This window comes from Equus asinus, chromosome 3, assembly GCF_041296235.1.
Source record: "Equus asinus isolate D_3611 breed Donkey chromosome 3, EquAss-T2T_v2, whole genome shotgun sequence".
Classification (NCBI taxonomy): Eukaryota; Metazoa; Chordata; class Mammalia; order Perissodactyla; family Equidae; genus Equus; species Equus asinus.
This window is the reverse complement of record NC_091792.1, coordinates 23718916-23826721: the sequence shown is the minus strand read 5'-3', so window position 1 is coordinate 23826721 and position 107806 is coordinate 23718916. Positions and strand designations below refer to the sequence as shown.

General features: G+C 34.8%; 2 long non-coding RNA genes across 4 annotated transcripts in view; both read left to right on the top strand.

Moving 5' to 3' along the window:
* Positions 1 to 229: 229 nt before the first annotated feature.
* On the top strand, positions 230 to 99778 carry LOC123284538 (uncharacterized). 3 transcript variants are annotated; one of them, XR_011501920.1, is made up of 7 exons: positions 230 to 453; positions 1497 to 1643; positions 2056 to 2133; positions 3556 to 3737; positions 5898 to 5949; positions 95459 to 95601; positions 97061 to 99778. It is a non-coding gene; the product is annotated as an uncharacterized lncRNA (long non-coding RNA). The 3 variants fall into 3 exon arrangements; XR_011501919.1 differs by having other exon boundaries at positions 95456 to 95601; XR_011501921.1 differs by having other exon boundaries at positions 231 to 326; positions 95456 to 95601; positions 97061 to 98514.
* Positions 99779 to 105157: 5379 nt separating this feature from the next.
* LOC139044777 (uncharacterized) overlaps positions 105158 to 107806 on the top strand; it is a 16398-nt gene continuing 13749 nt past the window's right edge. The window contains exons 1-2 of the long non-coding RNA XR_011501922.1: positions 105158 to 105262; positions 107049 to 107148. This is a non-coding gene — a long non-coding RNA (uncharacterized lncRNA). The remainder of the gene's footprint in view (positions 105263 to 107048; positions 107149 to 107806) is intronic.

The window sequence follows — 107806 nt, the reverse complement described above, 5'->3', positions numbered from 1 at the left end:
TTCCAGTCCTTCCCTCCTCCTGCCTCAGCCTTAAAGCCCGTGATCTCGGCTGGCAGTTTCTGAGCTCCGAGCGCTTCTCTTCTCTGTTTTTGCGCAGCGCCCTCATTCTGCCAACCAATCGCTGAAGAGCACCACCCACCGAGCCACAGCTAATTGGCCAAACTGGCCGTCAAATAGGCGCGTCATCCGGCTGCCGGGCGGGGCTGGATGGAACCCGCGCCCGGGCGGCAGAGGTAAGCGTGAGTGTGAGAGAGAGAACAGCCCGGCAGGTCCCGAGGCGCTAGCTGGGGACTCTGCCTCGGAAAGTTCCCAGTCCCCAGCCGCAGGTAACGGAGAGGGAATAGAGAGGTTCCCCTGTTTGCATCAGCAAATGCGAAAACAATAGCAACAGCGGCGGTATCCTCTCCCAGGAGCGGGGGTTTCCAATGACGCTAACATTCTTTTTCCTTTAAGGTATTTTCCTTGCTATTGATTGTGGAAATAAATCACAGAGAACGGGAAAAAGTTTCAGAGGGGTCACTAATTGTCAGGGGTTACCCAATTAACGGACTCTGGAAGAGATTGGCAGGACTTTAAAAAAAAGGATGTAATGTGGCCTGTGTCAAACTAAGCGTGAGGGTCTGCAGGGGCCGAGTGGAAGGGAGTGAAGCAGTGGGAGTGTGGGGCGAGGTGGGTCTTGAAAAGCCGAGGATTCACGCCAAGGGATAAGGGCTGGTGGCTCTTATAGACGTGCAGACGAGATAGACTTGCCTCTTCCCTTCCTAAATGTATATCCGTAGTATTCTTAGCAAATAGATTAATTCGCTTGGGGACCTAGTTAGAGCTGCGAGCGCTTTGATCAATGACTGAGGACTTTGATTTGAGCTCTGCCTTCGAGCCCGCCAGCCTAACGCCCGACTCTCTGGCATTGGGCATCGAACACCGCCGGGCGCTGCAAGAAGCCTCGGATATCCCTAAGCCTTACCCCGCCAAGGGCTACTCAGCGGCCCCGCGCATAGGCTATTTTCTGCTTTTTCTGACAACTGGAGATCCCCCCCGCCTTCTCCTATGCTAGACCGGAACACGATTTTTGCCCAGCTTGGGGCAAGCCGGCTGGATGAGGACGGCTGGGCGGCGGCGAACGCAGGCTGGTCGGGTGGGGATGGGGTGGGGTAGGGGCGTGAGCAGGAGGGTGCACGCTCGGGGTCTGAGTGTGTGCCGTTGCTGGTGTCCGCGAACGCACTTGCATTCACAGTGCTCACATCGATCCTCCCTGGCCCGGCGCTCAGCTCTGTGTAAGCACCAGTGGAGCCCCCCTCCCGGGTCTCGAAGGATGCGCTTGACCAGCTCTGAGTGCCCGCTCCCGAAGAGCAGGGGCAAAGCGGTGCATCTAGGCACCCAGTGCTTGTGAAGTTAAAATATAGCGCGAACTCTTCACTGCCAGAGAGTGGACTGAATGTCAATTCTCCAAGAAAAGATTTAAAAAGCATAATTTTTTATTAATTAATGGTCTGTAGGTGGTTGTTTATACATTAAAGCAGTTCCTGTGCAGTCTCCTTACGACACAAGATAAGAAGGTCCCTTGCAGCTTCCTGGTAGTGAATGACCCGAGAATAACACCGCTACAACCTGCGGGAAAAGGAGAGTCGTTTGCCCGACCCAAGGTACGTTGCCATTCCCTCCTGGCAGGGAACTACGGAGGGCGAGTGTCCATAGGCGTGATTGTAGACAGAGGCATGCCCCTGTGAGTCCCGCGAGTGCGTGTCTACTGCCCTACCCGCCCCCCACCCACCCCTTACTCTTTCATGGAGATGGGTCCTGCCTTTGAGTGGTTGGAAGGAAAGGATGCCAGCAAAAATGGCTAATCCTTTTCCAGCTGCAGTAAATTGACGACCGGCCAAAGCCAAGCGAAAACCGCCGCAGTTAAAATGATTTTAGCATCACGTCTGCGGCTGAAAATGGAGCGGCAGTTTATAAAAGGACCTGTGGATCAATGAAAAGGAGATTATAGTGTATCTGAATATTAATACGGCATCGCTTCTGTACTTTCTACCCCTCCCCCCTTCCTTTCTTTAGATCTGCAGGATTGAAATGAAATGTTTTGAGCTCTTCAAGCTGACTCATCAGAATCCTGAAGCGTTTTTTTAAATGACGGTAATTTTCTAATGTTTTCATTTGTACGTATGGAAACACTTGTGTGTGTGCGCGCGTGTGCGCGAGTGTTTACGTGTGAGAGACATGCGGCTGAATGACAATGCAGATCCAGAAATTGGGGAAGAGGGTTTGTGCTCTCAAAACGTAGATGAAGTTTGAGCCGACTTGGGGGCATTTGCTGAGAGCCAGAGAGCCAGAGGTGGAGAGGAGAACGTGGAGAGATGGCCAGATTTGCCTGTAAATAATCACTACATCTACTGTAACGCTTGAGCTGCATTTTTTTTTTCTTCTGGTAGCAGTTGTTTGAACGGGGAACTCTCTGCAAACGTGGGTTACAGGCGTCTCCTAGCGGCGAAAGCAGCATAGGGCAAGCCAGAGAATTTTGCTTTGGAGCTCTCCTTCGGCAGGGCTCGCCTGTTGGGGGCTCTGCAGGATTTCTTGGGTCGCCGAGGCCTCTGTCCGCGCCGGCGACGCCAGCCCGGGTCCTCTAGAGGTCTCGCATCTCTGACTTCTAGTCTCCGAGGCGCCCCGGCCCCCACGAGAAAACGCTGGGGTCTTCTGCCGCGGAGGACAGACCCGCGCCCGGCCGCCCGCCTCCCTCTAGGCAGCCCCAGCCAAGGGCAATTGCAAGAGCATTTAGTTCGGGCCAAGATTCAGATACTGGGATTAATTGTCTTCTCTACCTCCTTACCCTTGAACCATTAAACAGCCTCACCCCGTGAACCACAAAACAAATACTTTAAAGGTTCCTTTAAAAAATGCCTCCTAAATGTAACCAGTTTACTTTCTACCTTGCTGTAAAAAATCAACCAGATTTTTTTCCCGTTTCCTTTTTTTTTTTCACTCTCCTTTCGGTAGACCCCAGAAATTAGTGAGGCCGTATTATATAAATAACAACCTCGGTGGTGGGGTTGACGACCTCTTTGAGTGCAGAATATCATGTGCACTGTGTGTACTGTTTCCCTCGACGCCCCCCCCCCCCTTACTGGAACCGGAAGGGAGAAGCAATCTCTAGGGAACAGAACCCCCCTCCAGGAGCGCCAACCAACCATCTGGGCCAAAACAAATTCCATCCTAAAACAGAGGGAGATAGTAGTTATTATTTGGAGGAGGGTTATCAAAATCAATTTTCATAGAAGTCCTGCTTGGTGTATGAGAGTGATAATGCATATTCGTCTATTTCACCGGGCTCCAAATGCAGCAGAAATGGCGGGGTGGGGGCAGCTAAGGATCCCACAAAGGGGTTCTATACACAGAGTTACAAACTTTGAAACTAGGCAACGGGTTGCTTTCTTCCCTACCCTTTTCTAGAAAAGGCGGGAGGGAAACAAGTTTGTTAACCAGCGTTTGGATAAATGAGTGTTTGCAATGACTTAACTTGACTTGAAAGCAATTTGTTTCTAAATCCTTTTATTATTGCAGTGTGCCCAGAGCTTTGAGAGAAGATTTTTTTTTAAAGAAATGGGAGAAAAAAATTAAAATTGTCAATAAGGAGTCTTTCAAACACTAGGCTCGGCAAGGATTGAGCTGGATGGTTCCTGGCACTTGTCATTCCCAGCAAGGAACCAACACCAAGGACCTGGACCACGTGGCATCTCTTATGGGTAACCACGAAATAAGATTATTTGTCGTAGTGTGACCTAGCTTCAGGTTAGGAAGGCAAGGCTTTGGAGCCAGGGCCACAGACACTGCGTTAGTTTTTGTTTATCTACAGTAAAGAGTGTATGTTGACTAGAGTTTCTGGAAAAGATTTGTGGCATATGCTATTATAAGCATTCAGCTAACTCTTTAGTTACTGTGCTCTAATGCTTTGAACCCAACAGAGAACAAACCAATCCATGTTTTGGGGACCGAGAATACTAGATATTCTATTAGGCATTACTTGATATTCAAAGTAGCAATGTTCTTCTCCGTTTTGTTTAACCTGGTTGATATTAGTGTGGCTTCACATGTCAGTGTCTTTTCAGTTTTCAGACAGGGCCAGCATTTTGTTAAACTCTAAACAGTGAATTAAAGACACTGATGAGCTGAAGCAACCCTCTAATGCAAAATGACAAATTGCACTTAAGCAATACATGAACAAGAAAATGATTTATGGATTTTTACAATGGTCTGAGCAAATGAAAGCAACATGAATTATACATCCTAATGCCCACGATATCATTTTCTAATAATACTGTCTCAGTTCAGATGCTATACTCTCATCCTTTCTATAAGAGATATCGATCAAAAGAAGTCCAGGAATATTTTTAAATTAGGCAATGGTGTTTGATACTGGTTCCAAATATATATATTTTTCCTAAGTATAGGGGGTCGTGATGAACATTGAACATACTAACATTCTTGTCAGCTCCTTCATTTATTGTGTCTTTTAGTGATAGAAAAAAAAAGTCCTTTGGAAATTTATGTTTTGTTCCACACCTTTCAGAATGCAAATAAATAGATCTGATTTAGAATGACAATCTTTATTACATCATGACCTCTTTTTCTGAAGATCAAAATGCATTACCTCATCTTACTCTTTTCTTTTATTGCTTTGGATATTGAAAAATCTAATTTCTCCAAAGTGTCACTTATCCTCTTCATATTTGTCTTATCCTATTTTTTCTGTGCATTGTTTAATTTCTTAGTATGTTAAAGACACACTTGAGTCTTTAGTAGACTAAAGAGAGTTAGTAACAAGGTTATATGCCTTCGTCTTTTTGGCCTTAGTAGACGAAATAGATCTTATGGCTGTCTTAAATTACAAATAAATAAATAAATAAAATTTTATCTCGTGCTTGTTTTCGAGTCTGAAAAATAAAAAAAAATCTAGTTACCTCTGTGATATGATGAGTACTTAGCATTTTTATTTAACCATTTGTGGCTTATATAAGTAAGTATTTTAGGGTGTGTGTAGAATTTTAAGTGAAGATAGTGTCTTTTCTGTATTACATGCTCAACCACAGAAAGCTTCTAATTACCCAGAGGCCTCTAGAGTTGCATTATTAGACTTAATCTTAATTATCCAGGTTTACTTAAAAAAGAAAAATAAAAAAAAAAGAATCCCAGCTTCAGCTTTTGACAGCATTAATAATCACTCTTACTGAAAGATTACTAAAATCAAGGATGTGATTAGGTTTGTAAATAAGAACTACAAGACATCACATTTGAAAAGCCAGCTGCTTTGCTAACAGGGATGATGTGTGGGTTTTACTGATGGGGCCCCGAGGTAGAAATGAAGCTTTAAACATTAAGGTCGATATAGAACAATTTCAAAAATTAATTGCAAGCCCTCATTAAGTTTACATGAATAAGAGAAAAGGTGTCTAGAATTCTCTCTTTCTTCATTCCCAGTGGGTTGCTTCTTATTTGACAGTGATACAGTCAGCATAATACTAATGTGTGCCTGGGCAAGTATAAATTGTTTTCTTAAGAGGAAGCCCCTTGATTTTATAAATACAAAATGAGATTACCCAAATTGTAATTAGGATTACAAGTCATAGAGTTATTTTCTGAAGAGTTTTGAAAACCTTATTGGAGATAGACACCGTGGAAAGAATATCAAACATAGAATTATATTAGTTATTAGAATTACAATAGTAAACAGAACAAATAGTAAAATAATTACTTCAACTTAAAAAAGCGTCTCTCTCAGTTTGACTGCCTGTTTAGTATAACTCTTTGTATATGAGACTTATTTTTCATGAGATCTTATTTGATAGGCTTGGCAATTCTATACTGTAAAATGCTTTATTTTATTGTAATTTCACTTTTTTTTTTAGGTGAAAGTGACTAGTGGTTTTTAAACAGCCAATGTGTGCCAAGTATTCTTACGTAAGTTATAACATTTTTCCCCCATATCTATAAGTATTATCATCCCAATAATATAGATAAGGATACTAAGGATGTTCAGAATTTAAATAACTCATCAAATTAATACAAAATTCAAATCTAGGCCTTTTGGTGCTGAGGCTCATTTAATGCACTATGATGTTTCTCTTCTCTATCTGAGTTGGATTTACTTGGGAGGTAAAACAAAAAGTGAATTAATTTAAAGATGGGCTTTACTCAGATTTTGTACTGACAGGAGTACTGGTTTTATCCTAGTCAAAATGGCTGGTATGTCATTGAGTTGAGCCATGGAGGAATTCATACATATATTTGAGGGTTTTTTTTTTTTTTTTGAGGTTTTGTCGGGAAACCAAAGCTTGAATATGTTTTCTTACAAGTGAATGAGGTTATAAGCAACCATCTCTTTCTCATGCAGAAATGCTTAATATGAGAGTCATAGATTTTAGTAACTGAAAATGGAAATTGATAACACAAATGCGTCCAAAAGGAAGGAAGCTCTGCTCCATCCATTCATGAAAAACACCATGTTGATCAATGGTCCCTGAAGCATTGCCTTGCTCACTTAATCAGAGGTTAACAGCCAGGAAAAAACAAGAAGAACACCCATTTTACACAATGCAACTGTTAGTGTTTATTTGTATATATTTCTGAACTGATCTTTAATTTAAAAGGGAAACTTTGTTTCATTAAGCAAAATTTCAGCTATCCCTTTATGCTAATTTCTTCAATGTTGCTCAGAAAAGATTGTTTTAATTTGAAATTTCTGGCAATTAAACAATTAAATTTATTTTACAATCTTGTACCAGTAGAAAATGGAAGGAAACAAAAATAACTTTAAATATGCAAAGAAATAGACAAAAGAAGATGATTGTGAAGTCTTATTTGCTTACTGTAGGTAAAATATGTATTGCTATTTTGGTAATAAGTATTGACAGAAGAAAAATATCATACTTCTTTTAAAGGGTGCCCAGTAATTCAGAGTGTGTGTAATGTGTGCCCTATAAGGTATGTTCTATATCTTACTCACTTTGGAAGGCACCCAACTGTGGCAGGCCATGATACAGTATGTTAAGAAGAACATAAACTTGAGAATTAAACCAAATTGGGCTCAAATCTCTGCTTCTCCAAATATTTGAACTTTGTCAACTTCCTTAACTCCTCTGAAACTGTGTCAAAGTGTGTCAACTGTTCTAAACATCTGTTAAAATATATATTGACCTTATTGAGTCAGTGTGAGGCTTAAACTGAAATGATATATGTAAAATTCTTGGCCCACAGTAGACTCTCAGTAAATGTTAAGTATTATTATGGCAAGGTGTTTTGAATGAGGTAGTCCTTAAGATATTTATCGAGAATAATTCTCATTGATTTTCCTGGTGGTTTTATTTCCTTTCACAAACTAAAGTATTTACTTTGAGGTGCAAAAACAATTTTACATTGTCCCTATTTTGCAGGAAATTATCATTTTGAAGACTAGATGCAAATAATAAATGAAGAAGACTAACTAAATTTTAAGTGGACTTCAAAACATAAAAATCAATAATGATCTTTTTTCATAATCATGTTGTTTTAACACTGTTATTTGCTTCCTTCCAGATAAGTTTCAATTTTATGTAAGTTTAAATTTATATGATAAAACTGATATATAGATAGATTTTTTAAGTCATTTTCATAGGAACATGGCTCTTTCATTGTAAACTATTTTTCTTATTTTCATATTTATTAAAATTTTAGAATTAAAAGACTCTTATTTGATAGGTTCACTTATTTTTCTTCCAATTCCTTGATGTAAAATCTTAATACTTACTACTCTATTCATGTCAGTGAGTACTAAAATTTTCAAAAGTAAAAACAAATTGGTGAAAATCAGTCACTTAAAATAGAATGAATTTATTAGAATGACCAATTCTGAGCCTCAAGCCTCAATTGTATTTGACTTTCTCTTCAGTGTTCTCCTCCTTGCCATTTTTCTGCCTTGTATTGCTGTTATTATTATTCTCTTTAGTAACTTAAAAGTTTAGAAGCAAAAACATGCATTGGTGCTGGTGTGATGGGAGCACAGCCATAGGAATACTGAGAGAATGGAAAATAAATGTAAATCATAGATGTATTACTAAAGGATTCATATTTAATTTGATAAGTAAATAATACGCGTACAAAGGTTTAAGTAACTTTATTAAACAGTATGGAGAAACATATAATGACTATGAGTGGTGAGTGCACAGGGAGTAAAGCAAAGACTAGAATAAAGTTAATTAAGCAAAGATTTCTAGAGAAGGACAGTTTTGTTATGATTTTAAAGGCAACAATGATACAGATTAGTGGAAAGAAAGATCTGAAGTGGGTCAGAGGGACTTGCACAGCCAAGAAGTGAAGGCATCGATGGCAAAAAGCTTTTCCATAGAGATCATAAAAGGAGCAAATTAATCTTCTCAATTATGAGTCAATATCCCAATTTTGGACCCAGTTCCTCAAATCTATGATGCCAGGCAGCCTCAATTTTGTTTCCTTTGATTTGTTCCCTCTATCCCCACCCGCAAGAACTTGGCCAAATTTAAGATCAGCGGAGATGGGTGAGATCCTCATTCAGCATTTGCACCTGAGTAATGTTTCTGGTATGGCTTGGGCTCATAGCCAATGTTCAGACTTAGAATTATGATAAAACCTAATATTATTGCTCATTCATTAGCATATATATTTGAGAATCTTGGCTTCTGCTGCTAATTTAATGGGAAAGTGCTGATTGCTGATTTTCTCAAAACATTTTTTTTAAGCTTGTCCAGTCAGACTACCAAACCAAGTACCTAATTTAATAAGAATATATTTTCATTCTGCTGGACAAGACAAGAGAGACAAGTATTGTTAAACCCAAGGAATCTAGCAAGCGTTCAGCTGAATGGTCACATTTTTGATGGATTTTTTGGCTACATAGCTAGTCCTTAATAAAGATGTGCTGACCAAATGAATGAATGCTTGACCTTTTTAACTTTCTACTATTATTCATCTTAAAAGATATTTCTAAGATATTATACTCAATTCTACAAGCTATGTTTCTAATAATCTGTATTTAAGAAAGATCTTTTTAAGTTGGTTATTTCAAAGAAAGCTTACCTCAGATGGAAAATCGACTTTCCATTACAAGTGTGTTAAAAACACTTTATCTCTCGCTTACAACTAACAAAATGCACTGTTTCTCTCTCCAAACTACTACTCAAACGTTATAGGTCATCTTATGATTTACCTTGTTTTCTAATATTCATCTTATTTCATATATACTATGTTGACTGTATAAACATAAACAGAGTAAGTAAAATGGCCAGTATTCTGAATTGTTTTATTCTTTTTATGAGGTCAAGATGACAAGCCAAGGAGTCCTCTGTGATTAGAATATTAGATGTTAAGAGAAAATATGGCTGAGATGGGAGGAAATTTGCTGCCTTTAGGTAGAAACAGGAGATCTTGTAATTTAGAAGTGTGTTTCAGGGTGAAGTTAAAAAGGAAGGTTGATTGACTTGGTAGGTTCAAACCAATGTCCTGAATTTCAAGCAAGAGGGGGACACTGCCTTGTTTCTAGCTTCTTTGTTCTTTAGTCTCCGGAAATGGAGGTATGTCAGTTCAAAAAAGGCTCTTGGTAACCAGAGTATATTTTCTTTTATCTTTTTTTATTCCCCAGCTTCCTTATTCCATAACTGACAAACCCATATTGTTTGTGGTTTCGATATTATAGAATTTGAAAATACTTAATTCTGTAATCAGGTTAGTAATTATTTCATACATGCAGGATTAAGAGTAATCCTGTGAGGCTTTCCCAGGCTAATAAAGCTGGGATTAATTGGCCAGAATGAAAGGGTTTAAGTGTAAATGTAAAGTACACACATGTAAGGAAAAAAAAGGCATAGTGGTTAAAACTATGTTTTTGTTATAAGCAAGTATGCATGTATCAGTGAAACAGGATAGATCACACAAAGTCAGATGACACTATATGTAGAGGTTTGCTTGGTTTACAGTGGAGAAGTGGCATGTCTGTTGTGAAAGGAAAGGTTTCATTTTTCATCTTACACAATATACAAAAACAAATTCTAGATAGACTTGAGCATTAAATAAAAATAGAAAGTCATGGGAAAACTAGATCTATAGTAGTACCTGTTAACATAGATAAAGAGGTAAACTGAGGCAAGCTTGAATTACCAGAAATTGAGTTTATTCGGGAATGGCAGAGGAATTGCAATTCGGTAACCAAAACTGTAGCAGCCTACAGTAGGTGAGTCTGCTGAGGATTTGGGGCAGGCTGTATTGATGGACAAGGAGTCCAGCCAGAGGTCAAGCAGTAAATTCATTGGCTTGAGGATGGGGAGAGATTCTTGACGGATGTTCATTGGTAAGGAGATACGTTTCTGTCTTCTGTAAGACAGGCATTTATGGAAAAATCAGTCTCTCTGTTCTTGTTTTGTTTTGCTGAGGACGCATGCGAGGGATTCTCAATTTCATATCCTCGGGGTCCATTTTAGATTGAAATCCTTTCCCATATGGAATGTTTACATCACTCCAGATATGTATTTTGAAAGGGCTTAACACTGTGCTGTTCAGGTCTACTCCTGAAGTGTTGGAAAAAGACACTCCCCAAACAGAAGTATCTGAGGGACAGCAGAAATGGGAAGCTCTTCCCGTGATGCTAAGCACTCAGTGGAGAGCAGTAGCCCTCTCACGGGAGTTACTCCTTAGTACCCTCTGTCAGCTGAAACTGCTGTTGGTGGCAACAGGTAGAGATTCTGGAAGGGGAAATCAGGCTTGAAAGTTTTGACCTACTGCAACCTGAGTCTCTTTTGATGTTAGTGTGGGAAGAGAGGAAATTAAGACTGTTAGCCTTTGAATGTGTTTCTCATTATCAGGAAAAACAAATCCCAACTTTTGCTTTTGGGATCCCAGAAACTCAAGGAAGAGCCTTCTTGCAGTTGGAGAGTCCTTAAATAGTAACCTGTTTTTCAGATTCCAAGCAGAGAGTGTTTTTTGGAATACTGGAGTCTTTTTCTAATATGCAAAGATAGCTTTGACAATCTCTTCTGATTGGAAAACTAAGTTACTGGCTGTTTTATGGTTATTTATTTCTTACTGAAATTTACATTAGAGTTTTTCTAAACTTTTTTGTTTCTTAATTTATCTTTTAGTATCTTTTTCTTTATCTGATTAGCTATATTTTTTCTAGAATTAAAATATATAAGATTGTGTTTATCTCTGAAAGACAAAGAATAAGTAGATAGTAACCTAGAACACATGATTTATTTATTTAAAAAATCTATTGATCTTTATCATGATTCTTTTTAATGTCATGTCAGAATTAAGCTATGTTGAGATGGGAAAATTCATTTACAATTTTAAAATGAAAACCTCTTTAAAAAAATACTTTTCTTCCTCTCCCTTAAAGTTAGTAGTTTAAGTTTAGCTAGCATTCTCATAACTTATGTAATATTTTTATGTTTAAAATAAGGAGATGCACGAAAGCATGAGATCTGATTCATAGATCAAAGATGGTAACAAGAGCTCCTCTATTTATTTCTGAGCTGTTAAATTTTACCCACATATGAAGAAAAGTTTTAGATGTAAAGGCAGAAATGTTATTAATGTTAGAGTTTTATTTCAACTTTAATAATTTTGCATTAGATGGGTAAAGGAAGAAATAAAGGGCATGGCATTTAAGGACATCTTTTTTAATATGGTGCTGTTGTCTTAAATTGCTGACGTTCACACAGTCCCTGCTGAATTTTTATTGCGTTCAGGGACATTTGTGAATTTCCTTCTTTTATCTGAGAAGAATGTTATACTTCAGTGAATTATAGGTGGCAGTATACACAGCTAAATTCCCTGTTTTGTTGCAGGTATATACAAGATATTTCAATTGCTTACAATTTTATATTGAAGCTTTTTCTCATTCTAGCCCCCATTCTAAACTCCCTCCTCCTTTTTGTTGATAATATAAGAACGCCAAAGAAACTCTCTCAGATGAGAGAGTGCTCTTAGGAAGTATTTTAAATCTCAGGTTCATTCTGAAAGATAGTTAAGAAGGTTTTTTAAAAAAATGTTATTAAATAAAGATACATTCAAAAGAGTTCACTGACAAGTTGATTTAAAATTAAAATCAGAATTTTAAAGCTGAAAGGATTCTTAGAATTATATCTCAAACTAGCGACAGAGAATTTTCTTATTGTCCCTTTACATTTTCTGTTTTAAAAGTCATAAGCAAATGTGCCTTGATTGCCAAGTTGTAAAAAGGCACTACTTTCTTGATTTACTATCCTGAGCTGTGATATCTATCTTTTGAGAATGTTAAGTATGAAATTGCTGTTCTTTATGCGTGATATCCACGCTGAGAGCATTATATTCAGGAGGATGATAACGTTATAAATGATGTAGAGAAACAGAATCAACTTTAAATTGATGATCGATAGCCATACCGTGGCATCTCATGGAGAATAAGAACATCAGGCATAACAGCAGTCCATTCCTTCCAGAGACCTTCACAAGTGCAGCAAAGGTTTCATGAAGGTAACTCAGAAGCATGCTGGGGAGGCTGGCCCGGTGGCTCAGCAGTTAAGTGCGCACATTCCACTTTGATGGCCCAGGGTCCACTGGTTCGGATCCCTGGTGCACACCTATGCACCACTTGTCAAGCCATGCTGTGGCAGGCATCCCACATATAAAATAGAGGAAGATGGGCATGGATGTTAGCTCAGGGCCAGTCTTCCTCAGCAAAAAGAGGAGGATTGGGTGTCAGATGTTGGCTCAGGGCTAATCTTCCTCAAAAAAAAAAAAAAAGAAGAAGAAGCATATGCAGGGGCAGGGCGGGCGGGGTGGGCAGAGAGAGAAAAATTGAGAGCCAAAGAGGAAAGCAGGTCAAACTTTCATGCCCTGAAGTTTTCCTGTTGTTTTGTTTTACATATTACACTTTGTGAAATACCACACCCTTTTTTCTTTTAAACTGACGTCCTTTATCTAATCCAAGTTCTTCATGTACTGAGGAGAAAATTCAGAATTGCATAGATTCAGACACTTTCCCAGGGTCAAGTCAAAAATTATCAGTGAAGGGCTGATGTTACACAATACTATCACTGATAAGTAAGCAGTACTGACTTGCTTTTATGTTTTCTTCAGTGTGGGTTTTTTATTTGTTTGTTTGCTTTGATTGTCCTCTTCACCACCATAAATTGTTTATTCATTTTAATGCACTCAATTACTTTGCCATTCTTGGCCCATGTGTAGCTTATAATTTTCCAATAGATGTGCTTGCTTGCAAATGCTCATATTAGTGCTGGCGGATTGTTTTAGGATCATTTGGTTCTCTCAAGCTGATATATAAACATTAATTCTAATAGGAAAGAAGCAGCTTTAAAGAAATTCAGATAAAAACTATTTCTTCAGTTTTTTTTCCTCCTCTTTTTCAAGGTCAACAAGATAAATTCTCTAAACTTGAAGGTTTCTTAAGTACTTTCTAATGAATTTTATTATTTTTTGATAAGAGGTTGTTCTCCAGCATTCAGAAGTCTGAACACTTAAGTATTTGGAGTTTAAAACAGGCATAGAATTGTAGACCATATAGCTCTTTTTATAACCATATAACCCAAGGAGACATTAGCTAATGTATTGAGCTAATTTCGTTTTAAAAATAAAGCAAAGCCATGAAAATCTGTTAAAATATGAGACCAGCCCAAAGTCTCCTGTTTGGGCTGGAGACATGCAATGGGCCCCAGGTTTTATCCTCCCTATTTTTGAATGATTTACTCTCCTGGATAGCTTCTGAGTCAAATAGCAAGTTACAAATGAGTATCTTTTCACCTGAAACAAATGTTATGCTTAGAGCTACCACATTCCCACCGGGTAAGTCTCGTTAAAAAGTTTTAAAAAATGTATTAGTTGAAATCTCAATCCTTCCCACTACTGATGCTTAGGTTTAATAAAAAATAAAAAACATCTTCAAGATGTGGATATTGCATTAAGTCCAGCTGACCTATTTTGCATATTTGGCTAGGGTGTAGGAAAAAATCATTCATTTCGGTTGTGCTTGCATGGATTTATATGATAATCTAGATTTCAGACCCTTAACTTCTGTGAACTCACATTTATTAAATATAAGGTCCTCCAGAAACGAATAACTTGTAATGACCCATATAACTTCAATTTGAAATAAAAAATGGCAAAAAAATTTGCTTAATTCATTTATTGATTCAAGAAATACATATTGAGTACCTACCATGTGCCAAGCTGCTTGGGATACACGAGTGAATAAAACAGACAAATATTCTCACCTTCATTTTAGTGTGTATACAGACAACAACAAATGAATGCACTAAGTGCATTAAGAATCTAATATGTTAGCAAGTGAAAAGTGCTCTGGAGAAGAGGAAAAGCAGAGCAGGTTAAGAGGATCTCTTAATTTAAAATTAAGTACTTTTTCCCTCTGAAATTTGTGAGGGTAATAGAACTGACATGAAGTAGAGTGGCTTATTAGTAAGTGACTATGGTTGTTGTGCCATGGGAAGAGAAAACAAACACCGCTTTAGCTGTTCTTTTTTAAGATTTCCTTCAGGAGTTGCTTTAAAGTAGATTTCTCATTAGCCACTAAATTGAATGTTTTCCCACTAGACAGTTTGCCCCAAACACTAAATTAGTGGGAGAACCACTAAAACAACTCTGTCATTCTAATGGTAGGAAGGTTTTTAAAGTAAAGGGGTGTCTGGATGTAGAGTAGGTTGCTATGTTTTGATAGCTGCTTTTTTTCTTTTTGAAGAAACATGAGGTAGTATCTAAGAATGTGTCAGTGGAGGCAAAACTTGGGTTTAAAGTGTTGAGTCTCCAGCAGGAGACTTCAGAGAAATTTGTTGGTTGCTTCAGTAAAATCTTTCCCTTCCATGGGGAAAAGCTAAACAATAATAAAAAGAAAGAAATTAAAAGCGAAGAAAAATCTAGTTACTGTCATTTGAGCAAATCAGTTTCACATGGAAACTGATGACAAAGAACTTTGTCAAATTTGTCTGCTCTAAGAACCTGCCTCCGTTGGCCTTTGCAAAAATATGATTTGTATTTCAATTGTAATGGAAATGCTTAAACATGCTAAATGTCAATATGATGGGCGCTTCTGGAGTGTGCTATCTGCATACGTATGCCTTATAAGGTTTCTCTCAACTAGTGAGTTGTGTAATTAGACAAGCGGTGGTCTTAGAGCAAGTCATGTCCTCTGTGCATGCAAGGTCTGTAATTACAAAATGCTCACTCTTATAGTGCTCAGGAAGCTTTTCTCCTCCTAAAATTTCATTGTTTTATTTTACCAGCATGCCCGTGTCCCAAGGTTACTTATTTATTTGCTTACTAACTTCACACACTTATTTAATCACTTATTTTAAAAAGTAGGAAATGAACTCCTGTATGTTTAGGACATTGTGGTAGGTGCTTACAGAAATTTTTTCATAAAGGTGATAAGGTGATATGGCTAATCCCAGTATCCAATTTGAGAACCACTATTTAGTTCTTTCTAGGTTATAGCTGTACATTGATTGGAAAGGAGAGATGGATGATAATGAGGATGTAGTTTGAAGTATCACTAGGTTTGGAAGCAGAGAAACAGAAATCTGGTTGAGTTCAACGAAGCACTGTGTATGTGATATTCATAATGATGACAAAAAGAAACAGTTCAATGTTGTTGCCTATACTCCTTTTAATAAGACAGAGACGTTTTTAATACATTTCAGAATGATTTCAATACAGTGGTCCACATCTATATATAAAGTTAATAACAAATACGTTAATAATAATAATTGTTCACATTTATATATTTAAGAAGTTTGTGAAGTCCCTGATTAGTTATATTTAAAGTTATTTTGTAAAGAAAATTATTTTGTATGGATTATTTTATTTTTAGACTTTGATGGATAAATCACACCATTACAGATTGTATTCAATCTATTTTTTTTAAAAAATGCTCTATATCCATTTAGCTTACTGATTTGCCGTGCCTGATTTGCTGCAAACCTGTTTTTTCTCTAAAGAATTTCCAACATTTTATAGATTTACATTGCAATTAATGAATATATTTATAATCCTTCTAAATGTTCAAAGAATTATTTAAATTTTTCTTCCGTCTTCATACAATGAGCTCTACTTTAGCACAGAATATATAGAATGATCTTATATGTACTTAACTGTGGATGTCTTTTTTCTAACTTAATTTCCTCACATTAAGTTGAACTGTGTGTCTTAGTTTCTATAGAATGATTGTTAAATTTCATATAATATCTTTCTGGGAGAAATGAGAGTAATTAAGAAACACGAAGATAACCTATTTGGTTACTTTACTTATCCTCAGAAAAACCTTTAGTTGTGAAAAGTCTGAGGGAGCTTGCTCTTAGCTGAGTCAGAGGGTTTTTCATCTTTTTACATTTCTCCCCACTCATTTGATTTAGTGTTGCCACTCTAAAATGACTCACTAAAAAAATTCCAGACTGTATACTTTTATTTAAGTAATACTTTGTTGAAGCCTGTAAATCTATGGTCAATAACAATCATATTTTGTTACCGGGAAGGCACTGAATATATTTTAGTGATAAAGAAATATTCAAATATGAAAATATATCTCATTGATCTTTAAGAGTAAGGGATTTACTACGTTGACATCTATTGAACAGTTCAAAATGCAGTTTGAGAGCTGCTTAATCTTCCTTTCTTGTGGATATTGCTAAACCACAGGGATGGAGAGCTCGGCTTACATAGAGATCCTTCCATCCCCAGATAATTGTAGTATTTACTAAGATGAACTTTATCTGGTTCAGCTTACTATTTTTTTGAAAGGGCAGTCCTAATTTAGAAGCAAGTGAATGAAAGGCATCATGCTTTTAATTACTTTTTAAGAGAACCTGATTCTTTCCCCTTTGAATACTCTAAATTAGGTTAAACTTTTTCGGGAGACACAAAGCAGAGGGGAGTTGCTAGCGGAGAAGTGTTTTTGAAGCCAAATGTAAGTTACGAATCCTTTTACGGAATAAAGGAAACTAAGAAAAACAGCAGCTGCCATTTCAGCTCAATAACTCCAGTACCTCCCAGTGAAATCATTTTGAGACTGCTGAGCAGAAATAGTTTAAAGGTCTATTGTAAAAGAAACAAGAATTTTATTCATTAATTAGACTCGTCAGAGACTGCTTTGATTTTGCAAAAATGAATAACCTTTTATTCCCTGGTTATATAGTTAAATCCTTGAGCTCATTTGATTTCCTCTGCCTCATTGGATTTCACTTAAAGGTTTCACCTTTACAAAAGCATTATACCAGGCCAATCCGGTAGTGTTTTCATTTCTTATTCACTTTGGTAAAAAAGCAAACAGTAACTTTTCTTAAAATTAGCACAAGACAGGGGGAATATAAATTGCAGAATTGAAGCCTCCTGATAATGCACAAGTAATAGAATGGGGAACGCTTTGTTTATGTGTTTCCTACCTGCCCCTCAGTAGGTAATGAAGACTGTTTCTTATTTTTTCTTAACAGTTATTTTTTATGTTGTAAATATTGGACTTTTATGGAGATTATTTTCAGTTTTGCTGCTTTTCAGTTGAGGCTGAATCAAAGGCAGAATTTATGCCAGTATTTGAGATTTTGCCATTTAGGATCTATCATACATTAATTCACACTTGATTGGTTTAGAATTTCTGGAAATTTGAGTCTGGTATTGAACTTTTTTAACACAGTGGAAAAGAGAGTATACCAAAGAAATAAATAGTGTAAAAATTTAGATAAGAAAAGTATACATACTTAGAGATCAAGTGGTTTTCAATGTTTTAAAAATAGTTGAAAACATTCAAAGCATTATTTTTAATTACTTTGATATAATTAAGCATGGCATTTATCTTTCTAGGAAACATTGGCTTGTTTTAGATCTTAACATATTTTAAGTTATTATAGTTTCTTAAAAATAACTACTTTTTAATTTAATTTATTCAATGTAATAGATTAGAATACATTTTAACCTAATAGTTTAATGTGCAAAAATCAGAGACATCTTCAGCTCTCACCCTCCCCATCCAAGATGCCTATCACCAGGGGAAAGTGTTTGAACTTTGTAAGCTTTTTCTTTTGGTGTTTGTATCTACCTATCTAAATAGTTTATTCATATTTCTATTCCTTGATCTCTCAATTTTAGACTGTATGTATCTATTAATTTCCCAGAATAGAAGCTTTTTTGACAATCTCCTCATATGTATAAAAACACACTTCTTCCATTATCCCACTAGAGTCTTATTATAATTTTTGGTTAAGACATTATTCGATGTTTACATTATTATGAGTATGTAAATTTGTTTATATCTGACCTAAATACTATATACTATGAATATAATTGCTTTCTTGTGCAACCGTTTTTATCTGGAGTTGTTAATGTATTTTATCATGTCTTTCAGTTGTATTTACCTATCTAAATTCTCTAAAAGCACTATAAAATTCTCTCGGTGCAAACACATCAGGTGATCTTTAGGTTCTCTTATTTTTCCTTCTTCACTGACAGCTTCTTGTTCTGTTCGGCAACAGCTGACCTGTAGGTCAGCTATACAACTATCAATCCAGGACTTCCTTTCACCGTCATCCCCAAAATTCCCTTTGGAGCTCTTCTGTGTTCAGTCTTAGGTTTGTCCTCTTTCTAGGTTATGCCTTAATTTTAGGTGAACATGTCCTCCAGAAACTTATGAGAAAGAGATATTAGGAGTTACATTTTTGAGATCCTACAATTCTGAAAAAAAAAAAGTTATCGAACATCATATTTGACTGAAGATATAATTCTAGTTTAGAAATTCTTTTCCTTCCAAATGTTGAAGGTATTAATCTGTTTCTTCTAGCTTCCAGGGTTGCTCTTGGAAAATCTTATGACATTCTGATCCTAGATTTAGATCTGTATAAAGTGACCCTTTGTGCTTGTTTATCTGTCTAGAAGATTTTAGAATTTTCTCTTTATCTTTGGTATTCTGAAATTTCAAGATGATACAACATGTGTGCTGCTCCACACAAAAGAAAAAAAAAACACGTTTTTTTGAGCTGAGTACTCACTGGACCTTTCTGCATTCTGAAAATATATATCTTTCAGTGTTTGGAAATATTTTGGTACTATTTTTTAATAATTCCCTTTCTTCTATTTTCTTTGTACTATCTTTTCCTTGAAACTTATTTAAATCAGTTCCTTAATTTTTTCTCAACTTGATCTTCCAGTCCTTCTATTGGATATTTTTGTGTTATCATATATTTAATTTCTAAGAATTCTTTTACTCTGAATTTACCTTTTTACTATGTCTCTGAAAAGTTTAATAATATTTTCTATTGAATTATTATCCTTATCCTATATTTCTTCTTAGATCCCGTTTTCTGTTTATTGATTTTGTTCACTATTTTTCGTTTAGAGGATTGTTTCGTGTGTGTTACTCATTGACCATCCTTTCAGTTTTAAATGGAGGACTAAAATGTTGACTTACTGTTCAGAATAAAAGAGTTGATTTGGCGCTCAGTGTGTGAGGTCAGCTTGAGAATGGTACATGTTCCCTAGCGTAGGGAGAGTCATTTAAATTGGGGATTCTTAAATATCAATGTCTAGAGATCATTTATCCTGGATTAATTTTTGTAGAGCTAAATCTCCTAATCTCTTGCAGATAAACATATAAAATGGGCTGGGGAATTCCACTTTTGGCTATGTAGACTTTCATGTTAAACCTTCTGTTTTTATTTGGGTCCATTACCACCATCTCTCTCACGTGTCTGGTGCTCTAGAATTAAAATCCTATTTTGCTTAACATCTCCATAAAGTTAGCATATGTTTAGGGGAGAGGGGTACTTTGAGGACTGGTGGGAAGGTTAAAAAGATCTGAGAAGTCATCTATTCCATCTTTTAACAAATCTCCCTATTTTTAGTTTTAGCCCATATGCTTTAGCTCTGCTAGTGCCTCCTAGAATTCCTGAGTAATTCAGTGGTCTCTAAAGATGCACGTGGCTTTCTTCCTGTTGGCTTTACCCTTAAGGGCACTTTGGCATTGCCTTTCTTCACTATGCTATGTCAGTTATTCTGTATCCATCTACTTTTCTTTTACCAGAAAATTTCCTGACCTCTCTCATCTCCTGTCGTTTCTTCTTCTTCTCTTGTGTATATGTATCTTTTTGGTATTCATTCACTTCTCACCTTAATACAGTTTTGAGAGGCAACAGAGGAAAAATATGTTCAACTAGAAGTCAAGTAATATAATTTCAATGTGTAGAACTATTTTGTAAGTTATATTTTTTATTATTTTCTTTTAGTGAATTCACATTAATGACTATTTGCATAAACTGAGATGGCAAAATATTCTTGTGAGAAAATTACTACTTGCTAACTGTAGAATTCAGATCTGATCTTTTCTCCACTGGAATAAAGATGATTTAAAAATGCGTATGCAATTATGTGTCACTTAAAGATGGGGATACATTCTGAGAAATGCATAGTTATGCAATTTTGTCATTGTGTGAACATCATAGAGTGTACTTACTCAAACCTAGATGGTGTAGCCTCTACTCACCTAGGCTATGTGGTCCTAATCCCATGTGGTCACCATCATATATGTGGTCTGCCCTTGACGGAAATGTTGTTATGTGGCACATGTTTGTATCTATATACTGACTGAATTCCTTAGTGAATAAATATCACCAATCATACCAGCATATTTAATTGATTTCTTATAGTACTTAAGAACAAATGTTAAAAATGTATGCATAAGACACCCTACTGATAGTATTGCAATTGCTGTTTAGCCTATTTCTAGAATAATTGCCCCAGTTGTTGTCCGTAAGTTTTAGATATTAGTAATGCCTATAAAAATATTGATATCATTGATCAATATCACAAAATATCCTACTCAGATGCATAAAATTCAGTAAGCATATTGATATATCATGAAATTTCTGTAATTGAGGTAGAGATAAAAGAACATATTATTGAAATGGGGATAAACTCAAGGAGGAGATGAATTCAAGAATTGTTTAGTAGTACTGTTGTTGTCTATTTCATATTACAAACGAGAGAGGAAGCATCTAGGATAATGTAGGTTTTGAACAAGTGGGCAGATACTGGCATGGCTAATCAAGATATGAAATATAGAAAAGAAGTCTGGGGGAGACACAGGTTGAATTTGGTTTCAGATACATTAACCGTGAGGTTCTTTTGAATATTAAATAGCAACCTGTAATATAGCACTGGAGCTCATCAGAGAGATCTGGTTCAAATATTTAGAATTGACTGGATTAGCTTAGCTACACAGAACAGAAATACTCTCATATCACAGGTGCTTAAAAATGACTGAAGTTTATTTCAGTCTTGTGGAGGAAGCACAGTAGAAGGGAACTTAGGCAGAAGTGAACGCTACAAAGTCATCCAGACTCTCTCCAGATCTCCATTCTGGCATCCCAAGGTGTGACACTCCTCCCACAGGGTCCAAAATTTCTGATGTAAATGCTCCATCGCAATGATGTCTTCAGTAGCAAAACGAAGTAAGAGAGGAAGAAGGTATAGCCTCTCCCTTTTAAAGAGACTTGGCCAACCTCCAATCTATTCTGTTTATGTCTCTTTCACCAGAATTGAGTCATATCTTACCAAGGTACCAGGATGCCTTTGGAATGTGGCCTTTTATTCTGTGTGGTAATGTGGCAGGCTAAAAAATGGCTTTCTATGTTTAAATAAAAATAAGGGAATGGAGGATGGGGTAAGCATTTCACAGTCCTAAATTAAGTCGCTGGCATGTAGATTGCATTTTGAAATGTGGGTATGTGTGAATCACAGCAAGTATATTAAAAAACTTATTTTTGAGTCAGAGTTTTGTGAATTGAGCAATGAATGGCAGATGAGGAACTAAAGAGAAATGGAGACAAATCCTTCAAGAAGCTTGGTTGAAAGATAAGAGGGATAGGACAGTGTCCCAAAAGTTTAGGGTTTGTGGGAGAGTAAAGTGAAATGCAAAAAGAGTGAGTAGAAAATAGAGGTCGTGATAAGGCTGATGCCAATTAATATTTATTAAGTGATGCTTTCTTTTGATCCTCTGTGTAATGCTTTTATATGTACTAATCCTTTGCTGTAGGTATTATTATCGTCTTCATTTTATAAATGAATAAACTTAAGCCTGAAAAATTAAATAACCTAAATTGAGAGACAAAGTTGATAAATACTATAGCTAAGAATTTTACCCTAAGCCCCTATCTCAACTCCTAATCGTAGTCTACCCTGCTATCTCTTCTAAATTAGGAAGGATCTTGACTTTTAACCACCATCCAACTTAGTACTTGTTTTTTTAGCTGAGAAGTTAAGTAGCTCAGTGAAGGTGAATAGATGGTTTTAGTCAGAACAGACAATATATGAGTAAGCTTTCAGTGGAAAAAAACTTTTTAATGATAAATTTCAAAACAATTTTATTGGGAAACTGGATCAGATGTCAGAGATACGTATTCTGTTTCCAAAGTAGAAGCTGATCACCACATTTTAAGTAAAATTAATACTGCTCAACTTCATTAGACTATAAATATTGCCTAAAAAAATAAAAGAGAATTGGTGCTTAGGTTCTATGTGTCATTCTTTTTAGTTTTGTTTAATCTCTCCTCATTTAACATTTTAAATAAAGTACAATTATAATAACTATGATAATGGTTTAATTAGAATTATTCTGGTTTATATGACAAAGATACCGGGGACTTCTGTGTAGTTGGTGCCTACGTTTTGAGGTGGTTTTATTCTTTAGGAATCATGCTATTACACCAGAGATTCAAATAAGTGTACAGCATAGAAAAAGGATATGGTTTCTTCTTGGGGAAGGGGCAACAGTATGTTTCCCAAAAAGTGTTTATTTAAGTGAATTTTTCATGGTCCACAGTTTGGCTTAAGAACCTGATTCTTTGGATATATTGAGATTATTTCTGTTTCTCTGGTATTGCTTCTCATTGACCAGCAGTGTAAGACTGAGGTATTCTAGCAGAATGTATTTAAATATGGTGATAAATAACTAACGGAGGCCAGTGCTGTAAAGACCTGTGTGACTGGAGAAGCCTCTTTATTTCATGTAGCTAAGCCCCTGCTGGAACCAGTTGCTTGGTGTTTCTGATATAAGATTAAGGCAAGTTAACTTAACTTAATTTTACAATATCACTAAAATGATTTAATGAATTCGTCTCCTCATGTGATGGTCTTACTTGAAGAATAGGCCATTATTTGTGGCTCAATGTGAGGAGGGGGTATAAAAGTGTATACTTATCTGGGGTCTTAACATGTGCCAATCTATTGAGCTCTTCTAATACTTTTATTTACCCTTTAATGCCACATTTTCAGATTAATAATATTATTCTCATTTACACATGAGAAAACTGAGGGAAAAGGGTATTATGAATTGTCCAAGGCTTGTAAATGGTTGAGTCAGAATGGTAACCAAGGCCAGTTCCACCGCCCCAAATGTAAAGGACTCAGTGTGCAATATTGTCCTAGGGTTGCCACAAACTTGGTGGCTTGAAACAACAGAAATTTGTACTCTCACATTTGTGGAGGCCAGAAGCCCAGAATCAAGGTGATGGCTCCCTCCAAAAGCTCTAGGGGCGAACCTTTCCTTGCCTCTTCCAGCTTCTGGTGGCTCACGGTGTTCCTTGGCATAGGCTACCATAACTCCAGTCTCCACCTCCATCTTCGCATGGCTTTCTTTCCTGTGTGTCCCTGTGTCTCTTCTCCTTTTCTGTCTCTTATAAGGAAATTTGTCATTGGATTTAGGACCTATCTTAATCCAGGATGATCTCCAGAGAACCTTATCTTAATTGCATTTGCAAAAGCCCTTATTCCAAATAAGATCCCATTCTGAGGTTCTGGGTGGACATATCTTTAGGGAGGTCACAGTTCAACCCACTATGATAAGCATGGCTGCATTTTAAAAAATCTTTTAAAATTGTGAAATATAACAAAGTATAGAAAACTATGTAACACATAATGTACAATATAATTAATAAAGTGATCTCTTGAGTAGCTACCACCCATATCAAGACACAGAACATTACCAGCACTGAAAATGCACACTTTCCTTTAATGATATCTCCCTATCCTCTTTGCTAGAATTATCCTGACTTTATGGGAATCACTTCCTCACTTTTCTTTAAAATTTTGCTACTCATTTACGTATTTTTGAATTTTAAGTAAATGTGACTGTTACATTTTTTATTTTGTTATGATTCTTTTAATTAATATTATATTCATAAGAATCATATGCATCATTGAGGGTGGCTGCAGTTAATTTGTTTTCTTTACAACTTAGTTATACATTTTGCTTTTGTTGTATATGTTTTTTATATTCTCTTTTTTGGCTATCACAAACACTGCTGTGATGAACATTTTTGTATGTTTATCCTAGTATAAATCTACACAGTGTTATGTGAGATGTATGCTTACCAGATGATGACAAACAGTTTGTCAGAGATTATAGCAATATACCTCCCATCAGCACTTTATGTGAGTTCCCATTGCTCTCACATATTTTATAACACAAAATGTTGGCTGAAATTTTAGTTATCTGATAATTTCATAGGTGTGCAGTCCAATTCCATGGTAGGTTTTACTTAAATATCCATAATTACCAGTGAAATTAATATAGTTTCATATGTTTATTGGAATTGTACTTTGTGAACTGCCAGTTTGATTCTTTTTCCCATTTTTTCCATTTTTCAATTTGACTTTTTTCTTACAGTATAATTCTAGAGAGGAGTCCATTTTTGATTACATGCACTGTAAATATTTTCTATCATGTGGTGGTTGTCTTTACTCTCTTTTTATTATGTATTTTGATGAGTAGAAGTTCTTTTTTTAATGTAGTAAATTTTATCCATCTTTTTCTTTATGATTAGTGCTTTTAAAAAACTTTCCTACTCTTTCCTTCCAATGCTTCTGTTTGTAATTCTTTTTTTTTTCCTGTGTTTCTTTAACCAGCTAAACCCTTTTCTTATTGACACATTCTTTTTTAGAGATGGTAATCTAGTTAGGTTATAATAAAGTCTTACTTGTGGGGAGAAATTCTGTCACTTTTAGGAGTGTTGTATATTTCTTCTCTATTGGCTTTCCCATGTTAACTTGGAGGCCAGTCTTAATTTGTTAATTTTCTGTTTTCTTGGGAGATTTGTTTATGATGGGCCTTAGCTATCCAATAAGTATGGATAAAAGAAGGTTGGTTTTGAAATTGGATTTCCTCAGTGCTTGGGATAAAGAATCTCCTCAAGTGATTTCAATGTTGGTCATACTTCATATTAGTTAGGTATCTGACTACATCTTACTCCTTACCAGTTATTTTACATATGATATTCAATTATCTCATGAATCTATAAATATATATAACTAAGATTGTTTTATGATGAAGATTATGAGATTCAGGGACATTGAATGACATACTCAAGGACAAGCTAGGAAGTTAAGTGTTGAAATATATATTCAAGGCTGATTTTTTTTTAGATTCCTTTGATGTCTCTCCTTAAATGCAATCCCAAACTTTAAAGTTACAAATTCACTTATTTTAAATGATATTGCCAAGTTAAAAATAAGTGAAAGAGTCCAGCTTTAATTTAAAGTACTTCCAAATTTCTCTGTATGAGTATTCTTGCCTTATCCATATTCAAATAAAATTATTTACATTTATAATCCTTTCAAAAGTTATTCCTGTTGTTTACATGCTAGCTGAATATAAGGCATTTTCTTGCTCTGAGGAATTTTGGGATGAGGCATAGGGAGTCCTTGGAGGTACACCTTGTTTAGGCATGTGGACTTTTGTCCTTGTTTGCTTTTCAGCATATGTGTTAGATAAGTGGTGTAAGGGCAATATGGGAAAGACAAGAAAAAAGATGCAATTAGAGAAGTTCATTTACTGTTTGTCTGCAACAGATTTGACTATGGTTGCCTTTTTGAAAGTTTATTCCTAAGAAGATATTTATTTCCAGTTATGCTAATCCAGTTTTAAAATACGTAAGTTTTATTGCTTTAAAACGTTGACAGTTAGATTTATATATTTGTAATAGGATAAGTTCTAACCATATATTTCAGGAGTTATTTTTTAAAAACAGACTCAGTGATTCCGAACACTTCTACTAGATCCAAACCAATGATGAAGGCTACATCTCTGAGGTTATGGGATGGGCAAGGGAAACAGGAAAAAATGGGAATATGGATCTGTTGACCCTATTTACACAAAGGGATGAAAATATAGTAATGAACTGATAAATTTTGAAAAAACTTTAAAAAATGTAATGTCTAGATTAATACAGTACCTTCAGTACCTTCAGATAAATATGCTCACCACTGTGAGATTTTCTAATCCCCATTTGCCTTTGAGCATAAGGCTAAGAACAATTTATTATTTAATTCTTATAAATTATAATATTATCCATATAATAATGAATTTTAAGGAAAATTTTGTTATTCAAAATGAGACTGATCTTATCAGACTGACATCAGCCTTAAAGTGGTAAGCTATCTTCCACACATGCTCCTACCTGTGATTACTTTTTAGCATTATTTCTCATTCTGAAAATTTCAGTAGCTCCTGGACTTGAAATCCTAGTACACATATACTTTAAAATAATTTCTTGTGCTTTATAATTATAATCACATCTCTTTCAGAAGAACAATATAAAAGGTGTCTATTATGAGCCAGTTTCTTGGATGAATTATATTCTGTCGTACTGTTATTGTCCAAATATTTGTCCCACTGGATATCAACTAGTATCAAAGATTGAAATCTGAGTAAGTCTGAATTATCTTTCTACTGAGTGTTGAGAGTTTCCCTTAAAACAATGCTTTTCTATTTACTTGAGTCTCTTCGGCTCCATCTCCTGCTGTTGTGATCGTTAGAAGTCCATAGAGAGTAGAGTTTCTCAAAATATAGACAGTTTTATTCAGAACATGAGCCCTGCAGGCATTTCTTTTCATTTTTACTTAGCTTGAGATATATAGATGTACCTTTGACTTTAATATGCTTATTACAGAGCCCGAACGCGGAGTATGTTTTCTTCTGCTTTGAGATACAGATGGCAAAAACCCTTAGTTTGCCAAGGAATTTTATTTGCTTCTAAATTCTGACTGTCTTATTCTATGACTTTGTTATATTAAGATTTTAATAGTGCTGATAAGGGTCAAGGCTTCTTTGTTGATAAAATATTAAATCACTTTTTGGCTTTCTTACATCTGACAGTTATTTTCTACTTTGTCTTTAAAAGCGGAAGTTCGTGAGCTTTTTATCCAGTAGAGGAGTTGGATTTTATTCATGTTCAGACCCATTGAAACCTGCCAACCATATAAAAACAGTTGCCAGTATGGGAGAAGTCTTCCTTGTGTTGTGATAGAAAGGGTTTCACTGTTTAGACGTGAACTTAGAATAAAAATGTATTCCTCCATTTAAAAAAAAAGCATGTCCTGGGTGGTTTTCTATAGGAATGAGGAACAAAGTAGATTTATTTGACAACATCTTTAATCTTAAATTATTTTTTGAACTATATATGTATGCGCTTACAAACATATATATGTATACACATACACACCCATACATGTATATCCAATGTTAGAAACAGTCTTCATTTAATCTTAACTTTAAATTGGATATGAACTTTCTTTGGACTTGTTTTTTGACCAACTCAGAAAGTAAGCAAAGACTTTTCTTTTTTCTTTTTTTAAATTTATGCATTTGACTTTTGGACTGTAATTGAGATTTAGGCATCTGGATTGAAAAAGTACTCAAAATGAGCTGAATTTTTATCACTGAATGTCTCTTGACACCAATATGGTTTTTCTTTACTATCTGAGTTCTTTGTTAGGGGTGTTGTTATCCATCTGATCATCTATGGGAGCAAACATGGGCTCATAGTTATAAACATCAAAATCCTCTTGATTTTTTTTCCTGAGGAAGATTCACCCTGAGCTAACATCTGTGCCAGTCTTCCTCTGTTTTTTAGTATGTGGACCGCCAGCACAACATGGCAACTAACCAAGTGGTGTAAGTCCACACCCAGGAACTGAATGTGGGCTGCAGAAGCAGAGCACACTGAACTTAACCTCTAGGCCACCAGGGATGGGTCAAAATCCTGTTGATTTTGCCTCCTCAATGTTTCCTAGTCATTTCTTCTTCCATTAATACTGTCATTGCCCTAATTCAGGTCTTCAGTTTCTAACATCTAGATTTTTGTAAGTTTCTATCTGGTCACTTTGCTTTCCAGTTCCTCTCTAATCCAATGCCTTCTAAATTTTCCTTTCAGTATCATCTTCAAAAATACAGCTCTTATGCCATTATTTTTCCTGCTACAAAACCTTCTATGGCTTCCTATTGTTTTTGGAGTTAAGTGTCAAATTCCTTAGAAACTACACAGCTCAGTATAGTAGCTACTAGCCATATGTGGCTGTTTACATTTAAATGTAAAATTAAGAAGTTGAACAACAATAAAATAAATAATTAATAACAGAAAATAAAAGAATAACAATAAATAAAAGAAACTGAGTTCCTCCATCACAGCCTCATTACAAGTACTCAAAAGCCACATGTTGCTAGTGACCACTGAATCGGACATCTCTAATCTAGAACATGTCCATCATCACAGAAAGTTCTATTAGACAACCTTACCTTAGAAAGTTATACCACTCCTACCATGTTCCAGCTTACTTTTCCAGCCTCATTTTCTTCTACACAGTGTCAGCACGCCTCTATGATCTAGTTCCATGGGTCTACTTATGGTTGACAGTATCCGTCATTGAATCAACAAACTTTCGTTGAGTTCCTTTGGTATGCTAGGCACCATTCCATTGGAAGCACTACTGTGGATTAAAACAAGACAAAACAAGACTGCCCCCATGGAGTTTATATTAGTGGGGGGATTATAAACATCCAAAATATTAAAAATCTGTAAAATATCTGGCAGCAAGGGGTGCTAGGAAGAAAAATAAAAAATAATAATATGCAGAGAAAGGTGGGTGAGTGGTTACATGGACGTTTAGGAAAGGTCTTTTGACAGGGTGGGTATTTCAGGAAAGCCCTGAATGATGTGAGGAAATGAACCATGCAGCTCTCTGGGGAAGGGTGAGCCTTTCATTCTACTGCCGTTAAGCTTCGCCCCGCTTAGATTTTTGGGAACATCATTTATAAAGGTCACAGCATCATTAAGCGGTAGCCTCTTATCTTGCTCTGAAGATTTTTGGTCTCAAGCCAGAATGTAATCAGAGTCATAGACTGTTAGAGTTTGAGGCAAGTATAGAAATCATCTAACCTATTTCCTAATTTTAAAGAGGATGTAGCTAAGATTTAGATAGGTTGATTTGCTTAAGTGACAAAGTGAAATAATGGAAAAATGGCAGTTAGAACCTGGTCTCCTGGCTCCTCCTGTTGTCTTGTTCAGGACTGAATTTTATGAGTATTGAGATCCAAATAAGGAAGACCTCTTCAACCTTTTAAGAATTGAAAAAAATATATTGTCTTTGGCTTTCTTCAGCATTTTGTTGGTACTGATGTTTCAAATGAACCATTTGTTTTCCTCTATACACTGCAGTCTATCTGATCGATCAGAAACGTGTTTGCAACAATTTTTGCATGTAAATATCTTTTAAATTCTAATTTCCCAATACTGTAAGGCATTTTTTCTTAGCATTGTAAACATGGCACATATACACATATGTGTATGTGTATGTGCAGGATGGGTGTATATGCACGTGGCTTTGTCATCAATTCTATATACCGCTTTTGTATTCACATAGTGTATTCACACAAGCCTAAAATTTGTGTAGTCCCAAATGGCATAAAGTCTTGGATTTTAATTGAATTATGGCTTTATTCACCCAATGAAATCCTGAGGAATTGCTCTAAGAATTCATATAGAGAGTGGTCTAGTAATACATTTCTAAACCATCTTTAAAGGATTAGAAGTCTTAAACTCATCTTTGCTAGGTAAGGGCTAAGACTTCTGTCTTTTGAGGAATGCAAGTTCCTGGCACATTCTTCAAGGTTACTAGCTTCGTAGTATAATTTTTTTTTTTTTTTGAGGAAGATCAGCCCTGAGCTAGCATCTGCCACCAATCCTCCTCTTTTTGCTGAGGAAGACTGGCCCTGAGCTAACATCCATGCCCATCTTCCTCTACTTTATATGTGGGACGCCTGCCACAGCATGGCTTGCCAAGCGGTGCCATGTCCGCACCCGGGATCTGAACCGGCAAACCCTGGGCCGCCAAGGTGGAACATGCGCACTTAACCGCTGGGCCACCAGGCTGACCCCTTCGTAGTATAATTTTATCATATGTACTATATTGTCAATGCATAGTAAGCTCATAAGGTGCATCTTTAATAATTTTGAAAATGGTAAAAGTGAACACTGAAGCTGTACCTACTGAGAATGTATATCAAATTATATGTTTTGCTCTATACTTTTTGGAAAAAAGATTATTTTCTTCTATCAAGAAAGCTTTCTTTTACAGCTATGCTTTCCATATAATAGACAATCAGTTCTCTTTCATACGTCCATGATTAAATATCTTAAATGAATATAAGAATTCTTTTGAAAATCTATATAACAATATCAAAGCATTAAAAGGAATTCTGTGGTTCTGAAATATGTCTTTTCTGGTTGTGTTTTGGATGTGAACTGAGCCTGACTGGTTTAGTCTTTATGACATAATTGTAGTGTATCCTTAAACAAATTGAATATTTGTAGACTGTTTATTACAAATGAAGATACAGGATAATAAATAACTCTTTAAATTTTTTTAAGGAAATGTACATAGGTGAATGAATATACACTGTCAGTGTAACACTAAAAAAAAGTGTGGCATTCCTATTAGGGAAAATATTCTGCAACAATTTCGCCTACAAGTGAAATGTGTTTGGAGTGTCGTAAATTTTGTATCATGTATCCTTTCTGCCATTCTTAGGCTAAAGACACTCTTCATGGCAAGCCTAAGTACACTATTGAGCTCCAAAAGAAAAATGTGGCTAAAGAGTGTGTTAAAATACATACAATTGAACCAGCAGGAAAATGCTCATTTTTGCAAGCGTAAGATTACTAACAGAATGCCAAAATTAAAGGTCAATTTTGCAATGAGTTCTCGTATAGTGAAGTTTATGAACAAGCATATATTATGTAAGGAAAGAAAAATCAATTGTATATCAAAGTGGTGCTTTAAAAAAAGTACTTCAGTTTTCTTGTAAAAAATAAAAAGAGAGAAATACATGAAGTTTTTTGAGCCCTAATCTATGGTTTTTCAGATTAGCTTTTCAAATTCTCCCTATGTGAAGTGAAGGTGAAAGGATGTAAAAAATGTGGTTAAAGGGTCAATAAAGTGGAGAGATTATGTGAAACTATAAGAAAATGCAGGAGTCCGAATAGACCATCTGTTTATATTGAATAGCAGAAGAGAAAATGTTGCAAACAGCCTCTCTAGCCTTTTGTTCTTGGGGTCAAATCTTTTATTCCTGGTGATTTTGGGGATCTTTTTGGTTATTAAACTCCCTTGAACAGAATCTAAAATCAAATTAAGTCAAAATGTGTGCCATTATGAACCATCTCATCTCAGAGTAAGATTTCAGTATATTTATTTTCCCTAACTATCAAAAAAACTATATGGACTGAATAATTCTCAAAGCACCACATAAAGTTTAGGTATTTCTTTTCTCCAGAATCAGAAGAAATAGAATATATATTTTTTTCACTTTAGTGATACATTTTATTATAAAATTTGACAGAAGCAACCAAGAAGAGAGAGGAGAGAAACCCCCAGAGACTTTTGATTTTCTTAGCTGACAGAGAAAGAGCAGCACTTTTAGTAATTTTTCTTTCCTTGCTATATTTATTTTGTATATCATCTGACTGAGAGCAGAGAAGGAAGGAAAAATGCATTCTGTTTGTTTCAACTTAAAGGGAGGTTTGAAGTGCATTTACAAGGTATTTCCAGGGTAATTTTTCTTTTCTTTTTAAACAGTAAATTTTCTGAGATTCAAAATCAACATCCTGTCCATATGCCACCAAATATGACGTTCCCAGTGGTGAGGTAGGCAAACTGTGGCCCTTGCAGACAGTGGATGATAAATGTGAGGATAAGGAAGGGAAGGATTAATATGAAGATTCCCAAACTAAGCCAATGGGCTGTGACTCGGGGTGGTGGGAGTTAGAGACAGAAGTAAAGGCAGACGTCTTACTACTGTGAGCACCATATCCATTGCCCTGCTTTTGCATCTGCTGGTATACTTGTAGCCTTAAAGATTTATGGAAAAGGAGGAGAAGGCAAGGTCTCTCTTTATATAAACCTCCCCATTTCCATCACAGAAGAACAAGTGTATGTGTGGTAGCGGCTTAATCAAGTTGCTGCCTTAACAGTGACAAACCACAGATTTTATTTCTTCAAGGATAAAATTGGATAGTTAATATGAAGAGTAGATGTCAAAGATCATACTAGTGTTATTAGTGTCCCAGTGAATACACAAGACTGTGCTTAAGTGATGCTCAAATTAAGATGTTTGAAAAACAGAAGAAAGCATTCCAGGTAGCCGTGACCTTTGTATATACTTTCAATAAAGGAAACGGTTTTTGCATTTTAATTAATATATATTGGTTTGCACCCTTGGGAGCTTCCTGGGTGATATCTGAAACTGGAAGGGTAAGGGGAAACTGAAGAAAGAGGCAAACCACTCCAGATTGGTAGGTGGCAGGTTTAATTAGCAAGGGAACTTGCAAATGAGGCTCATCTTGGGTGGCTGCAAGATGAGTAGATCTTCCCACCAAGTAGAATCTTAGAAGTTCGTAGAGAATCCTTAACAGGCTTTGGTCACGCATACCATCCAGATGGCCTGAACAACACATTGTTCTCTCCAGTCTGTGTCCTTGAAAATGGCTTCCACTTTGGGAACCGTAGGCAGAGGTGCATTCCAAGGACAGGGGAGGGGCGAGGAGCCTCCAATTGCTCAGGTTCAGCTCGAGGGTCAACCTATGACCATGTCCTCTCAATGACCTCCTCCAGAATAGGTCATCCAGCACCTCAGATCTCTTCGAGGTTACCAACACAGGTGATTCTTCTGTTCTTTTCTGTGCAGGCATATACAGCATTTCTATGAAAAGTCATGAGGAATGTTGTCAGCTTTAGCAAAGCCATCAAATCTGTATCATTGATAGTAAGCTTCAAAAGGTTTTGAGATAGTAATATCTGTATCTGTAAAGCATCAAGTCATGTTAGTTCATTTCAAATAGCAATTATCATTTTGATTTGCTTGAGAATGAGTGTAGGAAGCTTTATGGTAATTTTTATGTGAGTAGAAAAAATATAGCATACGCTCATATATATGTCTTGGTATTTGTTTCAGAAAATAACAGTATTTTTTGTTATAGTAGACGGTAAAAAATATGGTAGAAACCATAAACAAATTGTCATAGTTCTTGCCACCATAGATAATCCTGGGTACATTACTAAGTAGCTATGTATCAAGGCCTTGATAGCAAGGCTTTTCTTTCTGAATGTCAGAGAGTTGATTGCCTTTACCTGGTTTTTGGTGTTGAAATGCACTCAAAATATATGATAAATATATATAGATATAGATAAAATAGACGTCAGATAAAAGATATTGTAAAATTAAAGATATCTTTTACAGGAAACATAGATTATTTAATGTGTTGTTCATTTGTGTTCTATGAGGTACATCTAAAGAAAATACTCCCTAAGATCCTTTGTAGACTTTGTACCAGGGGAAACACTGTCAAAATGACAACAAGCACATTGTGGCTACATGAAAATGTTAAATTAAAAACAAACAGCAGAAAATAAGTATTATACACTGACTTCTGTGTTTCACTCTTTTAGATATATCCATCACCAAAGGAGACTCAAATTTTGGGGACCATTAAAACATGGGAAATCCATTCTATTGTTTTCACGTGACATAATCAAATATGGTTCTTAGAAGGTATTTGTTTTAATAAAGTATTATATGATTACTTTTTTGCCTAATTCTGCCCTCTCTTTCTTAAAATGTTGATTGTGAGTGAAAAAGTTCATCTTCCTCTCTTAGTTTTCTTGTGATTTTCTCATGAGTTGGATGATGGCATTATTACTAAGAGTACTGACTTTAAGATAGCACAATTTCTAACATAGTAAGTAAAACTAGGATAAATTCTATATTTGTATTTATTTATTTATTTTGAGGAAGATTACCTCTGAGCTAGCATCTGCCACCAATCCTCCTCTTTTTGCTGAGGAAGACTGGCCCTGAGCTAACATCTGTGCCCATCTTCCTCTACTTTATATGTGGGATGCCTGCCACAGCCTGACTTGCCAAGCAGTGCATAAGTCTGCACTCGGGATCCTAACCGGTGAGCCCTGGGCCTCCAAAGCGGAACGTGCAAACTTAACCGCTGTGCTACTAGGCTGGCCCCTATTTGTATTTATTTTTATATAAAATATTTTGTAGAATTGCTTATGAGCATTTCTGCAAACAACAGTAAAAATAACCAATTATATCTTCTTTCTCCGAGTTTTTGTTTGATCTAAGCAATTTTTGTTTTATATCATTGTGTTGTTAAATCATTATAAATCACAGTATTTGTCCCAAATCAACTTAATTTTCAGTTTGCCTCTTGATATCGGGCTTGAATATGATTTATTAAAATAGCCCTTGAGCTATTAAGCCATATAGAAAATATGGCAAGTATTTAGGAAAATGATTTTAGAAATATTGCTAAAGTTATTTCCCTAAATATTGGTCATATTCAGTAATAATAAATTATTTTTAAAAATTTACTATACGTCTATAGTAATTTTGCATTGGCATCTAATATTCAAACATTTCCTATGTCCTCACATAGAATTTTCTAACATAAACTTTTGGAACAGGCTACTTTTGCCCTCTTAATTTATCCCAGAAAATATTCATTTTGGACACTGAAAACTAAATGCAAATGTTCCATTATTGCTATGATTCCTTATAAAACACTCAGCCGAAAATTTATGCATAAAGTACTAATCAACCTGCAAAAGCTTAACTCGTATACTTTTTTCTTCTAATTTAGGAAAAATTATGTCAATGAGGAAACAACTTAATAACAATGTTGTGGGCCTACTTTTAATAAATAGCATATTTGCTTACCACCTGATTATTTTCCTTTTTTAATTAATCTATTATTTATGCTACCCTTCGGTTCCATTTTAAATCTGTGCCATCAACCTCCATCTCGCATCTTAACCATCAATGCACCCTTTATCTATACCAACTCTGCAGTCATGGTTAATAGCCATGCTGATTATTTATATTTTCTATTTTATTATCATAGTTATTTTTGGATTAAGAAATATGAAGCCTATATACTTAGCCCATATTAGATTTCAAAATAGATCCTCAGAGGTTTTAGTCTCAGACCACTTTACCTTATTAAAAGTTGTTGAGATCAACCACAAAGAGTTTTTGTTTTCGTGGCTGTTATCTCACAGTATCTACCACATTAGAAATTAGGACAAATATTTTCAAAACCACTTAAAATTATTTAATTCCATGTTAATATAAAGAATACTCGAATATTAAAAATAGTGATAATTTTAAGGCAAAAATGTGAGGAGAGGGGCATTGTTTTACATTTTTGCAAGTCTCTTTAATAGAAGATAGCTGGATTCTTATATCTATTTGTGCATTCAATCTGTATGATGTCATATATCTTGTAGCCTCTGGAAACTTCCACTGCATTCTTATGAGAGAAAAAAAGTGAGAATTATGACTAATTATTATTAGAAAAGTGCTTTTGACCTTGTGGACCCCTTGAAAAATTGCTGGAATCATTAGCAGTCCTTTGACCACACTTCAAGAACCACTGCAGTTAAAGAATATTATCCTGCTCATTCAATACATTTTATGTTTATCTCTCAGCTCCACATCTCTCAAAACCAGTTCCTTGTGAATTTTTATATTCCAGTCCTACACTGACGGATTGCTGATGGTACTTAGGTCAAAGTATGGTATTAATGATATCTCTAATTTTGTATGTGTTATTCCCACTGTTAAGTAAGCTTTTACTCATCTTTCAAGTGTTTCTCAGATGTCACCTCTCTGTGACACATTAATCAATCCTTTGTCTTTCTTGTTATATGCTTCACACATACTTTTATTACTTGGAAAACCAAGAAAGTATTAATTACAGCCTGCAAGCCAAGATGTACATGCAATTCCACTTTATTTCACTTAAAACTTATTTTGCTTTAACCCCTTAGCTTTCTAATTATACAGGAAAAACCATCTTCCACATGCTAGGTTCTCCTCCCTGACCTGGTGTCCTTCCAGAGTCTGAGAGGCCTAATTGGTGCCCAGGGAGTGGAAATGAGCTTCTGGTGACTGTGATGGTCCATGCTGACATTCTCATTGCTGGCACTTACAGTGACCCACTTGTCTGCCACTTTGTAGCTGGTCCCATGCCATATTTGGAGTGACAAAATCTCTGCTGAGACTGGTGACCCAGTGACCATGGTCATTTGTTCCCTCACTCTCACACAGCCTTTCCTCTTGGAGGCCTTGTGGCACTGTCCCGTCTTTGGGCTTGTAGTTCTGAACCCCCACCAACCTGAGGAAAACTGTAATTTAGGGGAAACGCCAACTTGCCTCCTGCTTTTCCAAGACCCTTTTGACTTACCACCAACACTATTATGCTCAGTGGTCTAGGATTTACAAAACAAGAGTTCAGAATTCTGGCAAGCTATCTTTCCTTGCAGTGCAGTTATATACCTACCCTAAGTATAAGAAGCATGGAGCTTTTCGTTTCTTGAAGGGAAGGCAGAAAAAAGGTGACTATCTGGGAGAGAGAAAAGACAACACTAATTAACCTACCAGAAGAGTGTCCAGCATATGTGTATTAGACATGGTTATTGTATTTATTAGGATAAATAAGATAGATATTTATATATCCATTTATCTATACTTATCTTTATTCATATGTATATATACTTATCTTTGTACCCCACTCCCCAACACACATACATACACACATAGGCACACACAACCCAATGCTAGATGTGAATGCTTTGATGTAGATAGCTTCTAGTACAAAGCATAATGAGCAGCGTATGGTAGGATCTCTATAAATATTTGTTAAAGCAATCTAAAAAGTATATCTAAGGTCTTTAGCTACTAATATATTGTATCTTAATTCTTTTTGAAAAATAAGCTATACCTTCTTGATTTTTGGTATTTCAATTGAGGAAATGAAGGCTAAAGATCCCAGATAAAACATACCCTTCTTTAAGGATTTTAATATACAAAAGCAAGTTCTCAGGATACTAAGAACATTCACTCAATATCAGTGCCCTGCAAAGCTCTATATTGAGGTACTGAAAGGAAATGCACGATAAATAGACAATATGTCTTCTAACCCAGAATTGTTTATAAACTAAAACTTCCTTTCCAGTGCTGGAAAATTATAGCCATCTAGTACATTGAAGTATGCACACTAATCCATTTGTCTACTGGAATTTCTTGTGAGCATGAAATGAATTGATGTTTTAAAATAGCTAGTACAGTATGTCATGGTACTAGGTGCTGCTCAGTAAATGGAAACTATGTACTTTGCTTTTTTATTTCCCTCTGCCTATAGACCTTGTGGTTCTATAGCACAGCTATCAGGGTACTATGAGGACTACCAGTTTCTTCTGCTGCCAATAGATTCTTTTTGCACCAAGAGGAAATCTATAACTTTCTTGCTTAATTAGCATGCACAATAAAATAACTATTATAGTAATAGAAAATGGAGGGCCCAAATGATTCTCTAATCTCTCAGAAATGCACTTCACTGGAGGCAATGGGAAGAAATCTGAATATACCAGCACTTTTAAGAATTTTTCTGAATTCTTTCTTTTTCTGTGGTTTATTGCGTGCTCAATTTCTGCTGTGTCCTGATAAACTCAAAGTATGTGTTCCCTTGACACAATACTCAGTTTCTTGAAGTATATTAACACATACTACATAAGATCCCTTCCAGCATAAAAATTTGTTCATTATATAGTGAAAGGAAAATTGTGCTAAATTTTTAATAAACATTTTAGAAAGGACGATTCAAGGTAAATTTACAATTTACCATAAAACTTCTGTAGACACTTTATGGATTTGCAGACTGCGAATGTGTTTGGATAATTTTATCAAAACAAAAATCTAATAATGTAGAATCTTTAACTTCAGCTTCCTTGTGTTGGTGCTTAGGAATGTGGTGTCTAACATCTGTGTTTTAACTTTAGCTCTATACTTAGCAGTTTGAGAAAATTACCTACATTTTCTGATCCCCAGTTTCACGTCTAAAAAAAATGGAACTAGAAATAGGTCCTTGTCATAGGTCAATTCTGATTAATAAGTGAATAACTCATGTGAGATGACAAAAGTGTGCCTAGCATATTGTTATTAAATATTAACCATAACAATAAATTAACTTCTAATATCTATCCTTGGAATTTATCCCTAAACATTGCATGAAATATTATTTATTTTAAACATTACTTTCGTCTTGCATCTAGAAATATGCTGAACAATTATAATACCTTTGGGTGACGGATTATCTCATGGAAATATTCCTTAGTTATTTTCTAGTCCTAGGTTTTAGGAATTAAAGTTTGACTTTAGAAAAGAAGTTAATATTTCCAAGTGTAAATATCAACTTTATAGCTTGATTTTACCATACTGTTATTTATTTGACATCCTTATTAACAATTCCTTTAAGTTGATGATAAATCAAAAGTTCCCATTGTGTTTATGTGCGTGGTTACATTAAACGTGTGGTAGAAGGCTTTCTCTGTACTTGGTGTAAATATACCTTTCATTCTTAGATGGTTATAGGAAGTAGGTGAACTTTTCCTCTGTTTTCTCTATTCAATTCCGAGATTTGTACAAAGTATCGTTGAAATTCTGAGATTTATCTTACTTTTACACTCACTGTTAACTTGCCTAACTTAGTTCATCTACGTTTGTATGCAGGTCAACTTTGACAAGTAATTTAGAAGGTTGTCATATTTGACAGGAAAGCTTCTGTGATCATGGATTTTCCACTGCATTAATATTGTCAATTGGACTGTTTTCTGACATTCTAAAATAAATGTGAGCTCTGTTTACTATTATTCAAAAGACAGATCGCTCAGCTACTCCGAGTGAAATATATTTTACTGGCTAGTGAGAATTTTTCAAAACATAAATGTTATATTCAGAAAATTTAGTGGATTAATCATTAACATTCCCATCAATTTAATGTAATTGGAGCTTCCTTTGGATATACTTAAATCTAACTGCTATGTTACTCTTTCTTAGGCTAAATGAAAAAAGCAATAACTTTTTAAAACCTCAAGCCCAGCGGATGGTTGCCTTTGTGTGTTTCCATTTTAAGTCAGCAAAAGCTACTCTAAAGGTTGCAGTGTAAATGCACCATGGGGAACAATCTCTTCCTCTCTCTCACAAAGAGGGGAATCTCTTGAGTGAGTCTTTAAATTAAGCAAATATAAAGCAGAGGCCTCTTCTGAAATAAAAGATTCCATCAGAATAGTTCCGGGAAGTTAAACCTGTTTGCAAGAAAATGAGTGTTGCACTCCATTAATTTAATCAGCAGAACATAGTGGTTAAGAGCAGGTTCCTTATAGCCAGATGGCCTGGGTTTAGAAGCCTGTCTCTACCACCTGTGACCTTGATTAACTTATTTCTGTTTGTTTCAGTTTCTCCACTGTAAAATGGGGATAAAAATGATGCTATCTCATCAGATTGTTATGAGGAAAAAGTCAATGTGCTTTTATTTTTTATTTTTGAAACACTAGAAATTGTGCCTGGCACACAGTAAATGCTATAAAAGAGTTCATTATATAAATGCATAAAGTTATTCATTGTTAATGATGTGCCAAGCACTGGGTTTAGAGAACCAAGAAAGACAGACATAGTCCTATTCTTGGGGCAATTACACCCCTGGGCTGCAGGAAGTTGGTGTCTGTGAATAAACTGGGACAGAGAGAGAGAGGTGGGCGGAGGGAGAAGCGGGAAGAGAGAGGGAGAGGGCCAGGGAGGGAGAGAAAGAGAAGAAGACAGAGACAGCGATGAAGATAGACAGAGGTAGAGAGAGACAGAGAGAAGGAGAACACAAATAAAGAAGTAATTATAAATTATGAACAGTCCTATGAAGAAAGACAGAGTGCTGAGTTAGAGACTAAGTAGGAGATACGTCAGATACAGAAGGAAGCATTTGATTAGAAGATCCAAAAGTAAAGATTCAAAAATCCAACCTTCTTCCTATGTTGTAGAAAATGGATCACAGAGCAGCGAGAGTGGGAGCAGGAAGAACAGTTAAGAAGCTAGTCTGGTCAAGAGAGGGTGGAAGTTTCCTCTGTAAATTAAATTTGCTTAAGAGAAATGTTTACTTCCTAATAATAATTTCAGATTACAATATACCTGAATAAACTTGTTTGTCTTCTGGAGTATTCTGTTACACTTTGAGCAGTTTTCCATAGGAATTATGATCCAAATGTGGTTAAAGGGATGCCTCTTTATGTTGCAGAAGAGCCTAGAAGATCTGGACCCAAGCTGAGTCATTGATTTCATATGTATGCTAATATTTCATACAGAATGACTTAAACTTTGGGAATATGTAGGTGATGAATCACTGTGTCCTGATGAAATATCCTTTTGCAGAACCTATGACAAGACCTCTTGTGGGTTGGAGGGTTGAGTTTCACTTAAGGGGAATTAATATGGGCACAATCAATAATTTTAGGAAGAAATCAATCCTGAGACCAAAAATGAGAATGAGGAACATGGATCTTAGAGGAAGTACTATGGTCACTTTGCACGTGAACCTAGGGAGAAGGTACTGAGGTGTTCGGGTAAGAGGCTGATTAGTATTCATAGAACAAGTTGTTTCTCTTCCTCTCCAGTGGGTTTCCTCCATTGACTGCACAGTAAAGGGTTAATCTTGCCCCAAAATAGGTTTGACCTTTTGCTCCTGGATCCTGAGAAGTAAGCTTTAAGCTCTTGGAATGCACTGCCTGATAAGAGTATCTGTTCCCCTTGGAGATAAGCCACTTAGTCCATGCTAACAGTGTGATTTACAGTGGGGGCCTTAGACCACACGGTATCAGTTTGACCTCTGGAGGGGCTGGAGACTAAGGTCAGCCATGCCAGTGGTCAGCCATGTCTATGTGATTTAACTCCCAATAAAAACTCTGGATGTCAAAGCGCGGGTGAGCTTCCCCATTTGGCAATACTCCACGTGTTTTGTCACACATTGTTGTGAGAAAAAGGCACTGTTTGAATGACTTCTCTGGGAGACGACAACTGGAAGCTTGTACTTGGTGACTCCTGGACCCTATTAATATTAATATGTATACTTTTGCTATAATACACTGTAACTAGGAGTATAATGCTTTCTATGAGTTCTGTGAGTCCTAGTGAATTATTGGGCCTAAGGGTGGTCTTGGGGACCTCTGAGCTTAAAGTTGGTGTCAGAGAGGAGGATGACCTTGAGGACTCCTGCACTTTATGTGGCCATTCACAAACATCTTCATACTCTATGGTCATTCTGAAAGTTTCATGCATACCTTTCTTTCAGACCTATTTATCACCCATCTTCAAATCTTTCCTTTCCAGTTATATGCCCAGCAACCAGCTCAGATCTTGCCCATGAGTGCGAATGTAAAAAAAACTTGTGAGCTTGTTGTAAACAGTCACAAATACTATTCCCTTTTTAGCATATCTCCTCAAGCCTGGCTTTCTCCATATCCACATGCGCAAGATACTCTCATAAAAACTATAGGGGTAAAAGTGAAATGATGGCTTCAGTAGCTCACCCTCAGTCCTAACCCTCCCTGCTGCAGGTCTCCATGTCAGAGGTGGGGCTTCCATTGATACTGTGTCTCCGTCTCTCCCACCCATTTCTATGTGGCCCCTTTATGTGCAAAAGCTATTTAATCAGCCCTCAGTTCTTCTTCAGGAGGAATTGCTCCATATGTAGGTGTATATTTAGGAGGAAGTGAGTTCAGGCCCTTCCTATGCAGCCATCTTGGACCACCCTGTTCCTCTTGAAGGACATCCTACTTGCTTCTAAGATTTGGCAATTATGAATAAAGCTACTGTAAATACCTGTGTGCAGGTTTTTGTATAGGTATAAGTTTTCAACTCTTTTGGGTAGATACCTAGAAGTGCAATTGTTGGATCATATGGTAAGAGTATGTTTAGTTCTTAAAAAGTAGGCAATCTGTCTTCCAAAGTGGTTGTTCCATTTTGCATTCCCATCAGCAATGTATGAGAGTTCCTATTGCCCCATATGCTTTTCAGCATTTGATGTCAGTGTTCTGGATTTTGGCCATTCTGATAGTGTGTTGTGGTATCTCATTGTTTTAATTTGCATTGCCCTGATGGCAGATGATGTGGAGCCTCTTTTCATATGCTTATGTTATCTGTATATCTTCTTTGGTAACAAGTCTATTAAGGACTTTGGTACATTTTTAAGTTTGGGTGTTTATTTTCTTATTGCTGAGTTTTAAGAATCTTTGTATATTTTAGATAATCCTTTATCAGATATATCTAATGTAAATATTTTATCCAAATCTGTGGTTTCTCTTTTAATTTTTTTGACATTTTCTTTCACAGAGCAAAAGATTTTTAATTATAATGAAGTCCAGATTATCAGTTCTTTTTTTCATGGATCATGCCTTTCGTGTTGTATCTAAAAAGGCATTGCCATACCCAATGTCTTCTAGGTTTTCGCCTATATTATTGTTTAGGAGTTTTATAGTTTTGCATTTTACATTTAGGTCTGTGATCCATTTTGAGTTAATTTTTGTGAAAGGTGTAAGACCAACATCTAGATTCTTCTTTTTTTTTTTTTTTTGGTGAGAAAGATTGGCCCTGAGCTAACATCTGTGCCAATCTTCCTCTATTTTTTGCATGTGGGACACCACTACAGTACAGCTTGATGAGTGGTGTGTAGGTCCATGTCCAGCATCCAAACTTGTGAACTCTGGGCCACCAAAGTGGAGCACACATACTTAACCACTATGCCACTGGGCCAGCCGCTAGATTTATTTGTTTTTTGCATATGGATGTCCAGTTGTTCCAACGCTGTTTGTTGAAGACACTATCTTTGCTCCATTGTGCTGCACATGCTCCTTTGTCAAAGACCAGTTGACTATATCATGAGAGTCTATTTCCAGGCTCTCTATTCTGTTCTGTTGATCTATTCTTTAACCAATTCCACGCTGTCTTGTTTACTTTAGCTTTAAATAAGTCTTAAAGTTGGCTAGCATCAGTCGTCCAACTTTGTTCTTCTCTTTCAATATTGTGTTGGCTATTCCAGGTCTTTTGTCTCTCTCTATAAACTTTAGGTTTAATCAGTTTGTTGGTATCCATAAAATAACTTGCCGGAATTTTGACTGAGATTGCACTGAGTCTATAGATCAAGTTGGGAAGAAATGACATCTTGACAATATTGAGTCTTCCTATCCATGAACATAAAATGTTTCTCCGTTTCTTTACCTCTTTGGTTTCTTACATCAGAGTTTTGTAGTTTTCCTCCTATAGCTCTTGTACATATTTTGTTAGATTTATACTTAAGTATTTTACTTTTATGGTTTCTAACGTAAATGATATTGTGTTTTTAATTTCAAATTCCACTGGTTCATTGTTGGTATATAGGAAAGTAGTTGACTTCTGTGTATTAATCTTGTATCCTGCAAACTTGCTAGAATCACTTATTAGTTCAAGGAGTTGTTTTTGTCAGTTCCTTCAGATTGTCTAGATAGGCTATCATGTCTTCTGCAAACAAAGACAGTTTTATGTCCCCTTTCCAAACTATATCACTTTAATTTTCTTTTCTTCTTTATTGCATTAGGCAAAACTTCCAGTATGATGTTGAAAAGTAATGATGAGAAGGGATATCCTTGCCTTGTACTTGATTTTAATGAGAAAGCTTTGAGTTTCTCACCATTAATGTGATGTTAGCTGTAGGTTTTTTGTAGCTGGTCTTTATTAAGTTGGGAAAGTTCCCCTCTATCCCTAAACTGCTGAGAGTTTTTATCATGAATGTGTGTTGGATTTTTTTAAATGCTTTTTCTATGTCTATTGACATGATCATGTGATTTTCTTTTTTTTGTCTGTTGATGTGATGGATTCTATTAATTAATTTTTGAATGTTGAACCAGCCTTGTATAGCTGGGGTAAATCCCACTTGGTCATGATGTATAACTCTTTTTTTAAAATATTTTTTTTTTGAGGAAGATTAGCCCTGAGCTAACATCCACCGCCAATCCTCCTCTTTTTTTCCTCAGGAAGACTGGCCCTGAGCTAACATTTGTGCCCATCTTCCTCTACTTTATATGTGGGACACCTGCCACAGCATGGTTTGATAAGCAGTGCGCAGGTCTGCACCTGGGATCTAAACTGGCAAACCCCAGGTTGCCGAAGCAGAGCATGCCAACTTAACCACTGTGCCACTGCACCAGCCCCTATAACTCTTTTTTATAAAATGTCAGATTAGATTTGCTAATATTTTGTTGAGGATTTTTGCATCTATGTTCACGAGAGATATTGGTCTACAGTTTTCTTTTTTACAATGTCTTCATTTAGTTTTAGTAGTAGGGTCATGCTCACTTCATAGAATGAGTTATAAAGTATCCCCTGTGCTTCTGTCCTCTGAAAAAGGTTGTAGAGAATTGATATAATTTCTTCCTTAAATGTTCAGTAGAATTCACCAGTGAACCCACTGTGGACTTTTGCTTTCTGTTTTGAAAGGTTATTTATTAATAAAGTTTCTTTAAGAGCTACAGGACTATTCAGATGCTCTTTTTCTTCTTGTGTGAGTTTTGGAAGATTGTGTGTTTCAAATAATTTATCCTTTTCATCTAAGTTACCAAATTTGTGGACATAGTCTTGGTCACAGTATTCCTTTTTTATCCTTTTAAGTTACATGGGATCTGTAGGGATCTCCCCTCTTTCAAATCTGATATTAGTAATTTGTGTCCTTTCTCTTTTTTTCTTAATTAGCCTGACTGGAGTATTATTGGTGTTATTGATCTTTTCAAAGAACTAACTTTTAGTTTCATTGATTTTCTCTGTTGATTTTCTCTTTTCAATTTCATTGATTTCTGCTACAATTCTTACTTCTTTTCTTCTGTTTGCTTTGGGTTTCACTTTCCCTTCTTTTTCTATTTTCCTTGGGTAGAAACTTAGGTTACTGATTTTAGGTTTTGCTTCTTTTGTAACATATAGATTGAATGCTATAAATTTCCCTCTAAGCGCTGCTTTCACTGCATCCCACAAATTTTAATGTTGTGTTTTTATTTCATTTACTTCAACATATTTTTCAGTTTCTCTTGAGATTTCTTCCTTGACCAATGTGTTATTTAGATGTGTGTTATTTAATCTCTATGTATTTTGGAATTTTCCAGTTATCTTTCTGTTATTGGTAACCAGTTTAATTCCATGATGGTCTGAGAGCATACATTGTATGATTTCTATTCTTTTAAATTTGTTAAGTTGTGTTCTGTGTCCCAAAATGTGGTCTATCTTGATGAATGTTCTATGTTAGCTTGAGAAAAGCATATTCTGCTGTTTCTGGATGTAGTATTCTACAGAAATTAATTCTATCCAGTTGATTGATGGTGTTGTTGAGTTCAACTATATGCTTACTGATTTCCTGTCTACCAATCTGTCCATTTTTGATAGAGGGGTGTTGAAGTCTCCAACTCTGATAATGGATTTATCTATTTTTCCTGGCAGTTCTATTGGCTTTTGCCTCATGTACTTTGACACTCTGTTGCTAGGCCCAGACACATTAAGATTTAAGTATTTTTGGAGAATTGGCCCCTTTATCATTATGCAGTGACCTTCTTTTTTTCTGTTAACTTTCCTTACTTTTTGGTCTAAAATTAATATTACTACTCCTGCTTTCTTTTGATTAGTGTTAGCTTAGCATATATTTCTCCATCTAATTTACTTTTAATTCATGTGAGTCTTTATATTTAAAGTAGATTTTTGAAGACAAGATATATGTGGATCACTCTCACAATCTCTGTCTTTTAATTAATGACTTTGTCTTGGTTATGCAGTGCCCTTCATTATTCCACATGGGTTTATATTTCAGTTGTAAGCTTTGAAAATCACTTTTGGAATTTGGAGTAGGACTGCAACCAATTTATAGATTAATTTGTATAAAATTGATGTTCTTATGGTATTTAGTCTCTCCAACTCGATGTTATTTATTTCAGCTTTTGGATACTATCATGCACTTTTTTATTGTATAAGTTTTAGGTGTACAGCTTTATAATTCAATATCTGTATGCACTACAAAGTGATACACCACCACAAGTCTACTTTCAATCCATTAGCATACAGTTGACCCCCTTCACCCTTTTCAACCTCCCCCTCAACTCCCTTTTCCTCTGGTAATCACTAATCTGTTCTCTGTATCTATAAGTTTGTTCCTTTGTTTTGTTTTTTTACATTCCACATATGAGTGAAATCATGTGGTATTTGACTTTCTCCCTCTGACTTATTTCACTTAGAATAATACCTTCAAGGTCCATTCATGTCACTGCAAATGGCAAGATTTTATTGCTTTTTATGACTGAGTGATATTCCATTATATATATGTGTGTGTGTGTGTGTGTGTGTGTGGTGTATATATATACACATATATGCCACATCTTCTTGATTCAGTCATCCATCAATGTACACTTAGATTGTTTCTGTATTTTGGCTGTTGGAATAATGGTGCAATGAACAGAGGCATGCATATTATGTACTTTTAATATGCTAACAACAACAACAGCCAGTTATATGATAAATGTTCTCAATGTTCCATTTATATATCAACTTGTTATATATCTCTATGAGTAGAGACTGCTATATTCATTATACTAACTGGGAAACTGAGGTACAGAGAGCTTACTAGTATGTCCTAAGTTATATAAGAGAAAGAGCTGATATTTGAATCCATGTCATTTGTCTCCAGAGTTAGAATCTTCACCAATATCTAATATTGCCTCCCTAAGAACTTTGATCACCTTCTTAGTGTTTCTACCATTGGTTTAATATTTTGGATTTTCTAGTTAAACAATAATACTGTATGTGGCTAATTGCAATAAAATTGTTAGTTACATTCCAATCCTTAAACTACTCATGTTTACTTGTCATCATATTGCCTTAGCCAAGACTTCCAGGAAAATGTTGATTATTAAGGGTGATAGTGGCCTCCCTTGTCTTATGCCTTATTTAAAATAGAATGCTTCTAAATATCAATAATTAATAGGATGTTTGCTATAAGTTTTAATAGTTAAACATTATAAAGTTATTTCTCTTCTATTCCTCCAATTTTTTATTTACCTCAAATGGTTGCTTAATTTTCTAAAATGTCTTTCCTGCTTCTATTTCCTACAGTAAAAACATTTGTGCTTTCCTGGGATACATCTTATGCTCTCAGGAGATTGTAGAGCCAAAAAAGCATGACTTCTAGTATTAGACTTTCTGGCTGTAAGGCTTCTATGCCATTAACAAGCTATGGGCCTAGGGAGAGTTACTCAACCTCCCTGATGGTACCAATCTTAGACAGTGGTGAGAGGGAACCTTCCTCTGGGCCCTGCCCTTTGGAAGATTCTGTGCATCACAATCACACAAAAAATGTGAATTTTTTAAATAACACTTGGATCTCTCTTATTGTTATGCTGGTAAATATTTAACAACAGACTCAAAAAAGTGTGTGTGTGTATGCATACACACACACACATATATATGTTATAATAAGATTTATTGATATAAAGGTTATATAGCACATGACTTACAAATAATAATAAAATATTCAATACTATTTATTGTAAGTTATGTATAGCCAGTTGTTTTCCGCAGAATGTTTGCATTGATTTTTGCTTTACTCTTGTGTATGTAGCCTACTTTTGAGAAGTAGTCCTCACATGAATGTTGGTTGATACTTTTTATTTACATTAATGAGTATGACAAAGTGAAATAATGAAGATGTATATTGGAACTTCATTTGTTTATCAGTGTTACAAGCAACTCTTTGCTGAAGTGGATAATAGATTTAGAACAACAGAATAAGATTTATTCAATTTTTGTTCTATTCACAATGTAATGGCTACAGACAAGACACACCTTTAAGCTCAATGTACATTGTTAATATTTTCTCTTTCACTTTCTTAAGTTTAGACAGCCAACAAAATAATAAATACCTGATTTATAGTATTTGCCTAATTTTTGTGTGTGTCATGTAAATACTCCCAACAGGGCTGTTTTATCTCTATGTGGAAGAGAGGCACAGTAGTACACATTATATAGTAGCTCCACCATACAGATAAGATAGATATAAAAAACCTCATAAGTATAGAAAATAGTAAAATGCGTTAAAATAATTAGTGATTCATTTAGAATATTTTTTCTTTTACATTTAATATAATTTGTTTAAATATGTTTATAAAATTCTTAATAATGTGTGTGTTTAGAAATTCACTCGCATAATTACTGAAAATTTAACAGTTAATTTTTAGAAATCTGCATGTACAGACTCCAGCACCACTAACACATCTGTGTGCAAATTCAACCCCTATTGCTAGCACATTCCAAGCTATAATACTAATAAACCTGCAATTCCCACACCTTTCAGGCTCCAGAAAAACACATTCCACGTCTCTTGCCATATGTTTTACAGCAAAATGGTGACTGCATTCATAGTTATGAAATTTATAGTTTGGGCTGCTGCCAATGTTGGAAATGGACTTTGGAACACAAGGAGGATTTGAACAGCAGAAGAGCAGAGGAAGACGCCTTTACTAACTTGGAAAATCCTTCTTTCCTCTATAAATCAGGAGAGAAACATTTTGCAACTCTATACAATTCAAATTATCTTGAAGTTCTACATATGTGGTCTATATTCACGCATAAAACATGTTAGCTTTTTTCATTAACAAGTAAGTGGCCATTGAACATTACAGTTGCAAATAGCTTTATTTTACGAAAATTAATAATGAAAGTTCTAAATAAATAAAATACATTTATTAAAATAATATAGATTTTAAATTTGGATATTTATTGATTATAATTTGTATTTTATCTTTATTTTGTGTAAATGCTTGTTGAATTGTAACATACGTAGAAAAAAAGTACATTAATTTTAGGTAGATCTCTGTGAAATTTTGCAAAGTAACTACACCATTGTAACTATCACCAGATGTAGAAGCAGAATGTTACCAGCATTCCAGAAATATTCCACATTATGTTTCTGCTTTTGTAGTACTCATCAACTTGAAGGGTAATCTTTATCCTGACTTCTTGCACCATAGATTAGTACTGCTGCTGCCCCCCCCTTTTATTTTTTACATTTCATATCTATATGATATAACACAGCCTGTCTCTTTTGTGTCTTGATTCTTTCCCTCAACATTGTGCGATGTACCTATTTTGTAGCATGAAGATGTAATAATTTGTTTTCCTTGCAGTATAGTAAGCTATTGCACAAGTATCACTGCTTATTGTCATATTGATGGATATTTGTGTTATTTTCCAAATTTATATTATATACTACTGCTATGAACAAGTGTTGCATATCTTTTGGCAAACATATTTTTACATTTCTGTAGACATATAGAAAGGATGGTAATAGTTGGATCATAGGGTATGTATGTGTTAAGATATAGAACTGATAGCGATTTTGTAAATATTACAAATTTAAAGTAGCAGCCTATGAGAATTCAAATTTATTCATACACTTGCCAACACTGGAAATTGTCTTTCTTTTTCATTTTAACATTCTGGCGGGTATATAGTGGTGTTGTATCCTATTTTACTTTGCATTTCTCTAATGACTAATGAATTTGAGCACTTTTCATGTGTTTATTTGCCTTTTGACTATTTCTCTTTTGAAGAGCCTATTCAAGTCTTTCTTTTTTTCCCTTTTGTTTTCTACCTTTATCATATGGAATTGTTAAGAGTGTGTTTTTATTTATTCCATTTATATTTTTGTTGCATGTGCATATATATGATATACATTATACACTAAATAATTAAGATATAATACAAATATATTAATTTAATATGTAAATATTAAATTTTTTTCATTTGTAATAGTGCATTTTGACCAAGTAAATTTTAATATAGTCCAAGGTACTACTTTTTTCTTTATTATTATTTTCTTTTAGCTTTTTAAAGAAATCTTTGATTACCCAAAATCATAAGGCTAGTCTCCCATGTTTTCTTTTAAAAGCATTGTTTTACCTTCCATGTTTAGAGCTATAGTGCCTCTACAATTGATTTTTGTTTATGATGTGAATTAGAGGTTCAGATTCATTTTTTTAATGTACATGTCCCAAGTGACTTAGACCCTTTATAGAATAATCATTCTTTCCCAATATACTGTACTGTTGCTTTATTAAAATGTGAATTTAGATACATCTGTCTGTGTCTAGACTATGTTAACACTTTCTTAGTTATAAAGTTAGTACAAGTCTTGATATCTGGTGATATAGATCATCTAGATTTCTTCCTTGAGGTTGGCTTTACGGTTCTTCAGCCTTTACATTCCCATATGCATTTCAGAAACAGCTTGTCAGTTTCTTCATATACACACAGAAGTATACATAAAGCTACCACTTGGAGCCTGATTGGCATAGTATTAGATCTATGAATGAATTTAGGAAATTTATATTATTGAAATAGTCATCCTTCTATTCATGAATATGCTATATTCCTCTATTTAAGAAATTTTCCACAGAGACCTATCATTAATGTCATGAAGTTTTTAGTGTACCAGTTTGCACATCTTGCGTTAGATTTAGTTTTACGTACATGATTTTTTATGCTACTGAAAATCAAATAGTATTTTAAATGTTCATGTTTATGTTATTGTTTGTGGTACATAGAAATGCATTTGGGTTGTAACATGTTGATTTTGTATCCAGAAATCTGGCTTAATTCCTTATTAATTTTAATATTATGTAGATAATTTTAGATAGTCTACAATCTATCGTGGCACCTGGGTATAATGAAAGCTTAATAAATATATATTTTTAAAATTTCCAGTTCCCTTAACTGCCATCTTAAAGGCGTTTCTTGCCCGATTATAATTGCCTCCCACTTCCTGTATAATGGTGAGTAGAATTTGCATAGTGGGTATCTCTGTATCACTTCTGACCTCAGGAGTGAAGCTTCTGATAATTCATGATTAAGTATAATATTTGTTTTTGTGACTTAGTGAATATGTTTTTAATATATTTAGGAAGTCCACGATTTTCCTGGTTGCAAAAGTTCTTTTTTAAATGATGAGTGATTTTGCATATTATCAAATCCTTTAAAAAATCTGTTGAGATAATATTTTTTATTTTAATGCAATGAATTATATTACTTTTCAGATGATAAACTTAACACTCCTGGAAAAGAACCTACTTATTTGTGACATATTAATCTTTTCTTATGTTATTATTATTTTCTGGAAGAGTCTATATAAAACTGATACTATTTCTTTCCTAAATACTTGAATTAGTTTACCAGTGGAGCTTTTTACACATGGAGTTTTATCTGTGAAAGTTTTTAAAAAGAGATTCCATTTCTTTAATCATGTAAGAGTATTCAAATTTTTTTTCTAAGTTGTGTTTTACAAGGCATATGACCATATTTCATTTATATTTTCATATTTATTAGTGAAAGCTTGTTCACAATATTCTCCTGTTTAATCTTAACGAGGTCTGTAGTGTGTTCTCCTTTTTAATTCACGATGTTGGTAATTTTTTTTCTATTTCCTGGATTAGTCCTACTAAGGAAATTATTAAAAATTCATATTTTTAAATAAAACATCTTTCAGCTTGGTTGATTTTCTCTATTGGACACATTTTCTAGTTCATTGATTTTGCTCTTATGTTTATTAGTTCCTCCTTTCTGTTTTGTTTGGTAAGATTTACTGCTCCTGTCTGTCATCTTGAGATGGAAGCATAGATCATTTATTTTCAACTTTCCTTCTTTTGTAATATGTGTGTTTAAGCCTCAAGGTAGTCCTTCAAGTGCTGTGTTAGCTGCATTCACAAAGTTTGAAATGTTATGTCTTAATTAGCTTTCAATTGAAAATACTTTTCAATTTTTATAGAAATTTCTTATTTGACCTACGTATTATTTAGAAGTATTTTTGCTTAATTTCCAAACAGTTGGAGATTTTCTAGTTAGTGTTTTGTTACTGGTTTCTGGCTTAATTTCACTGTGGTCAGAGAATATACTCTAGATGATTTTAATCTTTTAAAACATGTTGAACCTTGCTATGTAACCAAGGAAATCATCAATTTCAGTAATTGTTCTGTGTGCACTTGGAAAGAATAAAGTCTGTCAAAGTAGGGTTTAGCTTTCTATTGATGTCAGTGGTATTTGTCATGTCAGTATTTTGAATGTAATTTACTTCTCCTTTGATTGCTATCAATTATTGATTTAAAATTTTTAAAGTTATGTTATAAGGTGCTTATAGTTTTAGAATTATATCTTCTTGTGGACTGACCGTATTGCCATTATGATATGATTCTCTTTGCATTTAATAATGACTTTAATACTAAAGTTTCTATTTTTTTGATATTGTAGTAAACAAGCTTCTTTTTGTGGTTGTGTGTGTGGTTTTTATATTTTACATCATGCTACCTTCAGTTTTTCCATGTCCTTAATTGTAAGTCATGTTTCTTAAAAGCAGCAGATATATGGGATTTTTTTATTCCAGTTTGAAAATACTATTTAATTAGATTATTTATTCCCTTTATATTAAATGTAAGAAGTGATATAGTTAGGTGTATATTTATAACCTTACTATGTGTTTTTATTTATTCCACTTTTGTGTTCCTTTTCAATTTCTTTCTTGCTTTCTTTTGGATTAACTGCATTTTTAAATTATTTTATTTTCCCCATATTACCTTTTCAGTGCTATGTGCTTTTTTACATTTGTTTTGGAAAGTTTTGGTCATTATTCCTTCAAATGTTACTTCTGCCTCATTGCATCTCTGCTCTCCTCTTTTTGATTCCATTGAAAATGAAATTCCATGAAAAAAGAGGCTATTTCAGCTTGTAACTAAAAGAAAATTCACATAACTTTTTTCTTGAGTTAATATATTTTAGAAGAGGGCAGATCTGCTTTACAAATAGTTATGTTATCACAAAGAAATGTATTTTTAAGGGTCAGGAAGTAATAAAAGTAAGTGAAAATGGCATTTGAAAAATCATGATTGCATTTTAATTGTGTGTGCAAGCTGTGAAGAAAACAGTGACTACAATATAATGAATTCTGGTACATTAATTTGTGGTAAGGCGCCAACACTTTTAACCATCATTGCCTTAGCACTGTTGGTGCAAATGCCAACAAAATGAAAAAGGTAAATAATGCCTTAGTATTACTATGAAAAAATTTTCCACCCATGTAGACTACACTTTAAGAAATATTGTCTTGAACTAATCAGGGAGTGAACTGGCTTGAGGCAAAGTTGGAGTTTTTCTAAGGACTCCTTAATCTTTGTTCACTCATTCTCTTTGGGTGTAGCTAGCCAGGGATTTCAACAAATCTTGAGTGTTCCCTGGGAATTCTTCCTTGGTGGGCCCTAAAGTTAAATCTTTGTCTTCTCAATGCTGTATTATCTTCTATAATTCGTTCTGGGCAATTATATCATTTGGAACTTCCAGGTGTGTAATTTTTTCTTCAAAAAAATTAGATTTATTATTTTACTTATCTGTTAAGTTTTATTTTCTACACAAAATCGATTTTTTTGGTTTTGGAAATTATATTTGTTCTTTTTAAAATGACTCTGTTTTTCATGGTGTCCTTCCTTAAATAAAATGTCCATTCCTTACCCTCTAATCACTTAAAACATACTTATTATAAAGTTTCATATTTTTGATTATTTATAGTTATGGGATTCCTGAATAACCTGATGGCTATGTCTAATGACTCTCTCTCATAGTGATTCATTTTCTTAAGTAAATATCGATATTCTCTCTGTATGCTTTTTATTTGGCTGTTTTATTTTTGATAGTCCTTTGTTCATTGGATAGTAAGAACTGTAATAAAACACTGTATTTATTTTTTGCCAAAGTCCTTGGTCTCTCACCTTTCCTGGACTCGTTTTATATTAATTTCATGGATTGATGTTTCAGCTTCAAAAATGGATTTAAAATGCAGACTTCATGCCTGTGCAGGGGTCAAGACTTGTGTCACCTTCTCTCAGATACTTTGTAAATGCCTACTTGCCTAAATAAAAGTCAAGAGAGGGTATTAAAGTAGGTTTTTCCCCTACCATTTTTTTTCTTTTTAATAAGGAGAACATCATTTTGGGGCCTTTTGTAAATCTCTTGGATTCAGTTCGCAGCCTCCTACCTGTTTAAGGTAGGGCCTCCTGTGTTTATTGAGTCTCATGCCAGCAATGGGGCTTTGTGTTGTGAATACAACAGAAAATAAGGACTAGGCAGGATTGTGTGGTGGTTGAAACACATTCTGGCCAGAGTGCCGGGATTCAAGTTCTAACTCTGTCACTTACTAGCTGTGAGCACGTTGAACCAGAATTCAGTATCTCCTGAGGCCTGTAGCTGAACTCAGATCTTCAGGAACTACCGAAATGTCAGCTCCTTCTCACCAAAGAGGCTTTGAATTTCCTCCCTACTTCTGGCCTTTGCTAATTTCTTTCTTTTATTTGTTTGTCTTTTATTTGTTTTGGGATTTTTTTTTGGCTCTTTTTTAGTCTTTTCTTTTCTTTCCAAATTCAACCATGAATTTTAAGACATTTTCATATTAAATTTTATCCAGAATATCTATCTATTTGCATTTGGATTGGGGGAGAGCTTTTCAAATTATCTTGGTGTACCATAGTGATGGAAGTCTTATTTATGGCTTCGTTTCAGTGTTTGTTTGACATATGTATTGTGACTGTGGGGACCTGGATTTGGCCACCCCAAGATATGTCTCTTTGGCATCAGGATTATTTGAGGCTAGTTACTTTGCAGACAGGAAAGCAACTGAAAAGTAGAATTTACTTACCGTTTGTAAGAGACATTTACACTGTAAAGGAACTCTCCATCTGTAAAGATATCTCCCTCTCTACCAGGAAGAAGGGGAGATGACCTTGTCTCTAGAAACTCTTAATCAATGGGGAAGGCAAGGACTTAAATCTGCATTTGTTTATTGTGCTTGTCTGGTAACCTCCTGTAACTGACTTCCCTCTCCCTCCCAAAGTTGGCATTTCTTTAAGGATTAAGCATCTTTCCTTAGGCTAGGAACTGACTGCTGAGCTCACCTGTGACCACCCAGCTCCAGACAATAGACTTGCCTCTGCTATGCCCTCTGAGATAGCAGACCCACTACCTGCTGTGTCTATCAAGCGCTGTGCCGACAGGGCAATCTTGTGACTATTGTGGGAGGGACATTTCCATCATATGTGAAATATCCTGTTTGGGGGTATATAACCACTCTGTGCTCCCCACTTCTTCCGTGCCCTTTCTTCCTTCGGGAAGAAAGGCCCTGGGCCATGGTCCTCATAAAGCTTTGTTTAATTTTCTCTTGCTATTCTGTCTCATGTGAATTTAATTAGTTCTCCAGCCAGACGAACCCAGAGACGGAAGAGGAAATGTCTTCCTCCCCTACATGGCTTTGCTGGCCTGAGATGAGTTACTTGTATCCCAATGGTACTACTTTTACAACACACTGTTGGAGTATGTGGAAAATATTATCTGCAGAAATAACTCCTCCCCACATTTCCATCAAAGTCCATTATATAATTTTTAATATTTTCTAGGAAGCAATGTTATGTTCCTGGTTGTAGGCAGAATAATGCACCCCCAACCCAAAGATGTCCATGTTTAAATCTCTAGAATCTCTGAATATGTTAGGTTACATAGCAAAGGGGAATTAAGAGTACAGGTTGGGGACTGGCCCAGTGGCTCAGTGGTTAAGTGTGCACGTTCTGCTTTGGTGGCCCGGGATTTGCCGATTTGGATCCCAGGTGCGGACATGGCACCACTTGGCACGCCATGCTGTGGTAGGTGTCCCACATATAAAGTAGAGAAAGATGGGCACAGATGTTAGCTCAGGGACAGTCTTCCTCAGCAAAAAGAGGAGGATTGGCAACAGATGTTAGCTTAGGGCTAGTCTTACTCAAAGAAAAAAAAAAAGAGTACAGGTGTAATTAAGGTTGCTAATCAGTTGTCCTTAAAATACGATTCTCCTGATTATACTGAGGGGTCCTATGGTATCACAAAGTTTTTAAAATGTGGAGTTGGGAGGCAGAAGAGTCAGAAAAGAAGATGATGAAGGAAGCAAGTTTAGAGTGATGTGAAGCAAGTACTCAATGCACCAGTGCTAACTTTATAGGTAGAAGGAGGCCATGAGCCAAAGAATGTAGGCCATCTCTAGAAGCCGGAAAAGGCAAGAAATGGCTACTCCCCTTAGAGCCTCTCTAGGGCATTGGAATTGGCCACAAGAAGACATGACTCTTTGGCATGAGGATTATTTTGGACTGGTTACCTTTAAAAACTGCAGACATGAGAGAAACTCTGAAAAGTAGAAGTTACCCTTGGTTAAGAAACGTTTACTTTTGTAAAGGAAATCTCCATCTGTAAAGGTATCTCCTTCTCTGTACCAGGAAGAAGGTGGGATGATCTTATCTCTAAAAATGCTTATCAATGTGGAAGGCAAGGACTTCAATCTGCATGACAACCTTACTCTTGTTTACTGTACTTTTCTGGTAATCTCCCATAACTGACTCCGCCACCCCCAACATCCTTCTTTTCTTTAGCTGAGGATGGTATTTAAGGTGAGATCTTCCACCATTTTGGTGAGTTGCCCAGTTTTCCTGAGTCTCTCCTATGTAAATGTGGGGACCTGGAATTGGCCACCCCAAGATATGTCTCTTTGGCATCAGGATTATTTGAGGCTGATTGCTTTTGATAAACTGGGACAGGAAAGGAGGCTCTGAGGAATGGAACTTGCCCTTTGTTAGGACACATTTACATTTGTAAGGTAAATCTCTATCTGTAAAAGGTGCCTCCCTCTCTGTACCAGGAAGAAGAAAGGCGATGACCTTCTCTCTAGAAACTCTTAATCAATACCAAAGGCAAGGACTTAAATCTGCATTTTATTGTGCTAGTCTGGTAACCTCCTGTAACTAACTTCCCTCCCCCTCCCAATGTCGGCATTTCTTTAAGGATTAAGCATCTTTCCTTAGGCTAGGAACTGACTGCTGAGCTCACCTGTGACCGCCCAGCTCCAGACAATTGACTTGCCTCCTGCTACACCCACCGAGATAGCAGACCATTACCTGCTGTGTCCATCAAGCACTGTGCTGATAGGGCAATCTTGTGACTATTGTGGGAGGGACATTTCAATCACATGTGAAACACCCTGTTTGGGGGTATTTAACCACTCTGTGCACCCCACTTCTTGGGTGCCCTTTCTTCCTTCGGGAAGAAAGTCCCCGGGCCATGGTTCCTCATAAAGCTTTGTTTAATTTTCTCTTGCTATTCTGTCTCATGTGATTTTAATTCGTTCTCCGGCCAGACGAACCCACATTTGGGAAGAGGAAATGTCTTCCTCTCCTACATAAACATGTTATGAAGCTTTGTTGGATTTTCTCCTGTTATTCTGTCTCATGTCAATTTAATTTGTAGCCTGGCCAGAAGGACCTAGAGTGGGTAGAGGAAATGTCTTCCTCTCCTACACCTCCATAAAGGAACACAGTCCTGCCAACACGTTGACTTCAGTCCAGTGAGACATGTTAGACTTCTGACCTCCAGAGCTGTCGGATATTAAATTTGTGTTGTTTGAAGACATTAAATCATGGTAATTTGTTACAGCAGCATAAGAAAATAATACGCGGCCAATTTTCAAATCGTGTTTTTATTTAAAATATTTTAAATCTCAGAGAGGTTATATCTTCATGACATAGAAAATTCAGGTTCATTTGTAAGAGCTGGCAGTATTTTCCTCAAAAACTGACAATCTATAAGAATGGAACACCGCCAGCTTTTAGAGTATGGTTGCTACAGTTTAGGGGTTTCTGGTTTGTATGCAGGCAGTGAAGGAAGGATAAAGCATCTTTTTCTCCTTCTCTGTGTTTATGAAGCTGATCCATTTTAGACGTAAAATAGGGATTGGATATTTTTTTCTGAATGAAATCCTCAGACGTTATAATTAAGGGAAACTACTCATATAGTGGCAATAGTCTTATTTTCAAAAGGGAGTAAGTCATGTATTTTTCCTTTTCATAAAATATTTTAATGGATATTTGGGAGAGATTGTAAAACACTGTTTCCTTATGATTTTAATTGTGAATTGAATATTTCACACAATACCCATTGAAGTGGTGTGTTAGGTAATATCAACATGTGCTTGTGGATTGGTATAAACTGTCAAATGACAAAGCTAAAACAATTTAGTAATGAGTTGGTGTCCTTTATTCAGGGGGAAACAATCCATGGATTGGGGGAGTCCAGTGCTTCACCAGCAGTGGAGCACTCTATCTGAGGGATCTGGGGCAAGAGCAAGTTTCATAGAGCATTGCAAGAGGCAACTCACAAATAGGGTATGATTAGCTAGGAGGGCAGGGGTTTCCTTATAAGGCTAGCAGGTCCTGTTTTCTAGGGTAAGGTAAGCAAGCTAAAGCTGAGTTGGAGGATTGGGATTGGTGGTGTTAGGTTTCCTTGACTGATGTTTCCCGTAAATGCAGGCTGACTTAAGTTTAGATTTGTGACATGGCCACTAAGGCAGCCTCCATTTTGTGGGTCCTGATATATGAATTAACTTTATCAAAGCGTATATTTTATCATAAATTTGGCAAACTAATTTGCATCAGTATGTAATCAGAGTCAAGGCTCGTATTAATTTAGATTCTGAATGAGATAAAATTAGTACATACATAAATTCTGACCTAAGAGTATTCGCAAGTTGCATTATCTCTTTCAAGATACCAAGACATTATTACATATTTATGTATCAAATGGTTTAAAATAATTCTGACATTTTTATGTCTCTCTACCTGGAAAAACCTACAGCTTACTCCTTCTAAAATACTTGATTATTCTGTCTCTGTTTCTCTCTCGCTCTCATTTATTAAGTGCCTTATGAGCAACTTGGGCATAGTCCATCACCTCTACATATTTTTGTGGAGGACATCCATCAGTTACATTATTCCGATTAAGCGTGTGTCCGGAGGTTGGAAAAGAAGAATGTTCTTATTTCTAATGCTTCCCCCCATCATGTTTAAGTACAGTGTGAGGTTCAGACTATGGCACTAGATCACTTTTATTTTCTCTTTAAAAAAGCTAGAAAAACAATTTTTAGTAATATAAATGTTCTATCTGTTTATACACAGAATGTGGTCTTTTAAATTGAATATATCCAAGTGAACTCAAATGCTGGAATATTCTAGTTTGTCTTATTAATTGATTAGTAGCCCATTCAACTGTTACTTTGCTGATGTCATTGACTCACAAGCTTTGCCCTTTCTGCATTCAGTGGCAGCATAGCTGATTTTTAAAGGACTATTTCTGGCTTCGATGACATTTGTAGTGACTACAGTTCCTTTCAGTCACTGGCTCCCTTTGATGATACTTTCTTTATTGGCTCAATGAGGAACAATTTCTTCAGTATTCTTATTCGACTATTCCTAACACAGACATTGGAGCCTTGGCCCACTTAACATGCTTAATTATAATAATTCATATAGTAAATGATGCCATTAAGTTTTAAATTAACTTTTTTATTCCTGAGTTCAGCAGGATCTTCTTCCAACTTTACAGTAAAGTAAAAATCCTGCCCCCTGCAAATATTTTTTAAAGAAACAAAAGACCAAAAGACGAACACAGCTGCTTACTTGGCCTTAAGGTGATTTATGTTTTGAGCCAGACTCAAATAAACAGTAGCAGTAATTATAGTTCATAGATTATTCAAAACAAAGTAAATGTTATTTATTGATGCTTTCCAATTATGCAATTTTTAAATTTATTTTATTGCTTGATGAGTATTTCACAGTCCTGCCACATTAGTATACTTAGACTAGTTCTCATATTAAAACCAATTAAAATGTGTGTTAAATTTTAATTTCCATTTTATTTCAACTGCAATAATGTTCTGAAAAATCTTCATATTTCCCTTTAAAACAATAAAACGATCTCAGCTACCAAATAGTAATTAGTATATAATGTTCTTCAGCACTTCAGAAATTTTCTAATCGCATATCAGTTTTTTTCATATTAAATTTTTAGTAAAATCATTCAAATAACATTTTAGCACATTGTAATTTATGGAAATTTGTTATTAACTATGGCTATCTTATCTGTAAAACACAACCCCAGAATGTCAGTCTAATTCTAAAACACAAATCTCTATAGATGTGTTCATATGTTGGAAGCAAAGGTATTTTTCTTTTTCAGATAGACCTAGAATTAAACTCAAAGCATATTTTTTGATGAATAAAAAATTTTAAATTATCTTTATATGCAGAGACAGATGACATCACATTTGTCAGATTTCTTAATTTCAAAAAACAAAGTAACCATGGTTAATTGAATAAGATTGCAACTTTTTAGAAAAATATCTGCTAAATTGTGGAATCTTGGAGTGTGCTGTAGAACTAGACGTCAACAAGGATCGATGTCAGCAGGACCACCCAGAGAAATTGCCTGGTTGGAACATCACCACTGGTTCTATTTTTGATCAACTCGCTGCTGCTTCTGCCCCTGGACACTTGACTCCACCACAGTTGACATAATCTCTAATTTGACTCTCTATCTTTGTATACATTTCTCAGACTTCAAATTTCAGAGCCTAAACCAGGAGAATCTGAGTGATCATTCACGGGCCAAGACTCCGTTCTCTATCTGCCAAAGACAGGGGAGAACTATCTACCCCTCTTAAATCTCTATCTCTGGCCATCTCTTCTTCAGGTGAAATGGCCAACCAAGAGTATTGCTTGAAATTCTGCCCAAAGGGAGCATTTTCTTTATGCACTGTCCCGTAGAGTTACCTGAATATGGTGATGCTGCTGTGGCAGTTTAGATCTGGATAATACCAGCATGTGGTGCCATCTATATGCCGAGTTTGAATTTGGGGACTCAGGGCGCCATAGTTGTGATTTGAGGGAGAGATGGCAGTGTAGCAAGAATAGATGGAACTGAGAGTCTGAACCAGCTCCTTATGCACCTTAGCTATGCCTGCAGAATGTGCTTGGGTTCTGTTCCGTACGTACTTCCACTTGGTGTTGGACTGTTGACGGTCATGCCTATCTGTGTGGTAGGTGAATCGAATGACACCTAATTGTGCTGAGCAGCTTAGCTCACATAGTTTCTGGTTGTCCCTACTAAACAAGGAAGCCAAGAACTGATAATTAAATCAGAACTATCTATTTGTGATAGGCATGTGGCTTTGCTCTAACATCTAAGTTACGTTTATCATGATTCTTTCTTGCATCTATAGTATGTATTTTGGTACAGATATCCACTGTGGAATTACCACTAGGTAACAGGGGCTAAGTGTGTGTTCTGCTTCTATCACAGCCTGGACAACTAAAGAAGCTTCTCTTGCTCTAGGAGCCTCATAATACTGTCAAAACAATATTACCCGTATTATGCCAATTAAGATTTTTTAAAAATTAGTGCTATTAAAAGCCTTAAACACAAGTCTAGTGATAGAAAATCTAAAAGCATGAATTTTATTTTGTTCACTAGTTGTTAATTTGCTAGCTGACATTGGCCAATTAGCTTATCCCTATATCCTTCTTATTAAAGTAGGTTTTCTCTTCATACTTCTGGCTCTATCAGGATTTCCTGTTTAGACGTTGAAAAATATTGGGCAAGTTCTTTGATTTTCACTGTCATTTTTTTCTATTGACTCAGATAATTAGAGAGAATAACAATTTAAATGCAGCTTCCATATTGATCGAGACACTTCTGAGTAAGACAACTCCGAGGAAGAGAATAAAGTGAACAAACTGAGCTGGCTGAGCTTGAGTAGCTCTCTTAAATCTGCACTCAATAAAATGGAGGCTCTCAGGACTGCACAATGATTTTAATATCTCTGTATTCTCTTTAGTCCACTTTGTAAATAAAATTATATTCCCTTTAGAAATATGATTTTCCCTAATTTACTTCTCTTTTGCATTCCTTCTCTGATCTGTTGGAACCAGTCTAGATTTATGTTAACATCGTGAACCCATAGAAACTAGTCAAGCACATGGGAACTCTGATCTAAGGGATAAATCTGAAGGGAAACGTCCATGGGATTTGGTGGACAGATCAGTGGGGAGCAGTAGCAGAGTTTTTCATACCCATGTACCAGAATGACAGCCCTTCTCTATTTGATAAATGAAGTTTCTGTAATGGAGGCTTCAGAGAAGAGACATGTCCTGCTGAGCTGGAAAGGGTAAATGCAGAGGAAATTAAGAGTTAGACTCTTTGCAAGCGAAATTAGTGGTTTGCAATGTGCAGTTGGTCAAACATAAAGACAAAAATACTTCTTGTTTGGGTAACACAAATAGATACTAGTTATTAGTATCAATCCAATGTTAATTTTCTCTTAAGGACAAAGAAAAGCCATTCTAAATGTGAAGTCAAAATTTAGAGCTAATTAGAGAATACCACTGGGAAATTTTAAAAATATAAACAAAAGAGAAAAGGATTTTCTGAATGCCCAATGTAAATGAGAGTTCTTGTCAGAAACTAAAATTTAATCAGATAAATGAAGAACGAAATGGGGCATGTAATGAAATATTGTCGAGACATGTGTATGCCATGTTTCTGGGATGAGATAACTTCAGTTTTATGTTAAATAGCCAAATCAGTTATTTTTATTGGATAAGCAATAACATTAATCCTATCATCATGCCAAACTATAGATAGTCAAATAAGTTTAGGTATTTAAGTTTCATAATAACATCATAATAAGGGCATCCATTTGAATATTTCTGGGTAAAAAGGCAAAGGGTAATGTACTTTGTCTAAAGTAATAATTTAAGACAAATAAGTCATAGCTTTATTTACTCAATATCAAAATTACCTTTCTGCTCAACAATATTGCCATTATTTAAAATAACAGCCTATTAAAATATGTCTCCTTTGAAGTAGGTATATTGAACATAAGCTCTCTCTGACTTTATGCTTTTTATTTCTCTATTCTCTATTCAATACCACAAGTTCTCAGCAGAGTGAAACCTCATATATAGTATTGGGTATCCAAATAACCTATAGATATATAGGTTAATATCAACATCAATAGCAACAACATAGCAAAAGTTAACATTTATTGAACTTTTTAACTAAGTCGTAGTCACTGTGTAAGTGCTTTTACAGGAACTCTTCTCCTCACTTCTCACAACAGTCCCACAAAGTGATTTCTGTTAAAACTGAGACTCAGAGAAATGGAGTGAACTGTGAATTGACCAAGGTCACACAACTACTGTCAATCCAAGGACTCAAAGCAGGAAGTCTGAGTCTAGAGTCGCTGTTCATTTTAAATCACAGTTGAGTCTTTACCCTCTATTTCAGTTTCTACTTCTGCATAGCAAACCATCTCTAAACTTAGTGGTTCTAAAGAACAGTATGATTTGCTATTTCTCTTGATTTTGTGGATTAACTGTTGCTATAGACTGAATGTTCTTGTTTCCCCCAAATTCACATTTTGAAACCTAATCCCACTGTGATGGTGTCAGGAGGTGGGGCTTTTGGGAGGTATTTCGGTCATAAGGATGGAGCCCTCATGAAAGAATTAGTGCCCTTTTAAGAGAGACCCTAGAGAGCTCTGGTTCTCCTTCCACCATGTGAGAAAACTGTGAGAAGATGGCCTCCTAGGAACCAGGAAGCAGCCGGCACCAGATGCTGAATCTGCCACTGCCTTGATCTTGGAATTCCTGGACTCTACAACTGTGGGAAAGAAATTTCTGTAGTCTATAAGCCACCCAGTCTATGGTATCTCCTATGACAACCTGAATAGACTAAGATGGTGGACTCAGCTGGGCAGATCATCTGCTTCATGTGGTACCAGCTGGGACTGTAATCATCTGGAGGTTCAACTGGACTGGAACATCTAAGATAGCTTACTCAACATGGCTGGTGGTGGGTGCTGGCTGTTGTCTGTTGGCTGGACACTTAGCTGAGGCTGTCAAGGGGAGCACCTTGACCATCCTCCACATGGCATGCCTACCTGCCTTGGAATTCTTTCTGTATGATGAGTAAGTTCCAAGAGGAAACTTTCCAAACATATGAAAGAAAGAACTGCAGGGAAAGATAAATAGACTCCATCTGTTTTTGCGAGATGTGGGCAAAAATATGTGGCCATTTTAATCTACCTTGCTACTAATTTATTATACTATGTCATGTTGATTTCAATAAAAAATTTAGCATTTATATTTTACTATAATGAAGTTAAAATTCTCTTATAGATATATTTAAAATTATTAGTTTGTGGTTTTTCTTATACTATTTGAATTACAAACACTAAAGATATATAACACCATTGTGTATAACTAACCTTTTCATGAGCATGTATTTAATAGGATGCTCTGTTAGACTATGGAATGAAACATTCTTTTTGTTGAAAAAAATAGATATATTGAAAAAATACATTTTTTTGTCATCATATTCTTAACTTATAGTATTGTTTTTATAATTAATATTTATATTAAACCACTTCTTTGTAGTTTTTTCTTAGTAATGATTTTTATGTTATATCTTTGGAGTCCTTTGGCAATTGAAGTTTCACATAGCTTTCACTCCATGGTCAAGGAAATTTAGTCTGGTACTTTTTCATGAAAAAGAAAAAATTGACCACATTTTGTTTCATAAATGTGTCTGATTGTATCTGTCAAAATACCATGAATAATGGTTGACAATGTGCATAACTAGATATTTAGTAATTTTTCAATTAATGATAAGAATTTAATCCACATTATTTTTATGACTTTAAATATTAATTATTATACATTATTATTTATGACTTTATTATTTCATGATATTTCTCTTAAATCATTGAAAGCATGCCAGTCAAACTGGGAGCTAATGAAATTATTAGATGGTGAATAATGTGACATAAAAATTTAAATAGTTACATATAACTGTAACCAGAATGAAAAAAATCACACCCTTGATCTAAGTATTATTGAAAAAATATTTGGAGAATGAAAATGCTAGTAAGTAGAGCTTAAAATAATCAAATGGCTACTCTGTAAGCATTCTGTCATAACATGGACTGGTCATTTCCTAAACTGGGCGTACTGCATCCAAATTCTTGAGCTAAATATTGTCTTTGAAAGTCTGTCATATGGAGACATTACCAATTTTTGTTTATTTGACTCTTTACTGAAATTTATGCAAGAACTGATTGCCTGCAACTTCCCTCTAAAATGTATTGATGGAGGTAACAATATTTAAAGTGTATTGGCTGTGTGGTTTTCCAGGCTCTCTATTGGAAGTTTTTATCGATCATTGAATTTAACATACATAAAAACTTCAAGAGAGGTTTTTATTTTATTATTATTATCATTATTAATTATACCCATTATAGAAATAAGGAAATTTAGGTCTAGAAAGTTGAATAAATTATCCAAAGTCACACATCTAAGAAGTAGTAGGGGCTAAATTTGATCCTCTAACTTCCTGTCTCCAAGCCTGTGCTTTTTAAACTATAATATTGAATATATATATATATAATAACTATATAAGTCATTAAATGAGTTAACTGTCATGGTAATAATTCTTTCTACAGCACACACAATATTAATTTGTTTATTTACCGTCTGTGTATCAGGCAGCGTTCATGACAGTGATGAACAAAATCGGTCTGGTTGTGGCCCAGTGGGGTTTTCAAGTTGGTGAAGTATATAGCCACTAATCAAATATATCAACTTATAATCAAAATGTGTTAAACGTGCCAAGAGGAAGAGAAGCAGGTTGTTTCCATATCAGATAACAGGAAATTGAAAGTCTTTCCTAATGAAAATTCATTTGAGCTGAGATCTGAGGAAGAGAGTTTAAAAAGAAGAAAAGCAAGGACTTGGAGTGAAGGCCAGCCAGTGAGAAGAGCATATCAAAGCCGCATTTGAGAGAAAGCAGTGTTCCAGTAATTTAAATAAGGTCGGTATATCTGGATTTCAAAGAATTAGGAGCAGGGTATTCAAGATGGCCTACAAGTGGGGAAGGGCAAGATTATGTTTTAGATCATGCTAAATACTTACATTTTAACCTGGGATCACTGAGAAGCTATTGATGTGTTTTCAGGAGTGGGTGGCAAATGAGATTTGCATTTCTAAAACGCCACACTGACTACATTGTAGAGAACAAAGGAGATAAAAACAGATAATTAAACAGTTTCAGGTATTTTTATATATCCAAGTAGACATATGAATGTACAGGACTAGAATTCAGAGGAGAGCTTTAGGTCATGAAAAAGTATTTTGAAATAATTTAGAGTATAGGAATGCTAATTGAAATAAAGGGGGTTGAAGATTAAGAACAGAAAAAAGAAGGGGCTATGTTTAATTCATAGAAACACTGATGTTTAATGAACAGGTTAAAATGACTAAGCCAGCCCTGGAGAATAAGTTTATCTAAAATGTGAATGAAAACCTACTTAAAGTGATTTTCTAGTAGCAGAACAAAAATTGTTTGAAGAAAAAAGAAAGTAGTTCACAATGTTGAATGCTTTTGGGGAGTCAAGTGAGATGGGAAAGGAAAAAGTAAATTGGATTGAATAATTTAGAGCCCATTGGTTACTTAAGTGGAAACAATTTTGACAGAAGCTTGGGTTGGAAGCCAGATTGGCATGGACGGAGGGGTGAACACAAGGTGAAGAAAGAAATACAGGAAGAAAAGACCAACTCTTCCAAGATGTAAATCTTATGAAGAGGATAAGAAAATTAGATTTATAGCTAAAAGAAGATGCCCTGACAAAGTATTTTTCAAAGCTCTGTAGAGGTATAATTGACTTACAATCAACTGCACATATTTAAAGTGTATTATTTGACAAGTTTTGAAACGTGTATATCATTGTGAAATCATCATTCTCAAAATAATAAATACAGCCGTCAGTCCTAAAATTTCCTAATGCCCCTTTGTAGGACCTTCCTCATGCCCCTCCCTAACCCTTTGCCCCATCTCAAGGCAACTACTTATCTGCTTTCTGTCAGTAATAATCAGTTTTTTATATTCTAAAATTTTATATAAATGAAAACACACAGTATGTTTATGTTGTTTATCTGGCCTATTTCCTTTCACATAACTATTTTGAAAGTTCTTTTTTTTTGTACATCAAGAGTTCATTTCGTTCATTCCTGAGTAGTATTCCATTATGTGGATATACCACAGTTAATTTTCATGTAGTGTGCAATCATCTTGGGACAATTCTCAAGCACCTGCTGGATCTGCCACATTGTTGTTCTAACTTCATATTGTTGTATTCTTGTACACAGATGCATAAAGTTACATATGCATTTAATTTTGAGCGACTAACAACTTTTATGAAAAAAGAAAAAGAAATACAATGGTCTTCCATTTATTCTTCCTGTTAGTTGCATGTTCCTCTTTTGGAAATTCTTTCATTAGCATGTATTCGTGGATACGAAAACATCTTTTGAAAAATAGACCACTGAAATCAGATCAAAAACAACTGAGGGAATAATAACTTTTTCCTTGTGCATATGGACACTCATTGGTTTCAGTGCTCCATGTTGCTTCCTCTTGATTTAAGATGAATCTATATTGGAACTTGTGCTCATTCATTCTTTTCACTGATTGTAAAAAGATGTATTGAGTACCAATAATATATGAATCATCCTTGATGTGGCTTATGAAATGAATAAAAAAGTCATTATCTTCTAGGAACTTAATCTCCTCTATGTTCTCCCTCTAGGGGAGAACATAATATGACTGTTATAAATTACAATACGTACAAACAAAAAAAAACTGCCATGAAGGGGACTAAACAGTTTCATAATGGATTTGGGAGGACATTTTGGGTAAGAAGGCATTAGGGGGGGCCGGCCCAGTGGCACAGCGGTTAGGTGCGCATGTTCCACTTCGGTGGTCTGGGGTTTGCCGATTTGGATCCTGGGTGTGGACATGGCACTGTTTGGCAAGCCATGCTGTGGTAGGCATTCCACATATAAAGTAGAGGAAGATGGGCATGGATGTTAGCTCAGGGCCAGTCTTCCTCAGCAAAAAGAGGAGGATTGGCAGCAGTTAGCTCAGGGATAATCTTCCTCAAAAAAACAAAAGGCATTAAGGAGAAGAATCAGATCAAACAGAGAGGGTGAAAATGCTAATTAAGGAAAGAAAGGGCATTTTCAGGAAGGAAATGATATGGAAGTATAGACAATTAAAAGAATGTTTGTGTCTGTGTGTGTGTTGGCAGTGATGACAAAATTTTTATTGTTAAATTTGGTTAAACTGAAATCTAGGATCATTTTCTCTTAAAATCAAAATAATAACTACAGAAAATGATTACGTAGTGTTAAATATTATATATATGCCAGGAATTAAAATATTTTATTTCAATGTTTTAGTGGTAAAATATTTTAAGTGTGCAGATAAGGGTTATGATGACAGAATTTATTTAATGAAGAAATATATCTTTTGATTTTAAAATGATAAGTAGTTTTCTAGCTTGTGTATCAACTGAAAATTAAACATTGCTCAAAACATCTATGTTTCATAAACATTAAAAATTATGATTCTTTGGATTAGAGTGATTTACGGACTATTTTTTCACAGATTCTGTTTAAAATTTTTATTCATCTGTTACCTCACTTTCCCATTTTTAAGCTTATATTAATTTTAGGATATTACTATCAAAGTAATCTTTGTTACCTGTGTCGAATTTTCCATCTTCCACAAAATACTGTATTGTTCCATTATCATCTAAACCAATTATTCTTAATTTTCCAGTGTCAATGCTTTCAACGAAACCCCTACTTTCTGGGATTACTATAAAATATGAGTGATTATACCTTATTTTACAATCACCAAAAAACAAATGGGACTTCTGAAATTATTATTCAAGTACTTATTATAGTGGAAATTTTTAGTCTGATTCTTTGGTGAAAATTTTATTCACTTATTTAATCTCAGGACTAAATATACTCAAAATGTCCCTCAATTATAATAGTTAAGAAACAATAATAGATTTATTAGGATTATTTAGATAAATGACATTCAGATCTTGTTTAAGATATTATTTCAAAGCACAATGTGTAAAACTGAAAATTATTATGGATGTGTAGGAAAAATGATAACCACTTTTGCTTGGTCCTTTTATGGCATTTTTATTATTTAAGTTTTAATAATAGTTTCCATTGCTAATTCATCTCCTCTTATCAAATGAACCTTAAAATGTTTTGAAGATTTTGATAATGTAGTATAAACATAGTGTACCTGTAGAGAAATGAAACAAACTATTTGAGGTCCTAATAGGACTTATATTTAAAATATTCCAGAGTATGCTCACCATAGTTGAATTTAAAGTGAAATTGTTCCAAGCACAAGTGACTATATGATTTTCAAAAATAATCTTTATTTTATGGAACAGTTAAAATTTTCAGAAAAGTTATGAAGATAGAAGGGTTCCCATATACCCCACGTCCAGTATCTCCTATCATTAACATTTTACATTAGTATGATACATCTGTTATACTGTTGATAATTTGTTATTAACTGAATTCCAGACTTTATTCCTATTTTCTTGATTATACCTGAAGTCCTGTTTCTGTTGTAGGATCCAGTCTAGGATACTAAATTACATTTAGTTGTCATTTCTCCTTAGGCTTCTCTTGGCTGTGACATTTTCTTATACTTTGTTTTTGATGACCTTGACAATTTTGAGGAGAACTAGTCAGATGTTTTCTAGAATGCCCAGCTATTGGGATTTGTCTGATGTTTTTCTCATGATTACATTGGGGTTATGGGTTTTGAGGAGGAAGACCACAGGGGTAAAGTGCCATTTTCATCACATCATATCAAGGGTACCTACCATCAACATGATTTATGACCATTCATGGTGACCTTGATTCCCCAGCTGACGTAGTGTTTGTCAAGTTTCTTCTCTGCACAGTTCTTTTTTTTTCACCCTTTCCATACTGTACCCTTTGGAAATAAGTCATCCATAAGGAGTATAGATTATGTTCCCCCTCCTTGAGAGTGGAGTATCACATAAATTATTTGCAATTCTTCTGCACAGGAGATTTATCTCTTCTCCGCCATTTATTTATTAGTTAGGTTGGGATGATTTGAACTCTTAACAATATTGAGTCTTCCAGTACAAGAACACTGTGCATTTAGATCTTCTTTGACATTTTCCATCAAAGTTTTGTAGTATTTAGCATATAAATGCTGCATATTCTGTTAGATTTATACCTGTTTCATTTGTTGGTGCTATTGTCAATGCGTTTTTTCTTCTTTTTCCCACTTGTTCTTTCTGATACATAGGAAAGCTAGGTCCTACAATATGATGTTGAATAGAAGTGATGGGAGAAGACATCCTTGCCTCTTCCAGATCTTAAGGGCAAAGCTTTAGTTTCTTATCCCGGATTATGATGATGTCTGAATGTTTTCTGTAGACGTTTTTGTTCAAGTTGAGGAAGTCTCCCTCTATCCCTAGTTTGCTGAGAGATTTGATCCTGAATGGAAGTTAGACTTTGTTAAATGCTTTTTTCTGTATCAATTGATATGATTATATAATTTTTCTTGCTTAGCCTATTTATGTGGTAGATTACACTGATTGATTTTTGCACTTTGAAATAGCCTTGCCTGCTAGAAATAATCCCCACTTGTTTGTGATATATAATTCCTTGCCCATAATGTTGGATTTGACTTCTCAATACTTTATTGAAGATTTTTTATGATTTATGATTTTCATGATTTTATACGTTCATGAGCTTTTCTGGTCTGCTGTTTTACTCTCATAATTAATTTTTCTGATTTTGGTAGTGAAGTAATTCTAGTTTCACAAAAAGAATGAGGAGCTGTTCTCTCTTCTATTTTCTGGAAGATATTGTGTAAAACTGGCAGCATTCATCTTTAAATTTTTGTAGGCTTCATTATCAAAAGCATCTGGGTGTGGTGAGAATTTATGTTAATCTGGCTAGAAGTTGGGCTGTGTTTAACTTTTGCTGTAGTTGTGAGTTCCAGGGGCTTCATATTCCTCTACCATCCTTGTTTTCATTTCCCTTATCGTCCTTTGGCCTCCTTAAAACTCCTTGGAGTTTGTTTCTTATGGTTCTTTCAGTTCTAACCCGCTCTTACTATACTGAAGCCCTGTTCCTGTGGTAGTGAAGCTGAGGGAGGAGAGTGTTCACTAATCTAGTGATTATACAGCTTCTTTTTCTTTTCCCCTCTTAGGTGAGATCAGAAGCCTATGGAAGACTGGAATTGGGGAAATAACTTTCCCCTGTTTGGGATACAGCTTTGGTAAAGGCTTTTTCTCTAGAGTGTAGACTTTTGTAAGGGAAAACACTCTTGGATGTTTACCAAATAGTTACATTTCCCCTACCCTTGCCAGACTCATGGAGGTATATTCTTGGCTCTCCACTGTGAGAACCTGGGGAGGCAGGTGTTGTGGAGGGAAAATACACAAAAATATGTGGGCTTCTCTAAGACTGCATCCCCCAGGATTCTCTCATTTTCTTGCTAACCCTTAGACACCTTCCAGCATACTGTTAAATGATCATTAACTATCCTATAAGTTTATGGTTCCAGCAATTTCTGTTCCAGGTGAGCAGATCTTAGCTGTGACTCTGGATTTGTCTCTCCAGATTTATTAGTGACTTTTTTGCTTGGGTACTTCAGTTCTCTGGTGTGTCCAAGAAAAGTCATTATTTTGCAGTTTCTTCATGTTGTTGTTGTGAAGGCAGGAGTGACAAATTCTAAGCTGTTTACATGTCACCACTAAAACCAGAAGTCCTATGGTATGATCATTTCAATCTTTTAGCTTACTTTGATATATTTCAATCTACAAGTATGTTCTTTTCTGTATTACACAGACCTTTATAGTTGAAGAAAAAAATTAAGCTGAAGAGATAATTGTAAATGTAAATATTTTGAACCAATATAAGTAGGCATTTGAGTGAAATTTGTTTCTGTCCTTTCAGGATATGCTGCTATTAGCAGAAACTAATAGACATTCTTTGGTTAAATATTGTCATCATGGTAAATTCTTCAACTTGATATTTTCAGTTTCTAAGTGATCGACAAAGTATAGTACATATCAAATAAAGATCCCATCACAGTGAATGGACACTGACTTAAACAGTGCACTCCCTTTAAGCATCTTGCCAAGGGACTTCGATTCAGTTATAAACACTTCTTGTATTAAATTCTTTTAAAACAGACTCATACACTAAGTAGAAGCCTAGATTTGACTCTGTCAAAATGCTCTGTCAAATCTAAGAGAAGATGTGTTGTTCTTGGTTAATTTCAGCTTGAAACTCTAACAATTATTTCTGGCATTTTGGATGGGCTAAAAGCTCCAACTTTATAGTTAATAGCGTGAAACCCCTTTCTCCCCCAAAGCTCTATGACACGTAATTATTTTAAGTGTTTAAAATTCAAATTACTGTTATTTTAGAATTCTGCGAACCTCCTTTTGGTAATTAGAGGTCTGTCTAGAGCGAAGTGACTACATATCTAACTGTGAGGTTTAGGAACCGGAAGAGGCAAAGCAGGCAAGCAAAATGACAGGGACTGCTTCCTCTACATTTCCAGATCTCCAGAATGTTCCCTCTGAATATGGAAGTGGGCTTTAGCAATGTCAAAAAATGAATCTCCAGGATGCATCCTCTAAATAGAGAAGTGGGCTTTCACAATGTCAAAAGAAGTTTGTCTTTGCTGTTTCTTTATTGAATTTGACTTTCACAGGAACAACAACAACAAAAAACGGAATAGGGATTTTGAGGTCCAAACTATTTGCAGGCTTGGTCTGCAATATTCGTGATTTGAGATGCCTGAGTTTGAATCCTGACTATTACTCAGCTATGTGACTTTAGTCTCATCAATCATCCTGTGCCATTTTAAAATTGAGATAATATATTACTTCGTAGTTTTTGTAAGAATTGAATTAATATGTAAAGTGATTTGAACTGTGAAGATTGTCCATACATATAAGAGTTTGCTAATATTAAAGTTTTGGTATAATAATTCACAAACATACTATGAAAGTCACATCATAGTTTATTTACAGAGAGTTCCAAAGAAAACTGCTTTGGGTTGTTTTTAAAAAAATAACTGCAATGAAGCCATCTTATTTTAGGATACGTCAAAACCAATATTGGAAATCACTGCATGAACAACAAAATTAATCAGTTTTCCAATTCAGCCTTTTCACTCTTTCTACACAGAGTGACCTTATTTTTTGTCCACATCTTATTTTTGGAAATATGACAAAATCTTGATATTTTTTATTTGAAGGGGAAATTAAAATATTCAGCAATCAAAATATGAGCCATAGTCCCTCTGGTGTTTTTGCTTACTAGAGAGACTGAAATTCCAAAATGGTTCATTTTTAACTCTTTCTAGGGTAGATTCAAAACACAGTAGGAAAGACAAAACATAATAGATGCTTTTAGATGTGTTAGTGTATCAAGACAGCCTAGATTAGAAATGACTTTTTGATTAATTTCTATTATTTTATCAAAGATCTTATTCTTAGCAGAGTTCTATATGCCTTTGGATTTTGGATGTCATGTTCTCTCTGTAGGCTTTATAAGTTTCCACTTTCCAAATCTTTCTTATCCTTAATTAGATATCCCTCTTATCTACTCTCTTTTTTTTATAGACGTCATGTTTGTTTGTTTGTGGTTTTGCAAATGTCTGCTCAGCAGGCAAGTCCCCAAAATGAGGGACACAACAGAAGTTTGGGCCAGTGATTCAGACTCTTGTAGGTGGCCTTTTTTCTTCTATCCGTACTTACTGACAACCAATACCCTGGTTAGGAGATGAACTCTGATTTTTTTTATCCTAGGTGGTTGGTAACAAATTTTGTTTCAATGTTTTGCTATCACTCATGTAATAAAATAATTAGAATTTCTTCAATAATGCCAAAACTGTATGGGAAGACATCACATTGTCTTGTCATATTTTGAAAGATGAGCCTTCAAGATACATGAGAACTTGAAATAATAAATCTCTGCATAGTGGAAGCTCTTATCTTTCATGGAATTCTTGGTTCCACCATGCAGTTGGTATGCACTTCCAACTGACTATTAGGAATTTTTGATTAAGAATAGATCTAGCATTGTGATTTATAATGAAGAGAATATTGATAATATTTTGCTGACCACGCAGCTTCAAGGATCTCTATTAGATCATTTTAAGAAGGAAGAAGGTATTATAGACGTTGATTGTCAACCCAGGTGCACATAGGAATCATCTGGGGGTATTTTTGAAAAATACTGAAGCCATGAATCTACCTTTGAAGATTCTCATTTAATTAGATGTTTATGGGACCTGGGAAATTGGATTTTAAAAACTATTCTCACATACAGCCAGTATTACAAAGTAGTAGGATGGAGAATCCACCCACTATATACTAAATATATCCCTTTAGATTGATTCGTATGGCCCTGAGTTCAAAAGTAAAGGTTCTTTCTCCCTTGGAGCATGCTGTGGTTTTGATAAACAACGGTAATGATAAACAACACTGAAATTGCTCATTAATGTAATATCACTGCTGAACTTTGTTTTTTTCTCTTGATGAGCACAACTGAGTTTTTGAAGCAGAAAAAGGCTTGCAATTAACCCTATTATTGACAGCCATTGTGATTTGTCAGCAGAGTCTAACACTTGCTGGGTCAAATGGTGTCTGAAGAAGTGTTTGTCATTTATTTTCTCTGCTTGATCTCTTTATGTCGAATAAATGTGCCCAATAGAAATAAAATATGACGTGCCATGAGTGATGAATCACGTTGCTAGGCATTCCATGTAGCTGATCCTTTTAATAATTTAAAATATTTTTTCAGTTTTAGAACTTTAGAAATTAAAACTCAAAAGATTTTCTCTGAACGTTAATGTATAAAAGCAGTTAATGTATATGTCTATACTCCTGAAATTATATATTCGTTTTTAAATAATAGCATGCTTTCTACTTCAATTAATTTCTAATTTAAGCTTAATTCCAAGAGTTGTATAAGTGTTATACCAAAGATACTTCAGTTCCCTGATACTATTCATGCAAACCACTTGTGAGATGTCTGATTGGTTGACTGTATTCTTTAAGATGAATTGATGCCAGCTATACTTATGAGTCAATTTGATACCAATATATACTACAATTTAAGACATTGGTAGAAGTAAGGCTATTGCCAATGACGTTATTTTTATTTCAAAAAAATATCAAACAGGTTTACAAAAATTGTGACTTATTTTAAAATATTTATTTGAAAATTTATATTTTTAAATTAAATTGCTTTGAAATTTACTTGTGTTATCCATAGAGTGGTTATGAAATTTGTAAGGAAGTTTAGTTTTTAGTATACTAAAGAGTCAAATTTAAACTAAAATCATCATCATCTTCTTTCAATATTTTCATTGTATAACTGCATAAACTTGTTTGGAGATAATATTAAAACTAGTTTTGAGGTCCTAAAAGAATGAGATGCAAGACGCGTAACTCTTTTATCCCACAACCTCAAACACAGAGTATGCTTTGCATATAAACATCATCAAAATTTTTAATTTCTATAGATCAGATGCGATCAGATCCGTTGTCCACATTACAGCAAATGAAGTGGTTGCAGGATGGGCTTCTCTGAGCTCTACACTATGATAATATTTTTCATTTCCTCTGGAAATGTCATACAGGATAATTCACCCACGTCCTCTGTCTTTTGCAATTGTAAACAAACAAAATACTAAAAAGCCTAAAGGTATATAAACTTGATCAATGCCTTGAGCTACTTAATGTTCGAGGTAGGAGCAGGAGCCATGTCTTTTGATTTAGTTCAAGGCTTTTTCACCTTGCAAACTACCCCTTTCTCAAATGTCTTCTTACTTGAACTGTGCGTTTAGTCTATTGTTTTGTAATGCCTGATCCATTTGTTTCATGTAATTTAATATATGTATACACTTTATATTCTGATCTAGATTTTAAGTTACTGCTACTGAAAGATCTTTTCTTATACGTTTCTATGCTTTGCAGGGTCTAATAATATAAAAACAATTAGTAAAATAATTTAGATTCTTTTTTTTAATTTTTATTTTTTTCGGATGTACATCATATTTCAAATTCTGTATACATTACATCATGTTCACCACCCAAACACTAATTATAGTGCATCCCCTCACATGTGACCCTAATCACCCCTTTTGCCCTCCCCCCTCCCCCTTCCCCAATGGTAACCACCAGTCCAATCTCCAATGCTATGTGTTTTTTTTTTTTTTGGTCGTTTTTATCTTCTACTTATGAGTGAGATCATATGGTATCTGATTTTCTCCCTCTGACTTATGTCACTCAGCATAATACCCTCAAGGTCCATCCATGTTGTCACAAATGGCCGGATTTCATCATTTCTTATGGCTGAGTAGTAGTCCATCATGTATAAATACCACATCTTCTTTATCCATTCGTCCCTTGATGGGCACCTAGGTTGCTTCCGAGTCTTGGCTATTGTGTATAATGCCGCAATGAACATAGGGGTGCAAGTATCTTTATGCCTTTGTGTTTTCAAGTTCTTTGGATAAATACCCACAGTGGAATAGCTGGATCATATGGTAGATCTATCCTTAATTTTCTGAGGATACTCCAAACTGCTTTCCATAGTGGCTGCACCAGTTTGCACTGCCACCAGCAGTGAGCAAGGGTTCCCTTCTCTCCACACCCTCTCCAACATTTGTTGTTTCCTGTCTTGTTAATTATGGCCATTCTGACCAGAGTGAGGTGATACCTCATTGTAGTTTTGATTTGCATTTCCCTGATAGCTAATGATGTTGAGCATCTTTTCATATGCCTGTTGGCCATCTGTATATCTTCTTTGGAGAAATCTCTGTTCAGATCTTTTGCCCATTTTCTAATTGGATTGTTTGTTTTTTTGTTGTTGAGCTGTATTAGTTCTTTGTATATTTTGGATATTCACCCCTTATCTGATAGATTCTTAAATTTAGCATCTCTCAATGACCTTTTCTTCTTACTTAATAATATGTACAGTTACTCCAGTCAAGTCTCTTCTTGTTCCATGGCAGTAAGGACTTCACTGAATCACCCCTTGCTACAGTCTTGTGTGGTGGTTGTTGTAACAATGTTGAGTAGGTAGGCCACGTGTTTTTCCTTTTCCACTTTACCTATAATCCATGGCATGGGTCTATACAACCTCATTTTCTTTAGATTTAACTGTAATAGAACCCTGAGAAATTAGACAACTGAATTTGGCATGCTTGAAAGTACAGTGGATTTAATCTTATTCTACATTACCTTTGGCTTAAGGAAAGTGGAGAAGGTAATATTATCCCTGAATTTCTATATTGGATTTTTTTTTGTTTAAGACCAATAAGCATCATTCTCCATCTGATATAAGGTCAAGTGAGGTACTGTTTTTCAGATCTCCACATATATAATTCCCTTCTTAAAAGATTAAATGTAAGAAAAGAATCCAGTAGTTCCAATTTTTATGTTAGGATTTAATAAAAATAAAATTGTTTCAGTGTGACTATAAAGGTGAGCACCTTGCCTAAGTTCACAAAACTAGCGAATGACAGACAGGGATGTCACAATGCTGCCCTCCATCATTTTCTTCTTTAAAACCAGGGAGCTGGGCTTTTAAAAGAAAGAGATAGTTTAAAACAAAACCAAACCATGTCCTTATCATATGGGGCTCAACTTTGCCTTGAAATGACTTGTCAGGAGCACATTTATTTATGTATTTAGTGAAGTTAAATACTCCTGGGTATTAATGTGACTTCTTTTCCTATGATTATCTCCACTGAAGAAACTAGTTCTGAGTAGTTTATTCAATCTTTGACATATGATTTTTGTAAAATTGTAGAGAAAGAGAAGTTGATAAAAGAATTAATTCTCCTTATTTTAGGTTTTGTGATAAAGCTGAGATCAAAATTTAGATATTGCCTGGGGGTTTGTTTTATTATTGTTAAAATTACACACAAACAGTTTTATCTGATGAACAACAGTATTTTTTAGACCGTTTCCATATGGTAGCCACTTGAGCCATTTGAAATGTGGCTGGTCTGACTTGAGATGTGCTTTAAGTGTAAAATGCACAGTGGGTTTTGAAGACTTAGCTTAAAAAAATGCAAAGATCAATTAATTTTTATTTTGATTTCATGTTAAAATTGTAACATGTGTGATATATTGGATTAACTAAAATATATCATTAAAATTAATTTCCAGTGTTTCTTTTCACTTTTGTAATGTGGCTGATATAAAATATAAAATTACGTTTTTTTCTCATATTATATTCTATTGGACAGCACTGTTATAGAGCAATGATCATGGTATGCGATAAGCATAGATAACATTTTTAGATATCTTATCAATGAAACATTGCATGTAATATCTTCATAGAATTTTATACATTTGTGTTCAACTTTTGGTTCAACAGTAGTTATGTGAATTCCGTGATCTGCCTGGGTTTTAAGTGTTAAGTGTAAGCAGTAACTCCTACTTAATATCTTCATAAAATTGATTAGAGAGACCATCAGTCTTAATTTTCTGCCAGTGAGAAATGATTACGAGGCTAGATACATTTCAATAATAATAAAGAATTATTAGTTTTAAAAATTCTATAGAATATAATTAGTACATAATATTTAAGACCTCACTTTAAAAAAAAATTAGCGTTATTTTTGTAAGTACCTGGTCTTTAAGATTTAGTTTACTTTTTTGTTTGTGTATTTGGTTTTCTCTGTTAATTCAACTAAAAATGAGAGCCAGTCCATTTATGAAGATTCCGTTTTAGGCATTCCGTACTAGACACTTCAGAAATCTTACCTCATTTGCTCTTCAAAACAATCCTGTGATACAGATATGATCATATGCCAAGTCTCCTCTGACAAAGGGTTTTCACTGTTAGTTCAACTGGGAAATCCATTGGTGAGTGGCTGAGTCACTATGAGATCCACAGCTTTGAGACCCCAGAGCCTAGCCTTTATCTAAAATGTGACCAAGTATCCTACCAAATGTGTTTAAACAATTAAGCAAACAGCAGAGAACAATGAGGAAAATTAACTCTTAAAGTATCATTTCTATAGATTAGATTAAATCAGTAAAATGATCTCTCCCTTAGTCTTAGTTAACGGTATAGTATTAGCATCTCTATACAAGTGAGAGATCATAGTGCCATCTTTGAATCATTCATCTTTCTTAGCCTCACATGTAATTATATCTAAGTTCCATTTTTCATGGATTTGTTTTCTCTTATACCTCTCCCAGCTCCAAAGTCCCGGCATCCATGATCCCTTACGTACTATGACACTAGCCTCGAACATAGCTCTTTCTTCCGATATTCCCCAACTGCTGTGATTCATATTTCCACCAGTCTTTTTTTTTTTTTTGATTATGAACTCCTCCTTAATAAGCAAACATTGTTTATAATTGTCTCCAAGTTCCAGTTCCATCCATTTCAGTTATGTGAATCTTTCCCTTCTCAGCTCCTTTTTTGTCCTGTGCCTCACATAGGTCCCGTTAAATCAGACTATCTGGGAGGCAGGGTAACTTAGTTGTTACAATATAAGCTTTTAAATTGGTTTTGGATTTTGAAGGCTGACTCCACCACTTAATTTTCTCCGTGACTTTTGTAAAATTATGTCTGTAAAATCAAAATGATGACATTAACTATCACATAATGATATTATGAGATGAAAAGGCTTAATGTATATAAAATGCTTTGTTACAAATTAATATGTGTTAGGTCTTAACTTTTGGGTTGAATTGTGTTCCCCCAAAAATGTATATTGAAGTTCTAACCCTCAGCACCTCAGAATGTGACCTTATTTGGAAATAGAGTGGTTATGGATGTAATTATGTAAGATGAGATCATACTGGGGTAGGGTGGATTTCTAATCAAATATGATTGGCATCCTTATAAGAAGATGACCATGTAAAAATAAGAGACACAGGGATAATGTCATGTAAAATTGATGTAGAGATTGCAGCGATGCATCTACAATCCAAGCAATGCCAAAGATTGCCAGCTCTTACCAGTAGCTAGGAGACAGGCATGGATCAGTTTCTCTCTGGGAGCCCTCGGGAAGAAACAACAGTGCCAACATCTTGATTTTAGACTTCTAGACTCCAGAAACTGAGAGAATCAATTTCTGTTGTTTGAAGCCACTCAGTTTGTGGCACTTTGTATGGCAGCCCTAGGAAACTGGTGCATGTTATTATTTCAATTTTTATTGCTTGTATCCTCTTATCTTTATTCTTTTGCTCTCACTTTACTAGTTACTCTTTTCAGAGATTAATTCTTATTTATGGCTTCAACTCAGTTCTCTAACATATTTCTGTATCTCTACCATTTACTCCCTACTCTTAGCTATTAATTCATATATACCTTTATTATAGTCCTTATCATAATATGATTTTGTTTATTTATGTATATTTCCCTTCACTGGAATATAAACTCCAAGTATTCAGAAAACTAGGATTTACCTGCTTTTGATTCTTTATTTGTTCAGTATCTTTCCCAGTAATCTTGCAGATAGAAGAATCTCATAAAATGTTTTTGAATTAGAATTCCTTTTTGGTTTTTGTTTTTAGTAACTATGACCATGGCTGAGTATTGCTTCTGAAACTTCTTTGTAATGCTAATTCTAAAATTTATAGAAATATTGAAAACTTCTAAGAAAATATGTTGGACAAATATGCTAAGTGAATTTATTTCTCTATAATGATTTATAAGCCTGGAAGCTAGATCCATTGCGTCATTAAACTTTTAACATTAAATGATTTTTTTCTGTCAGAATATTTGTTTGCCAATTAGAAAATGTCAAACTCCTAAAGATTTCTTTTTTAAAGGAATACATTATTTAAAAGTTAGATTTTTCAAGTTCAGACTTTTCTATATCAGATTTAAGAATTCTTAAATTATTAGTAGAGACTTTAAAAAGTATTTAATATTGGAGTGTTACTGTTGTAATTTACCTTTATATCTTATTCTTTTTTTTTTGAGGAAGATTAGCCCTGAGCTAACTACTGCCAATCCTCCTCTTTTTGCTGAGGAAGACTGGCCCTGAGCTAACATCCGTGCTCATCTTCCTCTACTTTATACGTGGGACACCTACCACAGCATGGCTTTTGCCAAGCAGTGCCATGTCCGCACCCAGGATCCGAACTGGTGAATCCTGGGCCGGCAAACCCTGGGCTGCCAAAGCGGAACATGCGAACTTAACCACTGCACCACTGGGCCGGCCCCTGTATCTTACTCTTATACTCAATAATAAAATAAAAACTCAAAGCTTTTTAATATTTCTTATTTAACTAAAGGCAGGATACGTAGCATATTCCATATCTATCACTCATTTTACTAAAGCTTGTTAGATAGGTATATCCTCATTTTATGATAATAAATGCTATCCTTATAATTTCAGCAATAAGATAGCTCAGGCAGGCCTGAATCTTGGGTGGCAAGGAAAAAAATGAGCTTTGCTGCACTGAACTTTACAGTAAACACCCAGAAATGTGCTGAGGTTAAGACAAGTTACTTACGCCAAAAGAGTTGGGATTATTATCAATAGTTGACAGAATTTGTGAGGGTTTGAAGGCCAGGGAAGCTTCTCCTTTTGGCCAGAAAGCTTCTTTGTGGTTCATAGACTCCAGTTTCAGGCCTTAACCTGTGCTCTTAGCTTTGTTCTGTTAATAATCTCACCATCAGACTTGTGGCAATCGTACATTTTATAATTTACGGTACTTTGCCATAGAAACCGACTTTCTCACACCTTATCTCATATAGTGGTTGGTGTGGAATTTGATTTTTATTTGAAAACTAACACAAAAAAATTTATAGGAGTTTATTCATTATAAAGTGTTCGTACCCTGAGTATAGGTTGCAAGTAGAAATGTTATAATTTAATGGTTTATATAGCACCTGCAGGTCATTCTCTATACTTGGTCAAAGTTTTCACTGGGAGAGGCACTGACAAAAAAAAAAAAAAAAAAACTGAAAATGAGACCTGGAGTGTTCTATTTCTCCTGACAAAATTTAGCATCCGCTGGTATTGTGGTAAAAATATTAAGGAAAAATTCATGGTCTGCTTACAAAGTTGGATAGCATTTTTATTTGGCTGTAGAACTCACTTCTCAGGATTTATGAAGGCTCTTACCTGTTCATTCTCTTCAGCTAACATTTCTCCTACTTTTTATATTAACTAAACCTAACACTCTCTTGAGGAGGCCTCTTCTTTGCCTCTCTTCCAGATGGGGTTTGTTCGTTCTTTCATACTTCCGGTACATCGCTATTCAGAAGTATGGTAAGTGCCCTCTTAAGTTCCTCAGCAGCTTTCATGCTGTTATTCCTTGACCTACTTTTTAAAAACCCTTGCCCGTTTAAGGCACATACTGTTGGGATTAAATGCCTTTTACCTCTATGCCCAATAGTACTTACTATTTTATTGAAAATGTTACCCCATGGGTTGCAGTATTAATACTAAACGTGTCAACCCATCCAACAATCTGACTTCTTAGTTTCTTGACTTTCTCACCTGTAACTACTTATCTCCCATAACTCCTTCTAGTTACCCACACCCTAGCATTTAGCAGTGCAACTGCAGAACTAATGAACTAACAAGTTTGGACGTCCCTCTTTCCACAAAACTTCTTTCTTAACAATTTTCTCCCCTAATTTTTTTTCCTACTCCAGGTTGGATCTTCAACTCCATCTTATGCCTCTGATTTCATCTAGCTCTCTCCACTTTGCTATGCTAGATTTTTCTAACATAAGGGTTAGAAAACCATGTAGGGTAACCAACCATCACAGTTTACTTGGGACTGAGAGGTCTCTGTGGACACAGGACTTTCAGTACTAAAACCAGGACAATCCCAGCAAAACCAGGGCAGTTGCTCATGTTACTCAATTATTGTAACCCCTATATTAACTATCCTTGTTCTGGTTCTACTAGCCTGGTAAAACTACAGCCTAATCCACTGGAGAAAATCTCTCAGCTGGTTAGGCTAACACCACTATAAACTCCTAGATTGTCCATAACACTACCTAAGAATCCAATATTATTTACGTCAACAACACTTTCCTGCTTTGCTATAGTAAAGAGTTAACTTTCTTTGTCATTGTCCTTATGCTTTAAGTCTCTTAACAACCCACACTGCCGTCCCCTGGCTTCCTTGAAAAAGCAGAAACTAACAAACTCAAAACTTACTGCCAACAGGCCTAAAGTGCCACCTCTACCACCTTCATCACCTTTTAGTTAGAACTGAAGAAGCATTGCTTCTTATCTTATCACTAATCCCTTCAGTTGTAGTCTGAGTTAGTTTATCCTGCCCTTCTCAACAATACCTCCAATTGGCCACCAAATCTGGTTTATTCTTGCCCTAGAATAGTCCTGAAACCATTCCAATTTTATGTACCTCCAGTGCCAACACCCGTATCTTAACGTGACCATTATGGTAGCTTTATAACCAGTCATCTGTCCCCAATATGCCTACTTTCCAATTGATTTATGACGGTAAACTCAAGTGATCTTCAAAAAATCTAAACTGATCATATCCTTCTTCTTGAATCAAAATGATTCAAAGACTTTTCATCATGCTTAACATAAAACTTCAAAACATTAACATGGCCTGTAAGTTCTACATCATCTGGCCTAAGACTTGTTGTCTGGTTTGGTTTCTTCCTGTTTTGTTCTATGCTTTATATATAACAAACTCTTCTTCTATTTCCTGGAGCAAGCATGCTGATATTTTGCCTAGAGATTTTCCATACATTGTTTCCATTTCAGCAGTCCCTCTGCAGCACCTTAACTGTTACTCATTCTTCAGATTATACCTTATATTTCACCTTTTAGAAATCGTTTCTTGAAGTCAAACTGGTTAGGAATTTCTGTGATTTGCTTTCATGGCACCATGTACTTCCCCATCAAAGTACCTGTCACAGGTTTAATGTCTATTTTCTCTACTTGACTATGAATTGCCCAAGGAGTCTTTCCTTTTTACAAGATACATCCAAGGAAACAAACTCAATGCTTGGGACATAGTGAATGAGCAGTATACATTTGTAATTAAAGTAAATAAATAATTGAACTTAATTTTTCTATCATTCTATTTCAGTTTCTGTGTAGACTATATCTTGCTCACCACCCAAAGACTAATTACCACACGTCATTGTACACATCACTCACCTGGTACCCTATCCCCCCCATCACCCTCCTCCCTCCCCACTTCCCCTCTGGTAACCAGCAATCTAATCGCTATATCTATGTGTGTCTTTGTTTTTGTTGTTGTTGTGTGGATTTTTTTTAGCTTTCTTTTTTCAATAATTGTTTTCAATAAATTTTATTTTATCATTTTATTGAGGTCATGTTGGCTTATAAAATTGTGTAAATTTCAGCTGTACATCACTGTTATTTCAATTTCTATATACACTGCATTGTGTTCACCACCCATAGTTTAATTTTTATCCATCACCATATATATATGCCCTCTTACCATTTTTGCCGTCCCTCTACCTCCTTCCCCTCTGGTAACCACTAATTTCTTCTCTTTGCCTGTGTGTTTGCTCATCTTACACATATAAGTGATATCTCAAGATGTTTGTCTTTCTCTGTCTGGCTCATTTTTCTTAGCATAATACCCTCCAGGTCCATCCACATAGTCACAAATGACACAATTTTGTCTTTTTCATGGCTGAGTAGTATTCCATTGTATATATATGCCACATATTCTTTATCCATTCATCTGTTGATGGGCACTTGGGTTGCTTTCACATCTTGGCTATTATGAATAATGCTGCAGTGAACATAAGAATGCATACATCTCTTTGAATTGTTGATTTCATGTTCTTTCTATAAATACCCAGTAGTGGGATTGCTGGATCATATGGTATTTATACTTTTTAATTTTTTGAGGAATCTCCATACTGTTTTCCATAGTGGCTATACCAGTTTGCATTCCCACTAGCAGTGTATGAGGTAACTGAACTAATTTTAAAAATTCTCTTTTTAATATCTAGTTGTATTTATCACAAGAAATATATTATCAGATAGTTTGTGAACATTGAAAGTGGCTTGCAACCATGGGGGAAAAAAGTCAAAGACATTTATTTTTCTTAAACAGCAAACCCACTAACAAAGGAATATATGTGGTCTCGTAAGAAAACATCTGTATGTATGAGAAGTTAAAGAGAACATGTCTTTAGAATCATTGGCTTGCCACCACATGGTAGTTCAAGGAATTATTAAAGTAAAGGGAATACAACCACCATGTAAAAAGAAGTCATTGTATGATAGAGATAGTCAACAATCATTTGACATGTCTCAGATGTTGTGGTTATACTACCCTGCTCTTAAATTTCTGTTGCAGAAAGAGTAAGCTATTTCAGAACATAAGATCCTTCCTTTACTTTTGATGCTCAAAAGACTACTGACAGGTCTAATAAAGCACATGTGGAGGAGGAAGGAGTGATTTGGGTTTTGCAAGCAGGTGAGGTTACAATGTTGGGTTATAATTCAGAGGAGGTAGGGATTTTCCCTCTTCCATTGCTCTTATGTTTCACTTCCTGTTGGATCTAAACTAATTCAAAATTTTAAATGAGAATTACTATTTACATTTATCAACTGAAAGCATTTTGACTGAACTCTCTTAACTGGTTTTACTTTTCACTGTTCATTCCAAGATACTCCACACTTTCTTTCCTTGACTTCCATTTTGGACATAGCTTTTGGTTAGTAGGAATGGTATCATTATTTAGTCTTTGTATCTAAGAGAACATCTTTTTGTTTCCCTCCTTTAAGAACGTGTCCATATTGGAATGTTCCTATAGTATTACTGATTCTTTTAGAACAGATTTAAGATTTTTATTTTAAAAATAAGCATGGATAAAAAAGAAGGAATGGGATAGGTGGAAGTATTATAAAGAAAGTCAGCAAATTTCATATATACATATATGTACACATTTATTACATATGTTATTATATACTATCCATTTTATAGATAGATAAGGAATATAATGTGTCCTCTGTTTTAAACTTTTTATTTATTCAAGCATCTTAATTAAAACATTTTATCTTGTGAACGTTGTCTATAAAATGTATAAATATTTGAACTTAGCTGCAGAAAATCACCATAGGAATCTGAAAGGAAGTCAATACTCACACATGCACCTCATATGCCATACACACAAACACACACACACACACACACACCCCATGTGCCATGACATTTTAATTCCAGAAAATCTGAAGTGAGTGTGGGAATACAACTTTTTGAGTTACGAATTTGGCAATGAAAATTTTCAATTGAGTGTAGGAACACATCTTTTTGAGTTATGAATTTGGCAATCAAAGTTTTCAAATGGTGTTTGGGGCAGCAACATGAAACAGGAAAGCAGTTTCATAGTTTAGAAAGATTGCTGCCTTGGATAGTTATAATTCTGTCATTTGCTAGCTTTGTGATATTGAGCAAAGTACTTTATCCTGTGCTGCTTTACGTTTCCCATCCATAAAGTGAGGGCTAACCACAAGTGCTCGATGAACCTTAGTTACTAGTTTGTTACAAAGATCAAATTAATATGAAGTGGTATATGGTAGTATCATGAATTATAAGCAGTTTAGGTCTGTTATTACAACTCCTATGGAGCATCCTCCCCTCCTACAGATGTGATGAAGGTATGGCACGTCCTGGCAGGCTTCTGGCAATAAGTGGTGAAAGAGCTTAACTTGGTTTATTGTTACATTGTAGGGCAGCCTTTGGGATCCTACATTTATAGTGAACATAGCTCCACTCCACAGCCCATGGGGAATATAACCTGCATTTGGTTTCTGGTGTTGTGCTGCCTAAGCAGAAAAAACTGAAGTTCAAGTTGTTAGAGTTAGGAAATGCTCTCATGGCCAAAGTAACTTCTAGAATAATTTAATTCTTTGAATTTTGCTTTCATTTGGATTTGGGCCAGGATACTTTATCGTCTCTTCAATCCATTTTTAGTGGTTTTCAACGGAAGAGGTAACCCTAATACCTATTCAAGTCTATTCTATTGACCATGAACAAAGCAACCTCCCAGCCATATTCCTAAAAATGGAAGGCTCTGTGTATGTTTTTACTTTATACTCCAAAAGTAACAAAAATGCTTTGAAGTTTCTACATGACTTCCTATTTTTTAGTAAATAATATCTATATCAGATTAAGTTAAAGGCCAGATAATACTTCCTATATCAAGTAATGTGTGTTTTGTCTGGAATGAAGACCAGGAGATATACAGGTGAAGGAGGAGGGAGTGACAGAGGCAATAGTAACTTTGAAGTCAAAGGCATGTTTCAGCAAACTGTTGTGTAGAAATTAGAAATAATTCCTTAAATTATCTAATCATACATGGGTCTTCTTTTTTTAAATTAAGTATTAGAATGACACTAAAGTATTTTCGTATGTTCAATAAATATTTTAATTGCTCCAGAGACTATTTTAGGAATTCAGAATATGTGATGAATAAGATTCCTGCTCTCAGAAACTTTACATTCTATTGGGAAGAGATAATAAACAAGAAAACAACTATGTAACCATTATTTTCACATAGTAAAAAAAAATGCTTTGAAGAGAATTAATCAGGGCATTTTAATAGAAAATGACTAGAGGAAGAGTCTAGTTTAGATTGGGTGAATATGTAATTTGTGAGCTAAGTGGCAAAAAGCAGCCAATGAAGTAAATCTCTTAAATCAAGTGGAACACCCTGAAGCTGACTTTTGTACTGGAGGATTAGACAGAGAGCCCAAAAACTGCACTGCAGGGAGCTGGGGGAGAGAGTACCAGTTGAGAGGTATTCAAGGACCACTTCGTTTAGTCCTTCGTAGACTGTCTTAAGAAATTTGGCTTTGATTCCACTTGTCATGGATTGCTTCAAGCAGACAAGTATCCAGATCTGACATGATAAAAAAACAAAATCACCGTCACGCTTGTGGAAAATGGATTGTAGGGGAGAATGTTTGGAAGCACCGAGAGTAGTCTGTGGACTGCTTCTGGCCAGAAACGATGAGGGCTTTAAAGGAAGCAGTATCGATGGCCGTCTTCTCAATAGAAGAAAGACAAGGTTTGCAAAGACATTGAATAAATAGAATCCATAGGAACTGTGTACAAATGATGCATGAAGGAGTCCATAGGATTCACTGATTTTTGGTTTGGATGATTGAGTGAAATGCAGCACCTTTCGCTGTGATAGAGAAGGCTTGAGGAGGAGGTTTGCATTTATTTGAGAAGGTAGAGAAATAGAGATGATGGAATCATTTTTGGAACTGAATTTGAGTTACCTATTGGATGTCTAAGACGTTCTTTTGTCATTTGGATACAGAGAAGCAACCTGCCTTGATAGAAAAACATGTATTTGTAATCAGACTAAGATTTCAGTCGTGGCTTTGCAGTTTACAAGCTGTCAAAACGTAAACAACTGAAATTATTTGATTCTCAACATTCTTTCCCATTAAAGAGCATTGTTTATACTAAAATATTGTATTGATTTGAGAATTGTGGATTATGTGATGCTTTACGCTTATTTGGCATTTGGAAGCTGTTTTATCATGGTCATTATCATATGTGGGTCATATCATATAGTGGGAGAAAAATTTTAGATATAATTTAGGGAGATATTTGCATATAGTGTTTTTTTAAATTTATGGACTTGAATGAAATAGAATGTTAGAACTAAGGGAAAATTATATGATGGAAGAGAAGGCAGACATCCACGGGGGAAAGTGAGTGATGGTGGTGAAGTTGATGCTGAAAAGGATAGAGATCCCATGGAGGAGTTGTGAAGCTGGACAGAGGGGAAACTAGAGGAGGGACTCTGAGGAGGAAACTGTAGTTGGTTGTTGCAGAGAAGGTTAAAAAAGGAATTGGAGAGTGCCCATAGTATATAATCATTGTCACAGTCATTATTGGCCTTGTCAAGAGATGCTTCACAGGTGGCAGAAACCTTGGAATAGGAGGGACACCTTTCCATTCAGAGAGTTGTAAAAATATAATAAAATGAGCACATTTAGTTGAACTTGTTATTTGTAGAGACAAAGGTGAAATAAATATTTTCTTAGGTAGGACAAGAAAATCACGCACTTGGAGTGAAAGTGGAAGGGTTTGGGGAGGGCATTGGATGAAAGAGATGGCAACTAGATTAAGTACTGAGGGGAGCAACTTCTCCAAAATCACATGCTAACAAGAGCTGTAAAAACCTTCCAAAGATTATTGGAAAATATTTGCTTACATTTAAAAAAAATGTGTCTGGCACTGTATTCTTAAGTCATTATCGGTAAGAATATGACATTGGGATACATTAAAATTACAATATTAAAATTAAATGTAACTCAGTATCTTCTGTAGACACTAAATTGTGGTTCACACATTTTTATGAAAAATGATCTACTCAAAAAGAAAGACTGTTTTTATTCATTTCTGATCCAGAAGACATGCTGTTTTATTAATTAGCGTACAAGGAATTGTTAGGTTAGATGATTGTGTTCAATTAAGTATAATGAATATAATTAATGTAGTTGCTGTTTTAGGTTCTTGAGTTAATAGTGCCATTAAATGCTGCTGTTTTTGTTGTAGTACTGATTATTGTTATAATAGACTACCAAACTTTGAAATGATAGGAAAACTCAAAGTTTGACTACTCTTTTATAGCAAGTGTGTATGTGTATGTGTGTGTTTATATAGATATTTTTGGTTGTCATTTAAGTTGCAGATCATAACTTAAACACACTATACAAGGACAGCTTTTTGAGTCATTATGTTAACCACTTTGAAACATTTCTTTTTTGTCTATTTAGACTAGTTTTCAAATTGAAATATGGGTATCAAATTATACTTGGAAGATGAGTGTGTATGCCTTCTAATTATCTGAAATGAGAAAACTTATTCCTTTAGTTTCTATATGTATTTGTTAAGCATGTTCAACGGGACAAATATTTTAAATAAAGTGATTTTTCCTTATTAAGTGCTTTAATAATTTACTTTTATATAAAAACAATTTCCACAATATTGGCCATCAATAAAAATGCACAATAAAATTCTAATAATAATTGTAATTTATATTCCCCTCTACTTGTTCTAAAGGCAATAGTAATGAATATTTAAATACCGATAAATGAAAATCCTTCTTATAGCTTTAAGCAGTGCTGTAAAAAGCACATGATCTATGTTTCTTGGATTATGTATAGTGTAAAGAGCATAATTAAATAAAATTTTTTTAAAATAAGTTAGATTCTATTATTGATTCTAAGCAATAGCTGTATTATGTTTCATTGGAGAATTGCAAAGGAAGTTTTCTAAAAATTATTTTTATGTATTTTAGTTTCTGTCATTTTAGTCACGTAAGCCTGCAGGCTACTTGGCTTCTGTTATATGAGTTAATTGAAATTCCCTACTTATAAATGTTTTGAAAGAATGATACCCCATATATATTTAGTTAGTTAGTTTTAAAAGTCATTTTACGCTATTTTTCTAGTAGCAAATATTTATAGTTTTTTCCTGCAATACTGCATTTTTCTTGATGTTTGAAGTTTGTAAGTGCTATCTTAACACTCAGTTTCATGATTTATTTTCTGAAAAATGGAGATGATTCTTCTCTGTGTTGGGTGTTGAGAATGAGTCTGGAATCATAGTTTATCAACCACATATACCTTTCTCTGTTGGAAAGAAGATGTAGTTTCTGTTGGTTTCCTTTCAGCAAAAATAGAATCAGCCTAAACAGCATTGGGGTATCTTAATTTGAAAGATTTTGAGTGCAGTATTTTGAAAAGACACTATATTTAGAATCATTTGAGCTCAGTGATATTTTAGGCCCAGTTCTGCCATCTTTCCCCCTGAAAAACACTTAACTTCTCTTGTTCTCAGTGTCCTTTCACATACAATAAATGGACTAGACCAAAGTTGTGGTTTTCGGACTATGCCCTCTTAATCCCTTCAGGCAGGGCCACTGCACATGGTTGTGGACTGCATAAATACAGAGGTGCCCTTGGCAACCTAATCTGCTCACAGGACCTGTAACTCAGACAGGAGTGGGGGACAGATCCAAGCAGGAAGTTTCAGAACCCTGAGCTGCAGGTTCAATCACAAAAGGTTTACTTTTAAGTGTTATGTTAGATTGAAATGACTGATTCCCTGAATTTACTCACTTGTAAAATCCATCTAGACCTTTTTCTGCACGTGTGTGAAAAGAATTAAAATTATTGATTTTTTTATTGTTTAATACTATATTCAGGTTTTGCTTTTTTCTTGAGTCAGTTTTTGTCTAGTTATATTTTATCAGATATTTTTTCTGCTTAAAATTTCTTTAACAAGATTTTTAATATTTTTCCCATCTTTTTAATATCTGCAGCTATATTTATATTTTAATTTATAATATGGCATATTTTTGTGTTCTCTTTAGGTTCTTCATTGATATTGTCAGAGATTTTTCAAATTTATTAGGTTTTTAATGTGATTCAACTTTTTGTCTTGTTGAACATTTTCACTTCAATTGAGCCTTCTATCACTATGTAACAAACTTCTTTATTTTTGACTGTTATAAATATAACGAGATCAGCTTCAATTTGAATCATATTGACCTTCATATCTTTTTGTCTCTCCTCACATCTCTCCATACATATATGTGTATACATGTATCTATCTATTTATATATGTAGAAAAAGAAGTACATGCATAGATATATATGCACACATATGGACACACACATATATACACACGTATACATATACATATGGGTATTTATTGAGATGTAATTTATATACAGTGACATAAACATATCTTAAGTGTACAGCTTGGTAATTACATATGAAGTTTTACGTTTGTGTAGTATGTAACAACGAACCAAATAAAAACATGGCAAACTTATTTTATTGTAGAATTTTATTACACATATCAGCAATTTGATCTTTTTAAATTCTGCTTGGTATTCCTTTGTATGAATATAGCCCGATAGATTTTCCTTTTTTCCATGGCATGGACATCTGTGTTGTTCCTAGATTTTTGCTATGATGAATAAAGCTTCTATAAATTTTGCTGTACAGGTACTTTTGTGGTTATAGGTCCTCCTTTCTCTAGAAGTAGAATAGCTGGATCATAGGGTATATGTATTTTTAACTTTGGGTGAAACTTCTCAAAAGTTTCAATTGTGTGTTCAACAACTTTAAGGTATGTTTTATATACAATAAACTTCATGTTTACAGTGTATAATTTGATAAGTTTTGACATGTGTGTACATCCATGAAACCATATTCACAATCAAGAGAATAGACATATCCATCACTGTTCCCCCCAAAAAATTTATTCTCTTACCCCTTTGTAATTTCATCTCGACTCCTTTACTCCACCCAACCACATCCCATTATACAAGTTTCTATTTTTCTGAATTTTATATAAATGTAGTAATACAGTACACATTTTTTTTTTTTTTTTGAGGAAGATCAGCCCTGACCTAACTACTGCCAATCCTCCTCTTTTTGCTGAGGAAGACTGGCCCTGAGCTAACATCTATGCCCATCTTCCTCTACTTTATATGTGGGACACCTACCACAGCATGGCTTTTTGCCAAGCAGTGCCATGTCTGCACCAGGGATCCGAACCGGCGAACCCTGGGCCTCCAAGAAACCAAACGTGAAAACTTAACTGCGGCGCCACCGAGCCGGCTCCCACATTTTTGTTTTTAAATTGTTTTTTTTCGCTCTGGATAATTATTTTGAGATTCATCCATGTCACTACATGTGTCCATAGTTCACTCCTTTTTAACTGGGCAAGATTCCATTATGTGGATGTACAATTTGTTTATCTATTTCACTGTTGATGGGCTTTTGGGCTGTTTCCAGTTTTGGTTATTACAAAAAAAAATCTGTTATGTTTATTCATGTGCAAGTCTTTGTGTGGATTTATGCTTTAATTTCTCTTGGGTAAATAAATAATAGTGGGATGACTGGATTATATGGTAGGGTCTATAACTTTTTAAGAAACTGAAAAATTTTTTTCCAATGCAAACGTACCATTTTAAATTCCTAGCAAGAGTATGAGAGTTCCAGTTGTTCCACATTCTTGACAACACTTGGTATGATCAAACTTTTTAATTTTAGACATTCTAATAGGTGTATAATAATATCTCGTTATGATTTTAATTTGTATTTCCCTATTGACTAATGCCAATATTGTTTAGTATTTTATACCTTCCAGCAGTATATGAAAATTTCATTTGGGGTTGTAAGTAGTTTTGATTTTCCTTTTTGGGTGAGTATCTAGTTGTTTTTGACTGTGTTTTAATTTGTATTTCCCTGAGGAGTAATGATGTTTAAAATTTTTCATATGCCTCTAGTCTATTTGAATATTCTACTTTAGGAGTGTATTTTCAAATCTTTTACTATTTTTTCGTTGGGTCATTTGCTGTTTCTTATTAATTTGTACAATTTATACATTCTGAATATGAAATCTTTGGCAGATATTTGAATTGCAGGTATTTTCCTCCAGTCTGTGGCTTACCTTTTTATTTTCTCAGTAGTGTCCTTAATAAGGGGATTTTTAATAATTTCAATAAAGTCGAATTTGTCATTTTTTTCTGGTTATAATTTGCATGCCCTGTTTAAGAAACCTTTGCCTAATTTAAGATGATGAATATATTCTCCAGTGTTTCTTCTAGAAGCTTTATAGTTCAGCTTTGTATTTAGGTGTATTATTTATCTTGAATTAATTTTAGAATCTTGTAAGGAAGGGGTCAAGTGTAATGTATTTCATTCGGAATTTTCAGTTGCTGTGGCATCATTCATTGAAAGTATATTCTTTCCCCCTTTGAATTGTTTTGATGCCTTTATCCAGTGGCCATAGAAGTGAGAGTTAATTTCTGTGCCCTCTGTTCTGCTTCATTGATCTACTTGTCTATATTCCTATAAATACTACATGGTCTTAATTAATGTAGCAATATAGTAATTTTTTAAAGTCTCATTTAAATTTATGTTCATTTAAATTTAAATGTATAAATGTTCATTTAAATTTAAATGTATAACAGATCTAGAACTATTCAAATTGTCTTTTTTCTTTTTGTGTCAGTTTCATTAATTCATCTTTTTCCAGATATTGCTTATTTTATTTAACTTGCCAAATATACTGGTATAGTTAGGCTTATATCCTTTTAATTTTTTATAGGATTTGCAATGATGTTACTAACTGGTAAATTCTTTTATGCTATTTTATTTTCTTGATCCATCTTACTAGAGAGTTATATTTTTAAGGTTCTTTTAAAAAAATGAACTTTTGATTTATAGATTTGATCTATTTTATATCTGTTTTCCATTTCCTTGATTTCTTCCCTTATATTTATAGCTTAGTTTCTTCTCATATTTGTGAGATGAATTTGCTCTTTTGAGCTGCGTTTCTTGAGATAGGAGTTCATATAATTGATTTTAAGTCTTACCTCTTTTGTAATATGTCATTCAAAGTGGTACAGTCTCTTCAAAGCACTGCTTTAGATGCTTGCCATCAACCTGATTGGTTGTATCATTCAAGTCATTGATATTCAGGTCAAAGGTTTTGAAATTTATTGAGAACTGCTTAATGAACCAGTATAGTTTCTATTTTGGTGAATGTTTCATGTGCCCTTGAAGAGAGTTTGTTTTCTGAAGTTGCTGGAAATAGTATACAAATTAGCTCAAGTTTATTAATAGCCTTGTTCAAATCTTCTATATTCTCACTATTTTTTTCCCTACTAGACTCTATCAGTTATTGAATAAGGACTGTTCAAATCTTCAAATATTTTATTGTGAATTAGTAGAGAAACCAAATACCCAAACAAAAGCCAGTTTGGAGCCCAGATCAGCTCTTCCCAGGGAGCCCCAGCAAATGATCGAGTGTGATGGATGGTGGTACTAGGGTCTGACCTTTCCGTCTCTAGTGAGCAGTCTTTGCTCCAGAGATTCCATTGGGCTGCCCAAGAATTTGCCAGCTCTGTTTCAGGATCTAAGTCTTCCCCTACCCAATGCTGCTTCCTTCTTCTTTTATGTTTCATAAGCATTACCCCCTAATAAATGTCTTCCTAGTACCTAACAAAGGACCACAGACTGGGTGGCTTAAACAACAGAAATTTATTTTCTTGTAGTTATGGAGGCCAGAAGTCCATGATCAAGCTACTGGCATATTGAGTTTCTGGTGAGATATAATCCTATGAAATCGGTGTCCCATCCTTATGACCTCATTTAACCTTAATTAGTTCCTTAGAGGCCTTCATCTGCAAATACAGCACACTGAGCTTTGGGGATCCCACATAAGAATTTGAAGGGTACATGAACATTCAGTCCCTAACACTTGCATTTCTAATTCGGATTAATGTTACTTCCTAGAAGGTCCAGTTGCCATTCTGAAGAGTCTTGAAGCCCATATCGAGCCTGATCTGATCTGCTTGTACAGAATGAAGAAGTACTGACCTCTTTGAGGAAAGGCCACTGATATCTGCAAACTGAGAAATGCTCTTCTTCTGATGAATATGGTTGGTTTAGACATCTTTGTATGCATAGTTCACACTGATACCTTCATGTATATGTATATATATAAACACATATATTTGTATGTATTTAAAGGAGCTGATTAAAAAAGGAGGTATGTTTTTAAACTGCATGCATTTGACTCAGACTAATCTAGTTCATTTCCATTTCTATGTATAGTGGCTGCTAATATATTTAGATTACTTTTTATGATTTTATATTTTGTTTCTCTTTGTCCCAATTTATTTTGTTTTATCTTATTCTTTCCCAGCTGTCTTTAGATCTGATTAAAGTTTTCCTCCCCTTCATTAAATTTTCCTTCTCCTAGTTTAAATGTATATTTTCTGCTTCTCTTCTTCCAGGTTAAGTTAGTCATTAATATTTTCAGCATGCATATTTAATTTAATCTAAAGTGAGTTAAATTTTTCATGTGCCATGCAAAAAACAAAATCAAGAAATTTAGAATACTACCTTCCCAACTTACATTGTACTATTTTCTTGTAATTTAGCTCTATTATCCCTGACTTAAGGAGTTTAAAATTATTGTACTTATTCTAATTATATTTAGGCATGCTCTATGTTTGTTTATATGAAAAACTTTCATTGCCCTCATTTTTGAATGAACGCTTGGTGCAGTTGTTTCTATGGTTTAAGGTGGTTTCCTCTCAACACATTTTTATTTCATTTTCTTTTAACTTCCATTACTGTTCTTGAGAAGTCAATTATCATTTAATTTTCTTTCCAATTACAGAAAACCTTCTTTCTCTGTGGCTGCTTATCACTTTTCTCTTTACCTTCTCTGTGTAACTGTGGTTTAACATTTAAATGACTAGGCATGGATTTATTTTTATTTATTCTGCTTAAGATTCTTTGGACTTTCTGAATCTGAAGATTGGTGAATTTTATTAACTGACTCTACTCGCTTCTTTCTAAAATCTGTTCCTAGAAACTCTGTGACATAGACCTTGGGTTTTCTAATTCTTTTCATTATATTTCATTCGTTATGTATTTTCCGTATATTTGTTTCTTTGTCCTTCATTCCATATACTTTCTTTGTGTCCAGTTTCAATTTTATTAATCTTCTTCTCTGCTCTATCTAATTTGCTGTTTAAGACCACTGTTACTTAAAAATTTGTGTATGTGTATTTTTGTGCATTGTTTCTAAAATTTCCATTTGACTAACTGTCAAGGCTTCCTGATCACTTATAACAGTTTAGGGCTCCTAATTTATACTTTATTTTTCTTATTTTGCTCCCTTAAACATAGAAACATGATTGTTCTGCATTGTTTTAAAATCTGTTGTAGTTTGGAAGTACTTGTGAGGTTGGTTCTGTTGTTAGATGTTTCAGATGACTCTTACTCAAAGAAGCTTTTTCCTCATGTGTTTTGTAATTTTTGATTTTGAATTTGTCATTGTTATAATTCTATCTGTGGTAATTCTTTTTTTTTTTTTTTTTGAGGAAGATTACCCCTGAGCTAACATCTGCTGCCAATCCTCTTCTTTCTTGCTGAGGAAGACTGGCCCTGAGCTAACATCCATGCCCATCTTCCTCTGCTTTATATGTGGGATGCCTACCACAGCATGGCTTACCAAGCAGTGCCATGTCTGCACCTGGGATCTGAACCAGCGAACCCTGGGCCCTCAAAGCAGAATGTGCACACTTAACTGCTGCACCACCAGGCCAGCCCCTGTGGTAATTCTTGAGGATGAATTGCATGGTTGTTCTTCCAGAAGAAATTGTTCTTGATCTTCTCAGGTCCCGGGAGCACAGCAAGCCCAGTTCCTCTTCAATTAAATTACAAATCTTGAGTTGGCACTGTTAAGTTCAAACTCTAATCTGTTACTAAGCCATTGTTATAGTGCCCATTATATCTCAAAATGGATTTATCTATCTATCTAGCTAGCTAGCTATTTACTTAAGTCACCAAATAACAGCAGGTCTAGAATTCTCTTTGTGGTTTGCTTTTTTTTAGTGCAGTTTTATTTATTTTTTACCTTTTCCAACATGTTTATTTAATCCAAAGATTAGCTTTGTGTTTGGTATTCTTCAATCTACTTCTCTACTTTTCACAAACTCCTAATTTTTATATGAAAGAGATCTAGTGCTTTGGTTCTGTCTATTCCCTGAGGGCATCTGGCAACTTCATTGCTTAATAAATTCCAGAAACCACATTCCATTATGTTCCTTGGCCTCTGTTAATTTTCTTCAGACTTATATATCTGAAAGCATATTAAATTATTTTATCCAGCATTTTATATTTTATATAATCAGTTTTTCACATCAGATATCATCTGAATAAATAGTGTTGATGCTATAAAAATTTTAATACCACTGGAATATATAATTTTAATGTCTCTTCTAATTCTCTGCAATTTATGATGCTTTCAGTTTTTGTAACTAGTCATTAATATATAATTAATTGCTTATGGTATAAAATAAACACTTTAAGAATTCATGTATACATAAATAGCAAAACAAAGACCAATTCCTTACAGTGGCCTAAATTATTAATGTGTGGATTCATTCACTCTAAATGTTTGCTTCCTAATCTTTACCCTCCCTACCCATAAAAACAATTATGGGTTTTTCCTACTCTGGAAGAATGCCTTATAATTTTGGTCCCATGTTACAAAATAATTCTCAAATAGAGCAATGACTCCTTAATTTGGTTTCTGAACTATAAACATGAAAAAGATTATAGTATATTGATCTTGATAGTAATATTCATTGTTTACTTGATTAATGTGCAAATTTAGATATTTTTCTGAAAAACATTACAACATGATATATATAAAATTTAAAGGCATCATGTGAACCTTAATGAAAAGAACACCAAAAAGGCACTGAGTTAATTTAGGAGATATCAATTCTTGATCCTTATATTAAATTCTATTAAATTGTGCACAGTATCAACTATATCTTATGATGGCTTTGTAATATTATATTTTATATACTGTTCAAACAATGTCAATATTCATATATGAAGAAATTGTCTGTATAGCAAATCAGAATAGTGGATATGATGCTAAGATCTCCATCAGTTTTTTTTTACATTTCATTTTCTCTTCTTTCTCTTTGTCCCTACTCCTTCCTTCTGCTTCCATCTCTCTCTGTCTCTGTTGTTTTGTTCTCTGTTGCTTTGATCCTAGTATCCTCACTTGTTACCTAATGTCTCGCCCACTTCAAACTCTTTTTTCTGAGCTACAAAGATTCACTTTTCACCAGTACAAATAATTTCCGAATGGAGGTCAGCAGCACTTCAAGGTGACATCAAATTTTTCATCATTTAGTGTTACAAGTCTACTCAGATCTCCAGAAAAATCACGTACTTCCAACCCCAGTTTTGAAATTTCTTCTGTCTTGAATTAGAAATGCATCTTCCAAACAATTTTATTCTTTATTTCCTCTATCCAAACCCTATCCCCATAGAGATGGTGTATATATCATTATTGGTGCTATGGTGTGAACGTTTGTGTACACCCGGAATTCATATGTTGAAAACCCATTGCCCAAAGTGATGATATTAGGAGGTGGGGCATTTGGGAAGTGATTAGGTCACAAGAACAAAGCCTCCATGATTAGTATTAGTGCTCTTATAAAAGAGACCCCACAGAGACTCTAGTCCTTTCCATGATGTGAGGACGCAGCAAAAAAACATAATCTATGAACATGAAAGCAGGCTCTCATGAGACACTGAATCTACCAGCATTTTGATCTTGGACATCCAGACTTCAGAACTGTGAGAAATTAATTTTTGTTGTTTATAAACCACCCAATCTGTGGTATTTTGTTATAGCAGCTCCAACAGATTAAGATAGTTGGATACAATTGTTGAATGATTTCCCTAAATTCTATTCTTTATCTTTCTCATTGCAGATACAAATAATTTGCCCATGCTAATACAAAACAGGAAACCAATCATTTACTTTAAACTAATATTTGAATATCACTTTATAACTTACAAAACAATTTCATATATATTATTTTAACTTTGTATGGGAAATAGTAGAATTATTTGCATTTTATGGATGGAGAAACGAACACTCAAAAAGGTTAAATGATTTACTTAAGAAAATGTAACAGGAGGACTATAATTAGTTTTCGGGTGGTGAACATGATGTAATCTACACAGAATTCAAAATGTGATGTACATCCGAAAATAAATAAATAAATTTTTTTTAAAAAGAAAAGAAAATATAACAGGATATTCCCAAGTTTATTGGAGCTGTATTTACCTAGAACAGTTCCTGGCATACTTTAGATTTTTAATAAATGCTTGCTGCATGAATAAAATAATCAGACAGAGGTAGGTTTATATGAAAACTACTTTGCTTGCTGGCCATGTGATCTTGCACAATTTCCTTGAGCAGTATGAACCTGTTTCATTGTCTGAAAATTCAAAATAATAGTGTCTTTTTAAAAGAATTGCTATGATCATTGAATAGAATAGTGTATATTACATAACTAACAGTATGTCAATTAATTTCTTCCTCTTTTATCTAAAGAATCCTAGTTAGTTTTTGGTGTTCCAGGACATTCAACGGTCTGCAGAATGCTGGATTCTATCCTTCAGCTAAGCCAGATATTTTACTTCTCTGATTTATTTATTTATTTATTTATAACTTATAAATAAATAATTTATAATTTATAATAATTTATTAATTATTTCTTTATTTATCTTTGCAAATTGTGTTACTTGTCACCTTCAAAGTGAAGACGAAGTATGGAACTTTTGGTGGTAAGATGGGGCTACATTGACATTTATGCAGATTGTATGTATTTATTTGTCTTAATGTCCATTTCCATAAAATGGCTATGACAAGTTAAGTCTAAAACTTAATTTTTTAGTTAACTTTAAAAGTTAAAATTCATTTAAAATATTGGCCTATTTAGTAAGCACATAAAACGTCTACCCACGCAATATTTATATTCTTAGACAGAACTGGTGACAGAATCACAAGAGAAAATAAACTGCAGAGGAATTTTCCCCTGAAAATCTAACTGGAAGACTATTGAGATCTCTCTGGAGAAATTGACCCTCTTCTATTACCACTAGCATCTACTGAAACACACGTTGTTCTGGGAGGCAGACATATTTGGCAATTTATATAGAAAGACTGCTACAAGAATCCTATTCTCATCATTCTTAATTTTGAGACATTCCTATGTAATGGTTTTTTGCCTGTATGCTTAGAACAGATTGAATATCAAAATCAGACCTACACTGAACACTTAAAATCTCTTCTTGGTGATTTCCTTTCCAGTTTGTATTTCTGGAAGCTGACCTCCAGCTCATGTTTTGTAAGTAGTAACCTCCCTCATCTCTCTTGGATAACCTGATTTTCTGTAAATCATTGCTTAGCCTATATAGATTCACATAGCCTTTTATATATCCTTGGTTGGATGTCTGGTGCCAGTCAAAAATTGTCTACATCTCAAAATTATACACTAATTAACTTATTTTTATCAGTCAACTCATTAATAGTACTGGCTAGATCTAATCTTTGCAGTGATCTTCGAGTATTTCTTAAGTACTGTATATATATCCTTACACACATTAATGAACTGCCTTGGCTGGGAAAGCCATTCTTCAATCTTTTCTTTAGTGCTTATTATGTGCCATGAATTGGCTAGACACTGGAGATACAGAAATAAAGAAGACATTGTTCTTTCCTGAAAATCTTAGCGAGTAACACATTCCTGAAGTCTTTTTATTTTCATTTTTTGATTCCTTAAGTGTTTGAGTGTAAATAACACATCTTCAGACATTCTTGTGACTTTTATCACAAAGACAGGCCATGTACCCTCTAGAAATTGCCTATTAAGTTGGGTATTTACAATAGAAGGAAACAATTTGCATGAATAACCCAGGAACCCAGAAGAACTATACTTTTGGCAAGGTTATCATTCCTTAAATGGTTTATTCTCTTACAGCTGAATTAATCCTAGAAGGTCAGAGGGTTGGGAAAAGATAAAATTAATCCACATTAACTGATAAAATAAGAGCTTAACTTGCTTAATAATGAGACACCGGAACATTTTAACGCCTGTGAACTCACACAGGAAAATTTCAGAGGGCTGCTCTTACCCACCTAATGTTTAAGGCTGCAATAGATTGAAATCAAATGAAAGTCAGTATGTCTTAGAAATCAAACATCTTAACACTTTATGTCATTAATAAAACTGAGTCAATGGCTTTTCTGTTGGCAATATTAGAGTCCTTTTCAAAGTTAAAGAAAAAAAAACAATCCCAAGATGCTAATATTTCTAGAGAGACTGTGGGTATAGTGATGTAGGATTTCTAAAAGTTACTACTGAACAATGATAATTCGCTGAACACAGGCCTACTCATTACCTCAATTACATGCGTTCATGCTCTTGCTTATCTTGCAGCCAAAAAGTTATTTTCACCTTGGGAACCAAAATTTAGGGCTGTACTGTGACACCCTCATCTTTAGATAGAGGTGTTTCAGCTGACTTCTTATCTAGTCCAAAAAAAAGGAGCTCACTGAATAATCCTCTTTACTATTGACAAAACAGTTTGGGAGGTACATTTTTTTCTTTTTATCTTCATCTTTTGCCTCTTATTTGATTATTCTGTACCTTCTGTACCTAAATGACTTCCTATCAGACATTTTTTATTAGATTTCTTAGTAAATACCTCAAATATGTTCTGTTAAACTGAACCAAACATATTTGCTAATTAGTTAGGTTTTGTTGTGATAACAAACAACTCATTTTCACATTAGATTATAATAACTAACATTTGTTGTTTACATAACATGGGGGCCATAGGTCAACTATGTCTCTGCTAAGCTTGACCAGATTCTGCCTGTCTTCTAATCCTGGGACTCTATCTGGGTGTTCTCATGGCAGAGGTTAGGAATACAAGACCTCAAGCCATATTTCACAGTAATATTTAAAACTTGCCTGGATGAGGTCATGGGAAACATCATATTCACTCACATTTCCTCGACCAAAACTTGTCATTTGACTATGCTCAAAATCAATAAAGTTATTCATATATTTTTCCCTCAGGGCAAGTGATATAATGAGTAGGAATGCATGACCCTAATATAGAAAGAGTAACCAGCTGGGATCATTAGTTCGCTCTACCACTCTACCACAATGTCTCCAACCTCATCCTTTCCCTAAATTGCCATCTCGTGGATCATGTTTTTGATCTCCCTATATTGAAGTTAGTAATCCTCCTGAACTCCTCTTTATTCCTCACCAAACACAATTAATTGACCTCCAAGAATTTCATGATGCCACCTTTTCAAGTGTCCTCCACTATCTCGTCATTAGATTGCTACCACCTAAGTTCTAGCTGTCATATCATTTATCACTTGAGTAATTACACTATTTGCTTTCCTAAATTGACTGACTTAAGGTGTTTCTTAAATCTGTTTTCCCACTGAATAAAAAATGTTGTTTCTGAAAATGAATTATGGGATGTTCTTCCTTAATAATTTTTTGTGGATCCCATGACTTAATGGATACAAGCTTTAAACCAGAACAGAATGACCTACTGGGCCTTTTATGACATGGACCCTGCTTAGTGCTCCAGCCAAAGTTTTCAAGGTTACCAGTCTTCCATGCTACGTTTCAGCTAGTTCAGTATTGGTTTCTCAGATCGAACTTTTGCTTTGAGATGTCCTTCTTTCCTTTGTCTACTCAGTTAATGCTTCCTCCGACAAGGTGCTGATATCAACACCATGTCCAGGGATGATTTCAAGGCCACCTGCCTTCACAACACAGGCTGTGTTTTAAGCGGTCTTCTCTGTGGTCTCTTAGCACTCAGTGCATACATCGTGTAGTATTTACACTTTATCCAAATACACGCAGATGTATGTATCCCTCACCAGACTTAAGAATACGAAAGAGACTTTTCATGATATAGTGAGGTGAAAACTCTCCAATTTTGGTTGGTCTTTTGGTACATAAATGTTAGTAAAGACTGTTTGATTTTATTTTTGATGTCACTATTAGCATTTTCATAATATTGGAACTTTTCATAACATGACATTTACAACATTTTGCCAATAGATAATAAAATTTATAATAGCTTTACCTACCCTACTATCTGGAAAATAATTCAACCGTAATCAAACTTTCAGCTATACTTACCTGAGTTGAGGTCCAGATAGAGCTTCCTTTTATGCAATTCTTGTAGTGATGCATCAAGTTATGCAAATATAAAATAAAAGATTTTAATGAAGGAATGTTTATATTTTATAATTTTGTCTATAAGTGAGGTTATATCTAAACAGGTGGATCATTCTCCTAAAATGCAAAAATTGACAAATAACAGCGTGCTACTTTGAAGGGTAAAAAAAGTTGAGTTAAAACTCTTGGCTAACAATTAATCTCGTATGGTCAATCTCATGATTACCAACTATCACACTAACCAGTTTTTTTAAAAAATAACTGCTACACATATGTTATAGAGTTTAATTCCTTTATATTAATTTGATTCAGACATTGTTTGCTTTTGTTGGCAGCAGTCTGCCATGGTCCCTGAGTGTCCTTGTACATCCTTGCTGAATATATCAAATATATCAACTATCTCCTAATGATGAGCAGTTTCAGTAGCTAGTCACATAAGCACTTAAGTAGGTCAAGGAAACTATGTGTGACTATTAGGCAACTCTTTACTCCCTAGGGGAGAGAACTGGCTATTTGCTGCTTCCTACAAAAAGTGCTGAGCCCTTGAACCTAGGCTCTTCCAATGTGGCACAACCCACCTTGTGTAGAGTCTGCATTTGGGACCATCTTGTCTCCCCTTGGGACTCTGGGATTCAAGCTGCATTACCATCTTGATGCTCCTGCTGTTTGTTGTGTTGTGAGTAATAAACTTTTGTGCTGGATCCTTTGAGTTATAGCACTATCAAATTGTGGTAAGCCTACCTGCTTGCTTTTTGTTAGTCATCTTACTACTCTTTGCTATCTTCTCAGGTTGGAGTTCTTCCCTACCAGATTTCCTCTCTATCCAATTAATTGCTTCTCATGTTCAAAGGTAACCATAGTCTCAGTGTATTATGTTTTTCTTATAATTTAACAAAGGAAACCACCCTATACAATATAAAAACATAAGAATTACAATATACACTGCTTTGGTTGCAGTGGCCAATTTGCAGAGCATTTTTAAATTGGATTTATGACATATGGGCTGATGTATTCAAAAGTGTCCTTTTTTGAAAAAATCTTTGTTTTTTTATAATTTGAAGTTGTGCTTCATTATGTCCTTAACAAATGTATTCAATAGAGTCATTGATGTGATTACTCTGATTTTTATCCCTTAGAGCTGACATAATCATTCTAATATACCTATGAAAATGGGACCTCGATCAAATAAGCTTATACATAGTTTTTGAAATAAATTTAGTTTCTTGAGATATCAGTTAATTCTATGAGAGCCTTTGTTTCCGCTGTTCTCAATCTCGTGTTTCTGCTTCTTCCAGATCTGTAAGGCAGCATCTCTATAGGTGTACCACTCAATTGTGTTTTACAATCAAATAAATATTTTACTGCAGGACTTCTTCAAGCCTTTTTATTGGTAAATTCATGGTAAAATTTTAAGTGAATTTTGAAATTCATGGGAAGCACAGTGTATTCTTGGTTTACCAGGAAACCCATCCTCCCTACCTCCAGCAGAAAGAAGGTAAATAGTGACGCTTTGTGAAGAATCGTTTCAAAAGAATGGTGTGACACACTTCTTTGGTGATCCATATTGTAATGTATTATTGCAAATAATTTGTGTTCTGGAGTTCTACATGATATCATGGATTGGTGGAAGGAAGGGTTTCTTAGGTTGTACAAATTTGACAACTTAATTTTTTTTACAATATTTTCAGTCATAACTTTCCTAAATGATCCAATGAAATACTGATGATATATTCTATAGACCTCAACATTAGCATTGATTTTCTTTATCAAATCCCAAATAGTTCTTTACGTGAAATAAGCATAATTTTATTATTGTTGTTATTAATTTTACTGCATTTATTAATATAAAATGTTATACAAATGCTCCATTAAAGGTATTATCTATATCTGTAGGTGGGTAACAGATTCAGAGGATTTAGGAATTGGACAAAGTAACTAATGGAATCCTAGATTCAACCTGGGTCTCTCCGATGAGAAAATTGAAACTATAAACAAACCACACACTGTGTAGAAACTAATGCACATGTTTGGATTAACTACACATAATTATGATTTTAGAAAATGAAAAATAAATTGGTGAGAACTATAGAATTAATACAATTCTCACATAACCTTTCAGTTATGAACCTCTGTTAATTATAACACTAAGCAAATAATAGGATAGATGAGATCCAAGCTGTAGCCAGGATTTTAAAAAGCGTGTGAGTTGTCCAGATATATTATTCTATTGAGTTTTATTCAGTTTATTGCCTGAATGCTTTTCTGCATTTTAATTTCTATTTTAGTGTCTGTGTAAGCCAGTATAATAAGAAATAATTCTGGAAAGTTAAATTTGAGTAATTAAACAATTGGGCAGATCTGGAGCCCAAATCAAATAGCTTTTTAAATATAGCTTGTTACGATCTATAGACCTTTCTTCTTTGTTTGCGTTTTCATTGTGAATGGCCAGGGACATAGAGGTAGCATCTCGGGTACGTGAGGGAATTTGTGCTACCAAGAGGAGACCAAGCGGCCCTCTTTCCCTGGCAGCCACTGTTCCTTATTTTTATCCTGATCATAGTATTTACGATCTGCGTTGTCTGCAGGAAAGGTGTTCCTGAGGGCACTTAAGTTGGCAAATTCAATGAGCATTTTTAAGTGAGCACTACTTAAAATATTTTAAATGAGCATATTTAAAAATGAGTAATAATTAAAACCTTTGTGGCACTGGATTTAGGAACATAAAACTAAAATCCAGTATAAAGATGAACTTGCTTCCTTAGACTGTTACTCTGTCCGATTATCTGCTTTAAGGCATTCCGTTTCTTCCTTTGTAAACCTGGATCATTGTAGAAAGTGAACTGCTTTGCTTCTCCTATAAAGTATTATAAGAACATTAATTTTAAATTAAGCTAAAAAACAAGATCTATATCTGAAAAATGGGATTCAAAGTTTTGGGGAAAAATTATAAAGAAGATTTTAATGAGAAAATATTACTTATCCTAAACAGCACTATGTTAGTAAAATGCTTAAACCGTGTAATTTATAACACTGTGATAATATTAAAATGTGATGAATGAGGGAAAAAATAATCTTTGGGATATTTAGAGGATATCTAATTAGATAAAACAAGCAATTAATTCACTTATAAGGGCATCCTAGGAAGGATAAATTGTTTTATTTTTGTAGATTTCACTGCACCATCCAATTTTGATTTTGCCAATTTTACTTTCCAGCTAAGTTCAGAAATGGCAAGAATGTGTTGCTGCTTACAAATGTCATTTATCTATTTTTTTATTTAGCAATGAATTACCAAGCATCTACTATTTCTGCTCTCCTATGTTCAAGGCATTTGGTATACGAAAGGTAATAAAACACAGCCCATTCTGTCAAGTATTTCAAGTAAGAAAAAATTCAATTAGCTTCTCTGTTAATTGCACGCTTTCTTTGCTGGAAAAGTTGAAGTTTTGTGCCTCTAGCAATTATTTGTCTATGTTACAAGCAGGACTTTAGAATCTTCAGATTTCTTTGTTGATGTTTGTGATTGTGTTTGGAGTATTTTATGTATTGTTCGATAAAGTAAATGTGTAAACATAGATTCAGTCAAGCCTCAAGCAGGACTAAATCATTATAATCTAGTGGAAAAGTTTATTCCCAGTGATGAATTCTAGTATGTTGAAAATGATGAACTTCTGTCATTTCTTTTTGCCATCTAAGACAGAACCTCATGAGCAACTTCAGGTGATTTGGAGAAAAGTTTGACAGCATATGCTACTTAAAAACAATAGCACTTTGTGGATGCCCTAATGATATGTTTCATTTGCTCCAACTTGTCTGACAGCAGATATTTTTTCTCTCCTCTTCTCTACAAACAATTTAAAGTTTAGCTTCTGACTGCATTTTCCTGTGTGAGTCCGGCACACTAATGTATTGGAGTGTTCACCTGTGATCCTCTTTATGATATCTAATCTTGAGCTGTTCTATGATTTCCACTTATTGTGTGTCGAAGGGAAAATGGGGTTAGGCAAAGGAAAAGAAAAGTTAGCAAAATCTCTCATTT